This window comes from Diplotaxodon limnothrissa, linkage group LG17, assembly GCF_057381915.1.
Source record: "Diplotaxodon limnothrissa isolate DT_005_m linkage group LG17, D_limnothrissa_male_GT1.1, whole genome shotgun sequence".
Taxonomy (NCBI): domain Eukaryota; kingdom Metazoa; phylum Chordata; class Actinopteri; order Cichliformes; family Cichlidae; genus Diplotaxodon; species Diplotaxodon limnothrissa.
Window position 1 is genome coordinate 12,413,721 of NC_140612.1, and position 144,179 is coordinate 12,557,899.

Sequence of the window (144,179 nt, forward strand, 5' to 3'; positions counted from 1 at the left end):
GAACACCAGCCTGCAACTGTCATCAGTTTGAGCCAAGAATTCTATAATTTGCTAATTAAGACTTAACGTTTACAGTAGATCCGGATTGAATAACATTGTTTTATTAGACGTGGTCTTAAACCTAAATCCAGAACAAAGTAAACTGTGGCCTTGATGATGGGGTTTGAGGAAAACCTGTGAGGATCATCAGCATCCTTTGGAAAGAACAAATCTTTTTGGAGTTTTCTGTTCCACAGAAATCAGCATTTTCTTTAAATCACTGAAAAAATCTGACATGCTTGTGGCACTAAATAACAATAGTAATAAAACTAATTCAATTCCACTAATTTTTCTTTTTATGTAGCATGAAAATCACAAGAACAATTGCTTCACCGCGCTGTATATTGTAAGGAAAAGACCAAAATACAGATAGAACAGAGAAACTCCAAAAATCAGATAACCCCCTATATATGAGGAAGCGACAGTGGGAAGACAAAACTTTTCAGGGAGTTTTTAGCCCATCCTGATAATAATGACTTACACTAGTCCAGCCTAAGTAATAAATGCATTAACTGGTTTTTCAGAATCACTCTGAGACAGGATAGTTAACCTACCGTCAGTTTGAAGGCCTGTGTTATAGACTCAATTATTATTGGTTAGTCATATTTAAGAATGAAGCATTAATTACTAGGACGTCTTTGAGCAGTCTTATAGGAGTGGGTTCTAAAAGACACACTGATGGTTTGTAGGAAATAAAGGAAGTTAACTCAGAAAGATCAATTCGACAAAAAGAGTCTAAATAAATATCAGTGGTATTGAAAGTAGCGGTAGATAATGTAATGCCATTGAGATGATTATGCATATTTCTTCTCTAATGGTTAAAAATGCTATTTGTAAAGAAATGAATGAAGTCATTACTAATTAAGGTTAAAGGAATACTTGGCTCAACAGATCTCTGAACTTTAGTCAGCCTGGCTACAGTGCAGGAGAGAACACTAGGGTTGTTCTTCAATTAATAGTAAGATGTTGTAGCTTTACAGAGGGCTTTTTTTTTAAATTCAGCTAGTTACTTTTTAGTTATTTCTAAATGGTGATAAAAATTTGTGAGGTGTCATTTCCTTTCCAGCTTACAAGTCATCTGATTTAAGGTGCACATTTGAGAATTATACCAGGGAGTCAAGTACTTCTAATTGGAGCTACAGTATTCAGAGTCATAAGAAGGTGCAAAAGTATTAAGAAGATCAGAGACATCTGTGGGATTAAAGTTCAGGTAGCTTCTATGCACTGTGTTGGGACATGGCATTGAAGATAATAACAGTGGAGGAATTATATCTATAACTATAACTTAGTTACAGCACTTTCAGAAATACATCTACTGTAATAAAATGTATTCCCATTTCTGTGTAATCCATTACTGTAAATTTAAAATGTAAGTGCTATTAGGAAATAATGATAAGAATGATGACAATAGGGGATTAATGGGGAATACTGTTACCATATGTTAGAACAAGAGAAGCCAATTGAGTCTAATAATAGAATAAATGTTGTGCTGAGGCTTTCACTTTTAGTATCCATGTCATTAGGAGAGGTAAACATTCACTTAAACTGCCACCTCTTGACCAAACACCAAGACAAAAGAGTCCAAATATTTTCTGTTAGCAGAAACAGTTTACCTCCTTTTGAGGTATATTTGTAGATTCATAGTGTTCTTGCTTTATTTGATAGCTGACTTACAAATGGCTGATTACTGTTGCTGCAATTTGTAAGCCGGTGACTAATGCAAGGTCATTCTGGGATGTGTGCAAAAGCATAAATCTTTGTCACTGTATTGTACATTTGTTTCATTCAGTCTCATTTGTAATAGGAAGTTCAGTCAAAACAGAGGCATAGTCCTTATTATTTGGGGGATTTGCATATTGTGATGACAATTACAAACAAAGTGTAAGAATCTGACTTCTTTTACGTGTGTGAACTGCATGATTATAGCTGAGCTCTTGGTATTTCAGCTGGACGCTGCAGCCAGAGGACTGTTAGCTGAGGTCATTTATCAGCAGCCAGTTACCACAAGCGGAGGCTGGGCACTTTCTATCCCTGACCTATGTTCTCTATAAACTGAGACAATGTCCTACTAACGCTGGGTTTTATTCCACTAAAAAAAGTCTCTCTATCACTGCTGAATTGTTTGCTTTTCTTTCCCTGGAGGGAATGAATTGTCCTTGGCCAGCCTGCAAATTCAGACCAGCACCAAGGAGAAATAACTCTAAAGATGTAAAAACAGAAAGAGGAAAACATAATGCTAACAAGGTTTATACAATAGGTAGTGCAAGCCAAGAAATCTGTTTGGTCAGATAAGCATTCTTACCATTTTTTATGCGATCCTTAAACACGTTAAACCCAGCTGAACAGAACAGAATGGAAATAGTTGGTAAGGAGAGCTAATGTCCCAGTACATATATATATATATATATATATCCTACGTATATGTATATTCATAAATATGTATACTCATTATGTGTTTTTATGCACATGTAAAAAGATATAAATGTATCAGCATTTACCCAGGTGAATGTGAAGTAACTGATATATTTCGATTACATCATCTTTTTGTATTTGTATTAATAAAAGCACCTTCCACTCCCACCGCCAGCTCCTGTCTATGTAATAATATTAATGACAATTCCCATGGCAATAATTACACCATGACTAAATACAATTACAGTCTAAATTCTTCATGGTCATTAAGTAGAAAGACTGCCATGATGAGATTCAGCATAAGAAGACATTTTAAAGCCACGACTCTATTTTAAGCTAAAAAAAAAAAAAAAAAAGAGTTATTTATTAACAACCAACAAAATGCACAAGACAGACTTTTAATTAATCAATCACTTGCTGCTATATATTCTTGCAGTCTGTGATAGGAATGATTTGGGAATATTTTTTGTCTTTTACATTTCTGTAAAGCAGCATTAGTTAATAGATCTTTAGCTCACTGTTTTGAGGTTTTATATATACATGAACTTGACCTTCTGTAGGATGATGTCGGCATTTTTCTGCATGTGTACTGTATTTGTTATGGCATGCTCATGGTGGACACGCACCTAAGTCCCCTTTGCTTTGTGAATTGTTAGCTGGCTGCACAACATCATTTCAACAATTTGGCTGACTGTGTACATACATGTGTCTCCATTATACCAAGTTTCACTGACAAGAAAGCCGAAATATGGTATAATTGCTGGAAGCACAACATCTTGAGGGCTGCATATACTGGAGTTCACCATCTGCTTGTTAGGCCTGTGTTTTGCCACTCAATAAAAATACAACAATGTTTACTCTTTGCTATTCAACACAGTATATATTTCAATCTCTCGAGTTAATGGTTTTTCAAGTGAAGTGGCCACATTTGCAAATAACAATTTTGCTCCTGCAAATGAACTCAACTCCCTGATGAGGTGAAAAGTCTACCAGCCTTGACAGTAGGGAATGATTTTGCACAGGCTCCTTATCATATCTTATACACACTCCAACACAAGCACACATAAACACTGTCACTGCACTCATGACTGAATATGTGAATGTCAGAATCGTTCAATGAGAGAAGCAACAACAGGGAGATGCTGAGCATCTGGGGAGGCTGTAAGGAGAGGTAAGAGCTTCTCCTTCATTGGCTAGACTGACACAGTTTATTATTTCTCTGCCTGTTTCTTTCTGTCTGCCTCTCTCTTGCTACAAAAAAAAAAAGTGCATTAGCATGAGGCAATTTTAAGGTAGCAAATTAGAAAATAATAATTTAAAAAAGAACACAAGATACTTACATAATAAATCTACTTGCAAGGTCAGCGTAAACATTTTATCACATTCATTAAATACTGTATAAATTAATACACAAATTTCCATTTATTAATATATTATATAAATAAAAAATATATAAATAATTTATTTGAATAAAAACTATAAATATACTATTAATGCATTCTTAAATGCTTTTTACAATCTACAATAATATTAGATATGCTTTATCTCTGAGCAATCGCCCTATAAATGGTTTCATATGTCGAAATATTTTGCACCCTTTAACACCCTTATAGCACCCATATGTTGAAGATGGTGTCAGGTGGTTGATATACAGTACAGACATATGCACAGTATTCATTATATAGCAAAGCAAAACAGTTCTAACAACATAAAATCTGTCTTCGTGTTGGAAATGAATCACACAACGATGCATATATATTTAATGTGTAATGTGACTGCAGACACGTTCATACCTGTTGTACAGTTGTATTCTGCACAGTGGGTTTGCATTATCTTATCAAACTGTTAAATGCTTTTTCTCTGAGCTGATGGCAGGTGAGGATGGCATCTGGTGATATTTTTATGTATTTTCACACAGCAGGAAGTAGCTTATTCTTAACAATTTAATTGACAGAAGCTTTTCCTTAATGAACTACATCAGAGTAGTATGCACATGCTGTAGCCTGAAAGAAACAACTTGGCCAAACACTATTATAAAAATATGTGAAAACCAGAAGTCTTTAAAAAATAATTTAAAAAAAACATACAAAGAGAATAATAAGTCTAAATGCTAAAATATAAAATGGATAAGAATACTGGATGATTGGGTTTGATGAAGACTTATTAAAGAAAGTTTTTTAGATGAGTCTAGAAAAGACTTCAAAAATGCACCAAAGCCATAGCTACTATCTACTTCCACTGTCTTCTACTGCTCTCCTTTTTGTACACAATAGCACAATGTTTTTCACACAGTGAGCAGACACCACAAGACCTCACTGTGAACCAGGCGCTTAATTAGAAACAGTGTGTATATTGCACTCAAGCACAAAAAAAGAGGAAAATCCTGAATACTGCAGTCAAGCTTGAAAACTCCAGAGTAACAAAACCATGATGATCATGATAAAGCCAGTAGAGCAGGCAGGAGGGAGATTTTCTTGATTAATTGTGAAATCGAGGTCCAAATGACCAATAAGTAATCCAGACTCTGATTAAAGCTTTGTCAGACTGTTTGAATCTTTAATGACCACATTTGTGTGTCTGTGATCCAACTAAGTTATGTTTTGTATACAGCACCAAGTTACAAACTAGACCTAATAGAGACATAGAGGCATTGAAGATGTTCTAGACATGTCAGGTGTAAGGACGTGCCTGTATTACTTTTCCTACCCTATATTGCCCAAAATTGAAATGAAGCTAAAGCCAACAGTGCTCAGACAAAGCACTGACAAAAGCTGTCAGGTTCTCAGGCTGATTAAAACCTCAGTTTCACTCTGTTCCCTGATCACTCCTCACAAAGACCCTTGAGTGGCATCAATGAGCACGTTCAGGCTTAAGTGAATGTTTACCTCCCCTAATGACTATCTGTCTCAGTGCTGAGTAAATGCGACTGCCTCAGTTCTTTCCACCACAACTGCCTCAGTTCTTTCCACAACTCGTTGGGGTTACACTGAGTCATGCAGAGATGAGACCTCATCTCCAGGGCCCTGTGCTTCGTACGTCGCTTACTACATCCAAGATCAAATGAAACATCCAAGACCAAACCATCGCGCTAACCGTGAGCGCGCTAATCCGGTTCCCCGAACACACCTGCTGTTGACGATTAGTACAGCTGGACGCAGTAATGTGACATCACTGGGTGTCGTAAAAGGGGCTACGCATCGATAGTAGAAACATTGATCGGCAACCCTCTGATTGGTCGGCGAAAATGTCGACGGAGCGCGCTCGGCTCGGTATTTTTCGGCAGCAGAGCAAGAACTCTTGAGTGAGGGATTTCAGGAGTTTCAGAGTTTAATCAGAACGCAAGGGAACACTGCAAAGGCTGCAAAAGCAAGGAGCGAGGGCTGGCAGGAAGTTGCTGACAAATTAAACTCGTAAGTAATTTAATAATAACAATAATAATGGAGTGGATTGATATAGCGCTTTTCAAGGCACCCAAAGCGCTTTACAATGCCACTATTCAGTCACTCTCACATTCACACACTGGTGGAGGCAAGCTACGGTTGTAGCCACAGCTGCCCTGGGGCAGACTGACAGAAGCCAGGCTGCCATATCGCGCCATCGGCCCCTCTGGCCAACACCAGTAGGCGGTAGGGTAGATTTATTATATTACACTATATTATCCAATATTATATTACATTATATTATAATATGTTATATTTTATCCTCTTTCACATTAGAGCCACGACAGGACCCACTAGAACATGGGAACAGGTAAAAGTGAAATATAAGAATATTCTACAGAATGGTAATATTTATCACTTATATTGCTTTTAGTCTCTTGGAAAGAGACCCTGGAATAATCTGTTTGTTTATAACAGCAACCAAGAAAAGGGCAGAGCAAAAAAAAAGACAGGTGGTGGTCCTGCACCCCCTCGTCAGCAAGTTGGTTAAGTAAATAATACCCTCACGGGAAAATCGATATCTCTCTATGAGCACACTGTCGCGCTGAGCTAAAGGATCCTGTCTGTCCCGCAATATACGCTGGATTCTGAGGACTCTCCTTATCAATCTTGCACCTTCCGCAATGGGTGGCTCGCGTATACGGACAGGACATGGCTGCGACAGGCTTCCCAAATCCACCTTCGCTTTTATAGCCGTGGTCTCTCATCTTGATTACACGAAGTAATTTACAATTACTACTCTGAAATATGAATTAAATCTGTAATAATCACATACATGTAATAGAATGTTAATAGTACATTTCCCTTTTTTAGGAAATGACCTGTGTGAAATCAATAAATGGATCAGGTGCTGCATTGTCTTTAGTTACATTGATGTTATTTATTTATGGTGAAACAGTGGTGGAATATCGCTGTTGCTTTCGTATGAATGACGCGGGCATACCTGCGTGGCCGCGATCTAATCCTGTTTACATAAAGTAAACCTGCTCCCCAGCAGGTTTACGCTTACGGCTCTGTTGCTATGACAGCAAGTCCCGGATGGGCTTCGGGGAACCGAACGATCCAGGATCACGCGAAATCGTCAACAATCTAATCCAGCTAACTCACTTAGCGCGGTACGAAGCACAGGCCCCTGTTCTTCAACTACAAGAGTTTGAGAATGTAAAAGCAGATGTCTCTTTTCTGATTGCACTGTGATTTTCCTGCTTAGTGTCTATTCTCGTTTACTAACTTAGACCATGCTTCAATGGGCTACATTCACCCAAAATATTATTTAAAAATTGTTTACAAGTGAAATTGTTATTCGGGCATAACAGCATAGTCGAACGTTTGACATTAGTACTCAATTAAAATGAATATCCATCCATCCATTTTGTGCTGCTTATCTAGGTTCAGGTTGCAAGATCAGTAGGTCACCCAAACCCACTCTCTCTGTCCACCTCATGCAGGAAACTGAGGTGTCTCTCCAACATGTCCTGGTTCGGCCCCAGGGCCCTCCTCCTGTTGGGACATGCCCAGAACATTTCACCAAGGAGGCATCATTGTCAGCTGTCCAAACCACCTCAACTAGATTGTTTCAATGTGAAGGAGAAGCATTGTCACTCTGAGACAAATGGCCAGTCTCCTCATTTGCGATCCACCCTTGGGAGAAAACTCATTTTTGCCACTTTTATCTGCAATCTTGTTCATTCTGTCACTACCCAGAGCTCATGCAACAAAGATCAACCAGTAAATCGACAGCTTTGCTTTCATGCTCAGCTCTTTCTTCGTCACAAGAGACCACGAGAGTCTGTATCACTGCTGACGCTGCACCAATCTATCTGATAGTCTCCCGCTCAACTCTTCCTTCACTCGTGGATAAGACCCCAGGGATTCATTTACTTGGGGCAGTAACTCATTCCTGACTCTAAGTAGTCACTCTATCCTTTACCAACTAAGGACTCTGACCTTGGACTTGTTGAGGTGCTGTATGGCTACTGAATCAGATACTTTGGTTCTGCCTGGTTGAACAAATTCCCACGCACCCTAAAATAAAATTAACAAACTCTCTGGTCCTCCTTATCAAAGTGGGGAACCACAATTCCGAGTTCCAATCCAGACAGATTTTCTTAGTTTTTTTGTGCCTAGCACAAAATCCTGCACTCAACCCAATAGAACATCTTGGGAATGGATTACAGCAGAAACTGCGAGCCAGAGCTGCTCGTGCAACATAAGTGTCTGACCTCATAAATGCACTTCTGGAAGAATGGTTAAAAAGTCCCATAAACACACCTTATGGAAGTCTTTAGGTGAAGTCTTTAGGTGTTGAGGCAGCTGCAAAGGGTGGGGCAACATCATATTAAACCTGATTGATTAAGAATGGGATGTTGCTCAAGTTCATATGTGTGTGAAGGCAGATAAGTGAATACTTTGGGTAATATAACATAGTTTAGAGTATTATTACAGAATGTTTTGCTGATGTCTTGCTTAAAATTTTGAAAACTCCCCCAAACATGTCAATCGATCAATCACCTCCAAGGCAGGGATTATTAGTATTAGTAGTAATATTAGTCCTACTGATTAAGAGTATTTGTTAACAACTGAAACATGACCCTGCCATTCACGATGCGATTTAAAAGCTCTATTTCATGTTAATTAAAACAGTGAAAACAAAGTGAAGATTCAAAAATTTACATGTTGTGTTGGGGCAAATTACTTGTTGGTTCATTACACTTACGGCAACACAAAATAAGCGTCACAATGCGGAATTGTTTCAGGAACCACCGTGGAACTGTTTTGGGTCTGGTCTCCACCAGGGAAATATCTCAGTAAGGTTGTGGGATGTTAAACCAAATTAATGAGCTGCAAGAGATCAAAATACTTAGCAGAGAATTGATTGTTTTGGATTTTTTTTTTTTTAATATCATAATGAATGTTTAAGTATTATGTTTGAGCAGATGGTTGCTCTCCACCTTGTGGATTTCTTTGTGATGCATTTCAATTAAAATCCATGTTTATGATGTTTCTTTTTCATCCCATCTCTAGCTGCAGTGTGTTTGCTTTGAATAGAACACTTCTTGCAGGACAAACTGAAGATTTTCAAGTAATTTTATCATAATTTCCACATTTCAAAACTAACACTCAAGGGTGTCTGGCTGTGTGCACTTGCTACGGTTCTGCTTTTACCGTCTTTGGTTACTGTAGCCTTGAAAAGCATAAGGATCACTTCTTGTTACAGGTCAGTGCTCTGCCTCTGTGACCTACACATTTGATGTATCTTCCTTTAGCTTTAATGAGCACTTTACTGTGACATTGTCTTTGATCCCCCCCCCCCCCCTCCCCCTCCTTTGTGTGCCTGGTTTAGATCTGGTCCACATGGACGTCTTTACACTGCATCAATTGGCAATCAATTCTGTTTCTTTCACATGTCTTCTAAAAAGCAACAAACGTGTTGCAAACTAACTTATTGTACACGCCGCAGTACTCATAGCCACACCTGCTCTTGTAGAGAACTGTACTCAGATTGATGAATGATTTATTTGAAATTGTAAATATAAGCTTTGGGGACTTACACTCCACTCTGCCTGTGAGTTTTGGAGCATTGAAACACGTGTTCTAAAAACAACCTAAAATGCTGTTTGAACCCACGGAGGTAATAAGCAATGACACTCTCCACTAAAAAAAAATATCATCTTTTATTCAAAACTTGCATAAAAGGAAAAGTTGAATCTGTGCTTCCACACAAACTTTAAATGGTTAGCTACAATGCTGCTTATAACAGGCAAGCAGAAAAATCCCTCTTTCCAGAAACACCAAAAAGACTGTCTGTTCCTATTAGGTAGTTGTCCTTCACAAGTCTTCGTGGCTGCAAGGCAGGGTCAGAAGAAAAGGCACCCAATCCCGAGACATGATGATGAAACTGTGACAAATCAACTCATTCTTCCACTCCAGATTCTGCGAGTCTCTGTGCCACGGGATTTCAGTTTCCCTTTGAGTTTAGGAGCCAGCGAATCTCGCGACTCAATGGTGTTCATTTCTCTAATCCAATCCCTGCATAAAACCTCCCTTTGAACGTCTACAGAAAATCTGAAAGGCAGCACATATCCCTCCCTCCTTTCGCCCGCTCTCTGATCCGCGCTCAGTGTCCGACGCACAAGCGCTTGGATAGAGCGGGGATAGAGCAGATCTAATTAAGTTTGCTGATGGTGAAAGTGATGATTACTCTGCAGGAAAAAAGGGGGGAGAGTGAGGAAGAGGGCAGAGAAGATAACGAGAATAACTGAGGGGTGGCGTTGGGGGGTGAATACACCCTCCCCGCTTCTCCTCCTCATCTCCCCCTTCCTCTTCGTCATGATGATGATCACCGACACCATCATTAAAGACATTATTCAAATAATTCAAATATTTTCGGGAGTCATTTGCTACTAAAATAATACCATCCATCCCCTCCATTCGCTTCCGGAGTGTGATGATTATACCTATTTGAGCATTTTACATTTAGTGTATTGGCTCTGTTTTACTCTAAAATACTCATGAAATCTTAGTTCAAACTGAGCTAATTTCACTTTCATAACCCAACTTTTCTGAAACGTAGCTGTTGTTATTATTTTCCCAGTTTTGACTGAAAAACTGCTCCTGCCATACATCAGCCAGAATCAGACCATAAACGTGAGGCCACTCGACTTTTTAAAGCTGGCATTTTATCCGGATTTCCTCCTGTTTTGTTCTTTTCGCCTCCACTCTAATTTGTATTGATCCGAACTGCAGGTGACTTCTATCGCTTTTTCTGAAATGAGGCATCTGTCTCAAGCACACTAGCCTTCTCTGACCATCCCCTCATCCAGCCTCCCCCTCCACCCCCTACCCCTCCTGAACACCTCCTACTTTCACTTCCTCCAGTTACGTCCCAACCAACCGGGTGTGTGCTAGATGCTGGAATAAATTACATTGGTACAGGAGGGAGGGAGAGAGAGAGAGGAGAGCGAGAGCACCCCTAATGCCATTCACACATTCCGTTCGCTGGGAGTCCAGGCACTGTCAGCATCATCATCAGCTCTCCCTGCGCCCTGCATGCGCCCCGAGCGCGCCCCTCTAGCAGAGAGCAGAAATGAGTTAAGAGGACGGAGGCTCGCCACGCTTCTCCCACCCGCGCATTCACCGAATCCAAGTCACAGCGGTGTGTTGAAGTGACCAGTCTGTCTGTGAGTTTTTTGACCCCGTCATCTTAAACGCGTTGCGGTCGCTGGAGTGGACCTACAGTGCGGAGCGCACACCGCTGGAGATACCGCTGTGAGAGAGAGAGGAGCGCGCTCTGAGGAGGTTGGATGTTTTGTTCCCCAGATTGTTCGCGAGTTTGAATTTGTGAGCGAAATTTTTTCTACAACAACAAAAACAACAAAAATCTTATTTATTTTTTTCAAATGCCGCCCAGTCTGCACGCCCAGCTGAGCCCAACTTCACGGTCCTATCAGGGGATTTTGCGGAGACTAATTCCAACCAGTCACGGACTCCAGTACTTGCAGAATCAGGTAAAAAACAAACAAACAAATAAAACAACAACATTAAACCTTTTAATAATAACCGACCTAAGGTAGAGAAATGAAATATTTAGATTTTTTTTTGTAGGTTACGTCGTCCAAAATAAATTCTAAACTCACCTTTTTCATTAGCTTTACTTTCCACAATGCAACCTCTAAAATATTTGTTCTGGTCTGGCGCTACTTGACAAATGAGCCCTCTCAGTTCACCTTTGTTCCCCTCATCCCAAACCAAAATTACTAATTAGTGCCCTCTGTGTCCACGTTGTCTCAATTGCTCTCCGTCTGCCTCTTTCTCCTCCTTCCAGCGGGACTCGTCAGCAGTGCAGGGAGAATGAGGAGTCACCGGGGCCGGGGGAAACAGCATGAGTGGCCCGTGCATCTCCATTAGACTGACGGCCCTCATGTTTCTATGGAAGTGGTTATCACTAAGCCTGCTCCAGAGCTGGTTGGTAGCAGGGGCCAGTGCTGCGGACCCTGCCGGGTCAGGCTTCAGCGGCTCCACTGGGCCCCTGGGCTGGCTCCTTTCAGACAAAGGTCCTTTTCACAACTCGCAGGAGTTTGTTGATTTCACAGAGCGCTACCAGCAGGGATTCACCACCAAGTACAAGATATACAGGTGAGAGACGGCAGTGGTTGTGCCAGCTGACTGCTGCAGAGCTTACATACCTGAAATCAAGGCTGTTTTTGTCAAGTCAAATAGGCTAAATGTAATTATTCTGATTCATGTGGTCTTGCTTGGAGTTTCCCCCTTTCTCCTTCTTCTTTAGAAAAGAGTATACTAAGCCTAAGGGTATACAAAACAAGAGATTAGGGTATACTTTTCTTTAGTCTATAAAAGATGCAGATTTAGTGGGTGGTGAACTGGGGGATGATGTATTGAAAAGATTACTTTGCATACAAATAAAAGCACTGCGTGCAGTTTGCACACATGCAAGCATCTTTGGGTGCGACTGTTTGCCTTTTTTGATGGTAGCAACGACATATGGTTTGAGTATGATACAAACTCTCAAAATGCTGCATATCAGTGGGAACTCGAAGTGAAGATACTGCAGGGGGGTTTGGGCAAAGCAGTGGGACATAAGAGATATCTGGCTGAGCTCGCTGATGTGTGACAGGATGGATTCAAAAAGTGTGCGGTGTGAAGTGTAGTGGGTGTGTGCTTTCGAAGCAGCGGGGTATTGTTTGAAAGCTTGCTGTGATGTAATTTTTCTTTAGTTGTTTTTATTTTATTTCCCGACAGGAGTAGAAAACACTGAGAATTTCAGAGATGAAAACTAAAAATATTACTCAGCGGTCTCTTGGTTTGGATATATGGCATAAAATGGTGTACAACACCCATTGGGTTTTTTTTCTCCATTTCCACAGCTTGCGTTACAAAGGAAAGGAAGGCGATTTTGCCACTGTCACCAGAGTTAACACATTTAGCAGATTTTTTTAAAAGTCTTTTACACAAGTGAGTGTACGAGCTGTCATATTTCCCTAAGCTTTGCTGTCTTCGGAATAGAAACGTACCTCCAACATTCAGAGTGTGCACTGAAACCGAGACTGATGAAATTCTGTTAGGCTGTGGGTTCAGTCAGCGTGACTTAGCACAGACTGAAAGGGCAAAGTCTGGTGTATGTTTGTTTGATGGCTGTATCATCTTATGCAGTCTATAAATCACCATCCAAAGTAGACTGTGTGAGCATTCCTGTTTTGACTTCAGGGTGTGAATGTCCTCTGGAGGTTGGAATAAAAAAAATCCTTGTTTTTGATGTACGTAAACGTAAACAATTTTTTTTTAAAGCGCATTCTTGACTACACATCTTTTGTGAAAAACTGATGTTCCAACAACAATGGCTGAAGATGCTCCACGATATGTGAGAGTGCAACTAGGTGTGCTTACTTGAGTGTCTGTATTTGCGCCGGTGTGTGCCAGGTAAGTGCTTTGATAGTCATAGATGAGAGTAATGCCGGGCTGTCCTCAGCCGTGTGGCAGAGGAGCTGTTGCCAGCTGAACAGAGGTTTGACTGACACTGGCATTTAGCAGCTGACAGGGGCGACAATGGCAGGCAAAGACAGAGAATGTAGCGCTGCTGGCTCCCCAACATCCATCATTTCCTCCTTCACTGCCTCTCTGTTGGCATCGTCTTTCCATTTCTCAGGACGTCTTCATATCTGCTTTTCTCCTTGCTTGCTCTTGTGCCCTCCTGCCCTTTCTGCACCCCACCCAAGTGCTGCAAATCTAACATTTGCACACAGCTAAAACATGCGCTCAGATTTTTGGCCAACTTCTAAACAACATTTTCTTACAGACAGTATGACTTTTTTTTGACCATCAATTGAATATCTGATAATGCAAACTTGACAGGTCTATAACCGTCTTTTCCCCTCAGGCTACAATGGCCTTTTCAGTTTTGCTCTAGAACAGTACGATACCTAATTAGAGCAGAAATCTAATAGAAACTCAAGTGAAAAAGGTGAAATATCACCATGTTGAATAGAGTTCCTGCATTGTCATTTAGTTTCCTGAGCTGAAAAAGAAAAAAGCACAACTCTTTCGAAGCTTTAAATATCTTGCACTCCTGGCACTGTCATCCTTCACTGAGCAGCTGAGGATGCTGAGGAATGAAGAGATCAGAAGTGCCTTCAAACTGCAGTGGGATGTGCTGTTTGTTTGGGTTGCGTGGCTCATAAAAGACTCGTGAATTTTAAATCTTTTTTATTTAAAAAAAGAAAAATCTAGGCAAAAATAATCTTTCGTATTGACCGACAACAGCGTCCCGCTCCTTGCAGACACTATTATGGGTCAGTAAAAGTCCCTTTATTGCCTCTTGAAGCACCAACACTGTGTGTCAGTCCCAAACTGAAGCTGGCCTCAATTTGGAGAGCTTTCCTTAGTGCTTGTGTGGATTCCACACCTCCTAAGTATAAAGTATATGTACAATACTGGCATGCACACCTAAAGACAGATGAGACATAGCAATATGAACTCAGTCTCAGTATTCACCGGGTATGAGGGAACCCTCAGTAAAACCTGGGACCATTTCGTGGCCTTTGCATTTTTCAATTCCACGCCATTTCCACTGTGTTTAATGGAGTATAGCCAAATTTTCAAAAATGTATTTTTTTCCCATTTTATTTTAAAATTTCAGTCTGAGTTTTTTAAATGAGCTTAAATGGCTGAATAAAAGGCATACATCCACTATCGAACCTCGTGGCCGATTTGTGCCCCATTGAAACCCATTATAAACGCTATTTTTCACGCCAGAAAAATTACGGTCAAAGGGATCGTCAGGTTTCCAGCTTAGGTTTCGTTTTGGACTACAGGCCTTAGAGTTGTAATTTTTTTATTTGTCCACCGGGTGGCGCCCTTGCTTCACATTTGACCTCTGCTGGAAAACAGCGGGCTGCTTGGACAGACCTGCCGGAAATGAAGCCTCATTTCCGGCGTGCAGCAGCGGCTTCGCCCGCTGATCGGGCGGACCATTTTTTGGTCCCTAGGACCATGAGAGGGTGCATTTTTTTTTTAGTCAACAGGAAATGACGTATTTGTTGTCACGTGGTATCGGACGTGTGGGCTGGAAAAAGCAGTCCCCGGTGATCGTGCCCTGGTGATCGTCGCGACTTACCCCGGCAACATGCACTTATTTCGGCCTAGAGGAGGAGCATTTGCCGCCTGGAGACCATTTTCTGGTCCTGAAAAAAAAAATAAAAGGCGATCGAAATGACTCTTGGTGCCAATCTTTAGTCCATCTAAAGGCCTAATTATAATAACAATCAAATATTACTTCAAATGTTTTTTTGGGAAAATATTTAGTTTTTTAGTTTTTTTTTAAGTTTTTTTGTAATTTAAAGGGTTAAAACAACGAAAATATAATTAAAACTTTATATGAATATTTCAGGGAGAAGTAGTTTTAAAAGACTGACCAATTTAAAGTGAAAAAAAAAATTAATATTTAATATTTTTATTGCACTTTTTGGGCGTGGTCGATAGTGTGCATTTTATGAAATGCGCTCCTGGAAAAAAAATAAAAGGCGATCGAAATGACTGTTGGTGCCAATCTTTAGTCCATCTAAAGGCCTAATTATAATAACAAACAAATATTACTTCAAATGTTTTTTTTGGAAAATATTTAGTTTTTTTGTTTTTTGGGGCTAAAAAAACAGGGCGCTCATGTAATAAAACTGGGATTTAAAGGGTTAAAACAATGAAAATATAATTAAAACTTGACATGGATATTTTAAGCAGAAGTAGTTTTAAAAGACTGACTAATTTAAAGTAGAAAAAAATATTGATATATAACATTTTTAGAGCACTTTTGGGGCGGGACCATTTTTTGGTCCCGAGGTTCACGAAAGGATGGGATTTTGAGGTCCTACCAAGGGTTAAATTTAAACATTAAAATGTAAACCCCGTCTCTTCCTTTATCTCCATGTCTCTGTCAAGTTCTTTTTTTTTTCCTGCCCCCTCTCCCTACCTCCCTTACTCCTTTTCTTCCTCCCTTGTCGAATGATCTCAAACCAATTGCTCTCCCTTGCTCATAAATATTCTCCAGAGCTCAGTTGGCCTTTCCCGTCAGGGGGCAGGGGAGAGGGAGTCAGGGAATGAGGGAGAGGGCTGTAGGAGATGGAGTACAAAAGGAGAGAGCGAGAGTAAGAGAGAGAGAAGAGAGGAAACACAGCTTTATCCCCCCCTGCCGGCAGGTCATTGCACCAGAACAGCTTGTAGTCTTTTCCAATTATATCCTTTTTTTTTTCCTCCAAAAATTAACAATTTAGTTGAGTATTATTCCGAGTAAAAGTTGTAAGGTTTTTCTTTTCCTTTTTTCCCCATCGCCTGCCAGGAGTGCATTAAAAAGCAGATTAAAAAGCTTGGAGATTTACAGCTTTATGTCGCAGCAGTGTAAATGTGAAACATTGTAACAAATGTGATTTTCAGACTGCAAATCCTCTGAGTGAAAGAAAGAAGTTCTCTCTTTTCAAGGTCTGATCAAACGCAATAATATAATGGATTCAGTGAATTCAAAAGCAGTGAAAAACAGGCATAGAGGCACTTAACGATATTACTTGCAATGTGATTGGAGAAAAAAATACACCTGTTATGTCAGGCATAATGGGGGTTTTAAAATGCCCGTTTATTCACTCGCTCTTTCTCTTCTCCCGGCGTGCGTCGCAAATCTCGCAACAGCTTTGTGGCTTTTATTTTATTACTGATGGTAGTTGGATGATTCCAACTTTCCTTGTCCGGCTTGTACATCTTGGTTTATTTGAAAAGCAAGTGAAGCAATAAACAGCATTTCTTTTCACTGCTCCTTGTTCACACTGATAGTGCGAGATGAGATTTTAAGATATTTCTGTGCAGTTGCTGAATACATGTGCATCATTGCTGGAGGGGAGGCTGTAAAATTAACAAAAGTATGCTTCAGATTAATTATTGAGCAGCTCTCGGTGTTGAGAAATCATCTCTGCACATGTGAGAAGCTCTTGCGCCATGATTTCTTGAGTGCAGTCGAGCCATATCCACAGACAGTAGCATATTAGTCAAAATGTCACCTCCTCCCTTCTTCTTCTTCATGGGCCATAACTTTTATATCACGCCTCATCTCCTGTGTTTTCTCCTCTCTTTTCTCCTGTCAGCCTAGTAGCTATTACACTGACTTCATTTGATATAAGGAGTCGTCTCTTGTAATTATGGAGTGATTAGTGTTTCAATTATATGCAGACATGTTTGTGGAGAGGATAGGCTGCCAAGGCATGATGTTCACAATACCTGTCATTTGACTTAGCCTATTGTCGTGTTTATGACTTTGCTATTGTGTTCTGAATGTTTTAGATGGGAAAGCACATTTAAAAGAGATTATGAAATGGGACGGAATAAATGGGTTTACAACTGCAATGGAAAAGCAATGAACAGAAGAGAACAAAACAGAAGAACAAAAGGAAGAAAGAGCAAAGCAATGTAATATCACAGTGCAATGCATCATGATACATAGTAAACAATGCCATTAAATACTATCAGTGCTCCTGAGAAGATTATCTAATTGAAAACAAACAAACAAACAAACAAACAAACAAACAAACAAAAACTCTCCTAAAGCCTCTGATAAAGACTAAATTGTCAAGTTGCCTTTTTTTTAAGAAAATCTTGTTTCCATACAATGTGAGGGCACGTTAGATGGCAAGAATTACTATTTAATTAGTCAAATTAACAGTTTTTTATGCTTGCATTCAGGAAGTAACCAATTTAACTTTATAACAAAGATGTGGAAGAGTGTACCGTAGTAAATGCTGTGTCTCCATATACTTTGATAATTACCCTTTCTATTTTTAGTATGTAAGTGTTTTCACACTGTCAAATACAGCCGGATGAAGTCTGCTGCAAGGAACCAGATGGCAGTGAGAAACTTAAATATTAAATTCTGTACCCCTCGAACCCTCAGTGGTAACCATCTTGACTCTGCAATGGAAAAGAGACCATCACAATTTTTTCTGCCAGTAGAAAAAGGATAGAAAGTGGCTTTGTAGCTAGCTATCTTGCTAACGGTCTCAGATGTTTGGTTTTTGGGTTTTCTTTTTACCATTTCAGGCAAAATCAGACACATGCATCTGTTCTGGTGCTGTTATGTGTTTGTTTAAGTTATACTGTTAAACTTTGTAAGAGAAATGTTCACAACAGCTAGCATGACAGTCACAAATACTGTAAATGTCACATCAAGAACATGCACAGTCACCTCAATACACTTCAAAATGGAGATACATTAAAAGTCTAGATGGTTGTGTGCAATGTTCAAAGTACATTTAAATGCAAAATAATTCAACAAGTAGTTTTAGGACTTAATCAACTCAATAAATAAACAAGACAGTTTTTCAGACACGCTGTAACATTTCTATAATGATTTATTGCAAGGTATCTGCTGTCCATTTATCAAACCGTTTTTGTTTTTTGTTTTTTAATTTTTGAGGGTTAGATGCCAATGCTTCAAAAATTTTTACCCCCTCACACACACACAACACTGCACAGACTCTGGCATTCTATGAAGAAAATATAGACCAGCTGCTATATGATTTATGTTCACTGTTGCACATCAGAAACAGTGAACATGCAAATTACAACCAAAAGTGAGACAGCCAGCTCCAGAGCACCCTTTGATCAGCTGTCACCCAGGTCTTCAAACTTAAGACCTTCTCTTTTATAAAGACAAGATGTCAGATGTGACCCTGGATTCCTTTTGAAAGGTAAAACACAGATCAGTTGTCAGAACAGTGACACATGTAGCTTTAAATTGCATCACACGTTAATATAAAAGTATCAAAATGTGCATTAGGGCAACTTACATTCCACAGGTCGTATATCAGGACTAAAAATCTATGAAGAACCGGGATGCATAATGTCAGAACTGCATTTTAAGGGACTCTCCATAATGCCCACTTTAACAAAACCCATTTCTAAGCCATCATCTTGAAGAAGTTCGACCTTAAGAATTAAAAGGAAGCATAAACAATTTCCCTTTGCCTGGAATGTAGGTGCTTATTGGGGACATCTCCAAAAAGACTGGAGGAAATAAAAAAGCTCTTACAGAGGACAAAAGGACTGTTATGAATCTATTACTGCTTTCTTTTCTGTTACTGACTCATACGGCAGTCCATATCCAAGCACTTTGTCTTTTAATCATATTTGCTCTTTTGATTGATCTATCAGTCTGTATGTTCTGCAATCAGTTAGAAATCTTAATAATGTTTAATGACTCATCCATAGAACCAAATATCCTATAATCATAGAAAGCGCAATAACTTTTCCAGAAACTAATATCTCTATGCACACCCATTCCAGTTTTGCAGTAGAAATCGAGATTCTTCAGACCAAACAATGTCTTTTCATTCTGCTGTTGTCCAGTTTTGGTGAGCTTGTGTGAATTGTAGCCTCAGTTTCTTGTTCTTAGCTGAGAAGGGTGGCACCCAGAGTCTTCTGCTGCTGTTATCCTATTTAAAGGTTGGGTGTGTTGTATGTTCACAGATTCTCTTCTATATACCGTAGTTGTATTGAGTGGTTATTTGAGTCTGGTCATTTTCCCCTGATCAGTGATAAGGCATTAAAATGCTTCCCCTTTTGTGGGCTTCATACTCTGCATGGTGGAATCTGCTATGAAACGAAACGGCATCAAGATTTAGAATCTGCCAGAGTAAGAACCTCTGAGCATATCTTGTCCTTGGAGGACAGGGCCAACTTCACACCCGATCAGATCTGCACACTGTTAGACCTCTGCCTCACCACTACATATTTCAAATACAACGAAGGCTTCTACAGACAAAAACATGGCTGTGCCATGGGCTCCCCCATGTCACCTATTGTAGCCAACCTTCACATGGAGGAAGTGGAAAGGGAGGCTCTTGGCTCTTTCAAAGGAAGAGTACCCAGCCACTGGTACAGATATGTAGACGACACCTGGGTCAATATCGAAACACAAGAAGTGGAATCCTTCACTGCGCACATTAGCGCTGTGGATAAAAACATCAAGTTCACCAGGGAAGACACAAAGGACAACTGTTTGCCTTTCCTGGACTGCGCTGTGCACATTGAAGAGAACGGCAACCTCAACATCGAAGTTTACTGGAAGCCCACACACACGGACCAGTACCTCCTCTTTGACTCCCATCACCCTCTGGAACACAAACTTGGAGTGATTAGGACCCTACACCACCGGGCAGAACATGTTCCCTCTAAGCCTGAAGGAAAAAAGAAGGAACACACACACATGTAAAGGAAGCACTCAAAACGTGCGGCTATCCTAAATGGGCGTTCTTAAAGTCAGCAAAGAGGCACAGAAAAGAAGATCAGACACCAGCGAGGGAGGATAAGAAGGACAGACGCAACAACATTGTCATCCCCTATGTAGCCGGTGTATCAGAAAAACTCAGGAGGGTTTTCTCCAAGCACGACATCCCGGTGCACTTCAGACCCAGCAACACGCTCAGACAAAAACTGGTTCACCCAAAAGACAAAACGCCAAAACACAGACTTAACAATGTGGTGTATGCTGTACAGTGCAGCGAGGAATGCCCAGACCTCTACATTGGAGAGACCAAACAGCCACTTCACAAGCGCATGGCACAACACAGAAGAGCCACCTCCACAGGACAAGACTCAGCAGTCCATCTGCATCTTAAGGATAAAGGACACTCTTTCGAGGATGCCAATGTTCACATTTTGGACAGAGAGGACAGATGGTTTGAAAGAGGAGTGAAAGAAGCTATCTATGTCCACTGTGAGCGACCATCTTTGAACAGAGGCGGTGGTTTACGACACCAACTCTCTGCCATCTATAATCCAGTTTTGAGATCCCTTCCCAGACGCCTTAACGCCCACTCACATCCTGGGCCATCTGACCTCAGGAATTCGCATGATAAGGTGGGGCCAGGTTTCACAATGAACTCACCCAAAACTCTGGCTGATTGGGACCCACACCCAGTTTCACACCTTGGCTCAGGCGATTAGAGGATCATCAGGGGGTCCTTTTGTCTCTCTGTGGGGGGATACTCCCACTAGCCCAGAGAGTGAGCTGCCTTGGTGGAAGTTTGCACTCTTGGCTCAGTTGTGTCAGCTTGTCAGCCATCAGAAGCCAACACTTCATTTCAATAACCATATAAAACCCATCGTCTGTGGAATGTAGTCAGCTTGTTTACTGATGCTGTTGATTCATTTCTACATTTAAGCATGTTTACTCGCTTTTACATTTCATAGAGCATCCACAATGAATTAACCTGCTTTAAACTACGTTTTCAATTTTGATAATTATAGAACTTTTTATTCAGTTTTTCAGTTAGATGTATAAATTTAAAACTTATTGTTTGCAAATTAGAATTGAACGTTACTGTGTAAAAAAAATAAATGTCAAAAGTTGAACTTGATGCTTTGACAGGTATAAAATAATGTGCTGTACTTAGTTACTGATGCTTGGGGCAATATAACCACTGTCTTTGTTTACAGATTGGAGGACATTGAGTAAGTTTATGTGGTAATATGTATTTTTCTCCCCAACAAAAGAGTGGACTGTTAAATATTATTCTAAACAGAAAAAGTGTATTTTCCACGTATCCCTATTAGCCATGCAAAATGATAACCCTGATGTGTAGGTCAAAGGTGGGAGTTCAGCCTTGGTTTCTTTACAGCATGAGCCCAGTTCCCTTTTTAGGGGGATCAGGGCCATCATGCAGATCAGAAAGAAATGATTAGTAGTTGCAGTATCATGTTAAAAACTGGTGCGAAGTGAGAAAGTGTTCAAATGCGTCATTTTTCTATAACCTATTTTTGTCCTTTAGGATTGCAGGACCAACCAAAATTAGAAGCACTCAGGTTTGATGTAATGTGTTTCATACACCCAAACCAATACTCTATCATTGCACTTTGCTAACAAAGACATTCGATGTCATGAAATCACAGCGACAGATAATTTCGAGCAATTTCAGGACATTAAAAAATCCAAGCTTTTGCCTGTTATGTCTTCTAGATATAAAAAAAACAAAAACTGAATGAATACAGTTGGTTCATTTCATGCTTCATTTATGTTGCCATTTCTTTAAATTCAGAACACATTCCTGTGCTTCTCTTCTGCCTCTCCGCTTGCCTGACATACACAGCCTAATCAAATCTGACCTTGTGCTGGTGAGCGCAGAATGCATTTACGCGCAGAGGCTCCTAACTGCAAGGGTCTTGTTTGTTTATAATCAATATATTATTGTATGGAGTAGTTTCTTTTTTGTATATTTTATTTGACTTCATTGCATTTTCTTTTTCTTTCTTTATTTTAAAACCATTACAGGACATATCCAGGGAGATAACGGGTGTTCATGTTCTTCAAATTTCCTTCCATTTTTCCTCTATTCATTCCGGTGAATTGAAGTATGTTCATTATCCTTCAGTTTCGAATACATCCTCAGGAAAGAGGTGGAGCACCCCCTTCTTAATCACCAGTGGCAATGATAGTGACAAGTACTTCCTTCAACTAGAGCTTATGGCTTCTGACAAGTGTGGGATTGGGGAGTTATAAAGGACAGAACAGAGATTTATTGGTTAGAAGTCTATGGAAACAGGTTTTATGAAAATGTCTCTGTATTAGTATTTGAGGCCAAAACTTATGAATTGCTTTGAACACTAATTTACGATTTATAAACCTGCTTGAACATACTGTAGGCACTATTGGGCCTCCTAACAGTGAGCTAGACTTTCGTATTAGGAAAAACAAACTATTAGATTGAAAGCAGAAAAGTCAGTTTTCCTAAATGTCCAACTAATGTCATACCTCAGCACATGCACAACGTTTCCAGATGTGGCTTAAGCCTAGTTTTAGACTTTTTTCACTCCTAAATTTAATTTTAAAGATTAGTTTTAGTTAATTAAACCTAAACTTTTTTAAAATATTTTTTTTAATATTCAAAGTTAGAATTTTAAACTAAAGCCATGTCTCTCTCCTCGTGTGCTTAGATACAAACTATGAACTACAGATTTAGTAAGCAGGGTAAATGATTTTCATTTTGTGATTAAAGTACTTAAAAGCACCAACACAGTCAATTCATTTCACTTCAGTTCATTGATCTGCCAAGATCAGGGGAATTCATGTATATCAGCTGACCGGTGTAGAAGAAAACAGTTGCTGAAGTTGCTGTCAGGATGCACACACCATCCTTATGCTAAGTTGCACAGATAACTCAATAGATAGAATTGTAATATTAGCAATAGTAAAAGTGTTATATGGCCGTGAAGGCAGCAAAATCTCATATACAGTGGTTCCTCATTTATCGCGGGAGTTATATTCTAAAAATAACCCGCAATAGGTGAAATCCGTAAAGTAGCCAATGTTATTTTTTACAATTATTATAGATGTTTTAAGGCTGTAAAACACCTCACTACACACTTTATACACTTTTCTCAGAGAGGCATGAACATTTTCACACTTTTCTCTCTTGTTTAAACACTCTCAAAGTTCAAACCTGCGTAGAAAAATACGTCCAGTATTACAGAATAAAACCAAAGGAACCCACGGTTGCCTTTGATGGCGTAAAACTTTTCGTTGACATTGTTGTGTTTGTCGGGGAGAAAACTTACATAGAGTACCGCACTTCAGAGTCACATTGCTATCGATCGAAGATTTACGTAAATCTGACAGGAGACATGGCAGATTGATTGACAGTGGTCTACAGCCAATCAGGACGCAGAACACAATGCGCTGTAAGAAAAAAAAAAGCATGCAAAATTGCACAAAAAATCTGCAAAACAGTGAAGCCTTGAAGGGTGAGCCGCGTTATAGCGAGGGACCACTGTACTGTGGAGATAGAGCAATACATAAATAATAAATTAATTAATCAAAAAATGTGAAGAAAAAGTTCTAATCTTCTCCTGACAGGTTTGTTCACCTGCCATAAAAAAGGAGACCTATTGTACAGTTTCATAGAGAATTATAGGAATGATTTCCTGAACCATTCTTTATGGTAATTGATTAATTTGGTTTAAGTCTAAGGGAGAATGATCCCTGCTGGCCCTGTAGAGTGGAAGGAAGGAAGTGTGATGGATTGTCCGTGATGGAGAGCAGTTTTGTTAAGTGACCTCATGTCCCTCACTGACTCACGCGCCTCCAGATTTTGGCCCAGAATGGTTCCAGCTAGTTTGCTGATCTAGCTGACATATCTGGCATTGCTGCTGCTACTCATTAACACTGTTTTGTCGAAGATTTCTAAGATCTTACTTTACACAGTGCAGTATCTGAGCTTTACAAACACTCCTCATCTCCTTCTCCTACACAGCATCAATGTCAGTCCTCCAGTCCTTTCTGTCATTCAGGTGAATACACAAGTATCTGTAGCTATTTACTGTTTTCAGTCTCCTCAGCCATCTTGGATATTTTTTAAATTAGAAAAAGGGGAATCTGACAGACAGTCATCATGGCAAAATTACCCAAGGGTCACCTGGGTGACGTACAGTGGTGTGAAAAAGTATTTTCCCCTTCGTGATTTGTTAATTTGTTAGCATATTTGTCACACTTAGGTTTCAAATCGTCACACAAATTTTAGACAAAAATGACCCAAGTAAGAACCAAACTCACACTGCAGTTTGAAAAGACAATTTCATTTAAGTTATAAGAGCTTTCCAAACCTACCAGATCTATGTGAAAAAGCAATTTTCCCCCTTGTTACATCACGAATTAACCACATTTTTGGAAAGAGCATGGGTGTTCATGTTCTTCAGATGAATACTGCCAGACACCTTGAATTAACAAATCACTTAGATTGAACCTGTGTGACAAAGTGAAAAAGATTAAAAGATTTTAAAAAGCAAGACATCATGGTTGGGTAAGGTCAGTGTTCATGATTTAGAAAGAGAGTGGGCATATATGCAGAGCTTGAAGGTGAAAACCACTGCTGATCAAAAGAACACAAAGGCTTGTCTCACATTTGATGAATTTTGGGAAAATATTCCGTGGACTGACATAATACAATTGACAAGTTTTTTGGAAGGTTTAAGGACCATTATATCTGGCTTAAAACTAATACAGTGTTACATAAAAAATACATCATACCAACAGTCAAAAATGGTGGCAGTATTGTAATAGATTCATTAATTCTGCTCCCTACCAAAAAAAGAGAATTTTTGGTCATCAGTTTGTGTCAGTATGTCAGGGTTATGCAGCAGGACAATGACTTAGACAAAGACTTATCAGATTAAGATTATTTTGCATGACCTTTAACAGGCCGTTCATGGTCAAAACCCCTCCAATATGACTGTATATGACTCTGCAAAGCAGTGGGCCAAAATTCCTCCACACTGATGTGAAAGGCTCATTCTCAGGTCTCAAAAACGCTTGATTGCACTTCTTGCTACCAAGGATGCCATAACCAGTTATTAGGTTTGGGGGGCAGTTACTTTTTGGATTGGATAGCTTTTTCACCTTAATAAATTATTGCATTTTGTATTTATTCGGTTGTCTTTGCGTATTTTTATTTATTTTTTTGATGATGTAAATGTGATAAATACGCCAAAAATCAAACTTTTTCAGGGCACTGTATTGTAAGATTCAGATGTAATGATTGCAGTCAGTGACATTAAAACTCAGTCGGATGCTATTTAGAATAAAAAATGACATTTAATTTGTGATTTTGCAGAATTTTACGTGTCCTCTCTTAAGTTCTAAATATGGACCTGTCACTGTAAGAATGTGACTAATAAACCTTTAAAACTGTAAGAAAATTATGGTTATGAGCAGTTACAAGAAGGGAAAAAATGTCTTTGCTGCCTGTTATAAATACTGACTTTGATGGCTTGACTGGCTTTGAATCTTGTCTGATCTACACGATTGTCATGGAAACCCAGAAATAACTGTTGGGTTGACAGTGCCACATGGAAAGACTTTGATAATATATTTAAAATTGATGATGTTTTTAATCAGGCTGTTACTGTTAATTGTTTGTAGTCCCCAGCTTCGATTGCTTCCAGCTTGCCTGTCAAGCGGGCTGATGTTCGTGCTGTAACAGAATTAGCTGTTAAAAAAGGTTTTTACTTGCACAGTAAAGAAGGGACCAGAAAACAGAATGTGCAACTTGTTTTGGGTTTGAATCTTGTGTTCTGAAGATGTATTGTGCAGAGCTACAGTATGTCATACTTTGTAAAAGCTGCTGCGTGCATGCTGTGGACAAAACTGTCACAAAGAGCAGGATTTACTGTAGCTGGTCGCTCTTCAACGAGCTCTTTGATTTATTTGTGTATGAATTTGTGAGGTTAAGTGTGTATACACAGTGTATTGGCCTATTAACAGTATGTGCATACCTCATTATGTAGACAGTGTGAGTCCAGACATTCCTGTGTGAGTCCGCATTTTGTGTGTGTGCGTCTTTGTGTGTGAGAGAGAGAGCGAGAGGGAGAGAGAGAGAGAGAGAGACATGTAGTCCCTTGTCAACAATGTTATGACAAACTGCAGCACAAAAGGGATAAGCAGCTTCCATATCAGCAAACCCTGCTGCCAGTCATGATCTTGCTCTCTCGAGCTGCCCTTGCTTTCTATTATCAGAGGTGTAGTTGTATTCATGGAAGCCACAAATCATTAATGGCAGCTGCCTATTTGGGAAAGCTTTTGCTTCTTACAATATGCAGTATTTCACAGTTTCTCAAAACTGGTCTTTAAAAAATTAAAAGTTAAAATGAATGCTTCCTCTTTCTTCCAAGAAAACTTTAAGTGTTAAAGCCTTGCTAAAAAGGGAACATGAAAAATGAAACTGACAGTGCCTATTTTATCCAAATTGTTCATTTAAAATTGTGTAGAGCTGTAAAAATGGTTTTTCTTTGGTAATAAAAGCAAGTAATAAGTTTAGTCAGATACATTTACGTCAAGGACGTGACCATTTTTTCAAATATTGTTCTCTGGTTCTTTTAGGGACTTCTCAAGGAATCAGAGCAACAAGAACACACAGACACACCTTCACGCGCATGCATGCACACATATGCACATTTGTGGACTGTAAATGCAAACTGACATGGCATCAATGTATTAGTGACTCCAGAAGTACACAAGGTGCACATTTGCGTTACTGTGTCTTTTCTGTCCTACGTGGCTTCAAATCAAACTAACAGCTTTTAAGAAGTGGAGCTTTTTCTCTGCTCAGCATCTGCTATTTTAGAATTTGATCGGATGCTTTATGCCATTCCCGTGCTTGACTTCCTGACCTCCTCACAAGCTCTGTGCAGCTTCAAATGACTTCCTACAAAAATAGACTCAGTGCATAATTTTGAGCATCCTATGGGATTCTTCTGAAACGTGCTGTGGAGGAACGATAAGCAATTGCTTGAGTGGGTGCAATCCATTACGATGCAGCCGCCCTGAGTGGGATTCACTGTTGGTTATTACCAGAGATGGGCAGTAACGCGTTACTGTAATCTGATTACTTTTTTCAAGTAACGAGTAAGGGAGTAAGGGATTACTATTGCAAAAATGGTAATTAACGGTAAACCCCCTAAACTTCGACGCTACGACGTAATGGGAAATTCACAGAGAAACCCGCGGATTCTTCCACTGACCGCTTCAGCACACCTGCACCAGGGTAAACCTCCGCCTGCCCTACTCCTGCTTTACAGGTGAAAATAGAGCAAAAGGACCGCTAGTCTTTGACTTTATTTATTTTCTGCTGTGTTTTACTTGCATCTATTTGAAAGAGTGAGTGTAAACACACACAAAAAAAATATTTTATGTGCTGGAATGTGCAGAAAATAGGTTTAAATATTAAACAAGTTCCTTCCAGTCAGAGAATGTTGCATATAATTAAATTTTTGCTTGATGCATAAAGTTAAAAGATTAAAACTAATAAAACAAGTTTTAAAAAGGGACTTTTCCATTTGATTACATTTTGTATGATGGATTATGCAGAAAAAGTACAATTGGGTTTAAAGATCTATTTCTTTATCACCTATTCAGGTTGTAAATCGTGTTTTTAAAAAGTAACTAAGTAATTAATTACTTTTGAAAATAAGTAATAAGTAACGGGATTACTTTTTTGGGGAAGTAATCAGTAATTAGTTACTGATTACTTTTTTCAAGTAACATGACCAACACCGGTTATTACTATTCAGCTGTTTGCTGTGAAACTTTAAAATGAGCCGAAGGTAATTTTTTCATGCTCTGCCCAAACTGTTCTAACACAATGTTTTATTACTGCCGTTAATAAATGCTTTGATTTTTAAACAAAAAGGTAGGCCGCTCTTTTAAAGCTATACAAATATTTGTTTCATTCTGCTGTCAGGTTTTCTGACAAATTTTAAAAGTTTAAAAGTTTTCTGGGCATAAATAATCAGGGAAGTTGAAACGTGAGTGATGAAATTAACCATTCATCACAAGTTACTAATTTTTAAAAGGGAAAAGAAAAGTAGCTTCCACCAAAACAAGCAATGAACTGGGATAAAAGCTGAACAAAAAAGTAAGCTAAAGACTCTCCTATGGTGTAAGCGCAACACGATTCCACAGAATGAGTCCACAGGCACCACGCTGCACCTTTTCTCCCAGCCTTTGTACTCTGTCCCCGACGGCCGAATGGAGACAGCCGTGCGCAATTACCTGCTCCACGGGGGAAAGGCGGTACCTGAGACACAGGAGACAGAACGAGCGAAACAAAGCACAACATTCGGCACTAAGGCCATAACACATTCTTTTAGAAGAAAACCGAGAAAAAAAAAAGACAGCAATTGGTTGTTTTCTGATGAAGGCTGCGAAAATGAGGATTGCCAGTATGGGTTACAGCTCTGCTTTTAGGCCTGTTTGTGTGCTAGAAGTGACAGCTGTCTCTGAGAAGCCACAAAACAAAAGTACAGACAAGCGTCAAATTAAAGGAAATAACAACAGAAAGTGTCTTGGTAACGAGCTGAGATGCTATATGCACAGCTTTGCATGGATTCTGCAAGTTTTTTTTTTTGAAAACTATTGTAGAAATTGTCTAAAATCAGAAAAAACTGTCAACTCATTGCAGTCGACTTACATGATTTTTGTGAGGGGTTTATTTTCTCCTTCTGCTCTTTTTTCTGGTGAATCATTTGTTCTCCTCATTAGAAAGTGTGGTTTTTTGGTATAACCAAGAGAATGTTTTCATGTCACGCCACATCATTAGTTAACTCAGTGGAATGATAGGATTTTTAAAGCCTAACTGATGGAGGGAAAGATGTGCCCTCACTTGGTCCTTTGTTGATGGTCCTGGAAAAAAGAGAAAAGAAAGAGAAGAGTAAAACTGGTGCAAAAATCTGAACTCACTTTGGTTAACATTATATTTAAAGCCATGTTTTGACTAAAGGGTATCCAACTTGAACAAGTCTACCTAACTGAATACATTATACAGCTAAATGCCTTTAAAAGTATGTAATGAGAACTCTCGATTTCAAGGGTGCACAATATTGGAAAATATCCCTACTAGCGTCCAGCAGCTGGTGCAGTGTCACTAGCAATAATTTTAATAACACAGTAATGATACACATCAGCACGACAGCTCATTTCTTTTATTACTGCCTGGGTATTTTGCCTTTTTTAGACAATCCGAAGGTGGGAAGAAAAACAACAGGGAAATAATTTCCTTGTTTTTTTAATGTCATTCATCTTTTTAAGTTTGTCATAATTTTATTCTAATTGTTTTTAGTATTTAGTGTTTGTGTATAAAATGTTTCATCATTATTCCATAATTAGACAAAACAGTATTAAAGTATTATACATGCAGTATTATTATAGCTTACACTGCATAATTTTGCATTCACAATTCATATATTTGCTCTACAGGAGTTTTAGATTCCCACCGACACAGGTCACACTCTTAGGTGGTAGTCGAGTGTTGGAAACGTGTACTCGAGTATCACTTAGTTATATCAAAGGCATGAAAAATCCGAATGAACAGGAAGCAGTATGTTGCCTTGTTTATAGGACCTCTCAGCGGGTTTAATAGGATTCTCACAAATTAATGGTCTAATGTTTGTTTGATGTTGTTGGACAAACTGTTGGTGGCAATTCTTCAAAGCGTTCACAACCAGCAGCTATTAACTACATCATTACACTCACTTTCCCCGTCTTGAGCTTCCTTTCTTCCCTAGTTTGTTTATCTGGTGCGTCAATGACGAAAAGAAACGGGGAGGGTGAGAGTCTGTTTTCTCCTCTCCCATCCCACTCCCACTCTCATTTCACTCTCCAACTCATTTTTTAAAGACGGCATCATAAGTAGCTCAATTAACAAAGTTGATGGGAGCCGCTATGAAGGTGTCTTTCTGGGATATGCTCATTACGCAACTGGCACGAGTAGAATTTCTTTTGATGTCACTCAAAAGAAAAGCCTCTTTGTTTGTAATTCTTAATTTCTAAAAACCATTTCCCTGTTGCTAATGATGCATGCATATTGAGAAGGATCAACGTCACATCAGATTAAATGAGGAGGGAGAAGCAAACCGCAGTAAAGGAAAAGAAAATGTGACATCGAAAGCGGCGGAGTGTCCGCGGTTTGCTCGCAAGGTTTTCTAAATGCATGTACATTTGGTTTATCTTACTGAACGGAGCATGAAGGACATTTCTCTCATTTTGCTCTATTCTCTTTAGGGAGGTCCTTGAAATAACTTTGAGTCTACATCAAGCAACTGTTTTGCACAGTGGGTTATTTTGGTATCTGGGGTAACCCAGCTACAAAACACAACAATATGTTCTTACTTAGCCTTTATTGATGAGATGCATGTGTTTGTAAATCATGATAAAATAATAATGATGAAGTGCTGCTAGCAAGTTTTTACTTCTTCTTTAAGTAATGTTTTAAATAGTGAAATGAAAATGTGTTTTCAATTTACTATTCATCAAAATTTATTAGCAGTACTATTTGTGTCTTGCCCTGTTTTCTTTTAATTGAATACATTCCTGTAGTGGCTTTAATCACTATGAATTAAAGGTCCTTTTTATGTCTTTTTTAAAAGAAATTACAGATTAATGTTGTCATGGCTATGTTCCAGGTCACAAATACAGAACTGTGCAAAAGTCTTAAGCCTCTCCTTATTTATTTGTGGTTTTGCTGGGATTCATTGCAGCAATTTATTGAAAGCAGCAAAGATCCTGTACATAGAAATACAGCACATAAGGTAAAAACAGAGTTTGCACATTTCTAACGAGTTCGAAAGTCAATATTTAGTATGACCCCCTTTATTCTTCAACATATCCTGAATGCTGTTAGGCAGGCTTTCTTTAATTTCTTTAAGTAACCTTCAGGAGTAGTTCTCCAGGCAATCGTCGTGGAGGAGTTTGGCCTCCCTCAGCCCTTTCTCTTTGTTTCCCTGAAGGAAGGAACACAGGAACAACCATTCTCCCACTGAGACCATTTGGGATATGGGTACAATTTCTGAACAGTGAACAATAGATGAACCACGATGCATCTATCATGTCCTGTGTGAGGTCTTTACTGGATTTTTTTATGTTTCATAAGGCCTTGACTCTCAGATACAGTTCATCCGCGGTAGATAGTTTTTAGACCTGTCAGTTCTTGTTTTGTCCTCCAGTTGTGTAGTTTCCTCTGATATTTTAAGGACACCCTATGCCCCATGCTGAGATATGCCGCGTTTTCGGCTAATAGCTCTTTTGGAATCACTTTTGGTGCAAATATAGATATATTTATGGCTGTCATACTGCATTATTTTTGGAATTTTATAGATTCAACTAAAGAAATGGGCACAAATTATGTGTTTTTGCCACTGGCTGCCGGTAATAAAGCTCTCAAGGATAGTAATTTAAAACTGATTCTTTCCTAAGTTGTTGCACAGAGCTTTACCTTATTAATGGAATGTACTGCTGCACAGATATAACAAATAAAGTGAAGATATCTACGAAATTTTCATGTTCATCCATAAAATGCCAATAGTGAACACAGGCTCTACATAATGAATCAGTTATTGCTTCCTCTTGCAACACACCTGCCATGTGAGGGCCATTTGCTCAAGCTCAGTCAAGAATTTCAGTTTCATTTCTTGCAGCAATTTGATTATTTTAGCAAGAGTGAAAAAAGTAACAAACTTAACCAATGACAAAATTGTGCAAGACAGGCTCTCATTTACCAGTGTGAACAGGATCTAATTGGCATTTGGAATACACCATCATATAAACAGTAAACATAAGCTGTATGAGAGGAAAATCATATGTGAAAGGAAAGACAAGTATATCATTAAAGAAAGGTACAGTACTGCCTGATGTCAAAGGTGAAATTAGACTTTTCTGAAGCAATCGGGAAAGAAAAGTATTTAATTAATGTCATCCCCTTTATTCCACTGGCAAATGTGCATTAATTATCATGTAGGTCAAAGTTTTCTCCAGTGTTTAAATATTGGAATTTCTTTTCTTATTTTTTTTCTTCATGAATCACAGTTTGAATCCAGAGTTTCGTAGCGCAATGATGTGGACCTAACTGCTGTAAAGTCATTACAGAGTATCTGAGTAAAACAGCAAAGAAATGAGAGATGGAGGAAAACTGTCTTTAACAGTAATTGCCTCGCTGCCGGAAAGAGTGTACGAATACAAGCAGAACACCTGCAAAGACAAGTCAAGCTTATTTTTCTTTCTTTGTGACATTTAATTGTTCTTCTGGTGGGTGGAAATGAAAATGCACTATAGCTCACTAGAATTAACTTGAAAGAGACACCAAAAGAGCCGTAGACCCGTAGAAGCTGTGAGGATTATTCATGCCAACCTAACTTACAGACACAGAATCATTTTAAATAAATTATATTATAAAAACAAACAGCCAAAGGAAAAAATAAACCCCTGTATAATAAATCTGTTTTTGCAAAATGTGCACATGTGCGTAAATGGCAGTGGTTCAGATTCAAGTGTCATTAGTCTCAGTACTGTATACAGATCAAGGGCAGAGGTTTGTGTTATTAATCAATTACATGATGCATTCACACAATGCTGATCAAGTGTGACTGTGTTGCAGTTTGTAAATGAGCCAAAGACACGTTCAGCCTAATTGATCAACATCAGCTGATGTGCATTATTCCGACTTGGTTTTGTATGATTACTGATGTATCATCACCATGATATATTTCTTATGCATTTTTTTTAAATAAAATGTGTATGAGGATTTTGACTCGAGGTCTGAATCCTTAACGTAATACATTTTTAAATGATGTAGTCTTTTCTACCTGTCTTTAGGGACGTGCCTTTTACTACAGTTTTATTCTAAACAGGCTGTACTGGTTTTTACAAAGACCAGAATCTCTGGGAACAAATTTGTACCTTAATATAAAAAGAAAAACTTGTGTGTATGTTGTTGTTTCTACATCTTCTTCAGTCATACACTTAGAAACGGCCTGGCAGTAATATGGTTCTTCTCTCATCTACTACTCTACTACTGGCTACTTAGAGCTTTGCTTATCTCACATCTGCACCTAGGCACAAGTAGAACATCAGCAGGTTTAAACCCAGAACTTTCGTGCTGTGAGGTGATTGTGCTAACATTGCACCACCTTGCTTGAGATTTACACGACAAATACAGAATGAAACCTGAAGCCAAAAATGACTTAGATGCATTTTAATTGACTTAAAAGAAGCAGAAAAACCTTAAAAATCTAAGAATATAATTAACATTTTACTATTTTTAAAAAATATTTCTAAACATAGACTGTCTCCTGATACTGCAGCTTAAAATCTGAAGCAGATGGTGTGATTATATATACATATACATTTCATATATAGATGTAGCATTTTTGGCACCTGAAAAGGACAGATAGATATCTTGAGGGCCAGTAATTTTCAGATTGAATAAAAACAACAAAGAGATCGAAAAAAGGAAAATCCTCCAATCCTACTGCTGCTTTAAACTGATTCACAACAAAGTACACTTTCATGTTTTTAAACTGCATATTTTTTAATGAATATTTTAAAATATTTAATTTCCTTGCAGTAATTCCCACATTAACGTACCTTGGGGGAAGATCAGAAGAAGCAGACACTCCCTTGGTGTGCTCAGTGACATAGTGAACCGACTGAAGTGTGCATTGCTTTGCTTGTTGCCATATTTCAACTGTATCAGCACGCTCGATTCATTCTGTGGTTTGTTCTATTGGACAATAAGACGCCCTCAGGCAGTCCATACTGAGTGATGTATCTGAGACATCTGGTGATGGCTCTGATCATGACCTGTGTCGCTCTCCACCTATTGGTTCACACAGCACTCCAGCTTGCTCAGAGGGGGGTGTGACAGGTAGAAGCGCAGGAAGCCCCTGCTGCACAGAGCTGTGGGTAAAATAAGCCTACCTATTATGTGTGTGTGTGTGTGTGTGTGTGTTTGTGTGTGTGTGATAGGGTATTCCAGTTACTCAACTCCAGTCTCACTGAGAAGAGTAAGGGGTGAAATAAACTTGCACTCTTCCATGAAATGCAAGATCTCTTTGTGCGTCTACGTGCAAAACGGTGAGATTGATTTGCAGTCTTCGTCAACAAACGTGTGCATGTGCAGACACTGTTATTCTGCAGCTTAGCTGTGACACCGTTCGAAAATGTCCATCAGCGAGCAGGATAGTGAGGCAGTGTGCCGATCACGGCACCGCTCTCCTTCTTTCTCTCTCCATTGCTCCCTCCTTCAGATGGCCCCAGCGGATGGAAAGAAACACTAATGGCCGCTCGTTATAGAGAAACACCAACATGAAACAGGACTTAATGAGCTGTTTTCTGTTTTGTATTTTTCTCAGGGGGTCATTGTTATTGGTGGAAAATTGATTGGCAGCAAGCCCGCACCCATGGGGACTATGCGATGTTCTGGGCGATAGCAAAGTTGTTGCAGCAAGGGCAGCTTTGTTCAGATGTTTGAAGCTGCAGGGTGTGTGAATGCACGTGCATTTATCTTTGCATTTTGAAGCTGGCATGTGTCTGTGGAATGTAGGGAGTATGTACTCGAGTACTCGAGAGGGAGGTGATAAATCCCAGTTTTCACTGGGTTCTTTGTAAGGACATTTCAAGCTGTGAAGAAATCTACAGCAAAAATAGTTTTTTGAATGATTGATAGATTACTTCTTATATATATCACATAAGATGGTAGCTCAGGCATGTGGAAGTTGTCAGTATTATCCTGTTATCTTTTATCTCTTGTGAAATCCTCTGAAAGATACTAAAGCTTCAGTTACAACACAGATTACATCTTCCTGAAAGAAATACCTAGCAAAGCAGTGTATAACAACAGAATGCTATTTAACCTTCAACAGAGACCTACAAAGAACAGACACTAGAGCCCGACAGATTTATCAGCAGGTCAGTATTATCATTTATTATTAGCTATTTGTCATTCTGTCAGTATCCACATTTATAAAGGCAGATAAGGAAGAGATGGGAGAAACACCCTTCAACCTTCAACCATGTGAGTGGTGCATAGTTTCCCAATCAGAGGGCACGCTACAACTTTCCTGTTGGCAACACACGTACTGGCAAGCTACAAAGACGACAATCAGCTAATCCCAGCAGAGCTGAGTAAAAAAATAACTACACTGACCATATGTTTATGTTTTATGTGCCTGAAAGAAGAAAATGATAAAGATACAGGAATATTGTTTTCAGTTTTCAGGAATATTCAAATCTCAAATTCAACTTTTATTTGCCACATACACAATCATACAGAGTACAACATGCAGTGAAATGCTTAACGCTGTGCAATTTCCGACCAGATACAAGTATAAAATAAATCAAAATTAAAAAGGTGTGAAAATCAACAGTGTGCAGATCAGTGAACAGGTACATCGAAGTACATTATTTTGTTATTAAGTGCATGTACAGTTTTGTGAATATTGGATCTAATCAACACACAAACCAGGGCATGGACACATTTGTGAAAATGACAGTTAGGGAAACATATGAAGTAGAGTTTGTAACAAAAAAAGACTGCAGTACATGACCTACATCTCAACATTGGCTTTAATATTGTGGGCAATAAAGAAGGCTTCTGCATCTCAGAATAGTAGTAAAACAATATGAAGCTTTATAAGTTAGGTCACCACTGGTAGACTGCATTTATTTGTTTGTTTGTTTATTCATATACTTATTTGTTCATTTACTAATTAAAAATCTTCTGGAGTTTATGAGTGTTTGTTTAATGACAGTGGTATATTAGTCTGGTGACCTACAGCATTTAGGTTTTCAGATATTGTCATATTGATAAAGACTTAAAATGCAATATAGTATGCAATTATGGTCCCCACTTAATTGAAGGTAAGCATGGAAACTGGTGGGCACCTTTTCAGTGGTTAAGGTTTTGTGGAAATTGTAATTTAAAATAATATATAATGCGAAAGAACTGACATGAGGTGCTGCTGTGTTAGAGCATCTTGCACAGTGAACCATTACACAATCAATTTATAAAAAGGGATAATGTTGGACACAATTAAATACTGTAGAGATGTTTTTCAGTATTCTCTGCTGAGTAACAGCAACAAATGAAAATAAATAGTTAGCTTTTTCTCATCATTCTGGTATTTAAAAATATGTTTAAAAATAGAGTATTAGAAAAATATATAAATCAAGAATGAAAAGAGCAACCCCCCCCCCAAAAAAAAAAAAAAAAAAACCCTCTTGATTCTTTTGCCTTGATGTAGTTACTTATCTAAGGTGGAAAGTTTTTTGGGTTTTTTTCTTGTTTGTTTGTTTGTTTGTTTGTTTGTTTGGTTTTTGCTTTGTTTTATTATTTGCTTCGAGCCCTGTGTACAGGAGCTGCATACAAAAATATATTTTGTGAAAAGGGTTGGCATAATAAGCAAATGCTTCAGCCAATACCTTTTGATTAGCCTTGTCTCATGCTTTCTTGCTTTGTGGTAGATCTTTGTTCTGTTTTCACTGAGATATTTGAATGCTAATCAATAAAAAATCAAATCAAATCAAAATCAAAATTTCTGGTAATATTTGTTGACGATTTAAATCTTAGATGATCTGTCTGGGTTTCATGTAATATATTTCTATACATACATATTTATAGGTGTAAAAGTTGATCAGGCTCTGCAGTGAATTTAAAAGTTCAAATTTAAAATGAAAACAAAAACAAAATGCTCAGTTTTTTGAACCGATGGTGTGCAACCGATGGTGTGGACTTTTGCCTCGCAAAGCCTATGCTGACTTACATTTTTAAACTTTGGACATTATGAGTAATAACAATTGTAACAGTTTATGCGTAAAAGAAGGACAAGCAATAAAGGTTCATTGTTTTAAAATTATTTCCCAGAACTTGATTTACTTTAATCAACTCCTCGTAAGTAATAAACTTATCCCTAAACATATGTTTTGGAAAAAGGTAAAAAAGACCTATCTGGAAACATTTAGATAGTTTTTGATGTCTTCCAGTGAGAACATTTAATGTTTTTGTTCCCTGATTGCTAACACTTTGGAGATATATTCAATAAAACAATATATTCATATTCTGATTGCCTACGATTAAAGCAAGGGTTTAGGTTGGGGTTGTTGCAAATGGAGAAATCAGATCTCAGAAGGTTAAAGTTCATTTGGTTTTGTAATACATCTTTGAGGAGACATGTTATGCTTGTGTTGCAGCCATTCTTTGATATAACAGGTTATATTTTACCCTAACGCCTCGAGCAAATTTCCCAAAAGCCAAGTCAACTACCCAATATGACTGAAAGGTCTTAGATTTCTCCCCTGCTAGTTTGCGGGAAGAACCTTATTTATTACCAGCTGTATTTGAATAGCACTAATCTATGCATCAAGCCGCAGCACTCAGTCTGCACTTGGTAGATAAAGGCAGCTGGCATACTCCAAGGCGAGGCTGAATATCAATCGGCTACAGATGAAGCCTGTTCTCTCCAAAAGAGGTCCTAAAAGCAGCAAGACTCCACGCATGATTACAGACTGTCCAGCGACAGCTCCTCAAACAGTGACTGGAGATGTGAAAAGATTGCTCTATTATTTAAAATTGGTGGAAAAACACAATATTTTTTACACCATGGTGCAAAGCAATTCTGTGAGCCGGAGGTAGGAACAGCATGAGATCATTCATCTTTTAAAGAGTGGCACACATGATTCACTTAGAGGTTATGCATACATCACATTTTATGCCCAGCAAGGAACAGTTCTGAATATGGGCCTCATTGTGAGGAGTAAGCTGTGTCCTGCCTGCTTTAAAACGGCAAGGGACCCTATTTTCATTTCTTTGCAACTACTGTTCAGATCAATGTGGTAGATTTAGTCTTTGCATTGTGTGTCTAGAGGAAATGTCCCAAAACAGCCAAAACAGAGATTCTTCTCACATATTGAAGGCTAAGGAATCAAGACCTTATTATGGAGGAGTCCATATAACATTTGGCTTCAGCTGGACTGTTTTCAAGCGAGCTTGAATGCAACATTCATGTTGTTGTTTTCCTTTGCTTACAGTGAGCATGTGTTTGTGTGAAATTGCAGGGAGTTTGGCCGATGGAAGGTGAACAGCTTGGCCCTGGAGAGACAAGAGAACAATGGCTTTTCCTTGCCTCTGGACCCCGAGTTCCTCCAGACCATTAGGCAGCTGGGCAGGAGGCCCAGTCTTAGCGCCATCACAGACAACATTATCAGGAAATACGGGACCCACTTCCTGCTCTCTGCTACACTGGGAGGTAAATAAAGAACACAGCTTGTGGTTATCTTTGCTTTTACTGACTTGTCTTAAAACGTGAATAACAAGGTGATGTTTTAGGAAGCCAGATGAACACAGCCTTTTTTACACAACAAGAAATTTTAACCCTCTGATGTCAAAGTCATCACAGGTGTCAACCATAACTCTGTCCCTACCCTAACACTAATCTTAGCCCAGTCACCACTGGTGATGACTTGGACCACAGAGAGTTAAAGAAACTTTTTCAGGATCTTTACAAGTATTTCAGCTTGAGACCCAGAGTGAATTTGACAGAGTGGGAAAAAAGCCTCATGTTTTGCTTGTCTGTTGAGACTTTGGAGCGTTTTCACTTCCCTTTCATCTTTAAAATTCTCTTCTCTACTTCAAAACCCAAATAAAAAATGCTAAAGGGACTTTAATTTTTTTATTTAGTTTCACAGTTTTATTGCTGTAACTTGTGTTCCAACTACTATTCTATTGAAAAGAACCAAGTACATATGCAGGCACAGTGTCTCTGTCTGCCTATTCTTGTTGCTTTTGACTTTAGTCTGTCAAATAAGTAAATTGCCATCAAGGGTAATCTTCAGAATAAGAGTAAACCTCTAGCAGCAGGGAGTCTGTCAGTTAAACATGTTTAATGCTCAAAAGCTTTTTGTTTTGCACACGTTCAACTACTCTAAATATTTAAGTTAATTTTGGCCAAGAATGTGGAATCATTTGTATGTTTTTTAAACGCAGATTTTCTGACTCAACATGTAAAATCTGTCTTTGAAAATGTCAGTAGATCATCTGTTTCCATAACAATAGATCTAAGTTAGCCTGAGTGCTGTAATGTGCAGCAAAGCCCCCAGCTATCTGGTGTTCAATCACCTCCCAGCTGCTCTGTTTGGCTCTTTTCATCTTTTGTCTCTTGTGCATAAACTCTGAATACCAACAGTATTCAAATAGATCGGAGAGACAATCTTGCACATTATTGGTTGCAAACAAAAGGAAAGAAAATACAGCTGCACGCCAAAGATAACACGCAGCATTACCTTTAGCCTGTGCTAGTAGTGCTCTGTAAAAATATTGTAATATATAAAGTTATGCTGGCTAACGAAAAGTATTGTGTTTTGCAACCTCTGTACAAAAAAATTTGCAATGCTGATTTTTGAACTGCACGTCCTTCAGTGCCTATGTCCAGTTTTTATTGCATCGAAGTCTTCTTAATTTCCCTGTTTGTTTGTTTCCTGGCACATTCCCACCACTTTTAGATCAGCGCAATGGTGGGGAATTTTTTAGCAGGATCAATTGTGGAAAACTTATGTAGCTTTTATCTGAAAAAATAATAACTAATAAGACTTCTACAAATCTCAATTTGTGCAACACAGCAATAGAGTCATCACTAAGTTAGGGTGTAGTAACAAGGGCTGTTTGTTCTCTTAGCAGGTTTCCATCTTTATGAGTTTAATGTAAAGAGTATGATGATGTTCGCACGGAGGAGTCATAAATAATCAATCTGTATGTGTCACTGCGTCTGCGTTTTTGCAGGGGAAGAGTCATTAATGATATTTGTGGACAAGCGAAAGTTGAGTCGAACATCAGAAGCGAGTGAATCGAATGGCACAGCTGTGACGCTGGAAGCTCTGCACCAGCTGGCCGCCTCCTACTTCATTGACAGGGAGAGCACCCTGCACAAGCTGCACCACATCCAGATCGCCTCCACCGCCATCAAGGTAAAGTCAGCTTCTCTTTGGGCTTGAGTCACACATAATAACGGAATCACATTATTTGCCAATCGTTTAAATGGCTCCCATTGTTATAGCATTCTATCTATGAACGCAGCCATTCATTGAGTCATTGTTCCAATTTGCTTGGATGCTGCTTCACTGGATAAACATAATTATTGTATTTTTCAAAACATAGCAAAGTGGTCTTGATTAGCCCCCTCACTAAAGAATTAATTCAATCACAGCCAGTATGGTGTATTTCAGTGGTAACCATACAATCAGCAGATTTGGCTAATTTTAACAAGTGGAGCTTGTGTCAACAATCAGTGATTGCTTTTGCTTTTTTTATTGTTTTATTTTATTCTCCAAATTTATTTAGTATGCACACGTTCAACAACTATATTTGTACCTGCATATTAAGAGCCCATTGATATGCTTTCCACTGGTTGAATAGTACGCAAATTGATAAGAGGTCATCGTGGGATTGTTACCTTTTTACATTTATTCATTCAGGTGAACTATAAAGGGAGTCCAACTACCCCATCAAATGCTGTATATGTTTTCTTTAATAATACACATTATTACAAAAAAGGTTTTTATTTCCAAACGTTACTTTCTTATTAAAAGATAGCGTCACTGATTTGGCTGTGTGTGTACTCATGATGTTGCAAGCATAATTATTCTTGCTCTCCTTTTAGAGAGTAGCTATTGGACTAAATCAAGAAAAGCCCATCCAGTAGTCAGTACTTGCCAAGTCCTAACCACTTACTACCACTTACTTTATGCAGTTTACAGTCTGTGAAAGGACCTTGATGAGCAACTGTGCACTGCTTCAAATGCAAAATAGAAATATTAAAATATTTTTAAGCCCTTAGTTGAGGGAATTAGAACTATGTAAGGACAGGGAACCTCCGTGTTAAATGACAGCTATTTTTCTTACCATTTTTAATTAATGAACCATTAGGACTAAATGCACTTAAGACCTTACCTAATGTTCTTGCCAAAAATCCACCGGCAGCCATTAGTGAGGCAACCTCTTTATTGCTTAATAGTTTTACTTATAATACACATTTTGCCCAACAGTTTTGTAAGTAAAACAGTGGTTGCCAAGCTTTCATTTTATTTTATGGAATTCATTTTATAATTATTATTTTGTATACTAACATAAGCTTCCTCAGGGCTTATAAGTATAATTATTATATATAAGCCATAATAGACGTGCTCTATTATGTCAGGTTGAGTGTATTTAATATATTTATTTTTCTTCTTCTCTATAGAAGGCACAATTGTACCAGAATATTTTAGATACTTTTTTTTTCCATTTGCCTTTTTTTCCTTGAAGTATTCATTTTTTGTGATTGTAAGCCAAGCACAAATTATATTGGCTTACCGTCGTTAAATAATTAAAGAATAATCTTTAATTCTTATAAATGATTTTATTTTTTATTTAGTAACGTAGGAGACTATTCCTACAACCCTGTGTCACACCAATGATAATACATGTTAAATCTTGAATGGCTTGTAAAAATGTAATTAAAAACCCAACGACCTGGGGCTGAAAATGAAGCCACTATAAAGATTCAAATACTGTAATTCCTTAAATAATCACTTGAGGCTACTTTCAAAAGTGAGTCAATCCCCGTGGACGTCCATATTAAAATGGCTTTACAAGAGGAAAAAAATGTTTACAGTCTGTTAAAGTTTATAACCCTAATTTGAGATCCCGTCTTCCTTCTCTCACCCCAACTGGTCACAGCAGATGGCCCCGCCCCTCCCTGAGCCTGGTTCTGCTGGAAGTTTCTTCCTGTTAAAAGGGAGTTTTTCCTTCTCACTGTTGCCAAAGTGCTTGCTCATAGTGGGTCATATGATTGGTGGGTTTTTCTCTGTATGTATTATTGTAGGGTCTACCTTACAATATAAAGCGCCTTGAGGCAACTGTTGTTGTGATTTGGCGCTATATAAATAAAATTGAATTGAAAAATTGGTATAAAAAATGATAGTTTGCCTCATACTTATAATGGTAGCTAATTACTGACGCATGTAGCTGTAGCTTCTGGATATAGGCATTTTTAATACTCAAGTTTTGGTCTTCAAACTTCTACTATTTTCATATGTTACTTATTATCACTAATTAGCAATTAAGTCTGTAATACACCCATACGCATTTATAGGCAACTTGTTTACTAAGCTAGGTGGTGCTAGCTGAGAACTCAGCACTCCACCTTCTCATCCAAACATGTTACATTGGGCTCCACAAAGCCAATGTGGCATCTGTAGCACTGAATGTTGTGTTATGTGATTACATCTTTTATATATAGTCTCTGGTATTTAAAAAGTTGTTTGTAGAAAAAAATAACTCTGAAACATCAAACACAATATTTATTTTATTAAAAGAAACTATAATGTTTGAAAGCTGACAAACTGAATAATCTTCTTAATATTATTTAGCTGAGAAATTAGAAAAAAAATATCAGTTTCCTTGCAAGTATTGCATTGTTGTGTTGGCTTTGATGTGACATTTGAGTAAACATGCACATTCAATGAGCAACCAAGAGAAGACATGAAGCGAGCAATACTGTTTACTTCCCTTCTCACTTTAATGTGTGTATTCACAAGCTTACATATGAGGCGGCATTCTGAGCATATCTAGATAGGCTTATGTAGGCTTATCAACCTACATCTTTTACAGCTTAATACCTCCAGGGTGTGTTCATACATCACTCTGTCAGTTGTTATCAAGCAGAATGAATTGAATAGGCTGGGTTTGTCCTTCACTTAAAATTCTCTGTTTTCAGAGGAATCTGTTACTTCACGTGGCTTTAATGTGTTTACGCCTACCTTTGGTAAACCACAGATTAGCATCTAAGAATGTGGGTAACAATAACAATGTGTAAAAACACCAGTCTGAGACACGGTCAGCTTCTTCATTCTGTTTGTCATGTGATTACACCTGCTTCTGCAGTGATAGTTTTGAGATTGGATCTGCTAAAAAACAGAGATACCTGACCTGACTAACAAATCAATGTTTGCCGCTTATAGATCTTTGATGCTTTCCTGCAGTGCCACTGACTAAGAAATGAGCTTTATGTGAGAGCATGTATTGAATGTTTTGAAGATGTGTTGAGCTGAAAATGAGGAGGCAATCTAAAATTACCTGATATTATTTAAAATGAGATCACATTAGATAACAGAGGACATATAAGGAACGACGCCAAATTGAGAATTAGTACACAGTAAAATATGTGAATCAAAATAAATAGTAAAAACTATTGCAAGGTAACTTTACAAAATGATATTCATCAGTAAATGGATCTGATTGTGGTGTCATAAAATATAAGAGCGCATTACAAACCTACTGAAAAAGTACCAGTTTTACAAAAACATGTGGAAATGTAGTTGTTATAAAAATTCTGTTTAATTTAAGAATACATACAAGCCTGATGTGCAACCCAGTATCACGACAAAACATGTAAAAGGCACGCCTGTTCACCGTATCTATGTCACACTTCACTCCTCCAAAGTGTGAAAAGACACATGCAGAAGCTGCAGTAACAGCAGAAAAGCATTTAAACAGACATTATTAACACGTTTACATACATCATTTCTGACGATTAAGGGCTGAATGTGAAATGACTGAAATGTATCCTATAGGTTTTCTTGTTCACTTGCCTTTAAATATTTTATGGTAATGCAGCTTCTGCATGTGTGTCCATTACACATTTTGGCACAATATTGGGTTGTGATGTGTCCGAATTGGTGTCTTTGTAACTACTGTCTAAGACCGAAGTGAGAGCTGGTGTCTTGCAGGTTTTGGATGTGTCTTTGAATCAACACAGCTGATTTAAATGGCTAAATAACTTCTTCCATATGTCTTGAAGTTCTCCAGAGGCCTGGTAATGAACTAATCGTTTGATTCAGGTGTGTTGTCCCCAGTGTTGGGTAAGTTACTTTAAATTAGTAACTTAGTTACATTACTAGATACTTCTATCAAAAGTAACTCAGTTACTTCAAGTTACTCGTTAGTTTCAGAGTAACTAGTTACTAGGGAAAGTAACTTTGGTTTTACTCAGAATTCTCTTGTTAATGTGTTGCTTCCGTAACTGGATACCCAGCAAGATTGCCAGTCTTCTAGCTTGCTTACTTGCCACAAGTGCACTGTGCCACCTACCAATAGAAAGGAAAAAATAATGTGCACATTTCCACGAGAGAAATCTCACGCCTGATTCTATCCTAGCCTGCTTTTTACATCCAACACAAAAACTGCAGTCGTGGTGCTTTCGATTGTACTCAGAACTCGGAAATTCTGCCTTCTGAACAGGAAGATGTAGGTAACACCAGACTGCAGATGAGCTGCATACAGAGCTGGACTGGGACAAAAAAATCATCCCGGGCGTTTTGACTAGAGACCGGCCCACCATTATAGGAAAAATCATAAAGCCTTTGAATGAAAATAAACACTGTTGTGACAGTGATGTACACTGTTCTGATGGTATATATGCATCAATCTATCAATTGTTTGTTGCAAGACTCAGATAATTATTTTTTTTAAAAGTGAGACATTTTAAATGAGAATAAGAAAGTATTTCCTTGAGCCCCCCTTTCCCTTTTAATGCCCTACATGGACCCTTGGCAACACTTTGCTAGATCCGCCCCTGCACAGTTACCAGCTGTCAGCTACTTAGAAAAGGATCCTGGTGTTATTTGTCTCTCAGAAACAGTTCATAACTTCCCTTCAACTCATTCATGTCACCTAAAAGGTAAACCTGTTTCTCCATCACAGCTCTGATGATTCAGTAAGGACATCTCCTGGTTTCATCTTCATGTTTCCCTCTCACCACACAACCAAACCATATCATGACCAGCAGGTTTACAGCTGTGGCTCCAGCCAACATCAGCTGATACTAGAAATTAATATTAAATAAATTCTAACAGCAGCTGATCAAGCGTAAACGTGCTGCTGTTGTTTACCGTGACATCTGCTGGTTTCCTCTTTCTGGCGCAAAGTGGGCGATAAATAAACAAGAGAGAAAAGCCGATCAGCTGATCATTGATCAGTTTCATGATTGAAGTAGAAACAGGAGAGGGAGGGTGAGAGGATGAGAGAAGAAGAGGCAGCTGTGCAGCGTAAACACAGAATAACTCCAGCTTTGTGTCTTTTACATTGTAGCTGAAACACAAACTGTGTTCCTTTTCACCTCAATACGAAACGCGTGATATTTTCTCTGAATACGAGACGATTCCGTTTTTTACGGGACGGTTGGCAACTCTAATAATTAACCTTATGAACAAAATAAAGTTCAACATCAGTAACATAGCACCCACCCAGCTGTATAGAAACTCCGTCATGCTAGCTAGCACGCAGTACGAAAAAGTCAGCATAACAAAAATAAACTCCACCTAAACTTGGTTCATATCTGACCCAGATGGACTGCAGGTTATAACTTACCTGAAGTTCAGTTCACCTGACACTCTCGGACCAGCGGCCGCTTCGGGTCTCTCCTCTTGCCTCCCTTTTCCTTCATCCACCTGCTGACTTCCACCACTTGCTAATGTTATTGAATCTGTGGAAGCTCCGCGATAGCCACCTCACGAAGTAACGAATAACGAGCCTATCTAAATCCCAGTAACGAATAACGCGTTCCCGGTTTTGGCATAATAACTAGTTACCGTGCTCGTTACCACAATAATAACGTAGTTACTGTAACGCGTTACTTAATAACGCGTTAGTCCCAACACTGGTTGTCCCAGGGTGAGATCTAAAACCTGCAGGACACCAGCACTTGAGGCCTGGAGTTCCCCAACCCTACACACTGAAGGTTCCAGAGTTAGTACTAGCTTATTTGTTTGGTAATTAATAATGAATTTCATAATCTTAGAAAGTGTTACCCTATCTGTGGTCGTTTGCCTTCATAAGAGCTTTTTAGATACTAACGTCCTCTGACCACAACTTTATTGGCATTTACAGCATGGACACATGTTAGGGATCAGTAGGAAAAAAGATTTACAGAATGTGCAGGTGGTAATTATGTGGTAATTTAACTATGTCCATGTCTTCAATGGAAAGGACTGCCAGACTGCAACATATAAAAAACGATGTCACTTCACAGTATTTTGTATTAAACTGCCTTTTTTAAAAAAAATTTATGAACCGATTGTGGTGGAATCTGAATCATTGCAGCCCACTTTTTTACCTACTGAAATAATCTATTATGATAAAGACAGCCCTTTTTGAAGAAGCCAAGCATGAACAATCCAAAATTACTAGACAGGGTAAACAGGGCCTGTTCGAAAAAATAAGTAGTAATTATGTGTGCAAGTTTTTTTTTTTTTTAACTGTAACTTCACAAAGTTACGAAGTCATCCACATGCATTGCTAAATGAGGCAACAGTGTTTGTAGGAAAAACCAAACCATTATTAACCCTCTTATAAAAGGAATGTTAGGTGAAGTGGATAAGCATGTAGTTAGTGTGAATGAAACCCTTGGTGGATGGGTGATTTTAGAACTGTGACATGTCTGAAAAGATCACCATATACAAATGTTAATGGGTGTGCTGTGTCTTTACATTGAAAGTTATCACTGAGAGAGAAAGAAGCAACAGAAGTTGTCTTACTTTGTTCTCTCAAACAGTTCACAGCCTCTGTGTGGGTGCAGCTGCTGTGAGAGAGAAAGAGAGAGCAGAAGCTACATCAGCTATAGATTTTTCACTGAGTATGAAAGAGATAATTCTGGAAGACAAAGTTGCTAATTAGCACAACAATGAGGTGAACGGAAGCGTAATGATCACTGCTGAGCGTGAGCAAGATGTATTGTGCCCCAGTTGAAATTGCTGAAATTTTTCATATTAAACATCAAATTATTATCTAAATTCCTACATTGAAAACTGAATACCGTCCAAATCACAAATAAACAGCATCTATAAACTAATATTAAACAGGTTTGAGCAAACATGGTCAGGGCTTTGTTCACTTTGGAAAAAAAAAAAATAGAACTTGACTGTCCGGTCTGTTTCCTTGTGTAGCTGCAGTAACAAAGAAAAAAAAAAGCCAAACTGCCTGCTTTTTTTCCTCAGATGCAGCCTATTCTTCATTGACTTGTCCTTAGTGATGCCCCACTACGCAGTCCATCAGAGATAAAACTGTACATTCTCTAAAGTGAATTGGCAAGAGGACGTTGAGCTGATTTGGCAGCCACCACTGAACCAAAGTGCTGCTAAAAACCCCTCTGACTGAGATGAATAGAGAAAAAGCCCTCTAGGGTACGTTTGTTTGTGAGGCATTTTCAGGTGACTGATGTAAAATATTCACAGCATCACCAGCCTTTAATTTCAAACATGGATTTTTACCTCACCCAAATGAAGACGAATGCCAAAACAAAGCTGCCTTTAAGAAGAGCATTGGTCCCCTGGTTTTAAGAGATAACATATTTAAATGGTGGAAACGCTTGGCCTGAAGGCCTGTAGGACTGAGCGAAGCAGCTCTGGAAAATAATCAAAGACGGGAAAAATGAGATAGGAGTGCAAAAAAGAAAAAAATGGCTCTGCTGTTACATAGTGTGATGAATCAGCCCTTCCATTTCAGTAATTTCCTTTGAGAGCTGCCGTCATTTGTCAAACATTTTGCGGTACGAGTTAAGGTGTCATATGCGGGTGAGTGGAAGAGATGAGACGAGGACAGAAAAGCCTTATTTAGAGGGCCTTTTAGCCCAGGATCCAAGTACACAGGAAAAGTTGCAATAGTCATCCTACTTACCTTTTATTTGCTGCACCAGCTCGTCCACATTGAAGATTCATTAAACTAAGCTTGTGAGGGGAATATCACTGACAGGAAGGAGAAGTGATAAGGATTGCTTGACCCAATCTGCTGTGCCTGCCTTAGCTGTTCAGCCATTACACTCAGTTTGTCCAAGTTAAGGAGCGCACAAATAAAGTTTGAGCATCTGAAGATTAGCAGATAACTGCTGCTGAGCAACAATTTCAGAGCACAGGGCTTCCAAAGTTTGAGGCTGTTTTGATGCGATGATAAAGAAAACCAAATGAAAAAAGACAAAGTACTTTGTCATCGTGAGCATGGATGAATAATTCATTATGGACAGATCTTTTTTTTCATGGCCATTATTCAGAAAGGAAGATAAATGCTCTTCTTTTTAGCTCTTAACCATGTTCTTCACCAAATTTTAACACAAGTTCCCTTCCTTGATATGTTGTAGACGAAGAAGCTGATTATGGCAAAGCTGAAATCTGACTTTAGATGTCAAGAAGAAGCTGGGAGATCTCTTCTCCCAGCTTCCTCTTTTTCATGTGCTGTAGGTTAACAGAGGTGAGGCCCGAGGAGCTAAAACAACACAGTCAAATTTGCTCCCTCGCCCCTCTTCCACTACTTGCAGTAAAAAAGCATAGCTTAGTTTCCCTTAGTGAACATAAAAGCACATTGAGTATTAAATTGCACTTTCCCCCCGTGCCTTTTTTCCCCCATTCCAAAAGCCACACAATAATCACATTCTGATGCTATTTGCTTCCTCCTCCTCTTTTTTCTTGCTTATACTTTATAAGCTTATCCCCCCCTTTGGTTGACATTAGAGTGTAAGCCAGTGCAACAAAGTGGTCTTAAACATGCACGGAAATCCTCAAAGACTGAATAAACAGGCGGAAACGTATCTCAGATGCAAATGTGGATTTGCACATCCACTACGCCGTGGTGATTAAGGGAACAGCAATTCTTGAAGGTGCAGAGAATGAGGCAATTTTGAGATGAGCGATGAATTTTTTTTTAAACATGAAACATTAATGTCATCTTGTACTTTTTTTCTCCAGCAAGCAGAAAGTGCAGCCATTCAAAGTCCATTGTTGCTCAAACATCTGACAACACAAGCTCACTAAGTGACATTTTATGCTGTTTTGTGGAATTATTCATATGAGAGATTTGCAGCAGTGATGAATGTTCATCAGTAAAATGCTCCTAACTTGTATTATAATAATATTAAAGCCACATTTTTAAATAATGAATGTGCCTCAGAGCCATCTGTATCAGTGGAACATGTTAAAGGGCTAAGTGATATTTTGCCCTGCCAAGGCTTCACACTAGTAACACACAGGCTATCATCCATTTACTTGCCTGGCAAGACACTTCATAATCTGATTCAGAGAAGACAGGTATCTTAACAGCCAACTTGTGGCGTAATTACCTTTTATCAAGGTAATTACAAATTAAATTTTATTTAATTTGTTAGCTTCAGTTCATCTACAATTAAATCAAACAAAACTGTATCTCTAATGATTTCTTGTCAGTCAGTTGTCAGAAAGAAAATATTTCTTAGTAAGTCTGTGAAAAATCAAGTGCATTCCAGTTAGGATGAACTGTTTTTTTTAAACTATATATATATATATATATATATATATATATATATATATATATATATATACCTATATATAAATATAAAAAAAATATTTAAATATTTAAAAAAATTAAGTCGTCTTAATTTTTTTTCCTCCCATGTCCCTTGCGGGGCTCCGTATGTATGAACATATGGGTGGGTTAAAAAGTGTTTTTCCAGAATATTAAAATAAAAGCGTAAGTAATGTAAGTGCATCAAATATCTACATAAGACTGTGAGTTTGTGTTTAAATCAATAAAGTGCTGCAAAAAAAATACCTGGAGCTAAAAATTTAATTCCACTCGAGGTGTTGCAAAAAAACAAAATGTAAATTTGTTCTATGCATTTGGTTTTCTATAACTGATTTTGAGCATATTTATTATTGGAAACTGCATCAGTTTAATATCTGTGATGGAGCATAATAGAAATAAGCATTGGTGCCCTTCAGTGTTCTGATTATTAGTATTTTAGTCCCAGGCTTTTATAGTCATTATTCTCAGTCAATAAGTTTCCATTTTACTTGTCAGAGAGTGTGAAATAGAGAGATAATACTGATGTTCACACATTTTAGATAATACTTTGAAAGTATCACACTAATCAAACAGCTTCCATTTGTCATGCTTGCAGGGTCAGCGTCACAAAAGGTGATAAGGATTATATTCATTTTATTGTGGTAACATTTTGAGTGCCTTTATTGATTATACTTTTATGTTTTTTTACGTTAACAAAAAAGAGAGCTGATTTTGAGGTTGGTCAGATTTGTTTGATTTCATGTGCTTCCTGTTGAATAATCTTATTGAATTTGCTCTGTTTTCTTCTTTTCTGTTATCATGTTTATCTGGTTGCAGTGAAACAGCTTCACTGCTGCTCTACCAAATAAAACAGATTTGAACTAGAGGGAGAAATTGAGGTGTCCTTTACTCTGTGTGTACACAACCTTTCCAGTGGGAGACGTGAGATTCACCATCTATCTTCTTCCACTGTGAAAACTGAGGAAAACAAGCAGCTGTGCTGTGCTTAGTCCAGTTACGATGCCAAATCCTGGCTCTGGCTCTCACCTGCTCCAAAAGTCAAAATGGCGCACTTGTGTGTTGGGCCACTGTGCCATCTCAGAGGGGAGCAATGTTAACTTTACAAGCAGCAGTGTTTCCCCTGAACGAATGTGTGTGGCAGCAGCAGACCTACATATTTTACAGACAAGAGTGTAAGAAGAAGCTGAGGAGGATGCCTTCAGGGGTCACTGGGGAATGCCTGCTTTGCTTGACTATAGAGACAAATTAAAGGAAAAACGCAAACAAACAAGTGAGGTACCACAACAAATGTGTGGGTAAAAAAGCTCACTGAATGATAAAAATAAAATGAGTTAAAAACAGCATTTCAGATCTCAGTTTTGTTAAATGCCTGTTGGAAATTTTAGAGACTCTAAATATGAGATTATCTTTGGAAAAAGAGGTATTCATTCTTTTAGTAGACTTCCAGAGCACTCAATTTTTCTCAGTCGCTCATCCAGCTAGGTTTCAGCGTTAAACTAGAGTCTATTACATGACCAACTCAGAAAGACAGACAACCGTTCATGTTCAATCAACACCTAAAGCTAAATTAGAAGCCAAAATTAACCCAACATATACCCAGCTGGACTGTGGGTGGAAATAAGAGCACCTCTGCATAGATGCAGCTTATAGTAGCCACATAGCACTGTACTAGTAACACTTCTTTTAGAACCTCTTTAGTCAAAGTAGGATTGTTATTTCATCTCTACTAATTCATATTTGCCAGAATGTTTCTGTTCCCACACCTGCCAGCCACTTGTATAGCCTATGATTGGAGAACACAACCCTGCTCTTCCATGTCAAAGAACATGAAATATTTTTTTTTAAAGCCAGTAAAGTCAAGGGGAGAAAGAAACAAAAATGAATGGTGGAAACTTAGACTGGAAGAGGGTTGCAGAGTGGTGTGTAGCAACAAGACTGTCTGCTGGCTAAAGTATTTTAAGTAGCCCACTTATATTTGCTTGTAGGTTAACTCAAAAGGAAATAGGCAGAGCAATCTTGACGTTGGCATGGGGAAGTGTCAGGTTCACTGGCAGAGTTTTAGCTTGAGGTCAGTTAATTGTTCATGGTAAATTATGCTGAGGTTATCGTCATGGTATTCCTAGCTTTTAAACCCCTTTTTGTAGATTCGTATTCAGCAAAAATTGGACCATTGTTTTTCACCAACCAGCTCAAAAAAGGTTGATAGTTCATGTACTATGTGCAAAGCGGTAGAAAGAGGAATGTAATGTGGGAGGGAGACAGTAATTTAAATATTCAGTAATAACAACTTAATGGATCATTTTAACAGGATTTATCTATTAATTCTAGAGTGGAATATTTTCATGTGCCATATTTGCTTTAACAGTAGGTTGATTATTTTAGCCAATATATTTTTTCAGGTTTTATTATAGAAGGCATTTTTGTGGGGGTTTTTTTGTTTGTTTTTTAATTTTCATGCTCATTATATTTGTATTGTTCATTGTTGCCATCCAGAGAATACAAAAGGCTTTCATTTCAGTTATCAAATCTTTATCGGAAATCTATGGGACTTTGTTACAATGATCGTGTTATGGTGATGCCTGTTTCAGCAAAGTTTAGATCTTGATCTTTTAAAAATTGTGATTAAAAATACTTGTCTTATGAACCAATATTTTTTTAAATATGGTTTTAGGTTTAGTGAATTCTAAATGAGTACTAGGCTTGTAATAAGTTAATCAAAAGGTAAGCCTGGAGGGTATAGTGAAAAGTGTCACGTCCACAGCATGTATGAGCGTCACAAAGCGCTTATTCTACAAAAGCCTTTAAGCGCAATTAAATGTTCCATTAAATGCAGCTGTTAGTTATTCAAACATAGTCAGCACAGTTATCTTGTATACAATTATGGTGCATTAATAATTCCCCCGCCAACGGATCCGTGGCTTTTACTGATCACAGTTTAAAAAAAAAAAAAGTCTTGACTCCTTTAGCAAAAAACTTTTTTTTTTCATTTTTGGGTTGCTTTCTAATAGGGAAGGCTGACTGTGCACACATGCTCTGCTCCACTGGGTTCCTTTTGCAGATGGCCTCATTGCTATGCATAGAAAAGCCATCTTTAGATTTGCATTTGGTCAATTTTCCACTTTAAGTTGGACATCTGTCTGTGTTAGAAATTAATTTGTATGTCACTATATAGGCTGCTTGGATTTTAATTAATAGCATTAAGGCATCCATAACAAAAAGAAGAATGGAAGTCCATCTCTCTCCAATGCTTTACTGCTGTCTCCCTGTCCTGGAGAATGAAAATTGTGATTTTTTTAATAAGCAATAGACTATATTTTTTGTAAATTGAAAAATACTTGCTCAGTAAGGTTTTAATTTTATGGGGTATTGATACAATGTGTGCATGCATACAGCAGATATAGAGCTCCCAGCCATTATTCCTCTGCACGTCTCTTTGCACTCTGTGTTATTCATTGACCTTGTAGTTGTCAAAAGCAGATGTCAAAAGAGACAACTTTTCTGCCCACAGCGGCAAAAGTCTTCCTTTTCCTCCTGGCTGGATACCACAGTTGCCGTCATTAATCTGGCAAGGAGATGGAGTTACTTTTATTAGACTCTTGGGAAATTATTAAAAGAAGACAGCGTCATGGTTTTTGGCAATAATTCACGAGTGACAGCGACAGAGATGGATTTCCCTTCAGGTTGTCAGCTTATCTTTGGTGCCTGTGGATCCTGCATGCATATACACATGCGCTAAATTAAGCTTTTGTCAACAATGATTGAGCTGAGATTGCTCACAAACTATATAAGCTCAAAAGGACAGGAGAAATGGGTGACTGTTTTGTCAGCACAAATCTGGTGTTTTGGAGGGACTTGGATATAGTTTGCATGTTTCAAGGCTCCTTGGAATAGTTTTTTTTACACCCCTATCAAAAGTTGTTCTCTCGTTCCCCAACTTTTCTCACGCCCAAGTTTTAACACATCTTCTTCAGCAGATTTAACATTCACTCCATAAAATGGGCTTTTCGAGAAAGAATCTGTTTAGAGTTCAGCGTGTCTTTATCACCACACAACCTAGTATTATGAATAACACTGCAAGCCGTTTTGTGGCTTTTTACTGCACATTTTTATAATGTTGTTATTTCACCTCCAAGAATGATGCCCTAACCCTGACGTAGAACCTAACCTTTCCATGTGTCATTTTACTGCCTTAAAGGGCATACTATAACCTTAAAAAGCATTGACATGTGCCTGAAGTGATGTTCTATTTATGCAGAGTTCCACATTGGATCACATCTTGTGTAAAAATCTCTGAACTGTAACACCTCTCAGTTTGTTCAGATTTTGTGCTTAATTTAGCTGGCTTGAGACATTTATTAAGTTGTGTACTTGACTCTTTTGAGTCAAATGTAAGGTTGTAGGTCATGTAAGTTTGCTTTCGCTGCATGCTGACCTATGCCATTTTCTGGCTTTTTACGCTGAATAGCAACAGCTTCTCCCTGTTTTCACCAATTTGTATTGCAATTTTCATTATAATGGACTGAGCACATAAGAAGAAAGCCTCTGAAAAGATTTACATTCCAACTGTGGAGTGGTGCGTTACAGTGCAAATGATTAATTGAGTCAAAACCCATTTTTAAAAATAACCTTTTATTTCCAAAGGACAGAAAAGGTTTTAAGCCAAAATGTCAAGACAACCTTCTTCAAATGGACGGTGAGAAAGCCAGCAGTGACTACACTCGCTTTGGATGGTCACCCTGTTCAGTGCACAAAGAGGAATACTATTAGTGTAATCACTCTGCCACACATTCTTGCACTCAGTCACTGTATTTTAAAACCAATTTCTCTTCAACGCACCTTAATGCATCAATTTATGATTAACAGCAAGGAATGGCCTAATGGTGCTAGAAAATTGAAGCAGTCGCTGTATAAATTGTTTGCTTTTTGTCTTGCTCTCTTTTTCTTATGATATTCAGTGAAGCATTCATTAAATTACAACATTTTAATTTAGAGTGACAAAGAAATGGAGAATTTGTTGTAAAGTAGAGAATAAGCAGAGTTTTAATAGATCACCCAACCGGTAATAGAAATAAACACATTCAGCTCGAGTGGAGCTGTGGATCAGTTATCTGCCTAAATGACTTCAAAAGCTTCATTTGTCCCAGAGAGTCATTTCCTCCTGACACACAGGAGGAGATTAATGAAGAAACAGGGCAAAGACAGGTTCACCCGACTTGTTCATACAAGCAAGCAACAGATGCAGCGCAAGAAACATTATCTAATCTTCTACACTCTGTTAGATTTGTTGTCATTTATTTCTTGGTTCTAGTTTTCCTAAATGCTGCATTAGCATCGCACATTCATCAGTTTCACATCTGTTATAGAATCAGCTTTGCTTTTTCTTTTTTTCCCCCCTATACCGCCGATTTGATGCGATAAGCGAAAAGCTTCGAGTACAAATAACAGGTGCCGTTTTTGTGAATTTACCAAGGAAACTGTAAGATCACTTGAGTTGGGTCTGCAGCTCGGACAAAAGCATGCGGTGATGATTACAACACATACTGTTTATTCAAACAAACAGGAGATTTCAGAAAATCTGGACAATACTTACACACAGGACTCACTGTTTAACATTGTGTGAAAACCAATAGTGACTGCATGCAGCACATTTGTCATGCACACATCTCTTCTCCAATAGACGCTCGATTTTCGAGGAAAAGCCTGCACATACTTGTCTATATGTTAGTGAATTTTCATAGCTTTTTCCTTTCCTACTCCCACTTGCTTGGACCTTTTCTGTTGAGTCAATTAACCTGACTTGGAGCAGGTGTGTAAAACAAACTCCTCCAGCTGGCGCTTCCCACGCTCACAATTCATGAACATATCTTGTTTCCAGTGATGTTTGTCTGCCGTAGCTTTTTAATATTAACTTCACTTGAATTTCTTGCACTAGCTTTTTGTAATCTTTATAACTGTGGGACATTGTCAGATATGCGAAAATAACATAACAGATTATCAGATGTACAGAAATAATAATCGCATAATGAAGCATGGCATGTGGGTAAGGCTGCCGTTTCCTCTATAAACGAGCTGGTAAATGACCTGCTGTCCGTGCCAAATCAACAACTTCTGCCAACTTGTTTGGCGTCTCGCTTCATGTCACTGAACTGTTTCCATGACTTATCTAAGAGTTCTCTCAGGGAAAGAGAAACTTGTGCAAACCGAGTCTGTTACTTCCCTCAAGCTGCAGTAATGTAATCTCCTCAAACTGTCAGTAGCCTGCTCGAGTTGTAATTTATTCTTTCATCAAGACTTTACACCTCCCACACAGCCACATCAATTTCCTCTGGGTAAAGTTTTTCGTTGTGAAGCCTGCCCCACTCTCTTCTCTCAGTCACCAAATTGTCAGACTACCATCACAGCCAACTGCGCTTGTTTCGAGCGACTGAAAAATGGGGTGCTTGATTGCTCATGATTGAAGCAAACACACCCACTGCCAGAAGTATAGTTATGTTTTCTGCACCTCCACAGGTGGACTAAAAGTTGCCAAAAATAAGCTTGTTACACTGTGTTAATCTCACATTATATACCTATGACCAAGTATTGTCTTGTGTGTCACTGATTTTAAAAGAAACCTAAATAAGAATAACTAGTTTGATTAACGTTTCAGTGGTTTACGGTTTCCATGTTTCTGTTTCTTCTTTGTGTTATCTGTTTGCCTCAAAGACAGAAAATTTAGAAACACCACACAGCTCGAAAGCTGTTTGTCACCACAGAAAACATCGAAAACAAGGGATTTGCCGTGACATGCCACTGGGTTTTGAGCACTAATGACTAAAATAATTAATGATTTTAGATATAGACAAATGCTAAATTAGTGGAAAATCTAGATGGTTCAGCCAAACAAGCAAGCAGCAATATCTTTGGAAAAGATTATGGCTCTCACCCTGGTTAGTTTTCCAAAATTGTGCAGATTTTGTACAAATTCAGTGCTTTTTCCCAGGTTGTACGGTAGTTAGTCAGTTCCTTAACTGTATCTTTAAAATGTATGTCACAGATGTGCCTGTCACAAATGAGATTTCTTTAGAACTATAATTCCATCACCTTCTGGGACATAATGACAAACAGTCATATAGAACATCATTTAGACTAAGAGCCTACCATAAGAGCCAGTGTAAAATGAAGCCAGTCCAATATGGCTTTATACTATGCGTTTATATTCAGTCAGTCACACTTGCTCTTAGTTCTAATTGCCTCATCATTTTGTCACGCCATTTTAATGTTCATGTTGATGATGAAATACACATACAAAGTAAATATATTTTGATCCCAGATATGTATTAATTTACCACCATTATGACACTAAGCAAATGACAGCTACACAAAATAGGACAAGAAGGACTTGGACCAGGGAGTGAAAAACAGCACATGGGATTGTGGGTAGTTCTCTCTTAAACCTAGACTCGGTGTATGCTGACCGTGTTCAGGAGAAGGCCAGCTGCATTGCTGCAGACTTAACCCTTCCAGTAAATTAACTGTTTGTTACGGAGCCCCGGAAGGGACATGGGAGGAAAAAAAATTAAGACGGACTTTTGCGAGATCTCGCAAAACAAACTTGGGATCTCGCAAAACTTTTAGCCGCATTCTTCGGAGGCCGCCAGCTCGAAGCCGACCAGGGGGTCGAGGCACGATGTGCCGGGAGAGCGGTGTTCCTCCTCCTGTAGTAGGTCTCGACCTCCTGTTAGCTTCGAGATGGTGGGTGTCAGATCTCCAAAAACGTCGCAGCACTTTTGCAAATATGTGATGTCTTGTAAACCGAGCAGATATTTGACATTTACACCACTACATTCACGCCTCAAAATATCTTACAAGTTTATTTTGTGACCCAGAAAGAGTAATATTACAACTAAGTAGCTGCCGCCATTGTTGGAATTCAACTTTTGTGAGACCTCGCAAAAGTTTTGCGAGATCCCGAGTTAGTTTTGCGAGATCTGGAGTTTGTTTTGCGAGATCTCGAGTTTGTTTTGCGAGATCTCGCAAAACAAACTCGGGATGTCGCAAAAGTTCATTGTAATTTTTTTTTCTCCCATGTCTCTTGCGGGGCTCCGTTTGTCTCTCTGCCATCTGGAAGAAGGTAAAGGAGTTTAAAAACAAAAACCACCAGTCATGCCTTAAAAGAGCTGCGGACATGCCGCAGACAACTGCACTTTACAACATTTTTTTAAAATTGTTTGCCTGTTACATATCTTATTGTATAAAAAAATGCTCTGTTGCTTATATTTATTTATTGTGTGTTTGTCTATGTTAAATACTGTCTGTTCTATGGTGAGGTACACCACAGGATGTTATTATGTGACTACACCATGAATCATATATCTGGAAAGCTAATGATCTTTTGTTTTTAGCGCTAATTAGCAACTGTTAGCATGCAAAAATGAAACGGTTGAACATTATACCTGGCAAGCGTGTTAGCACGAACATGCGAGGAAGCTGATTCACTTCAAAGTGCTCCTGTGTTCCTGCAGTCGCACAGAGCCTCTGGTGTGCTGCTTAGTTTCGTCAGAAATAGAACTGTTGTGAGGATTTATGGGATTACCAAATCATTCCTCCGACTGCATCTGATCTAATGTGTATTTGTATCCGTCATTTTGCAGTAAAACATTAACATGTAAAAATGAATCTGTCATCATCGAGTCTGAAAAATGGCTTCACTGTTTACCGCGATGAGTATGCTGCCAATCCTCTCATCATATTTCAACCTACGTAGTCTTGGAACAATATTGCATGCCTCCTGTAAAAGTTTGAACAAAGCAATTACACAAACCCTCAGGTGTATAATTGAAGATGACATGCTTACACGGGCTTACAATGCATTTTAGCATGTTATTGGTGTCAGTGGGTATTATACTGGGTAAACATAATGTAGAGATGAATTTGACAGATGACACCCCAACTTACTCATTACGCCTTACGCTGCGGACCCGATCACAACTCAATTTCCAGCTCACTGGCTCACAGAGTCATTATCCTAAATATAATTTGCTCAATGGAGAAGTCTAAATAATCTGTAATATATTTAGTGTTTCTCAGAAGAGGAGATGTAGAGGGAATGACTGTTAATCTTATTCTGCATGATCTGCGTTCGCTTCCATCCTCCTTTGTCATAGCTCACTCTCTGTATGTGTTTGTATATTTAATGCCATTAGAGAGTTACTTTCACAGTATGAATTGCTGTTATGCCCCTCTGTTTTCCTCCCTTTAGGTGACCGAAACAAGGACGGGTCCTCTTGGATGCAGTAACTATGACAACCTCGACTCTGTCAGCTCCGTTTTGGTTCAGAGCCCTGAAAACAAGATTCATTTGCAAGGTTGGCCATCCATAATTGAACTCCCCCAATTTCTGATGGAATTGTCACAGTGTCTGTTCTCTGGCAGGCCTATAACTGCAACACGAGAGTGTCAGAATGAATTTAGCTTCAATCACTCTTTTGCTTTTTTTTTTTTTCCTTTTTTAGCCATGCATTGCTTGCAGACTTCTGAAGTGAATCCTGGGCAGTAATGATTCAGAACAAAAGTAGCAGAACTACACAGTAAAACTAAAACTTAAAGTGAATCTCAGCATATTGCATCTGACGCCAAGTGTATGTCAAGCATGGGAGACAAAAAAAAGAAAGAAAATGAGAGCTGGTCTTCGGTGATTTACAGATCTACCATAGAAAAGCTATCTAAACACAATTTTTGCAGTAGCTAAAGTGCTTACAGCTCCCACTTCATTCATCCATGTGACATTTCCATGTTTGTGCCCTGTTTTTGTCCTTGCCTTAGGCCTCCAGGCCATTCTGCCAGAGTATCTGAGGGCCAGGTTTGTGCAAGCAGCTCTTAGCTACATTGGCTGTAATGAAGAGGGCCAGTTTGTGTGCCGAAACAACGACTGCTGGTGCCAGTGTGCCGTCGACTATCCACAGTGTAATTGCCCCGAGGTGGATCTGAGGGCTATGGAAGCTAGTTTTCTGCAAATCCGAGATTCCTGGAACATGGCTAACCAAGAATTTGAAGAGTCAGGTCAGTGTTTTATTATTTGTATTTATTTATTTATTTATGCCATTTTAAATGACCCTCTCACTGACTGCAAATAGCACCCTGTTGTTGGAGGCACTGATGGAAAAATCAAACTGACGATCTTTGAAAAAGGGACTATTACATCCAATCTATGCAATAGCAATTCAACATTACACAGTGTAATACTTTTTGGACCCATGTGTTTGCAGCTTCTTGCAAACACACATGGTTATGAAAACAACTAAGAAGCCCTGTTCATTTAACTTACTTAGACACAACAGATTTTTTCCCTGTTCTGCACATGTTTTAATTTTATTGTTTTTATCTGTTTTCAGGGTTTTTGAGGGAAATAAACTATTAAACCATTTCCTGATCATAACAAATTGTCAGTTGTACATATCAGCACACACCTTTTATTTAGTATTATTTGGAATTCTTGCATGCAACAGCTTACATTAATTGTCTTTGATTTACATTCAGTAAGAAGATTATTTGCATTATCTGCAGATAACTATTGTCTGCAGTAATATCTATCTAGCAGCATGGGTGGAACCTCCCTGCCTTTCTATGGATGAACATGGGTACACAAATGGCAATCACTGTATAAGATTTGCGAGATGGATGTGTAAAAGAGTAAAAGCTATCCATTCATCAGCTGATGTGGACTTCTATTAGAGCAGCTGATCTTCCTGGATTGCGGTTGAGCTTGACTTCATGGCCTCGATGATTTAATGATATGTTCAATTTTCTGTGACTTACAAAGTATGAGGATCATTAATATTAAAAGATGTGTGATTTCTGTAAAACAAAGGATGTTTTGAGGAGGTATTCTAAAACAATTAAATATTAGCTACGTTAAGGCTCTTAACAAATGAATGAAATGAAGGTACCTTACTTCATTGTGTTGATGTAAAAATCTTATAAATCCAATCCTGCCGTAAAGCAGCACTGATTATTGATCAGTAACACTTGTCTTAGTGGCCTAATACAGCAAGAGGTATTAAGTAAATAGCTGACGTAGTAGAAACAGCAAAATAATGAAATTAATAAAATTTCTCTGGTGAAAATCGAACCACTTTTCGAGCATTCAGATTAATAACACTTTTGTGACCTTTGAACCCGTCTTTAGGAAAAAAATGCATGGATGATTTACAAAGTCCAGTACATGAAAGAGGAGCAATTACAGCAATATTACTGGGTCAACAGTGATTCAGTCAGAAGTAAGCTCTTCACTGCGGTAGGAGCTGTCATGCCTTTTGAAACACAATACAGTTGCTCTAATCTGTTTGCAGAATACAATTTAATAGCTTTGCAATAGCACTAGCAATGATGTTGCAGTTGTTTTAACCAATGTCTCATTAGCTTTTGCATTTTTTTCCACTAATGTACCCGTTGACCGTTATGTCAAACTCTTCTTCCTCAGTCTTGAATTTTACTGTATCTTGCAGCATAGCTCTGCATCCATGTTCCCCTGTCATTATTAAAACTGTGCTGCATCCACAGGCTCTAAGGGCATCTTGCTGTTTCACTCATTTCCAGCTCTGCCTTAAGCTGTTTTCAGTGCACCTAGCTGGCTGTGTGTTATTACCGGCTACATGCTTCTGTACTAAGGGCAACTTGATTAGTGCGCAGTTGGCAATGACTTAAGCAGCAAGGTGCCCAGAGAACTGCAGTTACACTGCTGTATTAAATAATGAAAAATAAGTTTCCTTGAAACCCCTGAGGATCTACTTGTATAGTCAATCTAATAGAGGACAACTCGCACCAGCAGCTGAGAGATTAATAATCATAACTCTTATTGTTAAATGAGCTTCCTACCATCAGAGGATGGTGGACATGATTTGTTTTAAGTCCCACCACCCACTGAGTGGTAACTGTTTAATAATTAAGACATCATATTTTTTATACCTGGATCAGTATCCTATCTCAGTGTTTGGCTAAGACAAACCATAGTCATAACAGAGCATTGAAACAGTGTGAAAAACTAGACTCAGGGGAGCATAAATAAGAGAGTGCACTTCATATCCAAGAGAGATCCAAGAGGCTTTAGTCTAAATAAACTGCAATATGTTGCAGTAAGTCAAATACATGCTTAAAGTTGCCGGACTACTAAGACGCATAAGTTATTAATTATAACCTCATAATTAAGTAATTTAAGAAAACCCTGCCAAATAAGCCTCCTTACACGCGTCGTTACCCTTCAGCCTCCTTGTGTTATTTTTGATAAGACCCACGCTGTGTCTGTACTTGTGTTCCTGAAAATCTGACAGTGTTTTCTATTTTTAAAATTGTACAAAAGGAAAATGCCGTTACCTTCCTGGGTTCAGCAGCTGACAAGATAATAATGGTCATTAGAGCGCAAGTTTCCAGGGATGAGGTATTGTTGTCTTGGTGATAAAATAATAGTTTAGTTAAGAAGTTACTTGCCATTCCCACCTTCTCATGGTTATTCAACATTATGATTTTGCCATGATGTTAACTATATTAAATTAATCAGTATTGTTTTTTAGCCTGAAAGTACACCTATATTCTATATGTTTCCTACTTAATGAGCCAAATGACAGTATAAAATAATCAATAATAATAAGAAGAAGTGAATGTACCTATTGTTTTGCCCATTTTTGAAGTCAAATCTGCTACTCCTCCCAGAAACACAGGGTCAGCAAACTTACTGGAAAGAAAATACAAAAACAATTTACATATCCACTGAAACAGGTCAAAACTCAACGTTCAATGTCAAAATAAGAACAAGATACAATGTGAATCCATTGTAAGGAATGAACATGAATAGAAATAAGATGGAAGTATGCTAGTAATGTCAAAAATAAAAAAAAAATACAAAAAGCACTGCAACAGAAGTGAGTCTTGATCTGTGATTTAAAAGAAGACACTGACAAAGCGAGCCAGACCATTCCACTAACAAGGAGTCCTTAGAGCAAATGCTCGATTGCATTTTGTGTTTAAGACTGACATAGAAATTTTTAACAGGTTTCTGCCTGAGGATTTGAGGCTGAGCTATTACTGTGCAAGTAGTACAGTGTGTAGTACTGTGAGCTCATGGCCTATCATTTGCTTCCAAGGAGCCAGACTTCTTTTAATTTTGACATAGTGAGACATAGTTCTTCAAGCTTTCTGAAGGTCTTTCAAAGTTTTTCTTTGGATATTTGCTGCTTTTTCACTCATTTTCAAGACTAGTCCTTGTACCTGACCATTTTGTTTTTTTAAATTATTAACTCACATGACACAGACCGATTAATCATTTAAAAATTTAACTCAAGGGATAAACCAATGTTGTGCCAACAGATAGATACAAGATAGAGAACAAATTTTAAAACTACATCATCAGGTACATTAGGTACCATAAATTGTTTCCATCAATGGAAGGATGGCTGTCAAGAATTTCTAAAAATGAGTCTTCACTAATCCCATGTAAATGTACACCCATCTGGAACAACCCTAATATCCTACAAAACAACAATATGATAAACTTCAAAGCAATTAAATACTTGGTACATCTATTTGAAAGACTAGACTATTCTATTTGACAGATTAGTTTTACAACATGGGATTAACGAGAATAGATTTTTAGAATATCAACAAATTAAATCTATAATAAAAAAAGAAATTCAAGCCTTATCAAGTCAAATTACAAACACCATTAAGTGTGGTACAATTCCTCAATCTCAAACCCCCCAAATTACTGAATACTGCAAACTAAAATATGCAGGAAAACTCTCTGTTAAAATGACTAGAAACCCCAATCTACAATTAATACAATCCTGCATAGAGTGCACCAAATGGGTCAACGGATGTTCACGTTGGGTTTTGTGCTGTCTAACAGCTGCTCACACTGTCAGGGCAATATACCTGACAATTACATCCACCTGTTCAGAGGTTTTGGTGCCATTCCAGCCTCCCCTTCAGTTTTCTTGTTGGGCAACTTAGATGATTTCACAAGAAGCCATTTTGAAGGAAGGGAAATGGGGAAAAGGGGTCTGAGGTATCCCAGATTACACAAGAACATGGACTGAGAATCAGTGGCCAAGTCTTGCAGAGTATCTTGAAAAAGATTTCAAACTTGAATCCAAGTTTGAAGTCTTTGGTTCAAACTGTTGTTATCATGTGAGCAGGAGGAAGCCAACATTCAGAGAAGAGCTTTGGAATGTTCTTCAAGAATCCTCTACAGCTATCTCTGAGAACTACTTAAAGAAATAATATTTTTTTACCGGATATATTGTATCTTCATGTATGGTTGCACATTTCACTACATTTCTAGCAAGAAATAGAGAAAGGAGGAATGGCTCAATACTTATAGTACTGTTTATTATGGGGCCAGGGCATGAAGGACTTAAAAACTAATAAGTAAAATGTTAAAATCAGCTCTATGGGCAATGGGCAACCTGTATAGGGTCATGGACTCTATAAAATGGAGTAATAGGTTCACTTTTCTCGGTTCCCATAAAATGCCATTGCAATATTGTAACGAAGAGAAAATAAAAGCAAGAATGATAGTCTGAGTATTGATTACTTATTGTATCCTCACAATATATCTATAACACAGGTACTTGTAGGCCTTAATAAAAGTGAGTAATATTAACTCTTTATTGGAAAGGTTAGACTTTAGTTGGATGCTAGAGACAAAAAAGATTCCAGCTGCACGATGTGTAATCTTGATAATGTGGCTGAAGGATCAGAAATTTACTGCTCCTTTTTTTAAAATCACTTTTGGGCATTTTATTAGACAGTGGAAGGAGGCAGGAAATGTGAGGAGGGGGAATCAGATGCAGTAAAGAACCAGCCACTCAATGCTAGAGGCATTTGTATCAATGTAATAGCTAAACACGTGGCTATTGAGCCACTCCCACAGTTATTTTTTTCAGACTGAACACATTTATATTACCCTGGTTTTTAATTTTCATAGTCAACCACTTAAACCCCTTTTGTCTTCCAGAATAATAAATCGTACTAGTTAAAATAGTTGGGAAATTTAAATTTATTGGGAAATATAATATTTATAGTAATCCTTCTATACAGTGTGTGCATAGCCAGTCTACATCAATATTATATATTAGTGCTGTCAGCGTTAATCTAGTTAAAATGATGTTAACACCATAACCGCAATAACGCAGCAAATCTCTGTTAGAGAATTAACGCGGATCGACCTGTGCGTGGGGCTGCACAATGTGTCAATGTGTTAGCGCGGTTAGCTCGTTAAAGCGTTAGTGCCGTGCAGCCCCATGCACGGGGCGATCCGTGTTAACTCGCTAACGGAGATTTGCCGCGTTAACGCTGACAGCACTGTTGTATATATTTCACACATACTGAAACATGTAACAAACAATATTCTCCTGAATGAAAAATTATTTTCTTATGCTACTTTTATGGATTATGGTTTTTTTTCTCCTTTTTTTCTATAACTGGACAATGATCTGACAATATCCTTTAACAGCCAGTGTCACTTAAACTTGCTTTGTCTTGTCAGATTTGCATTTTGCTACTAAGCTTGTTTTTATTGCAGGTTTGCATGACTGATGTTTTAATGTTTCAATACCGTAAGTTAAGCGCAATGCTAAAATATTTATATAAGCTGAGATATATTCTTATTCTTCTTTGACGCAGAATCCTGTTGTTATTCAAAATGTAAATCACAGTGATGGTTATTACGATGAAGACACGGATGGGATGTTTTAAAAGACAGACTCGTTCTTGGATTATGCCATCTCATTGGACGCCAGTAATAGTCTTATCTTTTAAACTAATTTTAGTTAAGACAAATTAATATATCACACAATCTGCTAAATCTGTGATTAGAAGAAAGAAAAAAAATAGTGGTGGCGGCAGCACCATGTGATTTTTCTTTAGTTTTCAAAATACAGGTCATAGAAAACACTCAGCTTATGAATTTCACAGGAACATGTAAAGCTTTTTGCATAATCAGCAGGGAAGGCGTTGGGGCTTAATTGGTTTCCCAAATTGATGCTTTATTATCCAGACAAACAGCACGGTCTTTTTCTAATCAGAAGTGAGCATGTTTTCGATTTTCCATACATCCAATCATGATTGTGATGATATTGTTATTGAAATGTAATCTGTTAGCACACGAGGCAAACAGCATTTCTGAAGGGCTGACAGATGTTATCCTCTGTGCTCCAGGCCCATCCTGATTTCCCCCTGACAGACTTGCTGCAGAAAATCTGTATGCTATTCATTAATGAATCTTACCCCATCACCGTATTTAGCTCTGCCTTTTTCTATTAGCCTATGCTTCAAACAATATCACTTCCAGTTTGCCCCACAGCTCTTCAGTCTACATGGACTCTGCAAACTGATTTTCTCATTTTGGCTTGACTAAATTAGCCAAATATAGTGAGAAAGCATTCAGGTCAGTTAGGCAAAGTCAGACAGGAACCATCCACTTCTTTCCAACACAGACTAAACTATCTTGCCTGTCCTCTGTCTTTCAGATGAGTTCCAGAACTTTGTTCGAAGGCTTCCTACATTCTATGCTATGAACGCATCGGCCATTCAATATTTCTGGAAAACGGAGCCGACCATTCTCCAGCGCTACAAACAGCTGGAGCTCAGCACCCAGCAGCTCCTGAGCAAAGCACGACGCATTATCAACAAGCTCTTCACCCTCAGCAAAAGGTGTCAAACTCAGCCCAAAATTATTATGCTGAGAGAGAGGTGAGAAATATAAGTATTCCTGCTGACCTTTCTGTGGATACAGATGTGTTAGGCCGTGTGTTTGCGCGCATGAGTGTGAAAAAATAAGCAAAAATTCCAAAGCCTGCAGCCACATTGCAAGTCCTTTCAAGCACGTTGCAAACGGCAGTGCTCATTTATTTTCCTCAGCCCGCTCTGTGCGCAGTGCTTTGTTATCCCCTGAACTAGGCATTATGCTAATAATACACACAATACATTAGCACTTTGATATTCAACCGAGGTCTCACTGAAGTGAGCTATAGTGTCACACCTGATGACTTGGCTGCACTCCCAGTCCGGGTCTCCTTTACATTCAGGAAATCAAAGTTATCCTCCTGTGAAATTAAAGTTTGCAGTGTTTCAAAGGAATATGCAAAGTTTGGGCCATTTTTCCTGTTGGTTAACTTGACTGCAATGAAATCATATACTAAAGAAAATCTGCTGTGGATCTTCTGTTGATCATTCCATCTATTTTTGTGTTTTTCTCCACAAAGTTTAGCTATAGTCTGCAACAAAAGCTTATGAAAAAGAAATGTAATTATGTCAGTGCAGCTGAAGTATCCAGGTTTATTTTAGGAGCTATTTCAGGTGAGAAACCAAATATTCATCCTCTGCAATGTGATTTTTTTTTAAATAAATATAGAGCTCGAATCTCCAATTGCCCCCACCTTCATTTCCTCTATAATGAGGGAATATATCTCTGTTCATTCAAACTGTACATATTTACCTATAAAATCTATGGGAACATACAGTGTTGTAAGTCATGTATTTGGCTCATACCTGATTTCTTACTTGCAGTTTTTTTAAATGGAGATTTCATTTATTAAGGAGAAAATGCTTTCCAAACCCACCTGAATTAATCACATTTTTTGGAAAGCTGGGTTCTATTTTATTAGCCACATGCAGACCTGATTACTGCCAGACACACTAAATCAAGAAATCCCTAAAAAATCAACCTGTAGAAATACGTTATACTGGCGTCTGAAGAAGCTCAAGAACAGATGAAAAACAAAGTCATTGACATCTACGAATAGGGTTACAAAACCATTTCTAAGGTTTTGAGATTCCAGTGAACCACAATGGAGAGCCATTGAGAAAATGGAGAAAACTGAAAATTGGTGAACATTCCCAGGAGTGGCTACTAAAATTACTCCAGGAGTGCAACCATGGGAGATTTCCAAAGACCACTGCTGACCTTAAAGGACACAAAGGCTCATCTCACATTTGTCAAAAACCATATCAATGATCCCCAAGAGTTTTAGGACAATATTCTATGGAGTGACAAGGCAAGAGTGAAACTTTGCAAGGTTTGAGTCCTGTTACATCTGGCAAAACAAACATAGCATCATAGAAAGATCACACCATCAGTCAAACATGGTTGTGGTAGTATGATGGTCTGGGCTGCTTTGCGGTTTCAGCAGCTGGACAACTTGAAATGGATGGCTTGATGGCTGAAATGGATGCAACCATGAATTCTACTAGAAAAATCTAAAAAAAGAATGCCCGTCTGTCAGTTCATGACCTTAAGCTCAGGGACACTTGGGTTATGGACAATGAGCCGAAAGACTCCAGCAACTCCACCTGGATGGTTAAAAAAACCCCAAATGAATATTTTGCAGTGGCCTGTTAAGGTCTGTGCTTAAATCAGATTGAGCTGCTTTAGCATCACCTTAGACAGGCTGTTTAATTCAGCTCTCCAATGAGCCTGAATTAAAGCAATTCTACAAAGCAAAGTGGTGATGTGAAAGACTCATTGCCAGTTATTGCAAAAGCTTGGATATAGTTCTTGCTACAAAGGGTGACGCAAGCAGCTATTAGGTTTAGGGGGCAATTACTATTTTACATTGAAGTGTAACAAATATGCAAAAAACTAAGAGATCAAGAAGAGGGCAAATACCTTTTCACAGCACTGTACATATATGCAGTGTTAAATTTGGAGTTGCTGCAAGCACAGTTGTGTTTGCTTACATTTTTAAGCAAGGTAAAGAAAAGGTTTTATTTCCTAAAAATAGAACACAAAAATTGTTTAGTTCACCTGAAGTAGTATATTTAGGGAATCCAAATTTTTATTTGCAGACTCAAACTCAAGGTACTGCACCACTTTAGTATATGGGTTTTCTATACAACCAAATGAGCTATACTGACACTTATTTGCAAAGATCTTATAAGGGAATAGAAATGTATTCAGGTTATTACCATTATAGATTGACCATCGCTATAGGGAAAAGTGTATTTCTGATATTTAAGGGGAAATGTATAAGAGCGATAAAGGCAGATTAAAAGATTGGTCAAAATCATTGTGGCTGAGCTCTCAGTCCTGCACTAGTCATACTACAAAAGATTCAATACAACGACAAATGGTTATTTTTTCGCATGATTTTGCATTTCTGTTTCCAGATGGTCCCTCATATCATATTAACTTGATTCTTAATGGCTTTCAGCTCCAGTCCTAAGCACCGTTTCCTCATATAGCATCATAATGCTGCAGAATCAGATGTTCCTTAGTAGCAATTTATGCAAATTAGGTGCGACCGAGGTCATTTACAGCTATATTCTTAGTAATATCTGTGCTGTGCAAAAAAATTAAAAAGATGCAAAATGTTCATCCCTGATGGAAAATGGTGACAGGTTTAATAAATGTTCCCATCTGTGTATAAAAGCTTGCAAACAGCTAAATTACAATGATGAAATAGGCGACTTGCAGTGTTTTGAGCTGAGATGAATCTTCAGACAGCAGAAGAATGTACTGCCCTTTGTCAATGTAATAGTGAATAGTTACACATATATATATATATATATATATATATATATATATATATATATATATATAGCAAGAATATACAAAGATTTTATCCTCATTTACCTTACATATCATACCGCCCTGTACATAATGGCCCAGCTCACAGAGGATTTGTTTTTCATATGGAATATTTGTACATCTCTGTAGCCATTATTCATGTTCCAAAGCTTCACAGTCTTTGTGAGATGAAGACAACGCAAACATAAAAAAAAAATGTAGGCTGTTACATTGTAAATCCATTTGGAGTTTCTTTTGTAACTTTCTAGTGCAGTCTTTGGAACTATGTACAGTATTTTTTTTCCTTTTATTTTTTTCCATGAATACAAGAGGTGTCAGGGCAGCCGTGATGGAGCTGCACAAAAACAACTGATAGGCGGCTTTTTCTGTGCTTCCAAAGTAAATAAATGTGGCTTGTAATGGAAAAAATGAAGTGTATCTAGTGCAGAGGAGAAGTTTTCTTCACTAGTCAAAATGTACGCTGTGGCAGAAGGAGAAAGTTCGTTTGTGGCATTGATCTGTGTGAAATGAACTGACAGACAATGAACAGATTGCAGAGTGAACACCCGGCTTCTCTTTTGCCCATACTGCACACTGCGTCTCCATGACAGTTTACATGTCCTGCTGACAAAATGTGCTTATGATGGCGAGACAGCTTCCTCTCTCTTGCTGTGCACAGTCTCCACTCTGGAGGTGAGATATGCACAACTGACTCTCGCTGATGAGTTTCAGACAAGCTGGGTGCCGTTAACACTGTTAACGCATTACATCGACTATCTTTTGACAAAATGTCACCAGATTTAAAATTTGATTTGAGGAAAAAGAAAAAGTCTTTTGCTCCTTTCTGTTTTTCTCCACATCACACTGACTGCGCTCACTGTGATGCTGGAATACTAGAGGGGGCTTGCCGGTTCAAAGCACTTATAAAAGAAGAACACAAAAATGGTCTCGAAACTAAGAAACACCAGAAGCCTTCTATAGACTTTAGCTCTGCATGATAATTATTTTTTCCTAAGATATGCATCATTAGTGAGTAAAAGTACAGTACACTGGAGGGAACAAATTATAGAGCTGGAAAACAAAAAGAAAGGAAAAGAAAAGAAAACGCAATCACAAGTTTATATATTTAGTTATTTTTACCACTGGAAGGTGTTCTAAGCCATGTTTCTTTTTAAATAATTGTTTTCTCAATTAAAGTGGAAAAAACACATTTGAATATATTGCTTTTTGCACAGAACTGACAATACAAGTGAACTCACAATCATTTATTTCCATTTTTTTCCTGTAACTGTGAAGTCTGCAGCAGCAGTATGTTAGTTTATCCAGCTGTTTAGTACACAGTTTCACCCTTATCATCACTTTGCTTAGCTTCACCATTTGTGTGTATTTTTCCAGCCCAACTAGAATCTAGAGACGCAGGACTGTGTAGATGAAATCCATTTAAATATGTTGTGTAAGTTCAAACACAACTCGATCGTATCCAGTTTGATAGCTGGTTTAAAAATTGACTCAGAATATTACATGTATTATAGCATCTTTTTTATAATCAATTGCTTCATATCCACAATATCAAAATGTTCTTCAAAAATGTTTTGCATATATTTACTGCATTTATTTGTTGCAGTAAATATATGACACAAATACTATACTTTCATAGTATTTGTGTCGATATAGGAATATATCAAATGCTTTTCCAGTCAATGTATTAAACATTGAGAAGCTAAAATAATTTGTGGAAAAGGGTAAAAAAGCCTGATTTAGGAATTACATCTAACATTTATTCATCTATCTGTCCATCCTCTTCTGCTTATCCTTATCATTGTCGCAGGGGTCTAGAGCCTATCCCAGCTATCCCAGGGCGAGAGGCGGGCTACACCCTGGCCAGTCTGATGCAGGGCTAACGCTACTGTTTATCATGGGATCAAATTCCCAGTGATACACACACTCACCAGCACACACACAGTGCAGTTTAATTTCTTTAGTCTAACAACTGTTTGAACAAATGGTACTTTTCCCTTCAAAATTATGTTTTTTAGATGTAAATTACTTATACATGCACTTTTGTTTCCCTTAAATTAATTTACCAGCTGCACACGGCTACAGCAACAGAACAGCCACTCTGCTAAAGAACAAAAGTGGATTAAAAAATCTGACAGATGTGGAACATAGCAAGCGACAGACTAATTTACCACATTATGTTCCTGTCATGCATTCCATCTGCTCTTTCATTCAGAAACAATTTCGGTATATTGCTTCACCGATATAGTTTGTGGCTTGGAATAAATAGAGCATTTTGCTAATCATATACTATATGTATGGTTCTAGATGTACATAGGGCTAGACTAGACTCTGCACATTTCCAACTTAAATAAATGATGTATTTTCCTAATGTGATCTTTATCAGCCTCTTATTAAACCTAATATTGTTTTATAGGAAATTTTGTGTGATGCCAAAGCCGAAGCTATGTTTTGATTACCATTTGTGGTTGCTTTGGTTGTTTATGCTTTTAACAAGAGTGTATCTTTTTAGTATTTTCAGCTCTGCCCAAAGTAAACAACATAAAAATTGTAACGTAATTAGCATTAGCTTATTTTACAGAGGGAGACTTTCCAATTACCCAATTAGCTCGTTTTCTTAGCACTAAATATAAAATGGGTGTATTTCTAACTCATCTTTTTTGACCTTGCATATTTGTAGTGAAACGACAAGTGATCCATCTATAGTAGGATGCGTTTTAGACTGGATAAGTGGACAGGAAATCTTTTCTACAGGGATTTCATGAAAACATTGAAGGATTTGAATGAATCGCTTAAATGTGGGACTTGCGTAGCAGGCATTGGTCTCTTGAGATTATGATGTGATACAGAACAAGCAATGACTGTTGATCTCCCCCATAATGCACCTTCCCTCCCCTACAGGGTCTAGTCAGGAAGCAGGCAAAATTTAACTTAGCTGTGTTTCTTCAGAAAGCACTTAACCATGCATATGAAACTCATAGTTTCAATCTGTTAGTTAAAGTAATGACTCAGTTTTACTCCTTACAGTGCAAGAGTTGGTTGCTCTAAATTACATTTAACATATTTTCATGTGTCATTAACGAATCATATAGAGCAGGAGAAGACAGAGGGACTTTGACATTTACATTTCATGGCTTCATAATTGTGAAGTGCCGCATAACTGCTATATCCATAGCCATATTTTCATTTCATGCCCACATATTTATTGTTCAACTTCCCATCTATATCCACTGCATCTCTTATTTATAGGCAAAAATCTGAAAAGAAATACATGCAAGTGTTTTTTTATTGTTTATATTTTTTAAGTATGTGTGAGGAAAAACACTTTTTCTATGCTGAGTCATCTCTGTTTTTGTTTATAGATTTTACAATGTAACAGCTTCCACAAAGAAAGAAAGTATGCACTATAATTCTTAAAAATTAAAATACAGTGTTTATTCTTAATGAAATTTGAAATTACTCAAAGTTATATGACCATCTAATAATTACTCAGCTTACCTAATGTGAACAATCAGGAGCATTTTATAAATATTATATTTGACAATAAAGTAGAAACTCAACACCCAACAAAAGAGAAAGCACCTGATGTAAGCATAATGACCCGAAAGGGAAAAGAGATGTGAGCGAAGACAGTAAATGGGATTGTGAGACTTCACATTGATGAAAAGCATACGTGATGATCACTATCAAACTAAGTGGCTCACAGGTTTTCTCCATACAGAGGAGCATTGAGTTTGTCATCAAAATATAGATTTTTTTGTTGTTTGGTTTAGAAACAATGAGATTAATGTTTGAAGCCATGTGATTCTTGTGTTATGTACTCTGCATCAACAATGAATCTTACCCACTGCTCCATCTCTGTCGCAGGCCCTTTAGCTACTGGCTGAACTACATCCTCTCCATCATGTACTGCAGTGAAAACAATCACATCGGCTCTTACCTGGAGGAAACCCGGAGCTGCTCCTGCCCTTATGAGCATCCTCCCTGCCAGGGCTTGATTCCATGCACAGTGGGGGAGGGCACCTCCTGTGCGTCATGCTCCTATGAGAATCGCTCCCGCTGCGCCACCTGCAACCAGGGTTACATGCTGAGCCAGGGTGTGTGCCGCAACGAAGTGCCAGACTCCACTGACCACTACATAGGCTTTGAGACTGACCTGCAGGACATGGAGCTGCGCTATCTTCTCCAGAAACGTGACAACCGCATCAGCATTCACGGCATCTTTGTAAGCAATGACGTCAGGCTGAATAATTGGTTTGACCCATCGTGGAGGAAGAGAATGCTGCTGACACTGAAAAGTAACAAATACAAGTCAAACCATGTCCACATGCTCCTGGGGATGTCTCTACAGATCTGCCTTACCAAGAACATTACTCTGGACCCCATGCTGTCTGTTTATATCAATCCGTTTGGCGGGAGCCACTCAGAGAGCTGGATCATGCCCATTGAGCAGAAGAACTATCCAGACTGGGAGAGGACTAAATTAGACCTTCCTTATGACTGTTATAATTGGACTCTGACTTTAGGCAACAAGTGGAAAACATTTTTTGAGACAGTGCATTTTTATCTACGGAGCCGGATCAGGGGCACCTCAAGTAACGGGAATGGAACTGTATATTATGAACCCTTGGAGTACCTGGAATCGGGACGAAATCTAGGCTACATGAAGATCAACAGCATCCAGGTGTACGGCTATAGTATGCACTTTGACCCGGAAGCGATCCAGGACTTGATTTTACAGCTGGACTACCCATATACTCAGGGATCGCAGGACTCAGCCCTGCTGCAGCTGCTGGAGATCCGGGATCGGGTCAACAGGCTTTCCCCACCAGGAGCTCAGCCACTGGACCTGTTCTCCTGTCTGCTGCGGCACCGGCTCAAACTGTCCACTACAGATGTTGCCAGGATCCAGGCAGCGTTGCAGACTTTCAGTGCCAAGCAGCCAAACTCGATGGAATACGAAACAACCAAATTATGTAGCTAAGAAGTGGGCAGGTGGCCAGGCGCACAGATGGAAGAGCAGTCACCACACAACTCTGACGATAGTTAAGAGCAATTCTGGAGCAGTGCAAGGGACATTTGGGGGACATGTTATTTGTTGTCATGGGTCTCAAGAGTGCATTTGAGATTCTTATGTCAGCTTTTGGTATAAATTTGTATTACGTCTTAGAAATAAGGAGGATTTCACCATACTTGCCTCATTGTTTGATTTTTTTTTCTCTCCTGATGAAAACAATAACTTTAATAGTTATTAATATGAATTTCAATATTTGCCATCACTGATATTTTGCCAGCGTGCTGATGTTTGTAGATTGCACAAATCTGAATTGCTCACATACGTAAAGAAAAGGCTTTTGCTGATAAAATATTACCCAAGCAATGTAGTCACCTCACTCATTTCATTTCAACACCAGCATGTTCCTCGCTACATTTGCTTTCTAAAAAAAAGCCCACCATAAGTAATTGTTTTAATATCACAGTCCTCCTTCTTTGGCTGGAAAATTATGGGCACTGTGTTCTTTTTGCTTTTCATATCATGATAAAATCACTCATTTTTTTAAGCTCTACTTCACATTTTTGTAAGAAAATAGTCATTGCCATAAACAAAGTGAATAAATAAATGCTGTATTACTCCGGATTTGCTGACAAACAATGTATCATGTTCACAATATATGTTACATGTGCTCTTATTTTTATAATGCTGTTGTTTGTGAAGCAAAAGTTACAAAAACACTGTCTATAAAATGTATAATACGATTTGTTAATACACTAAATAAAATACATTTTTATGTGTGGTCTGTACATGGTGTTCTTGTGTACATAGATGCTTTTCTAAATTTATAATGAGTTTATCAGATTTATGATAGGGATTACTAACATTATTTATTCTGTTGTCACGTTTCAAAAATGTCACTTTTGATTTTGATGCTCTCAAGAGACGCGACTGAACAGCCAGTCAGTGGCATGCAGTGTGACGATGTCACATTTTATTACCTGCTCAGATTGCTCCGAATCCCAGCCAAGCAGGTGCTAAAAGAAGTACCTGATACCAGGTAGTATCAGGACCTAATGGAAAACCGTGGCGAACCATGGTGAGTTGATCCAAGTAGGTACTAATGGAAAAGGGGCTTAAATGCGACATTTCCAATTCATTTTTTAAAAGAATCATTCCAAAACAAAGCTAGATATTGTTACACTATGACTACTTCATTTTATGTATGATCACTCATTTTAAAGGTCACCTAAACAGGACAGTGATATCATTAAAGATGCTGACAGCTACTCTTGGTGCTGCTATCAAGAAAACATTTTTGATTTGAATAGTAGAATCATAATATTACTAGTTTCATTTGTTGGTAAGTTGTTTAGTTATTGCTCAGTATTAACTTTATGAAGTTTTTTAAATAATTTATCTATTTGTCTAAATCCAAATCTGTCCTATGACAAAACCCTTACTCGGTACACCCACAATCAACACCAGTCTCCTTCCTACTTTTACAGCACTTCTTTACTGGCAAATGAACTAAATTCACACAGCTATAGTGATAACGCGAGAACACTTGAAGAAACTATTGCCATTGAACTGACTGCCAATTTCAAAAACCACAGTTTCATTGCATGAAATAAATCAGTCCACGCCTCCCACCTGAGCTGCTCACAATGATCTGCAATCACCCACAAATACTTTTATTTAATAACAATTCTGATTAATTTTGAGTCTATTAAATTGGGTTATTTTTCCAGTATTTTCAAGCCCTCACAACTTCGTGAGCGCAGGATTTAAAAACATTTAGCATAGAATTAATCAAATATGAAATATTATATATATATATATATATATATATATATATATATACACACATATATAAATACAGAGACAAATATAAATAAAATATACAAAGGGGATAAATAGAATAAATAGGAATAAAAAATAAAAATACAAGTGAATTGCACATTTCAAGTATTGAGTCTATTGCACTGTTGACTATTTACAAAAAGTATTGCACAAGGTATTGTACAGTGAGGTGAAGAGGCACTACAGCTTAGTTGTTCCCCCCTCCTTTGTCCTCCTGTTTCCCCTCCCTCTCCCCTCCAGAGAGGAGTTAAACAGTTTGATGGCGTGTAATAATAATAATATTCAATCAATTGAAAAAATAATCAATAAAAACACACAAATTGTTTGCAATTTACCAGTTAGGAATATTTCTATTGTATGAATATATATACAAATATATAATAACAAAATTACAACAACATTTTTAACATGACTGCATGATGAGAAACACTCATTGCAGGAATAGTTCCATATCAGAGGAGTAAGAAATACATTTTTACACCTACTGCATCCCTGAACTTCAATATTGTGAGATTTATAATGACATACAATCCTATGCAAAAGTCTTGAGTCATTCTTTTACATTTATGTTATGCAATCAACCATGCAGTATTTTAAGGTTGGATGGACAGCAGATCTCCACCAGATCGTCTTCACCTCAGCAGCAGCAATCAGGTTCTCTGCACCAAAAATTTGAATTCCCTGAGAATTAATATTGTTGCTCCATCTGTTTTAGTGTTTTCTTCCCTCATTTGGATTCCTACTCCACTCCTCTGTTTGCTGCTCTGAGGACTTCTGCACTGCCTTCAGCTTCAATTCTGTTGGTACCTGAAAGAGAAGGACTCACCTGGAACACTCACCCACCTACACACTCACCACAGGCACTCTTAGCCTCTGGACTCCACCTGCCTTCAGTAAACCCCTTCCTGGATCCAACCAGTCCCATTCACAAGTAAGATTGTTCTCATTAATGTCATCCTTACAGGGATTGCAGAATTATTAGGCAAGTTGTATTTTTGAGGAATAATTTTATTATTGAACAACAACCATGTTCCCAATGAACCCAAAAAACTCATTAATATCAAAGCTGAATGTTTTTGGAAGTAGTTTTTAGTTTGTTTTTAGTTTTAGCTATTTTAGGGGGATATCTGTGTGTGCAGGTGACTATTACTGTGCATAATTATTAGGCAACTTAACAAAAATCAAATATATACCCATTTCAATTATTTATTTTTACCAGTGACACCAATATAACATCTCCACATTCACAAATATACATTTCTGACATTCAAAAACAAAACAAAAACAAATCAGCGACCAATATAGCCACCTTTCTTTGCAAGGACACTCAAAAGCCTGCCATCCATGGATTCTGTCAGTGTTTTGATCTGTTCACCATCAACATTGCGTGCAGCAGCAACCACAGCCTCCCAGACACTGTTCAGAGAGGTGTACTGTTTTCCCTCCTTGTAAATCTCACATTTGATGATGGACCACAGGTTCTCAATGGGGTTCAGATCAGGTGAACAAGGTGGCCATGTCATTAGTTTTTCTTCTTTTATACCCTTTCTTGCCAGCCACGCTGTGGAGTACTTGGACGCGTGTGATGGAGCATTGTCCTGCATGAAAATCATGTTTTTCTTGAAGGATGCAGACTTCTTCCTGTACCACTGCTTGAAGAAGGTGTCTTCCAGAAACTGGCAGTAGGACTGGGAGTTGAGCTTGACTCCATCCTCAACCCGAAAAGGCCCCACAAGCTCATCTTTGATGATACCAGCCCAAACCAGTACTCCACCTCCACCTTGCTGGCGTCTGAGTCGGACTGGAGCTCTCTGCCCTTTACCAATCCAGCCACGGGCCCATCCATCTGGCCCATCAAGACTCACTCTCATTTCATCAGTCCATAAAACCTTAGAAAAACCAGTCTTGAGATATTTCTTGGCCCAGTCTTGACGTTTCAGCTTGTGTGTCTTGTTCAGTGGTGGTCGTCTTTCAGCCTTTCTTACCTTGGCCATGTCTCTGAGTATTGCACACCTTGTGCTTTTGGGCACTCCAGTGATGTTGCAGCTCTGAAATATGGCCAAACTGGTGGCAAGTGGCATATCTTGGCAGCTGCACGCTTGACTTTTCTCAGTTCATGGGCAGTTATTTTGCGCCTTGGTTTTTCCACACGCTTCTTGCGACCCTGTTGATTATTTTGAATGAAACGCTTGATTGTTCGATGATCACGCTTCAGAAGCTTTGCAATTTTGAGACTGCTGCATCCCTCTGCAAGATATCTCACTATTTTTGACTTTTCTGAGCCTGTCAAGTCCTTCTTTTGACCCATTTTGCCAAAGGAAAGGACATTGCCTAATAATTATGCACACCTGATATAGGGTGTTGATGTCATTAGACCACACCCCTTCTCATTACAGAGATGCACATCACCTAATATGCTTAATTGGTAGTAGGCTTTCGAGCCTATACAGCTTGGAGTAAGACAACATGCATGAAGAGGATGATGTGGACAAAATACTCATTTGCCTAATAATTCTGCACTCCCTGTATATTACCCTCTCTTTCCTTCCACGAGGCTTCCAGCAGTCCATCACTGAGTTAACCATAACTCAAGCTCTGCTCCCGTCCTCGGTAAATAACTTGTTGTTTCCCATTAAACCTTTTAAAAAATTCCTTCAGTGTATTGAGTCTGAATTCAGAATATTCATTTAGCCAATATGAGGGTTTTCTGTTACGTGTAAACATCACACTGGTTAAGACCTTGAGTTAGGTGTCTTTTATTGTGCTGAAATGATTGATAGGTCAGTGTTAAGTGGCTTAACAAATAAAATGGTCAGATACTGACTGACTAGTTTGAAAATAAGTGAAAAAGCAACCAGTGTCCAGCATTGTTTTTCCTGTGAGGATGAGCCATTGTTTGACTTATTTTAGAAATGCAGCAATATGTGCAATAGTCAGTAGTGATAAGAAGAAAGTTTCTGGATTTAAGATCTCTTCTAGACTTTAGATTTGTTCTCATGCATTGATGTTTGATGCAGTGGGGAAGACACAGCATCAAAGCCTGATATCTCAGGTGTTTCTCCCCGTGGTTTGTAGTCTGTTGTAATTTGCAGGGTTTATGTCTTACTCCAACCTGAAATATAAGCCTCAAACTCCAGATCCTTTAGGTGCTTTGTACTTAGTGTAGTTTGCAGCTCTGACCCCAACACACAAACACGTTGTAGTATGCGTGTGTGTGTTTCACATGATGAAAGCACGAGTTTTCCCCACGTTTAGATGGCAGTGATGCTTTTATGCTAGAAGTCTCAGCTACTTCTTTCTGCTAGAACAGCAGAAGGATAAAAACTAAATACTTTTATTCAACCACATGTTTTGCACCACTTAAAGCTTTTTAAGCTTAAGGCAGCTTAAAAAATTAACAATGGAATACTTTTAGCTATGCAACCGAACGATAATGTGTGATAAATTACTCAATATATGAATCTTAGCATTGCTTTACTTATATAATGGATTGCACTGGTAGAAAGAGTAGATCAGTAGATGATTGGACCTTGCAAAAACACTCTGACACAAGGTAACACTGTATGGAAAGAATACATATTTGCTAGTTAGATGAAATCTCACAAGCAGAAAATGCTTCACTCATTTGTTTTCTCATATCTGAGCTAAACTCCTGTAACATACTAATACTGTAATTATACGATAGCAGCAGGGAATTTATGCTTTCCAACATTTAATAGAACATAGCGTAAGCCACAACATGCACCAGACTGTCTGGTATTTTGCTTTTGTCATTATTTTTCTGCATAGTTATTTGGCTTGAAATTATCCATGCATTACAGTAATCAAAGTAACCCCTGTGTGTAATGTTCTCTTACGCCATGTAGCCACTTCTATTTCATTTAACATAAAAGTGATGTTTTCCACAAACAGCAGCTCCAAGAGACAATAGGGAACCAAGCATGAATCTAATTTTTTCATGCGTCTGACTATCATTATAATGCTTCTATCAAGAAAAACAAAGAAAAGAAATGGAAATGTTGTACTGTATCTCTAAGAAAGAATAAAGGGAAAGCTTTTGCATGCCCACAGTTTAATGCCTTTAGCATTTATTATAAATGTAATGTGTTTTGCTCCCGCATTTCAAAAATATGCATTTTAGATGAACTGGTGATTCTAAACTGGCTGTACTCTAGATGTGACCCGGATAAAATGTTTGACGTGTTCAAAATCAACCATTGCATGAATGTATGATTAGATCTAACTTCTTTTCTAAAGTAGCATGAGTGGCCATTGAATCAGTCCAAAATGAGATATACATTTAAATAAATTGTTCACAAATATGGTTTACAGTTTACAAGCTGTAAACTGAGTTTTTGATTTGAATAACAGAAACCATTGATGTAAGTTTAATTTGTTGGTAAACAGTTTAAAATTTAGTTGTGCTTACTTCCTGAAACCAACCTATTGTTTATTTATGGCTGCATCCAAATCTAGGCGGATAAAACCCTTAACTCAGGCTTTGAACACCCATAAGTCACACCAGACTCATTATTACTTTTGCTGAACTTCTTTATTGGTAAATTAACCTAATTCAAGCAGTTACACTGATTAGGCATAATGGCTACTGAGAGGTTAACTGAATAACACTGATTATCTCTTCATCATGGCACCTGCTAGTAGGGGATGTATTAAGAAGATTTTGTCTTCAAGTTGATGTGTTAGCAGCAGGAAAAACTGGCAAGTATAGGGATTTTGTTTGAAAGAGCCTAACTGTGACAGATAGACGACTGTGTCAGAACATCTCCAAATCTATCAAAAATGAGAGAAACAAAGTCACATCAGTGTAAGTGTGAGAAATGTAAAACCAGTTGAAAAAAATAGTTTTAAGGAACTTCAAGTGTTCATGAGAGCTGAGGGCAGATGGTCAGTAAACAAGTGTGTTCTGGTATCTTATATTAAACTTAGATGTTTTTATTATGATCATTAAGATTTTGCTGTGATGTGTTTTGGTCCACGAACAAACACCATTATCACGGATATCCACAGATATTTAAGGAAGCACTGACATGACAAAACTTGCAATTACAATGAATAATCATTTTAAAAACTGTAACTTAAAAAAAAGAAGAAATGAATAATCAAATAAGACAATCAACTGTTTCAGAACAAAACTGTTCAGACTGTATGAAGTATTAAGGTGTGCTCCCCTCTAGGCTCAGAGAGCAATAACTTGATGCTCCACCACAGCTCAACTCTGAGGGGCTAACAGAGCTGCAGTGATATTTTATAAAAAATTGTAAAAGTTCCAGTATAGAAGCTCAATGGTGTTCCAAGGCTCTTCAGAATGTGTCCATTTGAATGAACTCACAGCTTAAGAGCCCTGAAAGCTATATTGTAAAGATCCTCAAAGAAAATAGCTTTCCAGCCTTCTTAAATGAAGGTTGGAAAAAAAAATGAGCTGAGCATTCTTTTCATGAAAAGCAACTGCATGTGGGGAATGTTTAAAATGCCATGTAAATAGACTTGGGGTTTTTTCTTGAGTAACAGTTTAGCGAAATACAGTAAGACTCACTTTCATTTTTCTTTTTTTCATATAAAATTAAGTTTATGCTTGTTAGTGAAAAACACGCTCAATGTCTTGTCTGTCTTGTACTTATTTAACGTTGCTAGACCATTAATGATATGCCTTTTAGACACAAATGTCTGACCACTTATAGCAACTTTACAATACCTCCAAGTATGTGGTAAATGGATTGGGACTTTCATACAACATCTTTTTGACACACACTCAGTCAGATGCATCAGGACCAACTTGGGGCTCAGTATATACTTTGACACACAGACTGTAGTAGCCAGGGATTTGGCATGAAAAACAGCCACCGATTCAGTGGTATAGTTTGAAAAGGATTGACGGTAAAGATCAAGGTTTTTATTGTATGGCCAATAAGGTTATGGAACCTTCCTAATTATCCTTATTTTTCCATACATAGATATAACAGTGATGGTAACTAATGATAGCTGTTCATTTACTGCATATCCACTAATTAGATTATTAATTGCTGTATGTGAAGGAGGTTAATTGGGATTGACTGTGCTTTTGCTGGAATACACTACACTACATTGTTTTCAAACCAGGAGTAGAAAATGAAGTCTCTAGTTTCTTTTTATTTTTACAAATGTAGCAAGAGTTGCACATACATAACACTGTTTGTGTTACAGTAGGTGGATGGGTAGCCGTCTGGCTTAACAACTCTTCTGGCAAAAACCCTGAACATTAATATTTATAGTCTAATTAACAGAATTACATACTGTGCACTACCATCGTTTAGTGCACTTAGTTTGGGGTTTACAAAGAAAATGCATTTTATTTATAATTTTTTCATCCTTTTAGACTATGCAAAGATGATGTTATCTGGCGTTAGTGTAGCCTAGTATCTACATATTATTACTGACATTATTACTCATTATTATACTTTCAAGATTCAAATCATCCTTTGTTTCCCAAAACTGTGGTCCACAGCTTCTTTGTCATATCAAATGAAGTTTGTTGCATATTCAAACTCAAAGGTTTACATTAAATTCTTTACATGATGCCCTTTCAACTTTCAAACAGCAGCATTTCTCTTCTCCAAAGGCAGGTGTTCTGTGATTTTGAGACTCAAAATATTCTCAGCAGCTTGTTCTCCTTTGCTTGTTGCTTGCTGTCATGTAGTTTCTCCTCGGCATACTTCTGGCTCCAGAACAATCTGCATTGCTCTTTGAAAATGTACTTCATAGTTCACCACACAAGCTGCAATCAGTAACAATTCCCAAAGTGACCCTGAGAGTCACAGACCTTTCTCCAGCAGAAAGAAAACACTACTGCAAACTCATAATGCCTTAATAGTGGCACTAAAGCATAATGTTAAAGGATGAAAAGGAAAGAGCACCATCTGCACCGACTGTGGTGGGTGAAGGTGACAATATTATCATTATCTGGATGCCAGATCCTTAGAGGAAACATTCCCTCGGAAAGTTGAGTGGGTGGTGAGACATGATGTCCTAGCTTGGCAAGAGACAGCTTGTGACTGCTTTAAAGATGCAAATGGAAAAAAAGAAGAAAAAAGAGAACGCGGGCAATGCGGTTCATATAATAAACGTCAAAAACACGAAGGAGTTTTGAAGGTTATTGACATGCAGGTGGCCTACCTACACTGCACTTGAGCTGAATATTTTGAGAACAAATGTTTAGGGGTATAAGTTATTTTTATGCACATTCCACTTCCTTGCCAGAGGGAGTAAGTGAATCTAATTTAGCGGCAATAAAACTAAATTAATGGACTACAAGCATCAGAGCACATAAAGAACTAATTCCATCTGAAAGTAACATTAACACTGAGAATATGTAATTGTGAAAGAGGTCTATAAAAATACTGATTTGGTCGGCCAAATGCAAATGTGTTCCTCAATCAGCTCTGCCAAGTTCTGTCCAGGCGTGACATGCAAACTCGATCTGAGGCAAACTTTTTCCCCCAAATCATCAGATTTGAGGGTAGCCTGGAGGAGAATAGAATATTTTGGATAATGAGGTAGAAAAATTCAACTTTCAGCTTTGAGAAACTGTAGTTGTATTTGTTCTGCCTCACAGAAGCTGCATCAATGTGATGTGTACAAGTGTTTGCTTGTATGGACACACGGAGCATTGTTAATCACCTCTTCTATGTAAAAGTTTGGCCCTTTTGGCTCATTGCTTTATATTGTTGATGCTGTTTGTGTTTTGTCTCACAAGCTTTCATATCAGCAATCTAGTGGTTTTAGAGCTAACAAGTCTTAATAAATCCAGCAACAAATTAGCTAAAAGGTGAAGTCACTATTTCGGTTTGGTTTATTGCCAGGATCCTCTCATTTGCATTGTTTCCACTGTCTTCCAATTTTAAAAAAATCATCCAGTTGAAATCAGTCTTTTATCATTTATCAATATAAACTTTAGGCTACAGTCCCACTCACTGACATAAATCTCAGTCATTTTGAGGAAACACACAATATCTTTCTTTTAGTGTTTAAGTCTCTGGTTCTCTTCCACAGCATGTCTTCTATCCTGTCTTCCTTCTCTCACCCCAACCGGTCGCGGCAGATGGCCCCGCCCCTTCCTGAGCCTGGTTCTGCCGGAGGTTTCTTCCTGTTAAAAGGGAGTTTTTCCTTCCCACTGTCGCCAATGTGCTTGTTCATAGTGGGTCATATGTTTGTTGGATTTTTCTCTGTATGTATTATTGTCAGGTCTACCTTAAAATATAAAGCGCCTTGAGGCGGCTGTTGTTGTGATTTGGCGCTGTATAAATGAAATGAAATTGAATTGAATTAAGTGTCAACACAAGGCCGACAGAACAGTTGAAAACCAGCTCAAAGAACACTTCACAGAGAAAATGTTGTAGTCAAAAAAATTCTTTTTTAAAAATGGGTGTAGATAGAAATGTTTATATGAAAATCAACCTTGGGTTGATTGTTTGCACATGCTATGAGTTAGCAGGAGAAATCAGGTGTTTCTGAATGAGGTGCAGTTTCTACTGTACCACCACATTTTTGTGCTTTTTTTCCAATAAAAATTAACGTTCAGAACTCCACTTTACAAAAGGTGTAGATCATTTTACTATTTATCACCTCCTGCCACTGACCATCACTTTTTTTTCATGTTTGATTTCTTAGGTGTTTTTTTTTTTTTATTCTGTCCACCTAGCATGCACATTTTTTTTAACCCTTGTGTGGTGTTCATATTTTTGTTGCTCAGCCAGTGTTCATGGGTCTGGTGGACCCGCTAGAGTTTTGGCTTTCCAAATTAACACTATCAAACAATTTTATGTTAAATTACTCAACAGATGTTTACGTCATCCCAATTACAAGCCATATGAACAGCAAACATGGTTAATTTTTTCCCTTTACCTTTGTTAGATCACATTTATGAATTAATGTGCTTCTCGTTTTTTTTTTTTTTTTTTATAAAATGTTATAAAAAAATAAATCAGTTATAATCAAGTGGAGTGAGTGGAAAGACAACACATTTACACGTGAAGCAATATGTTTCACAACTAAATGGGATCAGCTGCTCATCAATGGTGACATTAGGCCCAGGGTTGTAAAACAGGGGGAGGTGGTGCACACACTTATCCCACACTGTCCTGATGGCAGCTAGCTTGTCTCTCTGCCGTCGAGCTGGTCTGTCGTCTCGGTTATCAAAATGGATAATCCTGGAAATTTTGTGGAAGTTTTCCAGAGACACTGATGCACGGAAAGGTTCTTGCCGGTTTCTGCATCCCACAGGGATTCTGTCGATTCCCCTTTGGACCTGAAAACTCCTGCAAGGATAAGAACCCCAAAGTAGGCCTTTGGGGTTCTTAGATGAATTTGGTCCTTCTCCTTCCACCTCTCTCCAAAAAAACACCTTCCTTCTAGATTACTGCAATCTAGAATAATTTTCTGGATGGAATCTGGGATGAAAAGCTCAAATGAAGACTTGATGTCCTGCACATGAGTAACTGTCAGCCGTGTTGGCCCTGGCTTATCACAGTAACAGCTCTGTAGGGTGGCTCATTTCTTGGGCAAGAAGACCATTCAATTTCACCAGTTATTGACATCCATATTTCTTCACTTGCTGTCTGGTGGGCTTGTTCTGGTCCTGGAGCTGGCTGCAGATGGGGTACTCGTCTTCGTTTTGTTACTAAATGGTGCTCAACCTCATCCTCTTCTTCAAAGTCACTGTCAGACTCTGCATTTTCAGAAATGTGAAATATTCTGAACCCTCTTTGTCAACATCATCATCCGAAGCTCCTCTCTCTTCCAAAATCAATTGCATGGCCCTCGCAGCAGATAATCTTTTGCCATCTTGATCAGTTGTGATAAAGAACCACACTGGCAAATTCTTATTTATAGTATTATGCCCCTAATTTGCAGGAGGGACAGGGTATGAGAAAATAAAATTTGGATCCCTCAAGAAAGAGGGTAAAATGTATGGGAATGTAAGAGCAGACGGTGTTGATAGTTGAATTTTCAACAATGTTGCAACTTTGTGCGGGAGCAGGAGGGGAAGAAAACACTATCAGCAGCACGAGAAAGGAGGAAGACAGAGTGTGGGAACACAGGACCTACACTTTCAACACTTTTATTAGACCTGGGTCCAGTGGACCCAAACACCTTGTATGTAATGTAAATGTGTGGGGGGAGGTACAGTATGAGGTCATTGAAAATTAGTCCGGATTTATGTTCTTCACAGAAAATAAGCCAAAGCCAATGAATTTCAGGTTGAAAAAAGAATTAATTGTTTAATTTTTCTTTTGAAAAAAACTGAAAACGGGTCTCACAGACCCGAACACCATGCAAGGGTTAAAGGATACATAATTTAATTGGTATGGTTGCTGAATTAAGTACCCTTGTGTCTTAGATTACTCCATTCCAGAAAGAAAAGAAATGTAATGTAATTACAGCAATGCAATACATTAGAATGCATTACACCCACCAATGTCTGTTAGGTTGCTCAGGGTTGCTTGCTTGGAAAATATTTTCTAGCTGACATATAAAAGTTGATGGAGCAAAGAAGTCTACTAAGAAGTCTATGTGTAATACAGTAATTTCAGATGAAATTTTAAGAAATACACAAGCCAATCAAGTCAAGCGGATGTGTGGCATCCAGCTAACTCCACTGAGGGGTTGCTATACTAGCTTGCCGAGTCTAAATATATGAATTACTTGTTAGGCCACATCAGTGGGCAAAATATTGGTTTACTCAACAAGCATCACATTCAAAGTGGGAAAGGGGTAACTCAGACTGCAGACACAGAAAGCTCTAGTTCTAGAGGCTAGCGCTCACATTTAGACTTTTTATCTATGGTTTAGGTTCAGGTTGTATGAACGTAGGTCACAAGCTGGCCACAACATTTTGAATAATAATCCTTTCATTACTACAGTACAATAAAGTAGCAGTACAATTCAATACAAAATACAAGTGTATTAAAAGTTCAGATATTTTTTGGTGGAATACAAACATATAACAGTGATTATATAACTCATGCATCGATATATTTCTGAGTTGCCCTACTGTAAATGGACCACAATTATTTTTTTTCTCCCTTTTTGCTTTTGCTATTTAGTTCTACAGAAACATCATTTCTAAGACACAGTATTTGTTGTTTGGCCTGCTTTTTTAGTGTCACTGTTGTGTTGGTGAAAGTGTGCTTCTCCATAGACTCCGTGTCAGCTAAAACTCACGCCCTATTGAGGTATTAAATCAAATCTCTGAAGAATGTGATGAATTCCCACCTGAAATATATTCATATCTTAAATTACCATTTCACTCTGTTTTTAAATATGCAACTGTAGAAAAACAATGCAGACCTTTGTGTTATTATAGCTGCTTTGGATTAAAGAAAGCTGATAACACACATGTCTAGCGCAACATTTATCAAACTTTAATAAGAGGTTTAGAACCTCTGATGTGAAAACTGAGCTATTTCTGCTCTGGGCTTTCAAAGCTCCTTGTCAATGCCAGCAAAATGCTCCTCGCAGCCCTTATAGTTCTTATTAGGACTCAAAGCCCATTTCTCTGATCTCTTTTCATTCTTTAAAGAAGAGGAAAAGGAAACGTGAGGCTTAAAAGAGATACTACAGTCACCAAAATATGCTAACCTCATTTCTTTAGAAAATAAAACACGTCTCTTTTTGTTCCTGCTCTCTTATCCACAACTCTTTGAATATCACAGCTTGCCCTCTTGCCCAACCTACTAATGCATGTCAGGAAAAAAAGTATTTTGTGTCCATTTTTATTCAAATTGCTTATGATAGCAGGAGCGCCATGGTTTCCTCTGGGGCTGAGAAATGTTCATTTGAAAAATCGCCCGGACGTGCATGGAGGTTGCCAACCTCAATTTTTGATGCAGTAGCTCATTTTGTGTGTCTTCCTCAGGAGTCACAGCCCAGCCCCACCGGAGGCCTAGCCACACTAGCCAGCCAATTATCAGGGCCTTTTCCTGCACCTGCCCACTGCAGGCTCGAGTATGGATCTGCAGCTCCACTCCAGGCTGAGAAGCAATCAAAGCTGATGCCCTACTACTGCTTAACTCTGAGAAACTCAAAACTGCTCAAAGAAAAACACAATTTCAGTTCATCCACTGTCTTGGATGAAAGATTAGGAGAAAAAAAATGACAATGAGCTGGAAATCATTTTGATACATTGTAAAACTCAAAGCATACCTAGGGTGAAACTTTTTAGCTCTTGTTGAGTAAATGAACCCTTTTCCAAAGTCAAAACCAAAATGATTCAGCGATAAAATGTAGAAATTGTATCATTTTCAGAAACATGCTAATTTTTCATTTGATGACACCAATATGAAATTATTTTTGTTTTGTTTTCTTCTTTCATCGCTTATTCTTTTAATAACTCGCTGGAAGTGTTTGGGAGCTGAGGAGACCAAGCAGTGCACTTTTGAAGTTGAAATGTACGCTTGCTTCTTTGATTTCTCAGACCACTGGACAGTTTTCCACTTTGCCTCAGACCAACTTAAATGAGCTCAGTCCTTGAGAAGTCAGCTCTGTTTTCTGCAACAACCTAAGCAAGTAGTCTAAGTGCCTAAACCTAACTAATCATAGTGTGAAAGTGAACGCAAAAAGAGTGTGAAAACAAAACTAATCAGCAAGGAGGGAGAAAAAATGAAGCACTCAAAAACATGAACCAGAAACTGACTTAAGACACAGTCACTCCTCTAGCTTTCTAATGAGGACTCTGTTACTTGGAAACCCACCGTTAGCTCTCGGCTTCTAATATTGCCGCCCCTGATGTGGCTAGGCAACAACACAAAAGGAAGCCGTGCACTGTTGTGATACCTGCTGCTTCACCCTGCTACTTATCTGAGATTTTATGCCTTGCACCTTGTGTACACACATTCCTTCAGATTCTCAGAGTTTGATGATGAAATCATGTGGTTGAATGTCACATTGAGAACAGGTAAGATATAAATTGTTACATGAATTTAAACTTCAACAGTAAAATTGTTCAATTATTTATTCTTCAACACTTTGTCATCTTATTTATTTATTTGCCATTTAGAATGTTCTAAATGGACCATTACTGTACCGTATGTAGTGCACTCAGAGCATCCCATAATGTCAGCTTAAAGAGATGAAATGTAATTGTGAACCAAAATGAAGTCAATTTGCCCATTTTTCAAGCTCTCAAGACTACCTCGCCCTGGATTACTGAGAACCTACTCAGACATATTCTGTTGTACTTTGGGAGAAACACATAGAAGTATGAAAAGGTATCAGGAAAGCTGGCTATAGGAACAGCTCTGTTTAAACTAAGGTACAGACAGTCCACACCGGTTTCCAAGAGCTTGTGCCTTGAGTCCACAGTCAAGAGACATAGAGCTGTGCAGATCTTATGATGAGCACAAAATCAGCTCTAAAAGTAAAAGGAGAAGACAGGTCTCTTTTACTACAGATGTACTCCAGGACTAGATCAACCAAACCCTGCTCGAACAGACAACCTTCTTCCATTACAAGAAGTTTCTGTCTTCATGGAGAGTGCAAAGTTTGCACATCATATATAAGGCAAAGAAACTTCAAGTTCAACATGCCACAAGCAAGGATTTTCTATTCAGCGTAATAACCATACCATCTGGATCACTGCAAAAGGACATTACACACACATCACTACAGACCACCAGGATAAATACGTGTACTTACCAACTTATCAAATAGGGATATTCTAGCCAAATGATCCAACTATGCTATATCTTTGTATCATCAACCCATTGTGTACCTCATCACAGGCACAGAGACAGCAATAAGAATGAATAAATTGGCACAGTCTGAAGTATAACAAAGTAGGATGAAAGTATCAATGCTCTTCTCTGGTGCAAAAATACCTACTTCCAACCTCACCATTCAGGAAAAGGACGCTAATCCGTCCCTTAGTATTGACCAAAGGATCATCTTATTACCAGCTGGTAAAGAAAAGTGCACCATTCTTCTCTGCTCAACTGATTAAGAGTTGAATAACTGTTGCAGTGGAGACTGTCAGAAAATGACTACAGCATGAAGCTGCGGATAGAGCTGCACCGGCTTCATCCTTGATCAGATTTGTGTGATGCTAGACAGAAGCCTCAGCACTAAATTTCACCAAAAACCCAGACACGAGTCCTTCCACTTTGACTCCCACCAACAATGGAACACAAACTTAAGATGACAGCAAACCTGCCGCTAACACATAAGGGACAGCCACCATTAGGGGTAAAAACCTTTGACTCTCTATCAGTTGGTTTAGAATTGATGAAGCCACTTGGATGTAATGCAAGACCACAGGACATGCTTTTTGTCTTCTTTTCAAGCACTTGAGAATGTCATTAGCTGGATGATGAGGATCTTACACTGACAACATACAGTACAAATTTATTAGACCAAAGACCAAAGCAGAAAAATAGTAAAGCATATATTTTTTTAATTAAAAATTTAAGTTACCCTTATCTATATATCTGAACAGAAAATTAGTTTTAGTGGTTAAATGTTACAGATAATTAATTTTAGATTACTCAGAGAAGTAAGGTGAGCCAGTTCAAATTTGGATATAAAAAAATATTAATTCTGTTTATTATTTGACCAACAAGCAAGTTTTTGGCAGATTTCTAACATATTTATGTTTTTATGACATGTGGTTTAATCAGCTGGTTAATCACTGTATGGTGAATGTAAATACTTTGATGAGGAAAAAAAAGCAATGTGTCACAATCAAAATGTACCTTTTCCATCATCAAAGACACGTGCCAGCAATTCTAAAAAAAAAAAAATCACTTTCACAGATTTTTTTCTTATTGTTAATTTTGTTTTGTTGCTCATTACAATAATGCCGCTTGGTGATCGAAGTAAGTTAACTGATGAATGATGTCCTGGGTGTAAATTAATGTTAGTCTTTTTTGCTCCAGCCACATGAGACACAGGAGATTGAGTATTGGAGAGATAAGAGAACAAGTTGTCAGTGTGAGGAGCGGCTGGGAGATAAACTGATTGTAGTCTAGATAGGGTGTAAAAATGGTCTGCATAAGTAGCTCATGTCATTTACAATCAGTTCAACTTCATGAACAGAGATCCAAAAGTCCCCCATCCCCCCCCCCCCCCCACACACACACACACACGAAAGCCTTGTGGCCTTTAGCATGACATGTAATTGTGACAGCCACATTTCAGACCAGAGGTCTTGCTAACTAAAGCATGAATAATATAATTACCATTATCTTTGGCGAGCAAATTAAAATTTTGTTCATTTCAGATTTAACTTCCATAAATCCCACTGACTTTGTATTTTAATAATATCTGTTATCCTCTAAATATCTTTAATCCTGATTTCACAAAGGACAGATATTCTAAGACTGGCAGTTAGTTCATATTCAATAATGATGATCAGAAACTGACTTTAATGAATCTGGGATAAATCTCCCTCACAAACACATACACACACACTTTTAAAAAAACATGGATATTTTTTCACATTTGTCAACAAAACCCATGAAAAGACAAAGGATAATAATGAATTTATCTTTTGGCTGTGTCTAAAGTCTAATTAAAGCTATTTCTCTGCTCCACTGTTATCCAAAAATCATTAAGAAAACATCACCATGGCACGCTGCTGCACACGCTGACACATTTTTTCGTTACAAATGGGAGTTATGGTGTTTTGAAAAACACTCCACAAATTAATTCTGTCTCAGACAATAGTGTACGACAAAGATCTTGGCATAAGCATGGGGGCATAAAACAAGGCATTTTTTTAAGCTTGCCCTCATGCACTTCTGACATTTACCCACTTCCCACAGTGGCTCAGAAAGTTGGTGAAATACACCCTATATTTTCCATTGTCGTCAACTACAGCAGTGGTCTTGCAGATACTGTTCTCCACATTCTTATCCTATGTTTACTGATGTATTACATTAACAATATGTGCCTCTGTGTATGGCATATTTGTGCCCTGCAAACATCCTGTCATCCTGTCAAAAATGTAAACATTTTTTGCAGAAGCTTGTTACTGGCTTGAAGTGAGACATGTGGACGGTATCATGAATCTGCATAGTTCTAAGGATCTTCACATTAACATAAATAGGGTTAACAGCACTATCCACCTCAAAAGTCTCAATAATTTTGGGGACATTTGTTTAGGATTAGATTTTACTGCAGCATCCTTAGAGAATAGGTAAACTGGTTGGCTGGGATTCAGTGACAGTCAGCCAAACATTTACTTTGCTCAGTCTTTCTCAGGAGGACAGCATTAGTGGTTCTCCAGATGTTACAGTGCTGTAGCTGCATGGAGGGACCAGCTATTTCACCTCAGGGAAAAGAGGAGGCTGATCGCCTAGAGAAGGCTCAAAGGCAGATAAATGAATCAGTGCATTACGTGTCCAGGGATGGAGAGCTCCTTATGGTTACATTCTGTTTGCCCAAATGGGCTGAGGGTGAAAATCAGATGTCAAGCTTGCTTGTGCCCCTAAGGCCAAGTGAAAGCCTCCCATACCTGTGAGATGAACTGTGGGCCTTTGTCTGAAACTATATCAAATGGGATAGAATGTAACCTAAAAATGCTGAAACATAATTACAGCAGAGAACAGTGGTTAAAAAAGTGGCTCATCCAGCTGGGCACGATGAAGGGCATTCAGTTTCTATGTAAGTCTGCTAAGTAAGGAAAGTAGGTGGGAGTGTGGGTCTGGTGCTCTGTGGAAGAGAATTGTTGGGAAAAAGAGCAGGTTTTGGGTTTTCTTATTTCTGGGCAAGTAATTGTGAACCCGGATCTTCTCAAAAATGAGCTATTGAACTATTTGCCTGACTAATTGATGGCAAAGGCTGTGTGGTCTGTCCAGACTATGAATAGATGCCCTTTCACAGATTAATGCCCATAAAAATCAACATACACATTGTATGTACTGACAACGTGCTACTTTTCATATGAAAAGGTGAAAGACAAAGAGATTACGGTGCAGTTGTTTAATCTGTTTGTTTGATCTGCCTCATAACTATGCCAAGAAAATATGGGCATTTTATTTGTTATTTAAAAGAGATTGCATTGGAGTGTTTTCTTTTTCTATTTTAAAGATGGGATTCTTTTTTTCTGAAGCAGTATTTAATAAAATTGTATAATATAGTCAAGTAATGTCAAATTAATCATTTTAAAATTATTGTGTTTATCTGATGAAACAGCTAAAGAAGCACATTTGCATTTACTAACAAAAAGAGATGGATATGAAGATCTTGCATGTCCTTAAGTGCTTCATTAAAAATCGTTTTTAATGTCTCATGTCTATTTTGTCAATATGCCAAGTATGTAATATGCAATAAAGGAATTTGAGGAATTAGTAGCTAAGTTAAAAAGTACCGCATTTGTATTTACACTGAGCAGTAACTGATTTTAATGTTACAATTGAATATAATACAGCACAACAAAAGAGAAAGATTAGATCAAATAGAAGACAAAGCAGAATGGGGGCTATATCTTTAAATGCAGGTCAGGTCTTTTATTTTAACGGGAGAAGATCCAGCGAAGAAGGTTCAACCATCGACTCTTCCAGCAGATGGCAAGCCTCCCAGCTTGATTTCCAGGAACCTGGAAGTACATCACCACTGAAACAGTTGGATGAATATCTTGCCCCAGGGTAGGATTGTGCCAGTTACCTGGATTCGTACCAGCTCAATTCTCAAACCCACATATTTAAAGACTGCTCTAACTTAAATGCTGAACGATCAGACCTCTATTTGATCTAAACCCAGCCTGACTTACTAGACCTAGCCCCTCACCCCCAACACACGCACACCTCCCACAAAATGAACCAAATAATGCAAATTGCTTTGTCCCACTGTTCCTATTCAAACTAAGTTGCACTTACTGATTTCACAGGTATAATTACATTTATCGTTACTCTACTGAACAATGGGCTCTCTCATGCATTGGTAATACCTGAATAGAGCTCATTCATTTCCTGCTGAATCATGGATAACTTGCACTTCACTTCCTATAAACAAAACAGTGTTTCACCATCAAAGTTTCACACAAATCTGTGATTTAGTACTGAAAATTTAAAAAAAAAAACAAATGTCAGAGCACACATCTCTGCACATAACAACTAAATGAATAAGGGAGGAGACCCTTTGTGACTGAGTAGAGAAAAGTAATGTTTTGAATGGAAAAAAGCAAAACAATTCAATGGAAAGACACAATGAGATATTGCTGGCCCAATAGTTTTATATACCTGCGCAGAGAAGTTTCCAAGTTGAGCAAAATTGCCATGTTCTTTTGAGTTTTCTAAATGTAGATGATTAAACAGAAACAGAGAATGATTTTCAGCAAGTAATAGTAAGGATGGCAGGGTAATGCTCGATACATTGTATTTATTCCCTCCAGTCACTCAAAATTGGACAGTATAATTATATGTACCAATTAGTACTTTTTTCCTTAACATGTAATCAGTAGTCTGTTGTTAGTTTTGCCATCTGTTCTCAAATTCCCATCATTTAGATACATGCAATTAATGGCTTAATGCATAAAATTAATGAATCTTTTTTTTTTTTAAAAACTATTCAGAGTCTTCAACTGATTGTTCAAAAAGGCTACTTTTTCTTCTCATGATTCTGATACACCTAGACAGGGCAAACTTAGAGTACAGTTATTAGTCAAAAAAGGATTGAAAGTTCTGTAATAGGTAACAATAAAACAAGTGAAGTTTAACTCAGTATTGTTACATTTATTTCACATAGAAGACTATTTGGGGGTAGCTCAGCAGGTAGAGTGGTGGCTCCATGATCGGAAGGTCGGAGGTTCGAATCCACTGAACGTCTACCCTGAAGTGCCCCTGTTCAAAGTACCGTCCCTACACACTGCTCCTCTGGTGCCCAATGGCTGCCCACTGCTTCACTAAGTGAATGGGTTAAATGCAGAGAGGAATTTCCCCACGGGGATCAATGAAGTATACATTATTATTGTTTGAGTCAATTTGCAATTTGACGTTCATGTCTGTCAAACAATGAGCAGCACGAAATGTGATCTGGATAACTGTAGTGAGCTGCAATATACTGTGAAGCTGCAAAACTAAAAACAATATTCAGTCAATACCTGCATATTAATTGGTTTCATAAGTTTTCATATTGATATAATTGTAGCTGCCCACTTGGAATTACCACTCGTGACGCAGAGAGCTTCGACTGATGCAACTTTATTCTCTCCTCTTTAAACCACCGACAATATGGCACCGTGAAAACTATAAAGATGCACAAACAAATACCATTAAACATTCAAGTAGAAAGTGCAGAAATGTTCGCATTTTACTATAGAAAATTATTTTGATTAACCCAAATAGTGATATTGACATAAATCAATAGTTTTTAAACTATTTATGTTACAGCATTTAATAAAATGAATTAACAACAACCTTTCTGTGTCTTAAATACATAAACAATCGTTTGCAATCATTAACCAACCTCTTTCTGCTTCCAAGGGTGCTAATCATGCTGAATCAGCTAGCCAACCTCCTCCATGCGCATCTCTTAGCCAGTCTTTCCACACCACAAACAAATGACATGCATACACAATAAAAAACGAATTCAACCACATTGAGTAAACTTTCAAAGTTATAGCATGTGACAGATAAATAAAACACATAGTTTCGCATGAGTACCCTCAAAACCAAACGCTTTTACTCACTCTGAAGCAACGTGTTTGCGTCGCCTCACCGAGAACAGAACAGGAAGTCTGACACAATAAAAGAGGAAGTGCTAAGGTACTCTTCAAAATAAAAGTGCAAAGTAAAGTGGCTTTGCCGGCATTTACAATAATCTCCTCCGGTGATGGATGGATGTGTAATAAGAACTAGCCCGTGGAACTGATGACACTTTGAAATTCAGAGACAATTATTCATGAAGGCATTAAATACATCGGCATTGATGTGTGGTCGAACTGGCTGCCTAGATTCTTTTGGACTCTTTACATTTAGACAAATTTAGACTCTTGGAGAAAAAAAATGTTGTAGATAAAGCAACATATTTTTGTTTTCTACTACTTTTTGTATTCTAATGTATTTTTATTATCATTAATTTTCCGTCAATGTCTTTTATATTACAAGATGGGAAAGTAGGAAATGTCACTTTTGAATAATGAGAAACTGGAAGCTGTTTACTGTACATCACAGTTTGGAAAAATAACACAGCAATCATCAAAAACTGGTTAAAGAGATTAAAAAAAAAGAATTAATAACAAATGCAAAAAGTCAGTATTGTGGAGGTATGTAAGGACGACATGAGAGCTTACCACATTTTACTCCAACTTTAATCTCAGCTTCACTCAACTGGTTTCACAAGGCCAAAACATCTCCTAGAACCCATAAAACATTACTCCTCCCACTTCCCTTCCCTCTGGGTGTGACTTGAGTCCCCTAGTGGTCTGCCAGAGTAATGTTCATTTGATTAATATTAATTAAATATTAGTGCATGTAACAAGGTAATAAATAAAATAATAATATGAACTTGGCAAAAATAATTTAAGTAACATTATGATAAAGTGCTGATGATGAAATTATTAAACATTGATTGTGATTAAGAAAATACAGTCATATTTATGAGTTTCATATTTCACATGAAAGTTCCTAAAAATTCAAATTGGTACCATATCATGCTACCAAAAAGGTGTGTTTTGGGTAAGATTGAAATATTCCCTGTTCTTTGAAATTCATGCTATGAAAAGGATTCACAAGTTGTTTTGGGAGTTTTCTTGCTCTGAAGTGTATAAACTACAGCCTACATATATTAACTGACTGAAAGCTGCATTCCACAAATGATTTTGCAAACAGTTATTTTAGTATTAGAGTGAACACATTAGAAGTTTACTACTAGAGTATAAGTAATGACCTTATTTAGAAAGACTTATAATATAAGATCCAAAACATGTGAATTAGAGAGAAGAAACTAAGCTACAGTTAAAGATGTTAGACTATGGTAACACTTTGCTTTTGCTTCGCTATACAGTTTTTGAATGTGTCCATAGTGCGTATGGAGCCATTAAATATAACCATCTAAAACATTCCAGTGGTGTCAGTGTTAATAAAAGAGCCACAACACTCACACAACACAGTTATTAAATATATATCGTATATATATTTCTTTAGTTCTTGGGTTTACCAAAAAATCTCTATTGAATATAGCAGAGGTCTGTAGTTTACACACCTGTAAACTACATGTACACTACACAGAAACAAATGCTTCCAGGTAACAACCAACCAACCATAGTACCATATTTTTTCAGTATCTGGTCTTTAAGTGACGACGTAATGAACCCCGCTCCGGGCCCAAACTATTTTGGGCAAGATTCGCAGGGAAATTCCTCAATCCACTCAAACCCCCACTCCCCTCCCTCCAGAATTCCCAGGTAACAACCTAATATACATATGAATGACTAGCCAATTTAGCTTCCACTTGGCTGAAGCTAAAGCTTAGCTAAAAGCCTACCAGCCATTTGGCTGCTCTCCGGGTTTTAAAGGTAGAAAGGTAGAAGCCTGGGGGTGCTACTGTTAATAAGACTGTTGTGTTTTTAACACGTTTTAATGCTTTGTATCTTGTTCTATTTAATCTCAACAAGCCCCTAAAAACAGTCAGTGATCACTGCCGGCCTCTCTTGGTTTTTATTACTGCTAATCATTTTAAAGCTCAGTTTTCAAAACCTTACACCATAACTACAGCCCAGCCCATGCAGCAGTATATTAATGACTAACCTTGTATTGAGGATGGATTATCTCAGTTGTTCTCCTGACTGAAGTTTGGTCCATTTAAAGCATCCTGCCATGCGATTGCATTTGTCCCTAACCACTGGGAACCCTCACGCTAACTTTTATCGAATGGAAAAAGCGTTCGTCCTTCAGCTTCACTGTTTATGTCATGCTAACATAGCTGTGTTGCTAGTGATCATGTAGCACATCATTATATAACAGCTAGCCAAACTTCAGTAACCCTACAAACGTCACTACTGTTTAATTTTCTGTCTTCATTTATGTCAGAAGTGATAGCAGAGCTGTACATGTTAATTTGTTGTCAGAACACGTGGGAACTAGCGAGCTAACTGCTGCTAACTTCTAACTCTGTTAAATTTCATAAATTCTCTTTTCATGGATGCCTGGATGTTAAACTTAATAGTTACACCTGGTAAAGCAGCAACGCTGATCATTTTATTACAGATGAAAGAATTTAGACAGTTTTTAACTCTCAGTGATGCTGCAGTGTTCGTTTGATGTAAGGACCTGCAGCGCAGTTTAGGCCTGGCATTTGGCTAATGACGTCAGTCTTAAAGACCGGATTATCAAAAGGGAATATCTAGAACATGAAAAAGGACAAATTGTTTTTCTTTTTTGGTTTTTTTTTTTTACTTTTTGGTAAAACAAGGTGATGAACTATGCTAAAATCCTAAAAATAAATATTTTAAAACATGCTTTGTTTACCTTAGTCCTGATGTTCTTGGACAACAAAAAATATGTTTATACAATAGATGAAAAATATGGCTAAAATTACACTACAACAAATAGCTGTATGACTTGGTGTCTACGCATGAAGAAGTTTAAGCTTCTTTGTTAATTTGCAGAATTTTCTAAAATAAAAATTTGATTTCAGAATCTCGTTCTTCAATGATGACATGCAGAATACATATTTAGAAATTGTACAACACGTAACATATAGAAATCAGACAGAAATCGGGATAAAAGTCTGTAATCCTTGTTTTAATGCAGGTGTCACTGACAAAAGAGTGCTGGAGTGGAGTTGAACTGGATTGCTCAACTGGATATGTGAAGACAATGTAAGCAAGGTTTGCACAGTGCTGGAAGGTTAATTGGCTCAACGCAGGAGTGGCAAAAAACCCCTACAGAAACAAAAAAACAGAAGTGATGTGAAATAAAACAGGAAATTCTTAATTAGATAGAAGATAAGAGAAATAAATTATCATATTACTTCCATTAAACTAAACGTGAATGGTCAAAAATAGCAACAGTTCATGATCAGGAACATAAAACTGCATTTCTGTAAAATTTCTGTAATTACTGAATCTTAGGTTTAAACTATACACATAATAGCACAATTAGCTCTTAAAGAAAATAGCTAAAATGTACATTACATTTCATTCTCTGGTATAGACCCAAAACCTATTTGCAGTTTCTCGTCTTGACGTTAGAAATTATATTCATGTGCACACATTGCTGCACTGGCTTTGTGTCCTTGGCAACTACAGTTACATTCTTAATAGAACTGCACTTATAAAATAAATACAAATAAATAAAAATGAGCTCAAATGTAGAAGTACTGCAGTGGTGAAATTCTATCTATTGTATGTGTGTATCTGTTCTCCTTAATTCTCACATATAGCATAAGCAGTATTATTCTACCACACCATACTGGGAAATGGGAAATGCTTTTTTTCTAGATTTGTTTTTAATAAATGTGTTTTTCTCTATAATACCAGGGCGAGAAATGCTGCTGTATCCACAGCTGAATGTTATGAACATTGTTAAAACTGTGCATTTTGCTAGACGTACACATGGGTTGTATACATTCTTATGATTATGTTTCTGGTATTGGAAGAAGACGCTGTCACCATCACCAAACAATATGAATACATGCTGTTTGTCATCCAAGCCTGGGCCATTTCTCCAGGGTATTTTCCCATTTGTGACAGGATTTTCTCTCCTTCTCTTTCTCTCCCTCTCTCTGTCTGTCTCTCTCTCCTGCACTTTCTATTTCTTTAATATATGTCCTGACTTGCGGGCACTTCCTCATTATTCCTATCTTGATATCTGCCACTGTTAATGAGTGGAGGGACTCAAGTTACAGAGTTTGAGCATTTGGATTAATGTGGGTGCTGTAGAGGGGGAAGTTTGGGAATAGTGCGTGCTCTCACAGTTCATTACTGTGGATATATGACATTTTAAGGCTGTGAGATGCCAGGCTAATGATGCTCCCCAGTAAACACTTGAGACTGCCAGCCACTGCACCTGAGAATGTTCCTCTAATAGCAAGGATGTCAGCACAGTGACAGGTCCACTTCCTCTGCACTCACTGTACCAGTGGGTTTTTTTTTGTTTGTTTGTTTTTTTTAAAGCAAGTCTTTGTTTGTTAATTTGCAATGGACTAATCTATTTAAGAGTAAATAGGCTGGACATAATAACAAGAACACCTGACCAAAGCAACAAGTATAGTTTTAATTTTTGAGAAGTGTTTTTATTCAGTGTGTGAATTTATACACGCTGAGAGCGGGACTATACAGCCTGACAGCGCCCACCAGAATACTGCCAAAACATTCTCTTTGTCTCCAATGATTTTATTGAGTCAGTTACTGTAAAGATGTCATCATTAGGTCACCAATGCATGTGTGGAGTGGGGACCACAACAGGACATCATGTCCCAATATAACACTCTGCTTTCTATCTGCTGACAGGTATGCACTGGACCCTTGTGTTTAAAAAGTTCTTCAGGCATCAATGCTTTCAGGGCTCTAGCATATGAAGAGTCCTTTTCTGGGTGAGCTTGCTGATCTCCACATTGCACACATAATATTGTGGTATGGCTCTGCATGGTGTTTTTCATTTTTATGGCAGTTTTAAAAAAAAATAAAAGTTTAATATTAGGTCATGATAAAGCAACATATTTTTGTTACTTTGAGTAACTTACCAGTGGCCTACTACAATGCGTATATTGTAACAAACCCTGACTTTCTTGGGTCATGAGGAAATTGGAGGTCAAAACTGGCTTGGTTCACATTAACATTATATATGTTATGTACATCATACTATATACACTACACTAATTATGCATTGCATACATTATATTTATATACACTTTCTGTTCATGATCTCAGACTTTCTTTCCTCCACTGCATCACATGTTGTGTTCTTCACTCCTGCTGTTTTTGCTTCTCTTAATTGCTGTATGTATAATAACTTGTGTTGCAAACAGCGATTTAAAATGCAAATAGTGAAATGTAGAGTAGTTTGCATCAATTGAGATGTGGTGACTGTGGATGTCATGCGAGTACAGTGAACTCGCTATCATATTCAATAAACACATGTGACATGATTAGAGTTTTGTGACATGATGGGTCGTCCTGCCGCAATTAGTCGTCAGAAGAAGGATGGACATGATCAGCAGCAATATCCAGGTAGGCTGTGGCATTTAAGTGATAGTCAGTCAGTAATAAGAAACCTTAATTATGCCAAGAAAACATCCCCCACACTACTGCACCATCACCACCAGCAGCAGCCTGAATTGATAATAAATGGCAGGAAATGGATTCATGCTTTCATGTTGTTTACACCAAATTCTGACACTGCAATCTGAATGTCACAGCAGAAATTAAGACTCATCAGACCAGGCAATATTTTATTCAATCTTTTATTGTCCAATTTTGGCGAGTCTGTGAAAATTATAGCCTCGGTTTCCTGTTCTTGGCTGTCAGAAGGTGCACCCAGTACTGCTCTTCTACTACTGCAGCTTAGCTGCTTCAGAGTTTGATGTGTTGCACAGTCACGGATGCTCTTGGTGATTTGAGTTACTGTTGCCTTGCTATGGGGCTCAGTGCTGTCTCGTCATTCTCCTCTGACTTCTGACATCAACACGGCAGTTTCACCCACAAAACTGCTGCTCACTCGATATTTTCTCTTTTTCAGACCATTTGCTATAGACCCTAGAGATGGTTGTGTGGGAAAACGCCAACAGATCAGCAGTTTCTGAAATACTCCGACCTCACCGTCTGCCACCAACAACCACGTCAGGTTCAAAGTCACTCAATTTTTTTTTGCTGGCCATTCTGATGCTTAGTTTGAACTTCCCACAAATTTTCCACATATGGGACTAATAAAGGTTGTCTTATCTTATCTTCCACAGGTCTTTTTGACCATGTCTACATCTCTAAATACATTAGGTTGCTGCCTTGGATGTTTAGATATTTGTGTTAATGAGCAGCTGAACAGGTGTATGGCAAGTGTATATATATAAAAAAGCTGGGGAAATGAACAGTTCACAGCCTTCGTCTTCACTTTTTATGCATTTGGGGTGGCAGTAGAGCAGCAGTTTTGTCCTTCACTCTCCACTCCTCCTCTCCCTCCCTCATAGCACACCTTTTAATATATATTTCTGTGTGTGTGTGTATGAGTGTGTGTGTGTGTTATTGTTAGTGGCATTGCCATAGGTGGGATTGAGAATAATGGTTGGCTTTTATTTGTATGAACTAGTTTTCCTTTTACTTGTCTTTTGTAGTTTGACAATTTCATTTTTTCCTCATTCTTAATCTCAGCAAGGGCTTTTTCTTTGGCCTTACCGAATAGATTGGTGTTGTTATTTTTCAATTTAGCAGTTACTTTTTTGGTACAGAATAAATTCTTTTCATGATTTTAGAACTAAGACCACCAAATGACACATTGCTTTTCCTCCACTGCTCCGCATCACATGCTGGGCTCTTCATTTTTACTGTGTTTTGCTTGTCTTAATTGACATGTGTTGCAAACAGTGATTTAAAATGCAAATGGTGCAACACAGAGTACTTTGCATCAATTTATGGCTAAAAGTTAATGGAAATAAAGCTCATGCACACATTACAGTTTTAAATGAATAAGATTTATGCAAGATGACCAATAAATGGCCTTGCAAATTTGATAGAAAGACTCTAGCTGTGTTTTACTTCGAGATTTTATTTAATGCATCCTTTGTTATGGCTTCAAACTTTGAAACTGAGGAACATATCTATCAAAGGTGAGACGAGATATCATCGTGTAGACCTCGTCTTATTTCATTTAAAGTATTATCATCCACCTCTTAGTTTCATTTGCCTGGTGGGTATGAATTTTTTATTTGTACTCATATTGATTTGGCCATGCAAACACAAAATGGGCGATGAGGGATTTGTTGAAAGGCATTGATCAGCTCAGAGACCTGACAGCAACCTTTTTCTATTTGAAGCAATGTCATTGTGCAAATGGAGGTCATATTTCAACTTTATCGAGTCCTGCCCCGTCGGTCCGGCAGCAACATGGAGTCAGCACAAAAAAAACGCTTTCGGGTAGCAAACCCAGCCTCTCTTTTGGGAATAAAATATGCCATCTAAACACAGGAAGTATTTATCAAGCCTAAAATTGATAATGTCAACAGCCAGACTCAGCATAGCCAGCAGCACAACACATTTGTATCTAACCTAATATAACTCCAGTCTGTATGACAAAAAAAAAGCCTTTGCTTGAGCAAAAGACAAATTATCTTTTGATTCGAAATGGACCATTTCCTTAAATACCTGTATTCCTAATGAGTCTGCCCAACCCCCCTCCCTTCTTTTGCTCTCTGCTTGTCTTGCTATTAGTGTCCAGGGAGCTAGCAGCGTGCTGCCCGACTGCCTGAGTGATTAACTAAGGCTTGGGGCTGACAGGCTAGCTACCCCTGATAGAAGCAGGAGGGGGATAATGTGGGACTCTGTTTAGCAAGGCGGAGAGGACAGGAGAAAATAGTGGATGGGTTGAAAAGGGAACAGGGGGGAGGTAGGAAACAGTGAGGCAGAGATGATGGAGCGGGGAACAAATAGAGTGAATTCAGGATGAGGGGAGGAGAAAGGGGATTGAGTAGAGCAGAAAGCTGTACATAGAAAAAAAATAGGACAACAAAGATGAGGATGAGGAAACTGAAAGACAAATTAGTCGGTTTTTGGTAAGAGATGACAGGATATATAGTGGAAATGAAGAGAATGCTTTAAAAAGAGAGGTAAAGGATGAAAGTTTGATGAAAGGGGGAAGAAATGTAAAAAGCGAAGGAGGCTACGGGAAACAAGAAGCAATGTACGCGACTGCAGGTGGGAGTCCCTTGTGAGGTAACGGTTAAGTCTATGTAGTGATAGGGGCTCAAGCAAAACTAATGATCTTGTCCAATTGAGAATAGGCCATCTGAGAGTAGTTTATATCTAATGGATGGTGAAGTGGGCTGCACAGGTGTTTCATATAGCCCTTTAGAGAAGTTCTCTCTTATGCCTTTCTTTGTATAGAATGTTTATTTTCTGTGCCAAGCTAGAGACAGCTGTGAATCAAAGTGACAGTTATGGGTGCCACTGAAAACAGGTTCATTAGCACAATGAGCACACAGTTTTCCGTACGGCTGAGCATTCGCTTCTCAGAAATAAACCACTGAAAAAGCCATTGGTCAAAACAAGATGAATATTACTGCGCTTGCATTTTTTCCCAATCATTATGCATTAGCTGCAAATAGAGAGCATATCACATTGACTTTTTTTTGTTGTTGTTGTCGCTAAAAAGCCCGGAGAAATCCAACAATTTAGTTTGCAATAACTATTGAAAAATTCTGAGGGGACAGATAAGATTCAGGATTGGAGTAGTGCGGCACATTAATTTTCTTTTCCACAAGAAATCATGGTGGCAGCATTTTCACACTAGAAAATGCTTGGCTCTGTATTTTGTCACCTTATTAGTGTCTTCCTGTCCTGCTGCTGCTGCTGTGAGTACTTTCCCTATATGACAGTATGACAAGCTGTGGAAAGTCACCGTGCACTTTTAGGTGAGAAAGTGCCATTGAGGAGCAATTGGAACTATGTTGAAAAATAATAAATCCTGCTTTCAGTGAAACCTATGGGGGCCATATCTTCATTTATGCTTCAATACCCGCGGTGATTGTAATTTGTATTATTAATGTGTAGGTGGATATTAAAAACGGTATCCGCTGACAGTTTGCCACTGAGAAGGAAAAGGCTGGTTGAATTCATATTTCAGGTTGATATAATAAGAATGAGAAAAGTTTCATTTTTCAAAACTAATGTATGCTTCAAAAGCATTTGTCTTTTGTCTCTTCTAAAGGAAAACAGGAGCCAGCGGCTCACACAGAATGTCCACATTCACTCTCATACAGTTTTCGTTCTGCTTTTGCATAAAGCAAAAAAAATAAATAAAAAATGTTATCAGCTATTCCCCTTCTTTTCTCCCCTACAGTGAGAAGCACCAAGGAAGCGTGAAAAAACATCAGAGGAAGTGAGTGAGACAAGTCAGCAAAGGGTGATTTACCATCTGGGATCAAAATACTGCAACCTGTCATTCCCCATATCAGCATCTCTTTTGACATTATCCTTTAATGTCCTCATATGGGCATTAAATCATGGCAAATTATCATCATAGAAATGTAAATGGCACTAATGGAAGTCTCAGCGCTGGGCAAGTATTAGCAGTTGCACGCATAAACAAAATCAAGTAACGATTAAAAGGAAAGTTCCACTGAGGAAAAACGATGGAAAAGTTGCTCTCTGGTTGTAGATTTTCATTAAGAGATTCATTGTATATTGAGTACACCTGCATCTAAACAAAGTCCGTGTTGAAATAGGCACAGTTCACAGGCATTTTCAAATCCACGGCTGCACCAAGGAAGACTGACATGTACGCTTTTGCACAGTGCAGCCAATTATTTCCCTCTCCAAGTGAATACTGCTGTGCTAACTTTCAAATACTGACATATTCAGCAACAGCGTTTGAAGAATACCCCCACCCCCCACACACACGCACACACCCACACTCCCACCCCCCTCACCTCCTCACAATAGGCACGAAATTGTTTCTTCAAGTGTGAGCCTTAGAAACAACTTATTCTAATCAGTCTTGAATTGGGCCATGTATGAAGGTTTTTACTGCAAATAAGCTAAAAGCTCCAATTATTACATTCAATCCTTCACCCATCAGTCCTCTTGCTGAAAATGCCACAAAGACGAAACACAAGGTGGAAGCTCTGCAGGCACAGACTTCAGAGATCAGAGGAACAGAGATGACAAAAGGAAGTAAAACCCCAGGGCCCAAGCCTGCATCCTTCTCTGTTCCTCTGTCACATGACGGTTCGGTATAAACCTCATTAAAGCGTTGAATTCATACTCAGATAAACATCCTCAAATAAACCTTTAGCATTTTTCACTGTAAACAGTTTAACACACTGCCTGATGGGGAAAGGCAGGCTGGCATTTGTTACCGCCGTGTTTTGCTCCTTCTCGAGCATATTCAAAGACCTGCTAAACCTGTCTGATTAATCATCACATAGATGACAGTTCCTTAAACTGCCGCGATCATACACTGGCTTGCCTATGCAGACTTTCATTCTGTTTTGCCTGAGGGGGACCCAGGAAGATCTGAAGCCTTGGAGCTCTATAGCCTTCCACATTTTATAGCATTCTTGTTAGCTGTTAATAATAATAAAAACCTTCACAGAAATCCCAAGTGAAATATATTGACAGCACATGAGGTTGGGTGCCATGTCTTCAGATCACACAGCCTGCTGTCCAAACTATAAATGGCTGTATAGAGAACAGAATGGTTGCTTTAAGTGAACATGTTTCTTCATACGGCTCTTAATATTACGTTACCTCAAAATCACTTATTTCTTTTTCCCATTAAGAGACACTGAGCAGCTTTTTGCCACCATCAATTGATTTATAGAGCTGCATTTACAGCTCTGCTTTATCTCCTCGAAAAACAAGAGCAGGGCTGAGCAAGAGATGTCTGTTCTACATATCAGTTAGTAAACCACAATTAGGCAGGAAAAAAACAACGACAAGCTGTCGCTGTGCAGTCTTCACCCCCCTACCACAATGCACAGCGTGAGCCACTGGCTGGCTGCTTTCGTCTGACTAAATGCTGAATTTATGATCTTTAAATGAATACTTTGGGGAGGGGAGGATTTGCATCCTGCTGTGGTGACTTAAAGTGTTTTTGTTTAGCATTTGTTCAGACAAGATGACACTGAATATTTATGATTTCTCTTAATTTGTTGAGTCGTGTAAACTTTATGGAACACACAATGTATAACTCTACAAAAGGCAGCAATATTACTTCAGATTGTCCAAACAATTCAGTCTCTTGTTGCTCAATGTGGTATACAACTTCTACGTAGCCTTTGATTGTAGTTGTGCATTTTGGCTGTCTCAGGGTTTCTGACTGCAGTCTGTATTATGTAATCATATTCACATTAGATGAGCACTCATATTAAGTTTCTCTTTATGTAACATGGTGTTGTTAAGGTGGGGGTTGTGAGAAGATGTGTAAATGTTTATCTATTAAACTATAGTTAGTGCCACAGTGGAAACACACTTTTAAACATAACCTATTACATACAGTTTTACTTTATCTAAAACGTTTTAAATGTTATCTGGAGAGATACAAGATTCAAATAGTTTTGTGTTACCAGAAATTAAAACATTACATTGAGCATGTGCATGTTGGTTATCTGCACCCAGGAGTTTGGATGGAAACTGCTTCTCCAGAGTTTGTATAGCTTGCTGTACACGCACACCATTGTGAAACGGTAAATGCTCCCTTCTTGATTTCTTAGAATTTTTTTCACAAATACAATTTTCAAATCATCAAATTTTTTTTTTATGCTTGACAAAACCTACCTGGCTCTGAAACCTAATAACTGGTTGTGACACCTTTGGCAGCCAGAACTGCAATCAAGCATTTGTGATAACTGGCCATGAGTCTTTCACATCGCTGTGGAAGAATTTTGGCCCACTCTTCTTTGTACTTCCACTCTACCACTCCACTCTGAATGGTTCTTTTTAAAGCATTCAGGGAGGACTTGTTGGTATTTATTTTTGGTATTGTTGTGCTGAATAACACAAGAAGGTTAGAGCTTCAGGGTACAAATTAGTTGGATATTCTCCTTCAGGATTTTCTGATAGACAGTAGAATTCAAGGTTCCATCAATTCCAGCAAATCATCCAGATCCTGACGGAGCAAAGCTTCCACTGACAATCACTCTGTTTGACTGTTGGTATGATGTTCTTTTCATGTTAGTTTTATGTCAGATGTAACAGGACCTTTCAAAACATTTGTTTGTATTTTCAAATTTATTAGGGGGATCATGTTTTCTGTAACCCCCAATAAGTCTTGGCAAATATGAAATGACTCTTTGTGTTGTTTTTGGTCAGTAGTGGTTTTCACCTTAGAACTCTCCCATTTTGTCCAGTCTCATACTGTTGCACTTTCTTTTTTTTCATATTTCCTTGGACTGATAACACAAAAAGCTAGCAATTAAAGTTTTGGAGCACTAGCATCGGATGAACTCTGAAAAACTCTCCGTCTTAACAGAAACATCACAATTTCTGACAGGAACAAGGAAATGCTGCAACGTTTTAATAATAAAAGATTAGTAAACAACCTGAATTTCACAAAAAAACAGGTTATGGTACCTGCCACAAAAAATAAATAATTGCAGTATTCCGCTGTGTTATACCCAATACTGAAAACAGGAGTGGAGGGCTTTTTTTTTAAGTACCAGAGTGCATAAATGGCATGCATATGTGTAAGCATGGCTGAGCTACTTCTTGTTTTTTGAGATTATGTAACCACAGCAGCTGATCATGTGATCAACTACTAGAATGATTTTAGAAGGACCTCATAATGTAATCTGTTTCTCCAGCCTTATCTCCATCTCTGATTTTAGATCACCTGGCTTTCCCCTCCACGGGATTGGTCCCCATATGGGTGTGAGATTTTTCTTTTGTTTTGGGGGGGGGGCTTAGGACACTAGCAAGCTTGGCTTGGTCAACAAGTTGTATCTATAAACTGCATGTGCACAGTGCACAAACACACATATATGTCACGTCACCCACTAAAACTGCAGCACAAACTTCCTGGATACTCTGTATCACACAGGTGATGATAATATTTATCAGAGAACTCTACCAAAAATATTGTGAAAGACACCAACAGCAGAAGCACGCTTGACAGGTCACGTTAAACAACTCATTAGTGGATTAGACATCAATCAACTACAGCTGCGTGTCTATGAAAGTGCCATACGCCTCTAACAGCATCTACCCGGTGAGTTATGGAGGGAAAAAAACTAACTACTGTACAAAGAGAGGGAGGGAACCTAACCTTCATAGATATGGAAACAATTCTATGTGCCAGGTAGTACACAAAATATAAAAATGATAAATCATTTTTAAAAAAACTCAAAGGTTTTCAAGTTCCTGAAAATGTTTCACAATAAAAGCTTGTCAAGAAATTTGACAAGGTTTGTTCTATTGAAATGCTGTGGCTTTTCATTTGCATAGCAAACAGATTAATGCAATGCAGGAATGATTGAAATTACAGAACTGGGACCATTTACGCTTTTTAAGTCAATTTTACATTTAAGCTATTTCATAAACAACTAGACTATGTCATTTCTGGAGACACTGAGGTGGGATGTTACTACTGGTGGACTTGGCCTGAAGCTTGGCTGTGCTGCAGCTAAAAAGTTTAATGTTTTATGCTTTAATGACGACTGGCTCTATTAGCACATTCTTAAAATTTACATATATAAATGGGATACAATGTGTGAAAGTTCTCCTTCTCAGTTAGAGCAACACTACATCTATCATTGTAACCATTATCTTTTCCTATCCCCTAACCATCTGTTTCTATTATCTAGTAGACATCACACCTAAAACTTGCGTTGGGTAGCGCTCTTTTGTTACATTTAGCAGATGTGGGACAACATTACCAGTCACTGGAAACCCTGTTTGTCTCCACCTGAATGTTATAACCCAATGTTCACCCTGCTCTACTTCAACTCTTAGGGGAGATATTTCTTTTTCTCCCTACTAAATGCCCCACTGTGTTCACAAGACTGTTGCTGACCTTGATGGCTGTTGGTATGTGGTGTCCAATGGATTCTGTCAGAGGATTTCTTTAAAAAAAACCCCAAAAAAAAACGAAAGAAAAGACAACATATCTGGTAACAGCACTGATAAGAGACCTCATACTGATCTGTGAGGTCATATGAACATGCACTTTCACACAGTCAACAGAGCTATATTAACTAATAAATAGCTCATTGTATGATTTGATAACCACAGCTTTTTTCTATCCTTGAACATGCAGACACTTCTTTAAGCAGAGGTTGTATAATATAAAGTAAAACATGAACACATAAAAAGAAAGCATAAATATATAAAATGAAACTCTGAATGGATTAAATTAAACTTGGATAAAATGAATGAGCGTATCCTTAAAATGGCCCGAAAAAGAGAAAACTTTCTCGAGCTGAGGGCAATTAACCAATGTGCACCTGAATGAAACAGTAACTCATGTAACCACTGTCAACAGCATATAAAACCTTGTAAACGGGCTACAGCAACAAAGAGACCAGAAGGCGCTGGGTACCACACAGAGCAGCTAAGAGCAGTTTCCTGCTCTTAGCTGAAAATATATTTTCTTGGTACATTTTGGGGTAGTTAGAGCAAAGTGGGCCCCATGAAGCTATTGGACAAAAAATTATTTAATTATTTATCACAAAAGAAAAAAGAAAATCTCAAAATAAATCCAGATGCTGCTTTTTTGTTATAATGCTGTTCTTTCTTTCAATTATTATTAGCCATTCATTAAGATGTTATAGCTGGCTTCAACTAAAGCCACTATTATTATCCACTAATTAAGATGTGTTATACAAATGAAACTGCAGTTCAGTTTCCTGCTATAGTACAGTATCAACAAAATGACAGTTTAATTGACCCTCAGGGTTCATAATTTCATACAATCATGGGACCTCTTGGCCCTCCAGCATGAATAACTACAACTGAAAAGGAGCACACAGTCAGAAGGAATATTATTTAGCCTCACAGTTTCATGGTCAGCTTACATTAAACATTTAAGATTTTAGTGTTTTACTGTGGTCCATCAACAGCACTCCTATACCAACTGTCACCCAGCAAGGCTATCACACTGAATGGGGTTAATAGAGTTCAGGTGACACTAATTTGGTGGTTATCAAACCTGTGAACTTGATGCTAATGCATGCAACCTTGTGGACAATGAGCCAAGTCACCACGAGAATAAACATTTCAAGAGCACAATAAGATTACAATAACTCGACATGCAGGTCTTTGATTTAAAATAAAAAAACCTGCAAAATTTGCATGCTAAAGATTTTTTGATGCAATCAGCTCTTCTGCTCTGGTTAAAAAATAATAAAAATAATCATAATTTGGTCAGTAATTTCTAAATGTTTCACTGCTAACAATCCACGTTCCAGTAAAGTAAGAACAAATGGAAAAAGATTGGAATTTTTTAGCAATACAGCAGCACAGATTCATATACTTTTTTTTTGTGGCACACGCTGAGGTCTAACTTATTGTAAAATAAGAATAACAGGCACTTAAACTCATTTTTTTTTATATGCAACAAATGAAAATTTACTATAATATTTTGGACCCACTACAAGTGCCCTCTCTCTTTCCCATTCATACTGATTCAGATTAGAGTACAGTTGTCTTGTAAGGCCATCACTCACAATTGTGCTGCAGTGACCCATTCCATGGCAAGGAGAATGACTTGAAGAGCTGCGCATATTATTTCATAAGACTGCACAGCCCACCCACCTTTAACTAATGACTTGGAAGTAATGGCCTTCAACAATTTTCTATTTTTCACTGACAGTTCACATTACAGCCAGCGGCGTTACAGAGAAACTAGACTGTGATAAAGGAAGAGCCGGAAAGAGACAGAGGGAGGTGAGTTAGGTATAAATAAAGTTTTCAACACTGTCTGCTATTGTCTTTGAATAATTTTCAGCATAGTTAAAACGTGGGTCTGTTAAACATTTACCAAAAGATATAGTTCTTACCAGATGGGCCTGGTCATCTACCAAAAACTAAAAATCACTTTGATAATAATAATAATAATCTAACATGATTTGTATTTGTCTTAGCCAGATCAAACTATTTGTAATTGGAGTGACCTTGTATGTGTTGTTTCTTTTAAGCAGATGTTCTGTTAGCTGTCATGGAAACTGATGGATAATATCAATTGATCAGTGACATCTTAATAAGTTAGTGGGAAAAACATCTTAGCTGTTTAAAAACATTTATTTCAGGGTTTTTTTTTTCTCATGTCTTTGGTGTGCTGCTACTTTCTCTAAATATTCATCTATCCACTTCCGTTTATCCTTTTCAGAGTCACGGGGGGTGCTGGAGCCCAGGGGCGATCAGATCTTTGGGGGTGCTGAGCACCCAGAGAGTTGCCCAGCCAGGCAAGATAAACTTTACTCGTCACGATGAGACTTCTTCCCTGTCTCTGTCAGTCCCTGCATCCTTAAATGTCTCCAGTTGTCCCAAGTTCCCTCTGACTGTCTCCTTGGTGCATTTAAACCCCTGTTCCTCCCTGTCCTCATCGTCTGTAGTCTTCATCTCCATTATCAGTCATCAAAATTTCACCATCTCTATGCAGGTCAGCAAATTTCTATTTTAAATCAAAAGATTCTTAAATTCATCAAGTCTCTCTGTGCCTGGGTCCTCGTCACAAAACATGACATCATTGTTTTGTACATTTTAACACAATTTAATCCCCACATTTGTGAAAGAAAAGCAAAACACTTTTTTTAAAAGTCTTTGACAAAACCATCAAATCAGATAAAGGTTATTTAAATGCTGCAAAAGAAGAATGGATTGGAATAAAAAAAAAAATCATATCCTAACCTTAATTACTGGGGGAAAATGATTAATGATGATCATAGTGAGTAAAAAGTAAACTGAGTGCATTTTTTGGACAGAGATTCACTTTTAATGGGTATGTATAATACAATACACTCAATACACAAAAAATACACAACATACACTCTAAAAAGAGAGTCATTGAAATGTACAAAATATTGATAATAAAATTATAAAAATGGAGGCAACTTTGCCTGTGGTACAATGTATGAAACTATCTTTACTGCAGATACTACTATGGCTCTGCAGATTTATTTCTTTTATTTTAACCTATGTGGCCTCACCTTGAAGTTGGCAAATCTGTCTATCACTTTTTGGTGGTCAACTCTCTCAAGCAGTTTAACAGTTCGTTTTGCCTGTCACTGTTCCCTGCCTGTTTTCTTACCTGTTTCTTCCTGACCTTACACTTTCTCCTTACGTTCCCCTCTTTCTTCTCTCCCTCTTTGGACTGACAATCATACACAAATAGATTGTATTCAATTAGATGAAAAAATTACATTAATATGAAGAAAAATATTATTAAGATCACTAATAAAAAGAAATCCTCTCTCAGTCTATTTTCAACCAAAAGGTAAATAACCAAACCACATGTACATCTAATAAAAGATATAAATATTGAAACACTGATCCAACATTATCCTTTATTGACGGATCATTTGTTCTTACACTTTTGCCTGAATGTGGCTCCTGGCTCCGGCACATATGACAAAATAACCAGCTTCTCTCATTCCATTTCAAACAGGACAGTGGTAACAACTTTAGGCTACGGACAATTTTAAGTTTTAGATTTTAAATAGGCTATATAAATTTCAATGGGAGCAACTGGACGGTCAAATGTCACTGATTTTACTACAGAGTAGGACGGATTGTAGGGTAGCAAACGTTGGAAAACACGTTTCCAATACTGCAGGTTACCTGGTGTAATGTTTATCAGCTAAAAAGAAACATGGTCTGACTCCTACCTAACTATATAAAGAGTAACTGAAGGTTAAATGCAGTTAATATGTCCTGTTTTAAGCCACGCACTAACACCTCCGCTCCGCTGGGTCTCAGCCACCAGCGCTCTGGCAGCAACGGCGCTAGAGCCAGAGTAGGGGAGAGGCGAGCTGGAACAAACCCAAAAATGGGCTAAAATTGCCCCCTGCTGGAGCCTATCCCAGCTATCTTAGGGCACGGTGCAGCACAGTCGAATAACTAAAATGGGTACACCTCTTTTTAATCTGCCTTTAAAATGTTATTCTCCCATACAGTTCCATTTACTCGGATACCCATACTTGTTTATTTTTATTTTAACTTGGGTGGATAAAACCATCCGCGACGCTCTGAGATCCCGCACCGCTGCCTACAACACGGGACTCACGACGGGGGACATGGACCTGTACAAAGCCGCGTCATATAACGTGCGGAGGGCGGTGAAAGAGGCGAAGCAGCGCTACGGGAGGAAACTAGAGTCACAACTCCAACAGAGTGACTCTAGGAGCCTGTGGCGGGGACTAAGGACAATAACGGACTATAAAGCACCAACAACCGGTATGACAAACGCGGCCGTGACTCTGGCAGATGAGCTGAATACTTTCTATGCTCACTTCGAGGCTGCAGCTAAGGACTCCAACAATGCTAGTGCTAGCGGCGCTAACGGCTGCAGACAGGAAGATACTGCCAGCACCGGAAACGTCCTCGTCATCTCCGAGCATGAAGTAAGGAGAGCCTTCAAGAGAGTGAACACCAGGAAAGCAGCAGGACCAGACGGCATCCCAGGTCATATCCTCAGAGACTGCGCATACCAGCTAGCTCCTGTGTTCACTGAGATATTCAACATCTCTTTATCTCAGTCGGTGAGCCCCACATGCTTCAAAGAGTCCATCATTGTTCCTGTCCCGAAGAAACCCCACCCTGCTTCTCTCAATGACTATCGCCCTGTAGCCCTCACCTCAGTAGTGATGAAGTGTTTTGAACGCCTGGTCAGAGACTTCATCATTTCTTCACTACCAGACACACTGGACCCACTACAGTTCGCTTACCGTCCAAATCGTTCTACAGACGATGCCATCTCTCATCTCCTCCACACATCACTCACTCACTTGGACACTAGAAGGGGGAATTATGTTAAAATGCTCTTCATAGACTACAGCTCTGCATTTAATACCAAAATTCCCTCCACACTCACCACCAAGCTGGAGCATCTGGGACTCAGCTCATCTATGTGTCAGTGGATCTCCAACTTCCTAACTGGCAGACCACAGGCAGTAAGGATGGGCGGACATGTCTCAGCCTCCACCACTCTCAGCACTGGAGCCCCCCAGGGGTGTGTTCTGAGCCCCCTGCTGTACTCTTTGTACACATATGACTGTGTGGCCACTACCAGCTCCACCACCATCATCAAGTTTGCTGACGACACCGTCGTGGTGGGCCTGATCTCTGATAACAACGAGACGGCCTACCTGAAGGAGATTAGGAATCTGGAGAACTGGTGCCAGAGGAACAACCTCCTTCTAAACGTCAGTAAGACAAAGGAGCTGATAGTGGACTTCAGCACTAAGCAGGAGAGGAACTACCAGACCCCTGTCATCAACGAGTGCCCAGTGGAGAGAGTGGACAGCTTCAAATACCTCGGAGTTCACATCACGCAGGACCTGTCATGGTCCTGTCACATCAACACCGTGGTGAAAAAGGCCCGTCAGCGTCTCTACCACCTCAGACGCTTGAGAGACTTCCAACTGCCCTCCAAGGTGCTCAGGAACTCTACAGAGGGTTGTGCGGTCAGTTGAGCGCACCATCCGCTCCGAGCTCCCTGACCTGCACTCAATCTACAACAGGCGGTGCTGGACCAAGGCCAGGAAGATCGTGAAGGACCTCAGCCATCCCAACAACAGACTGTTCTCTCTGTTGAGGTCAGGAAAGCGATTCCGCTCCCTGAAGACCAACACAGAGAGACTGAGGAGGAGCTTCTTCCTGCAGGCGATACGGTCTCTCAATCACACCACCACACAGTACTGACCCACACATATAGTTCTTACACACACACTGGACATTCTGGACATTGTTTTCACTTCATCACTTAAATCACTTTAAGCATATTTGCACTGCACAAGACATAATGTGGATTACACAACACTGGTCACTACATTCTTCATTTCCAGTTAATACTTGTACAGCCGCTGTTATTGCGTATATATTTATTTATATTTCTTCATACATTCTTATTTAGTTCTATATTGTGTATTTTGTTGTACAGTTATTTTATTTTCAACTTTAATTTATATATTTTATCTTATTCTTTCCCAGTTAAATTTACCCTTCATTCTAATTTGTGTTGTGTTACTGGGTCCAGGAAATTTATGAGATTCTCTCAGAGTTCCTCAGGGCTCTGTGAAGCTATTTTGGTTGATGTGCATCTGTCAACTAGCATCCGGATTGACAGAGATATGTCAACCAGCCGTCCAGTGCTTCTGACTTGGCAAACTGGGGCCGAGGTTCCCTGGGGCCGAGGTTCTGGTCTGCTTTTTTAAAAACAGCAGGACCAGAAAACAGTCTTGTGTTTCACCTAGCTGTGAAGCATTGGACCACCTTTATCATCTCAAGGGTGTACATCCTTCTGTCCTTCTGGGTTGCAGTATGGCGCATCAGGTCCACTGTTCATAGGTCATACTGAGAGCTTACTTAGAAATAACTCTTTCCTGGTGAACACGTGACTTGCCTAACCCTCACTATTCTGTTTTCAACTTTTATTGGCAGATTCTCTAGGTGCAGCCAAGGGGCAAAGGGTGGTGAATTTTTGACCTCCATCATTCACCAGAGTTGTCTGCAGCTGTGTGTAAAGGCGAGGATGTAGATGAAGGAAGAGGAGGAATAGGACAAAGACTGTGGCCAGGCCCAGGTAGCCACCCTGAGAACGGAGATGGGGATTAGATCAAATATCTTGAGGTCTTGTTAACAACTGAGGTTTGAGTGGAGTAGGTGATTGACATGGATGGATGGATGGATGGATGGATGGATATGTGCTGCATGAGCAGTAATATAGAAGATGTACTGGTCTACTGTACCTTGATGGATATACTGCTATTGATCACCAAGAGTACATACATATGAAACAAAGTGTACAACATTTTTAATTAGGTGATGTGTAAGAATAGTTTATCATTTTTATTATGATTACCTTGCACAAAAAGATTAACAAGGCCTTTGTGTAACCTCAGAATTGGTCCTCCGGGGTCTAATTATTGTACAGAGTGTAGTGTTTTGAAATGTGTAGTTTTAAACCTCTCACTTTTCCATTTATTTTCTGATTTGAAGTTCACACTGCTCTAATTGCAGTATCTGAGCAAATTCCCATCTGAGTATTTCTTTTATTTACAATCCGGAGCAATAGATCTGTTATGTTTAACTGGTGCAGAGGAGACCCCTTCACACAACACTGTGTTTTATCTTCCACTTTCAAGTGCTGTACATGTTTAACTCAGAGTACCAAATACGGGAATAGGTTTGAAGAAGAAAAAAAGACACAAGAGAGCAAATTGTAAAAATGGTATTGCTAATGGTATTTTACTTGTCTGATACCCTGTTTGACAGCCAACACTTATATTAAAACTCATATAATTTCAATAACATAAAAAAAAATCATCAGAAAAACAGGCGACTTCTCAACATTACATTTAAAGGTTATTTTGGATCAACCTACAGTTCTTCTGCACCCATGTTAAATAGTTCTACATGTAGTTAGGATTAATCTGTAGTGTGTAAACTGGAACTATTTCACGCTCATCTTCAGCTCATCTTGCTTCCTCAAATAGCAAGACGGTACTTGAATTATCTATTGCTGTCAGATTACCTACTTGATCAAAAAGACATCTGTCATCTTACTTCCTCAGCTCATGTCTCTTTGCTGGCTCCTTCAGGTGTTCTCGATGCTTTCGTATACACGTTGCTGGCCATTACTGGCAGGACATTGGAGGAGCAGCAGTCAGGGCGGGATATTCTTCATTATCACGATTTAGTTAAATGCTCTAAATTTAAAGACATCAACTCTCCAGTCTTCAGTGATATTCTGGTTTATTTTATATTCTGCACAACTCTGTTGCTTGTGAAGCTCGCACACAAGAATTTCACTCACATGTGCTGTACCAATGTACCTGCACATGTGATGTGACAATAAAAAGTGATTTGATTTGATTTGATTTGATTTGATTTGATTATTCTGTACATCAGGTTTTGTAAACCTAATTATCTGTAATGAGCTTAATTTTTGATTTTATGGTCATGCTTTACTTTTTTTTCTTAAATCATTGTCTCTCCTTTTTTGGGTTGTATGGAAGCCCCAAACGCAATTTCATTGTTCTTGACAATGACAATAAATAAATAAATACTAAATACTAAATACTCCTGCCAACGTTTTCTAAATAAACTAGCAAAACAATTTGAGCTACTCAAACATTCAAGTCACTATGTGTAGGTAGTGAGCACATTTATTCAACATTCAGTATGTGAACATACAGTATCACAGCTTAAATGCACTTGACAAGGTGCCACTTCAGAGTTAGTAATAATGGTGACTCAGGGCTTGTCCACATGTGCACGGATACATAGCTTTTTCTGTGCATCTTGGTCTTTCGTTCACATTTAAACTGTGTTTTTTAGGTCACTGAAAACGGAGCTTTAGAAAAAGTCCTCCAAGGATGAAGATTTTCTGAAACTATTTCCATATTTAGATGTGGATAAGGAAAATAAAGAGTTTGTCTTGCAAGGTAAAAGGTGTATGCCTTGGTTTATCTTCGTAGGCTAAAGGTCAATATTGTATTGGTTATATATCTGTACCTTTTAACTTGGCATGCTCCTTGTTTTTTGGGTTTTTTTTCCATTTTCATGTGGACCAAGACATTTTTCAAAACAAAAGTGGGGTGTTCCAATTTCAAAAATATCCATGTATGTGTGAATGTAGCCTTAACATAAGAAGTGTTCTTAAAAAACAAAGTTAATTGAAAATGTTTAATGCATGAAAAAACTCTTAAGTTGTGAGCATAGATAAATGTGTCTCGTGGCCTTTAGCTGCTTGACTAATTGTGTCTATCAGAATTCACATCCTTCCATTCATAAACTTTCCTGTGGCATAGTATGCAAACTGCATACTTAGTTGTGTAATGTAAGTTGTGGACTGATTGAATATGATGACATTTTAAAATTTTACTGTAATTGTTTTACTGTTTACAACTTGTGACTAATAATAGTAAATTCCAAAGGTGTAATGTCTAACGGGGCCAGGGACACAAAGGTAAGTGGAGACCATTCAACGTGATTATTAAAGGAGACCCTCCTCTACATTACATTGGATGCCTATATTCACAGTGTTATAGTATCGGACATATTGTAAGAGTACCACTATATGTTTAAGTGAACCAAAGCCTATCATGTTTTAGGCCATATTCATTTTCCTTATGAATTGAATTTTAGCTTCAAATATTTACTTAGTGGTTTTTACACCCCATTGATTAAAAATATGTTGCTTACCTGAAAACCTTTGATGGTGTAGCGTCGTGCTGGATAATATATTGTATTTGAACTTTATTACCTTGCTCCGTGTCATCTGTGCAAAATGCACGGGGTCTTGTTAATCTCACCTATGAAACAATTTGTTCTTCTGCGACTGTCTTATAGAGTAGTTGTCAGCATTTTAAATTATGTTTAGTGAGCAAAGTCAGAAGCGGTGCACAGAATAGGAAGCAAAGAGGAGAGCAGGATGAGGATACAACCAGGACTTTAGATTTGAGCAGTGTGGTCAGTGATGAAGTTCTGACATGTGGGTAACTTGAGGGTTTTAGGATTGAAACATTGTTGCCACTTATATGCACTCGTTGTGTAATATGGGTGTGTGATATATATAGAAGCTGGTCCACTGGAAACATCTGTTGAATAATGAATTCTATAAATGAGTGTGCTTGTTATACACTGACCCTGTCCAGTCAGTATGTTAGGACCTGTGGTTAACCGGCTTCTCTCTTTTGTGCCATACTTATAGACCTTATAGTTGTCTTTATGTTACTTTAGCAAAGCTAAATATGGTTTGGGCTTGTGGTAGCCTAGTTGAAGAAGATAGTGTGAATTTATAGCATAGATAAATGTGTCAATTTCCCAGACCTCTGACTGTGGCTGTTGTCCATGGTGCTGATCAAAAGCTGGAATTATGTTATGTGATTATTGCTATGTGCTGTTATTTTTTGCACTCACTGTGTGTGTGTGTGTGTGTGTGTGTGTGTGTGTGTGTGTGTGTGTGTGTGTTTGTCTATGAGAGCAAGAGAGAAGGAGAGAGAAAGTGATGCTAAGGGCCCAAAAAATGTCTCCCTTGGGGGATATCATAGTGTTGTTACACCTGTAGTAAGTTTATATGTCATGTAAAATTTAACACATAAGCACAGAACAATGCCCCAAACATATGCAGAGTGTGGTTTTATGTGCAGTGCTTGAAAAGACTCTTAGTAGCTAGCTAGCTAGCATTGACATCAGGATTAGCACTGACACGCTAGCTACTAGCTCTACTAAGTTTTATTTGGTGGTGGATGCTTTTCACTAGGAAGAGCATCAAGCAACAAGAAACATCTATAAAGCAATTGTCATTTGTCTTTTTACCAGCTGGATATGTTTGCAACTGTTCTAACATATTCATTTTTTTTAGGGCTGTATATCCCTTTCAAATAATATTAAAAACGATGACACAAAGCACAAACATATAAGTTAAGCACCAGTACATGTAGATTATTACAGTGGGAATTGAGTAAATGTGCTGAGTTGCTTGTGCAGCAACCACCTGGATCAAAAGTGTTACAGTCGACTTACACAACGCTCTGTCAAAGCCCAGCCTGCAGCCAAATTTAAACTGACTGTGACATATAATACTGGGCTTTGCTGTCACTGTGGTATTACACTTTATTTTCTCATATCACAAGTAATGGGCTAAAGTAACTATGGCACACGGAGACACACTTGTCATCCCACCGAGCAACATAAATTCAGCTGCATCCTCGTCTAAATGACCAAAAAAGTCATTAATTGCTGCATCTCCTCCTGAAGCTCCCTGCAGGGGTTCCGAGATGACAAGAAAATGAAAGCTCTGACAGCGCGTCTGCGCTTATTTGCTGTGTTGTTATTGTGCATCTTATAATGGAGAAATGTTGGAAAGGCCTAAATTGAAGAAGTAATTCATTTTGCTTTTCTAGTATACGAAACATCATACTTCATCAAGGTCGTCCACTTAATACAGGACGACTTAATGATGAAATCGATCTGAAGGCAACAGCATTTTAGCATCTGACAAAGAAAAGCCACTCAAACGCCTCTCACACAGTATGCAAATGAGGGACTGTGGTTGGATGATCATTTAAATGTACTGAAGAGCAGTATAAGAGAATGTTAACATCAATATTAAAATAAAAATGACACATCCATTGCTGAAACATATTGGTTAGTGGTGTTTTTATAGCTGTCATAGTTACTTCTTTCAATTTCTCTCTTCAACATAGCTGAGTTCACTTCATATGTGCTACACAATCATATTGATGAAATGGGTCACTTTGCATAATTAGCAACCAGGGTGGAAATTGTGAAAGATCAAGCAGAATAAAAGAGCAGTGGTGTGTGCATCTTTGTAATGTCCATCTTTGACCACACATTCTACTCATAGTGAATTAGCAAAGATGCATTCACAGGTCACTTATCGGATGTTTTCCGGGCAAATTTGGAAAAAGAAATGCAGTGAGCCAAATAAATAACTCTGGGTTTTAGTCCGTCTATGAAAGATGTCTTGATGCTTTAAATCTGTTAACCACTTAAAGCACAGTAGAATGTGAGAAAGCTGTTATTATTAAAACCAAAAGGGCAATTAACACATGAAAAAGAATTCAATGCACTTGTGTCAGTAGACAATTCCAGTACACTAATTAGCAACTGACAATTCTCAGTTCAAAGTAACCTCTAGCTATTGGGCTAGTTAACCTTACCAATCAGTGACTTTATTATCTGCTAAATGTGACGAGTTTGTAGTCTTGAATTCCCAGGTAAAAACTTCATTGTTGTTTTTCTCATCTGCAATTCCCTTTTTAGATGTGTGTAGATCAGGTGTTCAGGCCAGATTATCTAATGGATCATTTAGTTCTCACTTCTAAATTATTTGTGCATAGTCTGGAGATGCTCATTATCTCCAGACTATAATGGAGATAATGAGCCATTGCCTACTGGTGGTGGTCAGAGGGCCCGGTGGCGCCAGTGTCCGGCAGCCTCGCCTCTGCCAGTGCGCCCCAGGGTGGCTGTGGCTACAATATAGCTTGCCATCACCAGTGTGTGAATGTGTGTGTGAATGGGTGGATGACTGGTTGTGTAAAGCGCTTTGGGGTCCTTAGGGACTAGAAAAGCGCTTTACAAATACAGGCCATTTACCATTTTTTACCATATGGTTGAAAAACAAATAATGGTTACAATTGGTGCGGGAACATTGTCATTGTTTATGATTGGAACTAAACAAGCAAAGAAAAAAAAAGCTAAAAGTCTACCATAGCTTTTAGTTTTAGCATTATATTTCAACAAATTAAAATGAGCTGACCCGAGCTAATCTAATAATAGGTTACCTCTGATCAGCTCATTTTCCAGCTGCTTGGTCTGATAGTAGCAATGATACTGGGTATTTGGTTACATGCATGAAAAGAGCTGGATCATATGTGAGGCTGAGTGGCCAGTTACCAGTCAGGGCACTGGCTGGGCAATCGATGCATCTCTAGTATTCATTGTCAAGAAATTCATTGTCAAAAATAAAGGTACAATGTGAAAGGAAATTTAGTAAGGGTAATAAGGTAAATTTGTTTCTATTTCATTTCATTTATTATTCAAGTATTTTTTTTAAATGCTGTCCACTGTGGAGTGGACTAAATTAATGTTAAACAAATGTAATGAAATTGCTGTAAATCTATGTGTAATTATTATGGTGAGTATAACATATGTACACACATATTGTAGTAGACACATTACACAACATTACACAAATCAGCTTTTAAATGAAACTTATGATCAATATTTTTGAATATTTTATTTTTCTGGTTACAAGCAGTGTGTATTGATATGTTAAATTTATATTCATTAAAACTAATTTTATATGTACTATTATTATTATCATCATTGAACGCTTATTTGTCAGCTATGAATAGCTGCCATGAAGGCTTCTTAATTTTTGCATTAACTGTAAAACATTTGTCTGCACTATTCATAGTATTTGCTACAAGGCTGCTATGTAGCAGTTGAAGAAAAGGAATACTGAACATAATTTAAAATAAAAAGAGATTCAGGATCGCTCTAATGTATAACTCTAACTCTAAGTTGTTGACCTGTAGATTTTAAAAAGGAACAGTGGCGCTTGTTATTCTCGGGGTTCCCGTCTGATATGTCAGTTTTACTTAAAATGTCATGGATTTTTTTTCCAAGTCTTGTCTTGTAAACCTGCATGTCATTCACTTTTCCTCATAAAATGTTTTGGTGAACCATTTAACGAAAGAATGATTTAATACATCCTGCAAGATACTTTTATCGGGAAGCGGAAGTCTGAAGCCTGTTTTCTATTTGGTGTTCAGTGTAAAATAAAACCTTTGCATTCACTATTTTCCAAAACATGTTTTCCTCTAAAGCATTACAGCTGTGTTGCAGATCATAGGCTATGTTTATACAGTGGCAGCCAAACAGCATGATACGACGCCATGCATATGGAAAGCGATCCAAGATAAGGAGATTGAAAGAAAACATGAGAGAATGGTACACAGCAAATCCAGCATGTCCAAATTAACACTGTCGGATTTGATTTCAACACTATTAAAGTGTCTATATGGGTCCACACCAGAGAGTGTTAATTTAACTCTTTTTGGATTTAGTGTTAAACACCAAATCTGTCTGGAGTTGATAATTTAACACTTGGTGTTAAGAGTTTATATATTAACTCTCAAAGAGTATTTTAGTTTAACTACATAAGAGTTATCTTCTAATTCATTCCAAAAAGCGGGAATTTTACTGTTCTGAACTTCTAGAAATTTCTTTTGGAAATAAACATTTGCTAAAAAGACGCAATGGTTTTTGAAAAACATTTATTCTGAACTGTGCGCCCCAATTTCAAAACATTTTCTGAAAGATGTAACAGTGTACATGTTCTCACTTTCATTAGAATTGTGTTTATTAAAAGGTCTGACATAGGTGAGCTGGTAAATGCAAATAACAGCATTCTCATCACTTATTTCTTCAATACAATATGCATGTCCTTCATTCATCCCTTTGTGGAACTTCAACGCACTTCTGCTCTCCCCCATATTCCATCTTCACAAGCATATCCTGTGCGGAGATTGAATAAAAATTAGTTGACACTAATTAATGGCACAAATAATCCAGTAAACAATTGCAGCACAGTAAAAAAAAAAAAAGGAATCCTCTTTGAGCCATTACTTGTGTTAAGTATTTTCCCAAAAGACAAGGACACAGGCAACAGGTAATACTGAACTAAATGTAAAACCTCAACCTTTTTCATTTTTACCTAAACCGTGTGCACAAAGCTCTGGAGGGATCTATGCTAACGTAGAATCCAGTCAGGACGTCAGCTACTGCTGTTTGCTCGTTTTTGGGTTTTTTTGGGCGATCGTTTTCAGGCTTCAAGTAGCACCGTTATACCAACATTTCACATTCTAGACATTGTTTTAGGTGTATTTGACCAAAAGTTTGACTGAAAATTCACATGCAAGCTTTTTTTTCAAGGCTGTGGTATTTGCCCGCAAACAATACCTTTCAGCTAGCTAAAACAGAATGTTATGCTATCACCGAGCAACATGGCTAATGCCTTTCACACAGCTTTGTCTCAACTCCAAAGAGCCACAGAAGTAAAAGCTAATAATAATAATAATTGAAACAATCTTTGAAAAAATGACTTACCAAGTATGGCAAACAACTCAAATATGTAGAGCAAAATGTTCTGAAACGGCTTCACTTCAGCTTCGATTGGAGCCGTGCTGGGGGCGGAGTCTGTGAATTTACTCTATTGGTGTCATAGCCCCTGTAGGAGTTCAGAGTTAAGAGGTCAAGAGTTAATGTTTCCATTGTAACACCTCCAGATTTGACATAGAAACACTCATTTTTAACACTCGATTTTAACTACTATCATTTTACACCTCAGAGCTACATTAAAAGAATGTGACTCTACTTAGAGTAAAATTAACTCTACTTTTGCAAGAAGACTATTAACACCAAAACATTTAACACTTTTGAATTTGCTGTGTATTTTACCTACAAGTGGGCTTGAAATATTTCAAACACAATATTTCACGAAACGCTGTTTCAGTAGTCCTGTGCACGTCTATGTTAAAACTCTTTCAGGAAGCTAGTGGTGACATTAAGAACGCCACTGAACTAAGCATGGCACTGAGTACATAAAGAGCACTCAGCGGTGTACTCTCCCGTGCTTCCAGCATGATTTTTTCCACATTAATCTCTCTCTCTTTCCTGCTGAAATCATGACACGAATTCCCATATTACTGTGCTGGCTGCACTGTGATCAAGTATTTTGTGCTGGATTTGCAGCAGGAATTGGAAGACTGTGTGACATACAAACTGAACTAATGTAAACCCAAGGGAGCCAAAAGCTGTGCAAATGCAGCATGTCATTTTCAAGCAGTGTCTAATTTGTGTAACGGAAACCAAAAATCTGAACATTTAAATCAGTATGACAGGCAGAATAATGTTGTGATTTTCAAAATAATTACTGCTTAAAATCCAAGATGCATTATGAGATATCGGTCAAGTTTCCAAATGCGTGTATCCTATACTGTATGTAAAAAGGAAACAAACGATGTCAGAGAGATTTGTGTCTGCTTGAGAGCCCCTGGGGTTTAGAGCTGTTCAGTTGCAAAGTCTGTAAAACACCACCTAGCTGGAGAGCTCTGTCCCAAGAGGATGCACATGCAAAAGCCCTGTCAGCATGCAGTTAAAAGAAAGCAATAGGCAGCCTCTCTGTTTTTTGTACATATAAAACAATGGTTGAACACACAACAAAAGAAAATGCTGACAAAGGTGAAGTGCTGCACTCTGTTTGTCCTGTCTTGTGCAAAGCACGTGGAATTTGTGAGTGAGTCCAGACATCCATTCTTTATTCTTCTCTTTGCTCAAGTGCCTGAACGGGCTAATGTTTTAGCTCAATGGATGTGTTCATGATGAAAACCAGAACAAAAATAAATAAATAAATAATATGGGGTGTTTTTCTTCTGGTGTTTGAGCACTCTTGATGCAAATCAGTACTAATGATACACAGTGGGCTCTCAAAACCATTATCAGAGTTGAGTGTTTTTCCAAAATATCACTCGCTAGTCCTCCAAATATCTGTGGAACTTAAGATAGACTGCATGAATCTGATTATCGCAACTTTTGTCAAGCTCACTGCTCTAGTTAAGAATTGATATTACAGAGAACTATAATGTTAAAAACACTCCCTATATAAGTAATATTTATCACCTTGTTACAACACAGATTTTTACCCCAGGTTCTGACATTCATGTAGATTTTACTCTTAAATGTAGGTAGGTGGCAAACAGTAGGTGGTAATAGCTTTCCCGGGCACTTCCACAGTGCTCCAAAAGACCCCTCTGGAACAGCCTCAGAAACATGAAATTGACCTGCCTTCCACCCTATAACCCATGTGAACTGAACTGTTTTGGAGGCAAGTGGATTAAATGTGGCTGAACACATGGTTTTTGAAATAACATTTTATCAGCTTTCTGTACTGACCCCTTTTCCTAAAAGCATTTTTGACTTTTCATATCAAAAAAGCAGCTAATGAAGGACTACATTTTTCAGAAGGCTCAGTGCCAGGACCATGCTCTTCTTTACACTAGTTTATGAAGGTTATAAATAAATAAAGTATATTAGAAAGAACAAACCACAATGTGAATGCAGTATTAATTGTATATCTTGTTAAGGACTCTGCAAAGCAATTGTAGGGCAAGCAATACTGCTATTATCAATTATTCATAATTTATTAAATTGCATTATTAATGCTCTTATGTTTTTACACAATATGTAAGGATGTGTTGGCATGGACTGTGTCTCAGAAAAGCACTGTTGAAAATCAGTATTTGTCCAATTTCAGCACAAACATGAAATTTGCATGCTTGGTTTTTGAACTATACATTTCATGAATAAACTTTGAACTATACCTGTCTTAGTTAGGATTGTTTTAGCCTTGTGGTTATAAGCTTGCCTCACGCTTTTACTGGGAATTTTATGCAGTGTTATTTTGGACTTGACTTCTTGGGCATGGACATTTTTTCAGGGCATTATCTATTCAGAGTCATGCCTCCACTTAACCCAGTGGAATTCATGCTGTACAGTTTTATACAAGATTTCCAACAAACTGAAGGCTCAAACAATTATCTCCTGCAGGGACAAATCCTGCTGGGTGCTAGTGGAGTTGGATGCAATAAATGTATCTGCCCCTAGTCACCTGGGTCTCAGTGGTCATAAGGTGTAAACAAACCTTTCTACTTTGCCTAGATAATATTTTCTTTTCACTACAAGCCACATTTATCAATTTCTACATATGCACTGATGTCTTTGAACTATAGAAAAACATCACAGCACCCATATAAACTCACACAGATACAGGGAGCACCATCGGAAAAGCCACATAAAGGTTCAACCCAGAACCTTTCTGCTGTGAGATAACAGTGCTAATAGCTGCAGCACTCTGTGGCATGTGACAGTGTTCCTCGCTCCCTGCTTACTACAGAAGAAGGCATAACATCCAAACATGAGATGCCTTGGTCCTTGTGCAATAAGTCAATGATTAAAAGAATACCAGCAAATCTAAAGCACAATAGCTAAAAAAAAATGAATAAATAAAAGAATTGAGGTATTCAATAGTGGTCAAAGTCCAGACCTCAAAATGATTGAAATGCTGTGGCAGGACCTTAAGATAGCTATGCATAAACAAATACCTGTGAACCTGAAAGAACTGAAGCAACGCTAGAAATGACTCAAAAATTCCTCCACAACAATGTAAACAATACTGCCAGTGCGCCCCTCAAACTCCTAACAGACACACCTATGGTGTCAATTTCAAAATCCTACATTGCCTTGTTCTCAAGTTATCACATTCACAAGATTTTCAGAAAACTTACTCTGACATTGAGATTCAGGTAACTGAGATTCAAAATCATTCAAATGTTTTAGTAGATGCACCTATGTTATCAATTTGAAAATCTCAGGTGACTTATTTCTTGAGTTACTGCATCCACAAGATGCAACAATCTGGGATATCCTCATCTGTACCCCTCAATACCTTTGGATCTCTGGCATTAAAGCGTAATAAAACAATAAAATTTCAGTGTTTCATCAAAACATGCTTGACTTAGATTATGCAGCATGTAATGAGCCTAATTCTGCATTCTGATTTGTAGACCACCTAAATCCACAACTAACATTTTAGGTGGTTTTGGTAACAGCCATTCCAGACTTAATAGTACCTCTTTAAAGTAAGAGGTCCAAAAAATCTCTCAGGCTTGGGATAATAGAAAATATTTTCACAGAACAGAATGGTTTAGAAAGCACAAAAGAAATGGTCATACAATTGAATGTACACCTTGACTCTCTAAAGACCTTGATTTAAAAAATAAATAAATAAAAAACAGTCAATGAAGCAAAAACTCCTGATCAAATTGTTGTAGTTTGTATCTGGTTTTTAACCCTGTTTGATAATTGCTTGTGATGGCTTTTTCAGGGGTGGATTGGCTGTCAGATAATTTCCTTCAACTATGATTAAGTCTGACAGCCTAGAAAATAAACAATAGGTTTTTGTGCTCCCCCTAAATTGAGCATCTTTTTTTCAAGCAATGTGACCAAATAGCAAGTAAAATAAATTTTACTTGCTAAAATAAATTTTGCTTGCTATTTACTTGCTATGGATATTTTTATGGTTTAATTAATCACTCATTGGTTAATTTCAGGATTTGTTAGCAAACAGAGCAAATCCAAAGCTAATGTTATACTTCAGACAACCTATCACATCTGACCATTACACAATAGTTTGTTTTCTAGCTGTGTTACCTCTTGATGACACTGGACCTTTGCTATCAGGGCCCCGTGACTCAAATGAATCACTGGAAGAAGCTGCTTTTCTTTAGAAGTGATTTTACTTTCCAATGTCAGTATATGAAGCTTCATTATTATCATTATTATTATTGTATGGCACTCATTTTGAAGCAAAAGACAAAGCACTGAAAGGCTATTAAAGTCCTATGTCCGAGTTCTGCATTTTCCAAAGTAAAAAGAAAAGAAGTTATAGCCCTTGACCTGACAAACAACACTGGCCGGTTTTAAATCAAGGAACATCATGCTGTTGTTTTTATGAGGCATGAAATGTATATACAAATGCTTCTATTTAGTAAGACGTGACTTGGCATCCATTTATAACAGTGATTTCCATAAAAAACAGACATTATCTGAAAGAATAGATGGCAATTTTTTTTTTTATTGGTAAATAGTGTGAAATTAACAAATAAAAGCTGGAGGTGGAAGGCAGCACATATTGTTTTGGATAATCACACTTTTTGTGTGCATCTATATTTTAATATGTGCTTCGCATTAACACTTAAGAAAACAATATAGTAGTTCACAGTACAGTCATGCATTTTTTTGATTGTGCTATTAGATCCTTCAACTAATGAAGAAATTAGCATCACATGTTGACACGCTGACATGAATTGGCAATGATTTTAACCATTATTTTTCGAGGTAGAGTGTATCAGACATAATGCCTTTTTATTTGTCGGTTGCATAGTAAAATTGTCTATTGTGACATTTAATAAAAAAAACTTGTAGGAGACAGAACATTGCAACCACAAAAAAATCCAAACAACTTTCAAATGTCAAGTCAGCATTTTATAACTTCCAACTCTATTAAAAGTGTCTATTCAAAACCTTAGACATGTTTTGGGGTTAATAGTTGATTTGTAGTTACATGGCATCCCATTTTGCAAAATACAGCGGAACTAAACAATGTTCTTCAAATTCGCAAGTTTCTAAAGGTTATAACCACTATTAGGGCTTTTGTAATGCATCCAAGAACATCATGGATGTATGATCTTAAGGTTTTCATCCATTACCAATTGCCTAAAATCAGAATTCACAACACCTTTCGGTCTCTGATTGGTTTTCCAGGGCTTTGTAAAAGCAATTAAAAAAATGCCTCTCCTTTCCTGGCTGTGCAGCCTAAGCTGTCAGCTTCATGTAAAAAGCACATGCCAGATTGTCTCAAGATGGTGGATTGTAGACTTCAGGGACTGAGCTTGTAGTAGCTGTAACAGAATGATATATATCTTTCATTCACTAAGTCAGCGATAGTAATTACTAACCATTTTGGAGTTGTCAAGGAAAAGGTCAGATCATCACTGGATTGGTGCAAGCTGTCGTCACACAGGACTGTGCAATTTAAATTTTATTTTAAAGAAAATCTATTTCTTAACAAAATGAATGCATTCCCATCATAAAGTGAATGGGCGTAAAATTACGTTTTGAGGTGTCCAAAGTGCAGTGTTGTTGCTCTGGTCCAAAGCAGTTTATAAGGTCAAAAAAACCTTCTCCTTGGTTCAAAGTTGGACCGAGGAATTAATTTCCCACTTGTAGCATCATGAGGAGAAAGTACCGTAGACCAGTGGTTCTCAAACTTTTCATGATGAATACCACCTCAAAAGATATATGGCTCTTAAAATACCACATTCAAGCGCAGTAGTATAGGTCTATTTAACACCACATACAGTTTACAAGAGACAATTTTATTGCTTATGTGAATGTTATTTAACTATCATAAACAGGATGTAACAAGTGATAATAATAACAACTGTACTGCATTAAACCATTCACTGGAGGTGGGATATCCGGTCTTTAAGTGATGACGTATGAACCCTGCTTTTGGGTCCAAACTACTCTGCGTTTATTAACATGTTTTTAACATGTTGTAATGTTTTGTATCTTGTTCATTTAATCTCAACAAGCTCCTAAAAACAGTCAGTGATCACTGTCGGCCTCTCCTCTCTTGGTTTTACCTACCACTATTCATTTTAAAGCTCAGTTTTTAAAACAGTCCAGCCCACGCAGCAGTATATTAATGACTAACCTCGTCTCGTATGGTGGATGAATAATCTCAGTAGTTCTCCTGACTGAAGTTTGGTCTGTTTACAGGATCCTGCCATGCTGTTGCATTTGTCCCTAACCACCAGTAACCCTCGCGTTAACTTTTATCGAGTGGAAAAAGGTTAGCGTTCATCCTCAAGCTTCACTGTGCTAATGTGTTTATATTATGCTAACCATAGCTGTGTAGCTAGTGATCACGTAGCACATCATTATATGCCCGCTAGTCCAACTTCACTAACCCTACAAATGTGATTACTGTTTAGTTTTCTGTCTTTATTTATGTCGGAAGTAATAGCAGAGCTGTACGTTTAAATTTTTCAGAAATCTCTCAATCAAAACATAGTATACTATTTAATCTTTAAAAAAAATGGAGGGACTTCCCAGATACCACTAACCCTAGCTTCAAAGTGAACAGCTAGGAATGACTAGATGACTAATCATCGCTATTGTTACTAGTCGGTACTAGACCTACAAGTCGTTCAGTCAGTTTGTTTTACATTTAAATTTTTGTCCAGTGCTGGTGCAATAGTGTCATGCAGCCATATGCCAGCAGATGGTGCATTGCTGTTTAGAAATGCCATGAATCTGTTAAGCTAGGCCTGTTCTTTTTGTTAAAACTATTATTATTACTTCTATTAAGTAATAAATGAATTTGTCACATTTCAGTAACATATGAACATATTTTGTATTAACATGTTTTCATACATTTTTCATACATTTTGGTTTAAGTGTTTTTCTTCCTTATTGTCTGTTTGTGGTATAACGTACAATGATCCAGAATGGATCCATAAGTCTACTTCCTCAGGTTGAAAAGCAAATTCAACTAAAGGGGTTGAGTCCAATTTAGCCAAACTAAAATGAGCATATGTGAAGACTCCCTTAGTCATGGTGAATGTAATAATTCTACTTTTCAAGGAGATTATATGGAGTTTCTTCTTTTACTATTAAAAGTAAAAGACACAAAATATTGGGTCTGTATTTAAAACCAATCCTAATTGCATTGCAGTGTAAAAATGGTACCAATATTGCAGTTAATAATCAATATTTGTTTATAATACAAGAATAACAAACTAAGTTAATCATTCTTGCCTCAAGCACTGAACTATAGATATAGTGAAATTTGATTAGAGACTATGCTGTTCCCTCAAAACAGTCTGCCTTCTGAGAGTATTTTGCTATGCAAATCAATATTATTTAATAAATTACAAGATCACATTCCAAGACAATAATAGACAACTGCATACCTCCCACCTTTAACTGAAAAAAAAAGCATCAAATTAGCATAATTCCAACATCAGGGATTTCTAGGGATTTCTAATTTGACAGACAGCTGACTAACATCTACCTTTTTTCAGGCACAGGAATGTGCTCACATGCCTGAACACTGAACACCAAAACATCTGGTACCTTGGAATCTGTGTCAACATATAATTAGAGCTTATTCAGTCACTACAAAGGGCTTGCGTCAGGTGAAAATAACTGTAACAGGTAGGAAATAAAATTGGTCTAGCATATGCACAGCAGACTTTAACATGATAGATGGCTACAATGGTAGTAATGATAAAAATAATTTACTGTCGAAAAAGAATAATGTTTATATCATCAACTAATAAGACAAGTTGACACATCCTTGCTAAAGTAAAAACTAGAACTTCACCAGTCATCAACTTGAATTTATGATTGCTAATGCTTGCAACAGCAGAAAAGGACTTTCCTGACAACGTGATTAATAATTTTCTATGTGTGGAAAAGTTAACAAAGCCTCTTTGTGCCAAAGATATCTCACCAGTGAAGGATATAAAAAAAACAACAACAGCAATAGAATAATATTAAACACAAAGTGAACCCGTCTTCCTTCATTAAATAGGTTCTTTTAGATGTTAAGGAGGAATTGACTTAACCAGGCTGGCGGAGAATGAAGACAACCGGACACCTGCAGCAGATGGGGAATCAGTGAACTTTTATTGAGACAGAGACAATCTCTCAACACAGCTCACATCAGGAGATTCCTCATATTTGCTGTGAGGATGGGTATATATTCTCTAAAACTTACAGGAGGGGGTTGTGAGGAAAGTGCTGCATTAGCAGAAAAACAACTCCATAAAAGGAAAGCGGCCTTGGGTGTTCTAGTCTCTTCGCTTGCAGATATCTTGCACCTGCAGGATGAGGCGATCGCTTCTTATCGCTCTCAAGGCCAAAGTCGTGAGCACACATTTTTATTACACAGTTGCACAGTAACTTTAAAGCTGAACAATATTTAAAGCTGAATAATGTTTGATCGGATTATATTTTCTTCAAATCCCCCTTTTGACCCATCTTAAATGGGTCAACACACAAAAATAAGTAACATTCAAAGGAACACAGAGACGTGTCGAAGCCTGGCTCGAAAAACTCCTCGGGTCTTATCATTTGTCTTTATCTGTCATTGCAGATGAGGAGAAAAGAGTCCAGGCACCACCCTGCCCAGGGGTCGGCTGCAAGCAGTCTCGGTTCCCGATGAAAGCAGTAACAGCTGTCCTGCACAAAAGGATACAACGAGTCAGTGCAACCAGGGTAGTGACACAAAATTAACAGTTCCTGTAACTCAGCAACCAAAAAGCATAAGTAATGATAAAAATGTGGAGAGTACAGAGTATACTATAATAATGAGAGATATAAACGTGAAAATGTGAAAGAATAAATCAACCATAAAATAAACCCAGAACGGTAACTGCTAAGGACATTCAAAAGTGAATATGGTAAAACGTGAGGAAGGGGTGTGGAAAAAAAAAAAACAATTTATATCCAGTGGTGGGAGTACACATTCGCTCAGGCTTAAGTCCGGAGACCCTGAGAACATCGCTTAACCCTCACAACCCGACCAGACACAGTTCAACCAGATATATCCTTCAAGAGGAAGTGGGTGAGGGAAACAATTAATAACAAGCCTAAGACAAAACACCACAGAGAAACAACCATTCTAGAAGCATTTAAACAAGAGAAAGACGATAATGTTCGTCACCCTCACGATCAGAGTTTTCATCATCCGTTGGCGAGGAGGTGGGAAGTTGACTAGCCAATAAAGGCATCTGCCGGGCGAGATCCTTATCCTCAGGAGTGAAAGCTGTAACAATCAGTCTCTGGAACAGGGATCGAATGCATGGAATACAACAGCAACCGCAGGTGACTAGGACAGCAACAAAAACTGAGATGGAAACTAGGATGGAAGCTACAAGGGCCTTATATTTGCCAAACATGTTAAGCCAAGAGTCCCACATGGCAGTATCAACGCCCGAGTGTTCCTTCATTTTAACAGTAAGAGCTGTGAGACCAGTAATAGCTTTAGTGAGGGAACCATCAGGAGCTGTGTTATTGGGGATATAGGTACAGCACTCCTGACCAAAAAGGCTGCAGACTCCGCCTCTTTCTGCGAGGAGAAAATCCGTTGCGACCCTGTTTTGGAAAGCCATTAGGGAAGTGGCAGATAACTGTGCATGCACAGCTTCAAAACCATCTCGAGTGTAATTAGCTAACAGTTGCACATTAAAGTGAATGTAGTTAATTCTGTCTACATTCGCATTTATTTCAACCATCCAAAGTATCGAGGCCCATCCTGCTTTAACCTGGTCTCGCAGTTTATATTCATCGGGGACCCCACGGGGTATACCTACAGCATCAATATAGGTTGGATTATGAGCTGAACCTGGGATTAGAGAACGTTTAGAGCGGCGTTCAGAGGAGGATGGGAGGCCAACTTCGTGTACTTCTATAGAGAGATCTACTGGAGTGACTGAAACAGGTAAAATAAGAGTTATGAGAGCGCAAAGACCTGACGCATCCCGAGGGAAACCATCATATAACTTGTTATTGCCACACCACCACCACAAATCAGCCCTAGCCGTAGGTCGGAAGTTTGGTTTCATAACCGTCATCTCAGTGCACCAAGAAGAGTTCAAGCTACCTAGTTTTACTGCATTGCCAGTCAGGTTAATACAAGTGAAATTGTTCACAGCTACATCTGAAGAAAAGAAAGGTGGTTTATTAGAGACCGAGCGTTGAGTTTTAGGAAAGTGGTTTTCCAGATATGAGCAATGACCTCGTTTTGTATTGTTCATAAGATGCAGGAGGCATGCACTATTGACTGGCGCCGGTACAACTCTTAAAGTGGGACGGGCTCCCATACAAACTATGCAGTCGGAAGCCGTCTTGTCAGCAGCTTGTTCAGCTAGTAGTAACCAGTTGTTTGTTGCTCCAGAAATACCGGTTAGAATTTGGAAGAGGTCATCTTTAGACATTTTATTTGTGTCTACAATGCGTATTCGGCCGTTTCTCCCCCCGTTTGTATATGTCACCGGAGGGCCATTAAAGGTGGGGTTATCATCTTTAACTACAGAGCTTGGAGCTGCACCAACGCTAGGGCATATTTCCATTTGCCAATACAGGGCGGTGCGATCAGTCCAAGGGGCAAGTATAAATTGTTGACAGGAGGTCAAGGCCAGATCCTTTAGGGTAAAAATTAAGCCTGAAAGATCCGGTTTTTTGCTATTCTGAGCATATTTTGGTTTCTCCAGTGCAAAGCCTGACCCCTAGAGTGCTTGGACCAATCGAGGTCCGTTTCTGACACTAAACTGGACCACTTCCACTGATGCCAACCTCCCAGGGTTATATACCACACTGAGGAGGAGAGATGTACTGCAAGGTTAAAAAGATCCCCCCCTTGGTCTTTGGTGACGGGAGTGACTGGGAAGCTAGCGAAATCTATTTCAACTACCCAACTTTTATTGTTGGGGACACAGAGAGTAATCATTCTAGTCGTACTTGGGGTACAGGAGGTAACCGTGTCTCGTTTCTTTCTAAATCGATCGGGCGTGGGCAAAACTGGAGAGGAAGTGGTGGGCAAGACCCTAGGGGCTACATTTGTCAGATTGGGACTGTCAGAAAGGGGCGAAGCTTTTGAACTTGAAGGTGTCAGAAGTGTCGGGGGCCCTTCACAGATCAGGATTATGCCAATGGGAATGAGACCCAGGGCCAGGAAGCAAACAAAGACGCAACATCTTTGCCTGCCTGTCATTTCAGGGGGAAAGGGCCAAGACATGTTTACTTAGCTTGGATGTCGTCTAATAGAGGATGATGGGGCACAGAAAGGTGGTCCAGTTCCCCCCACCTCGCCAAGGGCGTGTTCTAGGAGTTAAAGAGCAACAAAAAGTATCAGTGACACAACTTTAAATGAGCTTTCAGCGGTTAAAACTATTGCAATGTAAAATGTAAATCTTAAAAACTCAAGCCAATATAAAAGCAAAGTCATAAAAGATGTTAAAAATAGAAAAATAAAAATGTTTAGTTCAGTATGAAGAACACCCCCTTTTGTAACCAGCCGGCTTGTAGGTTGAGTTTTGGCTCCCTCAAGTGGTTGGTGATGCTGTTGCAGCTCCTTCTGACAGGTCCTTCTGCACCTCTCTCAAGGTTCTTCCTGGTTCGGTGGCAGCAGCGCACTGTGTGTAATGAAACCAGGTGTCACCTTTCCCTTCGAGCCTGACAGCGTGGGAGGTCCGCTCTGTTATGCGGTAAGGGCCTGTCCAGCGAGGCTCAGCCCACTTTCTCTTTGTGACTTTCAGGAGGACGTAGTCCATTCCAGGTGTAGCCGCCTCTTTCAGCTCTTGCTGGTTTCTTTCAGCGACCTGTGAGGAATACTGGGCAACAAAACTGCGGAGCATGTTATAATATGTCCTCGGATCGAGGTCTGAATCAGCTTCATCCGACATTAACAGGCGAGAGGAGGGGCCAGGAAAAGGCCTGCCATGCTCCAACTCAAATGGAGTGTAACCAGAGGTTTGATTTACTGAGCATCTTATGGACATTAATGCAAGAGGCAATGCCTTAACCCAATCTAATTTGGTCTGTGCACAGATTTTAGCCAATTTAGTTTTTAGAGTTTGATTCATCCTTTCCACTTTCCCCTGGGACTGGGGGTGGTAAACTGAGCCAAACTTATGTTTCAAACCTAATGCGGCTTCAACCCTCTGCAGATCGTGGTTCCTGAAATGTGAACCATTGTCCGACCTTATGACCTCGGGAAACCCATGCTGTGGTATATAATGATTAATCAGACACTTCACCACAGTTCTACTGTTTTCACTTGCTGTCGGCCAGGCTTCTGGCCAACCTGAAAATGCATCCACAGCCACCAGCAGGTACCTGTAACTACCTACTCTGTCCACCATGTCTGTGTAATCAATGATTATTTCTTTCCCTGGGCAAAGTGGGATGGGGAAGTACCCTGCTATTGGCTTGAAGGCGGGCTTGATTCCAAATTGGTTGCACTCCTTACAGGTTTTAACCATGTATTTTGTCATGTCTTTTAGATAAGGGTGCCACCAGGCGGCTAAGTTCCTCATCATTTGTGCAGGTCCCACATGCCCCACTCCATGTGCCTCTTCCATTGCTGTCTGTCTGACCCCTGGCGGTAGAATGGGCCTTCCATCTGGGCCACGCCAAACATCTGTGTTTGTGGCCCCTCTTGTTACCCATAATGATTTTTCCTGGGGGCTGGCTTTGTCCTGTAACTCTCTGATTGTGGCTAGGCCTAGTTGTATGGGTGGTCTTTCTGGAGGGGGTGTGGCTTCTGGGTCCATTACCATAATCAGGGAGGGTAAGTAACCAGCTGTCTGCTTAGCTACTAAGTCGGCCTGTTTGTTACCTAATGCCACTAAGTCTAGTCCGGCACTGTGTCCTTTGCATTTTACCACTGCCACCTTAACAGGTAACAACAGTGCTTCCGCTAATTCCCTCATTTCTATCTCATGTTTAATAGGCTTTCCGCTGGCTGTCAAAAAACCAGCTCTTAGCCACTGCTTGAGCTCCACATGCACTGCTCCCACAGCATAAGCTGAATCACTGTATATATTCACTTTCTGTCCCTTTCCCATCCTTAAGGCTTCAATCACCGCTCTCAGTTCAGCTCTCTGTGCAGACTGTTGTCCTGTCAACTGCTCTGCTTTCACTGTTTTCCATCTCATGTCTGTCTGTTCCACTATTGCCCATGCAGCCTTCAACATTCCACTTTCAGTTCTGAAACAACATCCATCTGTGAACCAATCTTTTTCTGCATCCATTAGAGGTTCTGCCTGCAAATCTGGCCTGATTTTCTCCTGTACCTGCACAACCTCTTCACACATATGTGGTTCCCCCGATCCCATGTGATCAGCCATGTTTATGCCTTCATGTGAGTAGGTGATGTGTGGTGCTTCCAAAATGGTACTGAGGCGTCTCTGCCTGAGTGAAGTGAGTGTGAAGGCCTGTGAGGAGACGTAGGCCACCACACTGTGTGATGTCAAAATTTTTAGTGGGTGGTTCATCACTATGTGTGCTGTTTTCTGAATGATTTTTGCAAGTCCAGAAACGTGTTGTGTGCACGGTGGGTGGCGTTTTTCAGTGTTGTCAAGCATTACGCTTACATATGTCAACACTTTTCTCTCTCCCCCTTTTTTCTGGAACAGGATACCATTGATATGGGTTCCAGTTCCAGAAACATCAAGATGAAAAGGCAAAGCATAATCTGGCACAGCAAGGTCAGAGGCGACAGAAAGCTGTTGTTTTAACTTTATAAACGCCTGTTCTGTTTCTGTAGTCCATGAGAGGGGAGCAGAGAGGTTTCTCATGCCTTGTTCATTTACCAAAGCGCGCAAAGGGGAAGTAAGGCCAACATAGTCTGGGACATAGGTCCTGCTGTAACCAGTCAGGCCCAAAAATGACAACATGTCTTTTACAGTTAGAGGTTTTGGATGGTGCAAAATGGAGTTCCTGTGTTCTGGGGACAAGGAAATACCGGACTGTGAGACCATGCGGCCTAGAAAAGAAACCTGTTTTCTTGCAATCTGTAGTTTGTTTTTGCTCACTTTAAAACCTGTGTTGGCCAGGTGGTGAAGTACCACTCTGGTGGCCTCCAAACAGATGTCAGCCGTGGGGGCAGACAGCAAAAGGTCATCCACATATTGTATTAACATACAGTCAGATGGTAGTGGGCTGGTTTGTAAAAGTTCTTTCAAACACTGATTAAACAGTCCTGGGGAGAGGGCAAATCCCTGTGGTAAGCGAGTGTAACGCCATTGTCGGCCTCTAAATGTAAATGAGAAAATGTCACGCAGTGACTCACGAAGTGGGAGGCAGAAAAAGGCATTAGCCAAGTCAATGCAGGTGAACCAGGCATGAGATGGTGGGAGGTTGGTCAAGGCAACATAAGGATTAGGCACAGGCAAAGTAGGAGTGCCAAGTAAGGCATTAATCCTTCTCAAATCATGTGCCATTCTGAACTTCCCCGTGCCTTTTTTCTCAACGGGTAGGATGGGCGTGTTCCACTTAGAGCAGGAGGGCTCCAAGACACCGGCAGTGACCAAACCAGAAATTGTTTCTGCAATCCCAGCCTCAGCCTCCGGTCTGTGTGGGTACTGAGGCTGCCACAAAGGGGTAGCAGATGACAGTTGAAAAGAGACTGGCTCCACATCAACTAAACCTACATCTGTGGGTCCATGGGACCACAAACAATCTGGAAGAGAGTCGAGTAAAGGCGCAGCATCACAGTGGTCTGTGTGTTCTCTGCCATGTGACCCGCTGACCACTCTATGTTGCAGTGTTGAGGAATTAAAGCAATCATTTAAAATTTGGTATGTCTTGGTAGATGGAGAAAACAAAACCTGTGGGAGTTTTGTAGGTGTCCAGTCAGTGGCCGCAAGGGAACGTTTAACCATTCCACCCAGCTCCTTAGCCTGGTGTCCAGGATGTAAGGCCAGTGACACATGGGGAGCTGCCTCATCAGACATCATGTACCACTGTAATTGATCTGTTGTAAAAGTAACCGCTGCTGCCACTCCCTCCGGTGCCGCAAAAATGCACGACATGTTCAGAGACCAAGCCCGCCCCTCACACTGCTCTTGGAACATGTGCTGGTACCAGGTGGTGTCATGCCTGTCATAAAACAGTGTAACATGAGGTGGGTCAGGGGGAGGGACATAAGGATGTAGGAGTGAGAGCCACGGCCGCCATTGCTGAAAAGCAGTACAAACTCCTGGTTCAGCAGGTGTTTCAACTTCCAATAATGCCCAGTAGATGTCAGCAGAGTCCGCTAAACAGGAGGAGGGTTGCAGCAGAAACTGACCACCTCCCTCTGGCCCATCAGAACAGGGAAGCACAACCCCAGTAGGGAGAGTCACAGTTAGGCCTTGTGAAGAGCAGAGTATTGTGGCTCCTAATTTAATCAACAAGTCTCTTCCCAGTAAATTCACAGGAGCCTGTTTTGAACACACATAGCTGTGTAACAAAGTCTGATCTCCAACCGTTGTGGGGAGGGGCACGGTGTAAGGCAGAGTTTTAGGTTCCCCAGATATGCCCACCACTGTAATCACTGTGTCAGTAAGTCTTTCACGAGCAACATCCTTAATGGTGGAGTACGTAGCTCCAGTGTCCACTAAAAAGCTGCTTCTTCTTGTATCTACAGTTATGGACAGCATAGGGTCCGCCGTTGTCCCTTCACCGTCCTGGGCAGTCTGTGGGGTGTCCTATAGCTGGGGACCACCCTCGTAGTACTCCCACCCCATCACAGGCATCTGTGGGGCCGGGGGCACTTCAACTAAAGCACCACGAGGTCCACCTCTGTGGCCAGGATGCTGATAGGGCCCACCACGGGCTCCCCTGCCTCTTCCAGCAGCCGGGTTCAAAGGGCACGCTTTAGCCCAGTGTCCAGGTTGTCCACACCGGAAACAAACATACATCTGGCCTCCCCTACCACCTCCCATCTGACCCCTTCCCCTGAAACCACCTCTGTTTCCTCCAAATGGGGAACCTCTCTGCCCATAAGGGGCCGGGGAGTGATAAGCACCATACTGGGGGGGCTGTGGATCAGTTGGCCATGGGTTCGGATACAAATCAGGGGCAACTGGACCAGGAGGGGGAGCCGCAGCGGCCACAAGCTGCTTTTTAGGCTTGTCACCTTTTCCACCCAGGTCGTTTTTAGCTTTCTGCAGCTGAACCTTCAACAGTTGCAACTGTAAATCTTCGACGCTCTCCGCTTTATCATCAGACTTAATCTGCACTTTGTTAAGATTAAAAATCAAATGTTTCTTCCAGATTGCAAAGTCACAGTCCTGCAAATCAGGATTATCCTCCATTTTCTGGCTTACTGACTCCGGAATGCCCCTCAGCACCGCCCTTCTAAACCACATGCTCTGTGAACAAGTCCTACTGGGGTGATGACCTGTATGGTTCACCCAGTCTTCAACAGCCTGATTTAGATAATGGGTGGGATTTTGCTTTCCCTCCCATTTAAATTTCTGTAAGGTGCCTTGATTTTTGGGTGGGAATTGTTTGCGCAGGGCCGGTCCAATAAACCTCAAGGCCTGCATCAGTGGCACCTCGTTCTCATGCATGGTAGTACCCGCATTTTGTTCCAGGTCCGCTGCCTGAGATCGGGATGTGCACCTAGTTATAATAGCTCTAAAATCTCCCAGTGCGAGGTCCTGTCCAGCTGTGTATTTATCCAAACCAGCCAACCAGGCATTCCCTCCCTCCATTATGTCAGGGAGTTTGTCCACTAGGGCCTGGACATCTCCGAATGAATAAGGTTGATACACTGGTGTACGTTGCGCTTTAGTCTGGACCAGGGGAAACATGCCTGGAGGCTGAGGCACAGGGCCCTTAGATCTAGTCTGATATCCTAAACTGGGAGAGGTAGAGAGGGGTGTATTGTTAAGGTCACTGAGTTCATCATCAGTATCCTCAGTTTTTCCCCCGCCTGGTGGGGTAGCAGTGTCAGCAAAAACGTGGGCTAAACTCATCTGTGTTTCCGGATCCTGACGGCCCACCAAAGACATGGTAACTGTGACATTTGGTGAAGTGCCAGGCTCAGTTTTTGCAGTAGCGGTCAGATCTCCCTTAACAGCGACAGGAGTGCTGGCAAAGGGGTTGGACCGGGAAAGGGGGGCTGACGCAACACGATTATTCACCTGGACCACTGACCTATGTTCATTTAAGCAGCTGCGTAATGCTGCTTCTAGATCAGTTAATTGTTGTTCAGTGGGTTCCTGTCTGTTCATTCGAACCGCAAATGGTGCGCTCGCAAATGGGTCAGTTAGGCCCTCAGATCCGGTTCCAGAACAATGGGACATAGAGGAGGGGGCTCTACTACTAGCTGAGGATGTCGCCGACAGAGAGGAGCTTCCTGGGCAAAAATGCTTGGTATCTATGGGAGTTGGAGCTACGGGCGGTTCTTCTCCAATAGTCATTATTCCACCAGAGATATTAAGTACCGGATATATGCCTGCTGAGGGAGGAGTTGAGGCAGAATAGGGAGGTGGCTGAGACCTATTTTTCTTCATGTGTGGTTTTGCAGTTTCCCATAAACACACCCAGTGATTAAATTTAACTTTGCGGCCTGCGTGCTTATCTGCTTCCTTTCTGTGTCTCACCCCGCTCATCACACCTGCACCTGCTGCTGCTGAGTTGGCTTCTTCCTCTTTCTCTTTTGCCTGCATAGCCTTATTCTGCCAAATTATTCCCCAATTACCACTACTCCCCTCGTCCTTTCCCTTTTCTTTCATTAACCTTTCAGCTGTTTTCCTCAATGACTCTTTCTGCTTTTTTGCTTCTTTAGGCTGGTGTGTGGAGTTGATGACTGTCTCAACACATGTTAATTGTTCTCCCAATGTGCTAAGAATAACACCGGGACCCCAACCATCATCATTAGTTTCTCGATCTAATTCTCCATCCATTTTACTGTCAATGGAGGAGTGTTCTTTTATTGATTTTAAAGGAGAATTTGGGCCAGCTGGGTTTCTGCCTCTGTTAGGCACTAACAGCTGGGGCGCTGCTTTAAAGGTGAGTCAGCACTGAAATATCCCTTCAGGTGTTACCAAGCTTCTACCAAACCGGAGTCTGGCGGGTAACCTTGCCTAGAGCTTCCTGATAGGGGTGCTAGTTGGTTGTCACCTTGTTCACACGTCTCATTCACACTTCATACATTACCTGCAGTCACTCATTACCCTCCTTATGTATGTAATAAATGTGTAAAAAAAAATTCTATGTGTGGTGTATTATTTTAACCAAAAGAGGAACCTAGTTCCTTTAATTGTGTAATCTGTGAACAACGGAGAACCAAACTGTCCTGCCCAGTGTTCCACAGCAAGCATTCAGCGTGTATTTATGTGTGTCCAATATCAAACAGAACATCAAAACATTTAAAACACTAAAATCATCGGGGTTTTAAGAAGAGATCCGTTTTCTCCTATTGATCAAAGGGACCCCTCCTTTGGACTCCAACCAGTACTTCTCCTTTTTAAGTTTTAGAGGATCTTTTCTAATAAAGTCCTCTGGGCCTTCCTAACCCTTCTGTAGTTTAGAGAATATTACTAAAAAATATTCTCAAGGCCTTTAACCTTTTAATTTGTTTAGAAAGGCGTTACTAATAAACCCTTTCAAGGTCCCAGACCTGCACTGAGGTATTTATCCGACACCGGAGAGCAACCCGTCGGCTGCAACCGTGGTCAGACCTCAGTTCACTCTTATCTTTATTCACTTATTCACTTATCTCTTATTCACTTATTTCTTATTCACTTGTCTGATTCTCAACAAGCCTTAAGTAAGCCAGACAATTTTGGTTATGAATTACTAGGAGTTTGGACACTAAGTATTTTTATAATGTTCAATATAGCAGAAATAAAAGGTCTGCTTACCTTGTTTTTGTGTGCACACAGCTTTTGTCCAAACTCCGTTCACTCAGACCACTGCCGATGTCCTCCCATCCGTTCCAGTTGCCCTGGAGCGGATCCTGTTCCGTGACGCCAATTGAAGGATATAAAAAAAACAACAACAGCAATAGAATAATATTAAACACAAAGTGAACCCGTCTTCCTTCATTAAATAGGTTCTTTTAGATGTTAAGGAGGAATTGACTTAACCAGGCTGGCGGAGAATGAAGACAACCGGACACCTGCAGCAGATGGGGAATCAGTGAACTTTTATTGAGACAGAGACAATCTCTCAACACAGCTCACATCAGGAGATTCCTCATATTTGCTGTGAGGATGGGTATATATTCTCTAAAACTTACAGGAGGGGGTTGTGAGGAAAGTGCTGCATTAGCAGAAAAACAACTCCATAAAAGGAAAGCGGCCTTGGGTGTTCTAGTCTCTTCGCTTGCAGATATCTTGCACCTGCAGGATGAGGCGATCGCTTCTTATCGCTCTCAAGGCCAAAGTCGTGAGCACACATTTTTATTACACAGTTGCACAGTAACTTTAAAGCTGAACAATATTTAAAGCTGAATAATGTTTGATCGGATTATATTTTCTTCACCAGCAACAGACACCCTTAAGTGGTTGTTCATCAAATTATATCAACATGGAATATATTTTCTTTTGTAAATATAAACAAGGCAGAAGTAAACACATTGTCCCCCACAAATCATGCCCTCCATTAGTGACAAAATGTCTTTTGACCTGTAATT

General features: G+C 38.8%; 3 protein-coding genes across 3 annotated transcripts; 1 reads left to right on the plus strand and 2 right to left on the minus strand.

The window, feature by feature from the left end:
- The first annotated feature begins 11,772 nt into the window (after window positions 1-11,772).
- On the plus strand, window positions 11,773-74,154 carry LOC146614676 (BMP/retinoic acid-inducible neural-specific protein 3-like). The gene is made up of 7 exons (XM_085375652.1): window positions 11,773-12,026; window positions 38,311-38,501; window positions 40,031-40,215; window positions 58,854-58,959; window positions 59,417-59,653; window positions 66,115-66,337; window positions 73,038-74,154. The coding sequence occupies exons 1-7, from the start codon at window positions 11,773-11,775 to the stop codon at window positions 74,152-74,154; spliced, it is 2,313 nt and encodes a 770-aa protein (XP_085231778.1).
- A 59,523-nt stretch (window positions 74,155-133,677) lies between these two features.
- Window positions 133,678-135,202, minus strand: LOC146614677 (syncytin-A-like). The gene has a single exon (XM_085376643.1). The coding sequence runs from the start codon at window positions 135,115-135,117 to the stop codon at window positions 133,678-133,680; it is 1,440 nt and encodes a 479-aa protein (XP_085232769.1). The 5' UTR covers window positions 135,118-135,202.
- Window positions 135,203-140,190: 4,988 nt separating this feature from the next.
- LOC146614678 (uncharacterized) lies at window positions 140,191-143,471 on the minus strand. The gene has a single exon (XM_085375949.1). It carries the CDS (start codon window positions 142,444-142,446, stop codon window positions 140,239-140,241), a length of 2,208 nt encoding a protein of 735 aa, XP_085232075.1. The 5' UTR covers window positions 142,447-143,471; the 3' UTR covers window positions 140,191-140,238.
- Window positions 143,472-144,179: the final 708 nt, after the last annotated feature.

Excerpts from the sequence above, each read along its gene's own strand:
- LOC146614676 (XM_085375652.1), top strand. The coding sequence starts at position 11,773 with ATGAGTGGCCCGTGCATCTCCATTAGACTGACGGCCCTCATGTTTCTA. Across the intron at positions 40,216-58,853 it reads TCGCCTCCACCGCCATCAAG|GTGACCGAAACAAGGACGGG; the intron begins GTAAAGTCAGCT and ends TCCTCCCTTTAG. Across the intron at positions 59,654-66,114 it reads CCAAGAATTTGAAGAGTCAG|ATGAGTTCCAGAACTTTGTT; the intron begins GTCAGTGTTTTA and ends TCTGTCTTTCAG.
- LOC146614677 (XM_085376643.1), bottom strand. The coding sequence starts at position 135,117 with ATGGAAATATGCCCTAGCGTTGGTGCAGCTCCAAGCTCTGTAGTTAAA.
- LOC146614678 (XM_085375949.1), bottom strand. The coding sequence starts at position 142,446 with ATGGATGGAGAATTAGATCGAGAAACTAATGATGATGGTTGGGGTCCC.